Source organism: Carcharhinus amblyrhynchos, chromosome 4, assembly GCF_965287045.1.
Source record: "Carcharhinus amblyrhynchos chromosome 4, sCarAmb.v2.hapA, whole genome shotgun sequence".
Lineage (NCBI taxonomy): Eukaryota > Metazoa > Chordata > Chondrichthyes > Carcharhiniformes > Carcharhinidae > Carcharhinus > Carcharhinus amblyrhynchos.
The window spans coordinates 95,963,752-96,087,110 of NC_137327.1; the positions used below are offsets into that span (position 1 = coordinate 95,963,752).

The 123,359-nt window shown below is 40.5% G+C and overlaps 1 protein-coding gene across 1 annotated transcript; it reads right to left on the minus strand.

Moving 5' to 3' along the window:
* Positions 1–10,463: 10,463 nt before the first annotated feature.
* Positions 10,464–103,105, minus strand: zdhhc9 (zDHHC palmitoyltransferase 9). Its single transcript, XM_080187593.1, has 9 exons — positions 102,724–103,105; positions 46,687–46,847; positions 29,370–29,528; positions 24,527–24,664; positions 17,491–17,539; positions 15,643–15,745; positions 14,425–14,528; positions 13,955–14,042; positions 10,464–11,573 (listed from the first exon to the last, which is right to left on the minus strand). Exons 1-9 carry the CDS (start codon positions 102,879–102,881, stop codon positions 11,349–11,351), a joined length of 1,185 nt encoding a protein of 394 aa, XP_080043719.1. The 5' UTR covers positions 102,882–103,105; the 3' UTR covers positions 10,464–11,348.
* Positions 103,106–123,359: the final 20,254 nt, after the last annotated feature.

Consider the following 123,359-nt stretch of genomic DNA (forward strand, 5'->3'; position numbering starts at 1 on the left):
GCCCTCCCTCCTCAAATAACCTGTACTTGCTTGTTGAGACTTGTAACTATAATGGCCAATCAGCTAAGATACTGGAAGACTGCAACACCTCCAAAACTACTTCAGTGGGAATCAATTTCCTCAAATAGTTACAATAAAACAAAATGGGTAGGGGGAGGGGAAGTTCTTAATCATTTAAACACTGAGCGCACACTTTGTGGACATATTCTAAATTCAGACTACTTGAGGAAAAAGCTGCTTCTGAAAAAATATTTTCCACATCATGGATTCAAATTTTGTTCCACGTTTTGTTCCCCATTGGTTTTAAATTAAATCCTCTACTGAAGTTCATTTAACAAAATTAAATTCATCTCAAAATCAGGTCTAACACTGCTGGACATCAATTAGCAAAACAAAATATTAAGGAATGAATGGTGCTTGGTGATAGTCAGCACTTGATTCTGAACATTATACGACTACTGGATATTTAGTAAATTGCCCATTATGGAGCACTGTCAAGATATCTGAAGAAAGAACTTAGATTTATATAGCACCGTTCACAGCTAGGAGATTCCAAAGTGTTCTACTGTACTTAAGTCACTATAGGAAAAGATTAGCCAATTCCCATACGATAAAATTTCAGAAACAGCAACTTTGTAATGACAGAACAACATGTAATAACCGTTTAGGATAAGGGATAAACATTAACAAGGACATCAAGAATATCACCCCTGCTCTTCTTCAAACAACACCACAGGATTATTTACATCCAACCAAGTGGGACTTTGAAAACATCTCATCAACACCAGCACTTCGGAGAATGCAGCTCTCCTTCAGTACTCCCCATACTAACATCTGAACCTGGTGGCAATAATAAAATGTCTCCTCTGATCCTTCAAATGTGAATCATACCGGATATGAGTTTTTGCATTCTTGTATAATCTGAAGCAAATCCTCACAAATTCCTTCACCCCATGAGCAGTGGCTGATAGAAATCTAGCTCCTCAGATGCAAACCATCTCCTCTGCCTCTGAATCCCAAGGTTATCAGAGACACCTCAAGACTCGGTCTGTTTGTCCTGATCTGTGATCAGCATCAAAAGGGAGCATTCATCTGGTACAAGATGGCCAAGATACATTTCCCTGCAAATTTGCCTCCTGGCTGCCTGTGAAGAGCAGCAGATGCTCTTCCCCAATGACAGCTTCAAAGAACTTTGTACCTGCCCAAGCATCCTGGATAGAAACTAAAGAGGTCAGCAGCCGTATGTCACATCTGGGTGCAATGTAGAAAGAGGGTCATCCACTTCACAAAACCAAGGTGAGTATGGTGTTGTTAGAACAATGCTTGTTGCCTTCATGGCAACCATAGTGTATCTGAATGAGGGGAGAGAATGAGGGGAGAGAGTGACAGGTGACAAAGAAAGAAGTGCAAGACCCTGCAGTAGATGCATCACAAGGTTTAGATACATGCAGGACAGAAGTTATAGATTCCCACTCCATGTACAAGTACTGCGAGAACCAAAGAGCAAATGGGACACCAGGGGGCGATATTTCCAGTCAGAGGAAATATCAGAGTCTGCATTTTGTCCAAAATGCAGACTCGCCCTTCCCTTCAGGCACACAAGATCCCAACACCTGCAGAGGTGCCTGGGCATTCATGGATGGTGAAACAGGAGAGACAATGAAGCAGGAGTGTAGTGAGGACAGAAAGAGTAAAACTCAATTAAGGTTTCAAACTGTCGGTCGACAGAAGAGGGATGGCAGAAGGATAGTGAATAACTTGAACTTAATTGTGTTGCCCAGTGCAGGTCTTCACTTTCTATAGGAACAACCTGCTGTACTGTCCATGTGGTCAACGTCTGAGAAGGGGATTGAAGACTCAATGGGTGCATTGCCACATCCTTCTCCATCACTCTACAAGCACTGACAGTTACTTTGGTGAATATGTGATCATGGTTAGAATTGAGGTCACAACAGTGAGTACAGCACAATATATGTCAGAGCATCTGATACAGGCTGCAACATCTGAGGGGCCAGAGGGGGTTGCCTGTTGGGGGGGGTTGGGTGGCAGTGGTGTTGGTATGCAGCCTCTCTGGCAGTGACTCCAGTTGTGAATTCGCCTGCACAAAAGCCCCTTGGCATTCTGGGTCTTCATGTCTTGGCAAACAAGAGGACAGCCATCAGGGTCATCTCAGGCATCAGGGTATAGCACCCAGCAGTCTGCCGGCACTTCAACTGCAGACATTATTGTTACATCATGTAAAAGATCAGAAACATAAAAAAGCACCTGGCTGCACTAGGGCAGCACAGATATTCAAACTTTGTGACTGTACGTGACTATATAGTCTTGTTTACTTTATTCATGTATTGGGTGGTCTGATTGTCAAATCCCTACAGTGCAGAAAGAGGCCATTTTGCTCATTGAGTTTCCAACAGAGCTTCTTACCCAGGTCCTATTTCCATAACCTCACATTTACCCTGCTAAGTCCCCTAACCTATACATCTTGAGGCACTAAGGGACAATTTAGAATGGCTAATCCACTTAACCTGTACATCTTTGGGCAGTGAGGGAAAACTGGAGTACCTGAGGAAATCCATGCAGACACAGGGAGAACATGCAAACTCCATACAGTCACCCAAGACCGGAATTGAGCCTGGGTCCCTGGCACTGTGAGGCAGCGCTAACCATTGTGCCACCATGCCAGCATTGACCTGGCAAGCATCGAGCACCTGCATAACACCTAACAAATCTGTATTGTGTAGATGAAGTGTTAACCTCTGGTTGAGAGGACAAGCATGGGGTGCTGAGTTGACAAACAATATGAATTCCCCTCAAAAGGGAGATGGAAAGGTTCCATGGATGTAAGTCTAAAGCATAGAGCTCTATAAAGTCATCATATGCCTGCAGAAGCTGATGCAAATGAGGGACTCCTACATCTATCCAACACCCTACTTGGTGCAGCAGATTCAGCCTGCCGACCTGCCTGCTCTGATCCATCCTCATTGTTACAGAGTATGATTTCTCTCAGTCAGAAGTCAGTAACATCTCCCCTGTCTGAGAGCTTGTCACACAACAGATAATTCTTGAGACCCCTGAAGCATAAATCAGTGAGCTCTGCCAGGATAATTAAAGAAGCAGAACCTCATTTTCATCATGTGGAGATGCAGGCGTTGGACTGGGATGGATATGGTGAGAAGTCTCAGTGGATTTATTTGGAATTACAAAAGCTTTCAGAGCATTGCTCCTTCATCAGGTGAGCTAATTTTCAACAAGCTGATTACTCAATTGTCACCCTCTTGATCAGACAATGGAATTTATTATAAATGCTCCCTGGCTGGAGTTCAAGGGTGTCTCATCAGGTGTCATCAACCAAGTCTTGAGCAGATAACCCCCATCACCCAGAATCCTTCTGTGCAGTGGCAAGCAACATGAGCGCTCCTAATGAACCAAACGCACATCTTTGTGTTGTGTTACACCCCACTTGAACATTAATGGAGTGCAAGCCTTTTGTGTTGATGAGTCACAATGTAATCCCAGGGAGTTCTGATCACCACATGCACACAAATTGATAACCCCTTGCACTCATGCAACCTGAAATGGCCCTGGCGCCCGCAGATTTTTCAGCCGGGCTCTCTTGGTCCATTCTCTATTGCACACAGTCACTTTGTTGCTTTAAGCAGGGCTTTTACTATTTCTTTGATGCAGCAATAGACAGCCACTTGGGAGATGCCACACTTGCCCCCAGTAGAACCACTAGTTTAGAAGTTCAATGCCATCATGACTTTCAAAGCCCCGAGTCCTGGGGTCATAGATCATCCTGCAGCAGAGAACATGGGTCAGTGACAGTCACCAAGACATCTGCAATTGTTGCTGTAGCTGTCTCGAGGTAGTGGAGGTGAGACCTATATACTCTGGGACGTGGCAATGATTTGACTAGCTTCCAGTTGGCTCCTTCTTGATCATACGCAGCCTTTGCAACACCTGCATGCTGTGCCCCGAGATGGCCTTCTGCTATTTGCACATTTGGACCAGTTCCAGCTTTCTTCCATCCATGACTCCAGTAACACTGGGTGGATGAGAAAAAGGATGGCTCCAAAAAACGATCTAGGTTCACTGCCCTCCGGGAAACACCTAGAGCCTGTGCATAAAGTCACAAAGATCCTGCAGTCAATTAGATCTGCCCTTGCCCTCTAAGAGCACCCTCCACTTCTCCATTGTGACCTTGTCCTCCTCCAAGAAGAATCAGACTTCTCTTCTGTCTTTTGAAGAATATGGCCAAGTTGAGGAGGTCAGCTCCAAGTCGCTCAACCTTCCTCCCACAGGCCGACTTCCCTGCTTGTTGCCAGCTTTAACTAGTCAGGAAACAGAAGGCCATTCTGTGCATCACACTAATTCCAAAACCACTAAAATTTCCATGTTGGAGAGACTATGCCAAGCCACATCAGAGTTATTACTTCCTCCCTGCTACTGGGATAATTCTAGGACATTGCATTAAACTAGCACATAACATACCCAATGCTATTTACAATAATGCACATCCTCAAATAAACTGGAATTTTGCTAGTGAATGCAACAGGTGACTACAGCTGATTACATTTCCAAGATACTTCATTGACTGACATGAAAAGGTGCTCCATAAATCAAGCCCTTTCTTTTCATCATTACATATCTGGAACTTCAAAACAAATATATTAAATAGACTCAAAGTCTTTGAGTGCATTTCTTCAAACACAATACACATGCCCAAACATTGTCAATTCTAACTATAGTTATAATGCAGTCCCGATTTTTAAAGGAATTTGGAAAAAAAATCAGATACAAGCTATTATAAACTCCTTGAACTGAGAGTTTACCATAATTTTTATGAAGGACACAATCAATTTAAAAAGAGTATTGGAATGTGTTTGAACCTGATTTTTAAAAAAAAGCTAAAAAAATCACTTATCGTTTTAACACTGTTCCTGCCTCCATTTCAGATAAATTCTACTTTTCCCTATAACGTTCACTTTATTTACAGGATACATCTGCAATACTGTACCAATAACATTTTGCAACAATACTATTTAAATGACATTAACATTTCAGGATATTGAGCAACAAGGATAGGACAGACTGGTATTAAAATGCAGTCAAGATCTAACGCACATGCGTGATCTGTCCAGTTTGTAAAATCTTTCTCAAACACCACACATCTCTCAGTACTCAAATAGGAAACATAACTTTGAGGCATTGAAAAGCATTAGCTGGGAAGGGTCAGCAGTGAATTGCAACAAGTAGTCTGCAAAGCTGGCTGAAGGAATTAAAATGCTGTAGAAGATCCCTAATTTCAGACATTCATAGCTGTGAAAACTAATTAAAGTTAACAGGCAGGTTGTCATCCAGGAAGGTGATAAAAATACAATTTGCATATTTAATTTAATTACTCTGACCTCCTTACACTGAAGGTTGACAACAATTTGAAAAATGGCCAATGAATAAATCTGCGTTTGTTTGTATAATCTCATGCAATTTGCAGCAAGTGTCGAGTTTTATGGAGAGCTTTGTGCTGATAAATCCCATCATTGTGCAGGTACTAAACTAAACTATCAGGTTGGTACCAAGTAGAGTCGGATCAGTCTCAGTAAGTGACTCCGATCCTGTTCCTCATCCTCTCTTGCCCCAAATGCAAACACTTACTAAGCGATATTTCAGATTGCGCCGGAGTGAGGCGACTTCTTGCAAGCTGAGTCCAGCATACCTTCTATCTTTTACTCTCGTTCTCTGCTGTCATCAGATTTTTGAATGGACCTATCTTGCATTATTCCTTCTCTATACCTTAGCTATGACTGCAACACTACATTCTGCACTCATGTTTCTTTCTCTACGAACAGTATGCTTTGTCCGTATAGTGCACAAGAAACAATACTTTTACTGTATGCTAACATATGACAATAATAAAACAAATCAAACGCTCCAAAATTCATAGTCTGAAATCTGAAGTTTATTCCTTTACAAGCAAAAGTTCTGGGAGTACTAACTGAGTGAGAGAAAAACGTCAGTTTGTTCTGCAGGGCCCTCCATCGAGAAACTCTCCTGTAGAATCATACAATGCAGAAGAGGCCCTTTGGCCCATCGGATCCGCACCAACACATAAGAAACACCTGAACTTCCACCTAATCCCATCTGCCAGCACTTGGACCATAGCTCTGAATGTTATGTGCTCATCCAGATACTTTATAAAGTATGTGAGGCAACACATTGCTGACTTCTAACAGTTCTGAGGAGAGATCCCATCTTGAACATCAAGCTTACTTTCCCTTTCAAACATTAATAACAAAGCTACTATGCATCTACTGCTTTTATCTCAGGTTTCTAAGCATTCAATTTTTAATTTTATCTTTATTCACAATGGAAACCACGTTTCGTAAAAACTTTCCATTCATAAAAGTGAATTAACCCAATGTTCGTAATAAGGTATACGGCATTTCAAAAATATTCTTTCATAAAGAATATAAAAGCATTGACTGCTTTTGCATATAATATTGTGACTTTAAAACTAACAAACACAAAACATAACGCTCCTGATGAAATGGTTCAATATATCCAACAATCCTTTCAACAGGGTAAAATCTTCATTATTAAAAATAATTGGATGACGGAGTATGCAAGCTTCATCTCAGACAAGTGTTAAAATAGCTGATTGGTGTTGGAAAAAGTATTTAAAATTCACACACTTTCCAACAGGTGCCAGAATATATTGAGCAAAATCTTAGTAAGATGCAAAGAATTCTCAAGACTCAATGTTCCCCTCAAATTATTTTCGCCCAGGGAAAACAGCAAATTAATTAAAAAGGGACCTCAGGGGGAATTTAATACCATAGAAAACATTAAAGATGAGATAAAACCAATTTTTTATTTCTTGATAAAATTCTCTAGATGTAGATTTTCTCTAGAGAAAAAAGTACTGACATTGTCACAAGATAAAGATTTTCATGTGTGCTTACCAAAAAAGGAAGGCAAAATAAGAAAATAAGAAGCCTTGGCATAATGTTTAGCCTCAAACTTGGTTAAAGTACAGGGTTTGTGTCTCCCAATTTGATCCCGCCAAGCTTTTTCTCCTGTTCTCAGATAAGCTTCAAAAAAATTCATAACACCAATTAGTTGCCATCAAACACACTAGGAAACGGAATTAGCCACTTCATAATGAGTGCTCAAACTTTCATGCTTACTACAAACCAACCAAGATGGAATTGGTTCTAAACTTCATTTCCCTCTTGAGCAGTCAGAATTTTCAGTTCTCTTCCAACTATCCTTTCAGGTTTCTTTCATATTAAACCCTTCCTGTCCCTGCTCTAAACAATTTCAATACTCCTGCATGCTGCAGCAGGAATTGACATACCATATGGAATTCCCACCCAGAATGCTCAATGGCATTCAATTGCTTAGAGCCAGATGTAGTGATCAGGTGTGGCAGATCGTGGACAAGTTGGGATGAGAAGAGGGAGAATTGAGTAATGTCATATGGCTGAACAGAACAAATTAGATGGAGGCGGTTGCAAAAAGAACCTGATTGAAAGTGAAAGTGTGCCTGCATGATCTGGAAAAAAAGAGAGGAGCTGGGTAGGAGCAATAAAGAATGAGTGCCATTCACATGCACACACATACAAATACAGCCAGCACAAGGTTGTAGAGGTAAAAGAACACCTCTGAAAGGGTGAGTGTGGTAGGATTGAAAAGGTTTGGAGGAGCTAGCATGCCTCTGAATTGTGAAGGCAGTTAGTGGGTGGGATGGGAGAGAGAAAAGGAGAGGAATTATCTGGAGTGGAATGTGGTGATTGAAGATAGCTCTTAGTGAATGAGAATTTGATTGGGCTACAAACACAAATATTGCATTCTTAAATTTAAAAACTGAAGTTAAGCAGATTTCACTATAGGGGCAGCATTTGGAAAGAGGGTGTATACTTTTAGTCAGTTGTCTCTTTCTCATCTAAAATGATTGAGTTCATGTGTCTTTAGGCTTTTTATTAAAATTCAAAAATCTTTTTGCATTAATACGATATCTGCTGCTTCAAAAAAAATAGGAAACTAATTCCCAAGTTGCAAAATGCAAGAATAGTTTTTAGTAAAATGAAGATGTCCTTTCCTTGTATAATTTGCAATGAGGACTTTGAAGGACTGGGAAAGGCACCAAACATTAACATTTTCTTGTGGTGTATACATCAAATTACCTTGAGTTTAATCAAAGTTTTGAAAGGTCAAAGGAGTCAGAACATTCTTAAACATCAAACACCACAACAGTTGAACTGTTCGGCTTTTAAAGAACTAGAACCCTCAATTAAACAAACTGTTTAAAAAAAAAACATACTACCTTATTAGAAGGACAATGCCAATATGCAGCTCAAGCTGGAAGGAGTGTTGCTTGGAGGAAAACAATGAGATATTCCATGTAACTGGAGACATGATGTCATGACCAAAATACCTGCAAAGTATTTATGATCTCCAAATTTCAACTTAAAAATGCCTGAATTCTGATCAGAAATCAAATTTGGAGTTAAGGGGAAAGCAAGATGAAGCTATAGCAGCTATTTGGGCACTAATCTCTCAGTTAAAGCACTGACCCTTCAATAATGTATTTTCTCTTTAATAGATATCAACAGTTGGGTGCAGTGAGGACATTTTTTTTTGCACAGATTAAACAAACGCCAACATAAGATGATGGAAAGAGGGTTCAATATTGAAGGTTTTTTTAAATTACCCTTCACCATGATGTATTATAAAACCCCAAAAAGCTGCAACCTCTCAAACACATTTTTTGTTGCACTATAACTAACTTGAGGCAAATGTTTATTTGGCAAATTTCAAATGAAACTTCAATGACAACAACATATAAAACTGACTGGGATGGTTTTTCATTTCTGCAGTGCTCCTCCATTATTTGGCCAAAAGAATGTATTGCAGCAAGTAGCAGAATCATAATCAGGTTACAGTCTTGACAGAGAAAGGCGCCCTCAAAGGGCTAAAGATAACTGTAAATTGAACAAGTTACAGTGCAGACTGGAAGCTTATGTTGCTGGAAACTACATTTAAAACATTAGTTCAAATCATTCTAATCTTCGATTGTTTCGGACTTGTTTACCATTGGAATCAACTATTGGAACAACCAGCAATGAAAGATCCTGAACTGGTTAGATTTGCAGGTTGATGGATTCCATTATTCAAGTCAATTGTCAGTTGAAAAAATGGCAAACAAAAAAAAGTAATACTGCTCCCAAGTGGTTGTTAAGCTTTGCATGATTAATGCTTAAGCTTTGCATCAGGGCATCATATTTTCCAATTTATATTTTTAAAAGGTGTGCTGCAAAGTGTAGTTTCAGATTAAAGGAGTACATTAATGTACATCATCTCTTACACAACCAAGCGTATTTAAAGTCGTCCAGATGAAATTCCACTTCATCAATATTTACTATGTCAATAATGCATTTCCTGCGTTTTCAGTTCTAAATATTTGACTTGTACTTGGTGTTCAAACCAGAAGAAACTAGATTTTGGTTCCAAGAATGAGATTTATACTTGGATCAAAGATCACATAGATGAAAATCAAATTCTTGGGTCAGTATGGCTTCAGAACTATAAGTCTTTCTGCATATACTGGGGAAATACAGAATAGAACCACTTGATTAAAACTAGGAAGCACTCAGCTGTACTCAAGGATGCCTGACAATGTTTAGGCTAATGGAATTCCAGCAAAATGGAATTAACAGAACTGAAATAAACTAAATGAATGACCAAATTTCACTGATGCCACAATTCCAGTCTTCTACCATTGACTATTAACACATTACAATCACATATCTCAAAAGATATCAAATTCAAAATGGTTTAATCCAGGGTTGTCAAAGGCACTGTTGTCTGCTCAGAAGAGATTGGGAACATAAAGCAGTCTAATAGTTTTAGTGTTTATGCCTTAGATATGGACTTTCAAATTGAAAGTCAAGAGTTTCAGCATACCTTGGAATTCAGGGAGTTGAGCCTTTTGGGCAAGGCCGCAGTTTCTGCTCAGTTCTTTGTGGTCTTAAAAAACTGCAAAAGTGGTCCTTGGGCAATAGAAAGCCTTTCCTCCTATTAAATTATGAATCACCAACTATATGTAGCTTTCCATGAATCATCTCAACCATCATAGCAGGTATTCCCAAATCAAACTCATTTGTTAATGTAGAACAAGTGATTTTTTTTTCTGCAACACAAATTTGCATCATCGTAAATCTGTCTCCAACTTCCCTTTCCCAGCTCTATGTCTTGCACCTGAGCACTCAGTAACCTTGAAAAGTACAAGGCAGAACAACTTGTGAAACTATGACTCTATCTTAGAATCACACAGGAATGGAAACAGTTTAGTTTTCCTAGTAACTATTTCTTCCAACTATTTTAAGCCAAATCTATTTTGCATATCATCGTTACGAGCGGCCCCAGTTTATAATCCACTATTAAGTCAGTGACACCGAAAGTATTTGGAAAAGATTGTAATTTCATGAAAACAACATCCAATGGCAGCATTAGTTCACAACTTTGTTTTTAAAAAAATTAGTATCACTCTATCCAAGTACATCTTGACGTTCACTATCACTTACCTGACATATCAAGCTCATATACTCGGAGATTGCTCATTTACACACACACACGGATACATAGCTACGTATTCTGACAACTTCCTCACCACTGTTTAAAATGGATAGCTTATCACTCATTAAATGTCACTGATTACAGGCATGTTAAGTTATACTGCTGGGCTCCAAACATTACCATGCTATTCACAGAACCCATCAGAAACTCAGCACAACAAATCATGTAGTTTTCCTTAAAGGGGTCATGTGGACTTGAGGCGTTGACTGTGTTTCTCGCTCTACAGATGCAGTCGTATCTGCTGAGTTTGTCCATTTTTGTTTCAGATTTCCAGCGTCTGCAGTACTTTACATTCACATTACTGCATTGATCCAGTCAGTTATTTTCATGAAGTTACAATATGCAATACGGGCAATAAATAGAAATTTTTATCAATGACTTGTTCTGTAACATTCATCTGTTGCATGTGTGTTTGGAACCAAAATAATAAAAGCTCATTTATAATGGACAAATCCGGTCGTAAATAGGTACATTGGCCTGAAAGATTTCTTGAGCAATTTGACCCCATCTTCAACATTCCTGGTCTGATGTTATTCCTCATCGCCTACACCCACCACCCTCCAAAACTCCTTCATATAAAATCTAAAATACTGATCAGATGAAAATTGCAGTGTCAAACCAATTTGCACCTTCATTTCGTTAGAGGAACTATCTTCCAACTTTGCTTTGTGCTCCAAGTCTTTTTTGCACTTAGTCCAGGAGCAAATTTATTAGAAGGCACGTCCCCGGTATGATGTTTCTTTTGTAACTGCATCCCTTTGCAGCACTGTGGTGCCAGACTGCATATTTAAGTCCACTGGCGGTAAAGTTGGAAGTTGCTTTTTTGTGCCAGGAGATGGTACTGTCTCTTTAGTTTCTGCCTCAGTTTGCCCAGGTACCACAGGAATTTCTTTTACTTGTGGCTGCTCATTGGCTATCAATGGAGCTCTACTTGCCTAACAAAGATGAAACAGTAAGAAAAGTTACTATGGCGGACAAGTTAGAGGAAATCATGCAACAATCTAGATGGATAAGAAACAAAATGACGGTAGCAATCACTACAATCGCCCCAAATTCTTCTTTAACTTAATCTATACGAATGCACATGTTCAACTGTATTATATTCTGCATCCAAATTCTGTGATCCAAGCATTCAAGAGAATAAATAATTTCCATTTTCTTCACATCATGTTGCATTTCTGATCCAAATTAAGTTATATGTAAAATATGAAACAAGGAAAGCTAAAAACATACACAATAGTTGGAACAGCATCCAAAAATATTGCTAGTATCGATGGAGTTGCTGTGCACTTCCAGTAGGAAGTTTTTTCCTCCAATAATTCATGTAACCAGGCTTGGACAAACAACATTTCACATGAATGAGACACTAGAATCAGCTAAGAAGGAACATGAAAGGAAAAAATGTCAGCTCTACCAACGTGTTCCGAGTGACCTGCACCGTTTAATAAAACTGCGAGGCTGACATGGCTGAAAGTTCAACTCGCAACATTCTACATATTGAAAATAATACAAATATTACCCTCATTTGGTAACAGGACATGCAGTGCAACTCACAGGAAAAGCGTGGAGATTAATGAATGGGAGAGATATATATGTTGCAAGAGAAAACCGAGACAACGAACAGGAATTTCAAACAGCCTTAGTATTGAGTTAGTTACCTAAGTGAAGAGATACAAAGTGATGTAAAGAACACAAGATGGTGACTGCATCTATGTAGACTAGAGAAGACGACAAACCAACCAAGAGTGTGAGTAAACTAAAGCAAACCACAAGAGAGAGTGGTCTCAATTTTACCTCAAATGATGAAATCCCACCACCAGGATCAAAAGAGGTATCTTGCAAGGCAGATAGTGGGACTGAAGAGGTATTTTCCCCAGAGTAACCAATTAAGTTTACAGCTTTAGGCACAGATGTGGCTGCTGCAGAGAGAAGATGCTCCAATGGAGGGTGGGGGATAATTTTTTCAATGTGCCAGGGCTAGGTGATCTGAGGGGGTGAACCATCCAATGGTGGGCTTTGGAACAGGGAGTGGCCATTGCCACCACAGAGCTCCTCTCATAACCAAGGACCAGAAAGAAGTCTAGGATACCATTGCAATATATCTGATGGTTTCCCCATGTGACACCATGAAAATACAGACAGGGGAGTAAAGTGATCATGACTGTGCTGGCTACCCACTTCCAGCTGGAAAAATGCCATCATTTTCCCTTTTGGAAATATTCTGTGGTGAGAAAACGTCAGGCTTCCATCCCAATGCCTTCTGCTGGCATTTTACAAGCTATGCTGCCTCATGGCTCATCTCAAAAGGGCTGATAAAATTGCTACAAGTGAGAGAGAAAGACATACAATGAGAGTAAAACCCAGAAGGGAAAAAAATGTTTGAATATTATTATTATTTCCTCAGTTCATTGGTGTTCCATTCTAAAGTATGCAGGACCAGTATTCCAATTTTCCATTTTACGATTTTTTTTAATCCTTCTGGGAAGCCGGAAAGGTGTGTGAAAGATCATAGATGCACGTGTGTTAGATTTTTTTAAACAGCTGGTAGCTCAGAAAGACCAAAGCTGCTAGATTATGATTTTTAAAAACTCAACTGTTTCACATAGTTTATCAGAGAATTGGACTTGTTAGGTCTGGACTACAATGGACTCCCATCTCTGTGTAGTTTAACATCCTCCAGGTGCCTTGCCATTATAATCATCCCCAGATAAAATTTAAAAAACAAATGACTGATGTCCAAAAAGAGGGGGAACTGTAAGTAATAGCATGTCCCGGGCATCTCACCTCATTTAAAATGCACTGACCTTTGCAGACAAATACAACAAGGTCCTGTAAACAACAAATGGGTTGAGTGACAGCTTATCTTTTTTTTTCCAGTGGTGCGGATTGAGAGAATGAGACCTGTGCTTCGTAAGCATCATGAGATATTTAACTCTCAAATCTGAGCTAATGATAGAGCCTCAAGTTATCCAAAGATAGCAATTAATGTCAGAGTAACCTCTTTAGTAAGGGACTGAAATGTTATGTAGCTTGTGCATTCAAGTTACATTCAAGTGAAGCAGCTTAATCATTCTGAACAAATCCTATTGTTTAGGTGAAGAAAATGGGCCACGAGGTTCAACAAGCCCACTCCTGACTAGATCCCACTTTTCCAGCAAATCATCCAAGCGCTTCTTGAACCTGCTCTGCAGTTTTCCGCAGTAGCTTATTCGTAATAAAGAAAACAGTATTTCATAACCTCCATTTTCAGTCCAGGTTTTCCAATTTTTAGGATTTGGCATACAATTAAACTGCAGAAACGTCACATGGGTCTTACCGTAATTTGTGGCACTGTACTTGCAATTCGATTAGCCGAGGCTGAAACACCAGCGTCCTCCTGAATAAGCCCCCTCCTGTCAAGAACACTAAAAAAGAAATGCAGCTGATATTGATTTCTAATTAAATAAAACCTTTTATTCCCTTTCATGGCCTAAACATGGTGAGGTGTGGAATTGTTACAAGACAGAGAAAATTAAAAGAGACACACAAACTAGCATGCACATGGTACGTAATATGGTATTATTGTGATGATATGTTGTCACCTTAATGGTGCCATATTTGCTAATCTTCAACCATCTTTTGTATAATGGAGTACTCATTAAAACAGTAACAAGACAGATAATTGATAATCAAGGTGCTGATCAATGACTGAATGTTGATAAGTACACTTAAAGAATTCCTGCTCTTAGCATTTTGACATCACTTCATTGATCTTCTGAATTTAAAAGCAGCATAAAAAAGTTTTACCTTGGTGGCACTGGCCCACATAGGATCTCGCAACAATTCTTCAGTACACCATCATGGCTGTAAGGGTTATGAATTCCATTCTTTCCTGACCAAGAGCCTTTAATCTGTGAAAGGCAATTTGAAAATTAAAACGAATAAAGTTCCCACAAGTACAAAACACTGAACCTTCTCATCTCTAGCTGCAAGAATTTTAGAAGCAAAGCAACCCATTTGAATGCTGAACCATGTTATGAGCAACACATGGATCATTCTGTGCAATACATTTTACAATTTAAGGTTGTAGGCTCCTACAGGGATCAAATTGAAATGGTAATTACAACGGGACTGCATTCTCCACGTCATACTAAACTCAGCTTCAACAGTGCCACCCATCAAATCAACATTCATTAAGGCCATCCAACTGAAAAGTTAAGACTTGGCTTGTATTTCATAAATCAAGTCTATGTTTGAAAACAGGTTGTAACAGCTTATGTTCTGACAATTATCACATTTCACTTATGCATAAATGTAAAATTACAATTACAATGTTCAACATTCACCAATCTTCTAAAATAATAGGACACAAGCAAACTAACAAGTATTATTGTGAAACAGCATTGCCTCAAAAGGGAAAGAATCAATATGAACAGCACACTTATTAAAATCCATTTAAGAAAGTGTTGACACTTCTACATCAATGAAGCTGTTGCACTCTATTTGAAGCAGTTTTAATATTAATGGTTAAGATGTACTTGTGTAAAAATTCTTCACTTATGTACAATTTTATCTTTTGCAGAGCACCACTGTCTCCCATGGGACCCACAGAAGGAGAATAGGTTAAAAGACTGCTTTGTGTCTTCCAAGAGTTCTTCAGATCCAGAACAATTTAGTTCTGAGCACATTGATGTGGAAGTCACCATTGATACATAAGCAGCTTTCAGAAATGGGAGCATTGCACAGACATTACAAATATGAATAAGCAAAGTGGCAAAAGTATTGTATTTATAATGTAACATAGAGAACATTCTTAATTATATGCTAATTACATCAAGTTGAGATCATAAATGTTACTAGCTGTGTTCAGTAACAACTAATAACCAACCACCTTTGGATGAAAAGAAAGTATACACACATTTTACAAGTTGTCAAATTTTAAGGTAACTTTTTGTGGTTGGTTAATAAAAGTTATCCCCCAAAAAGTCATTCTACCTAGTCCTGTGTCGTGGACATATTACTTACATCTTCATTGGTGGTCTGGTTGAGTGCAATAAGATAGGTGTGGAATCCAGACAGGCCAATCACAGACCATAACGTGAAGAAGCAAATCACTACTTCTAATACCGTAATGGAAGAGTTAAAGAATGTTCAGTGGGAAATACACCTTCAAATAGTTATAACATTCATTTCTTTTTTCACAGCAAGCTCTGAACATTTCAAACTATGAACTGTTACTTAGCTAAACAGTACTAACATAACTAATACACCATTTTGACTGAATAGTCACATCAGCTTTTGATATCAAGTACTTATGAGAGCAATATATAATGTTTACTGTGCACCAACACAAATTATTCCTTTTTAAAGTGCACAGATTATTTTATTTTAAACACTAGAATAGCCAAAACTGCTGAGACGCAGAAGGTCAGACTTCATCAGCACAGGGAAACAAACTATAAACTCAAGTTCAACTATAGGAAATTGGCTGGTATACCAGTACAATACCCAGATGAGCTCCCCACTGCCATTGGGTCTTCAATGTTCATCTGCAGGAAGAGATGATACTTCACTCCTCTCTGATCCTTTGGACACAATTCTACATTTGACAGTGTCTTCGATACTGCACCAAGGCCATAAAGACGTAATATATTTGGATTTCAAAGAAACATTATCAAAAAGTCAATTCATGACTGAAAGTATATGAAATCAGGGGACAAGCAGAATATATAGCAAGCTGGCTACAAACTAGAACTCAGCAGGGGCTACTCAATTGTAAGATGGGGAATAGTGCTGAGCAAGAAACAGTGCTGAAACTGTTGCTCATTTCAATAAATAATTTCAGTTCAGGAATTGAAAGTACCTGGCTTCTAAGTCTAAAACCAGAGAACATAATTTCAGTATAAGGGATAAATCATTTAACATTGAGTTGAGGAGGAATTTCTTCCCTTAAGGGGGTGGTGAATCTTTGAAATTCTCTCCACCAGAGAGCTACCATCCAGACAGCAATCTTTACATGTCTGGAAACTAAGGACATGAAGGAGATAGAGTGGGAAAGTGACCTTGAGGTAGATGATCAGCCATAATCTAATTGAATGATGGAGCAGACTCAGCAAGCTGAATGGCCTCTCTTGTTCCTATGTTCTTGTCCTCCTAAAGAGTCTAAAACAAGATAAATGTAAGTGGAGTTGTCACACACTCCACAATGAAATCCTAGTCTTAAACTTAACAGAGGATGGAAATACTTCAAAAATTAGCAATGGAAGTAAAGGCCAACTATTTATTAGTCAGCCAATTCAAAGAATAAGTTGTGAAAAGTTTGATAGGAGGGATAACTGATATTTCCCTTAAGCAGCAGAATAATAAACCCATTTCAACATGTGTGTTAAGCCATTCATTACTCATTTCATTTGGTCAATTTAAAGTACAATTCAACTAAATACTATGATATAGCTTAAATACTAAACCATCATATCCTTCAATACTGATCTGACTACACTTCATAGGGTTATCGCTTTCAAATCTAATTATATTCTCTCCAACGAACACATCTCACCCTAATGCCACACACTTCCAGGTTGCAAATTTCTCCTTCCTTGAGCAAGGAGGTGTTAGACCCATTGTAATCCCACAAACTATCAGTGGTAACAGACTAAATCAGAGACCACTGATCTAATCCTAGATACTGTTCCACAGTAACCCACTTCTTCACCCATAGTTTGTTTTTAAGATTTAGAAATTGCATTCGAAATTTCAAACAAACGTGCATTCTGGTGGCTTCCGCACAACACAAATCTTCAAAGTCCAATGAGCCACAACATATGCTCGTAATTTCAAAACACTGATGAACGATTTTAATTCTCAAAAGGATATGTTCCTGGTGTGTCCTTAAGGGTGTTTAAAAAGCCATTGTCCACTGATCCTGTTTGAAAAAAAAGGAAAATATTTTGAACAGACAGGCCAGAGGCAGAAAAACGTCTTGTTTAACTTTTTTCTACATTACAAGAGACAGAGTGGGATAGGGGAGGTGGTGAAATTCAGTTAAAATAAAAGTAGGCTACAGGATGGGCACCCTATCGATATTTTTGTTTGACAGATTTATACCACATATGAAAATCTGTGGCATCTGAAAGCACAAGGGCTTAAACAGCAACTTCCTGGATTCTGAAAATAATGTCAATGACAGAAGTCTCGTAGGAGTAGCAGCAAAAAAAACATGGCACCATTTTCAGAATGCAAGCAGCAACACAATTAAGCTCCAAGAAAGTCTGCAGAGGAACAGCACAGCCTTAAAGGCTAGGAAATTTGGTTACAGTTGTCCCAAAGACACAGCTATCAGGTTATCACTAATGGGTAAGGAAAGGTGGTTGTGTTAATCTTCTGGTGTAAATTGCATTGCAGTGAGCATTTGATCTGCATTTTTATGTAATTGCTTTAATAATAGCCACATGTATACTTTTTGACTGAACTTTTTTTGGAAGATATGATAAAATCTCTCATTTTCATGAAAACAGGTGTGAATATAAGTATGTTTTTATGGCTTATTTTGCTAAAAAAACTGCCATGGGTAAAATAATTATTTGGGTAAGAAAAGCCAGCAGTCTGCATAAATGGTCCATTCGTGATCACTTTCATTTTTGTGAAATATTTAATAGTTGTAAACTCTAAAGTAAAAGTTGCCTTCTTGAAATTGCTTTATTTTATGAATAGCAAAGTAATTACAAATTGAAGGAAAATATCTTAAAAGATCAGCAACTTTCACACTGTACAACCAGCAATATTTTTTCCTGTCTAAACAGAGGTCTCAAAATGTCAAAAGAACAAAGAATATTGGCCCATTTGGTAATAATGGTGGCGTAATCAGCGCTCACCATTATTATGGAGTGAATTGGGCAATGTCTGGCATCTATAAATAAGAGCAAAATACGAAGGATGCTGGAGATCTGAAATGAAAAAGCGCTGGAAAAGCTCAGCTGGCCTGGCAGCATCTGTGAAGACAGGGCAACAGAGTTAACGTTTTGATAACGCTTTGAAGATCTCTTGATGCTGCTGGAGGTCAGTGCAACAAATGGCATCACTTCTTTCCAGTGCTGTCCCCCACCATGAATGGTTTCAGCAGCTACTTCAGTATCTTACCATGTTCTGCCAGAGGGGAGGGGGAAAATCAATGGAGCCAAGTCACTCCAAAACCAGGTTGATGAGTAAATAAGCTCTGCACCAATCACTGGCAAGTGCTTCATTATTTATGTTTAGAATTTACGAGTAAATGTAAAAGTTACTTCATTTAGGAATGGTCAATATTTCATTTCCCACCCCCACTGCCATGAGAAAAACAGTTTAGACATTAATTTGCTTAAAGTCACACTTAAGAATGGAGTTAAAGTGAGGAATCCCTGTAGCAGACACACGATTCTGCACCACATCACTGAGTGGTAAGGACAACAGCCTGGCAGAGTTTGGTGTTAGCTTACAGTTTCATGCCATGAAATTTCCAGTCCCAACTATGGAGTCAGCTATGGCCAGAGCTTGGTTTTTGGATGCATGCATGTATGTTTATATTCATCAATAGTGGCATCCCTGGAGAGCTCAATGTCAAGGTATGAGAATTTTTCCACAAACTTGAGACTGGTGCTATCAACAATCATGTCTGGTGCTTCATTATATGTATGGCACAGGCCAAACACAATCTTGGTCTTGGAGATATTGATTTGTAGGCCCAAGTTTTTGACAGCGACTGAGGATGTTTGCCTTGGTCTGAATGTCCTCGCTGTTGTAGACAACTGGGACAGAGTTATCTGCATTCTTGCCAATTAATGTCTTGATTGAATTGGAAGACAATCTGAAGAAATTGTTGATGCCTGCAGACATGTCTGTGAGCCTCCCCCTTGACCTGCAATAACAAGGCAGGCACTCAGTGTTTGTAAGTGCACATGTCTCCACAGTGACCACCAGTGGCAATGTAAAGAAATATTTGAGATGCTCTGGACCATTTCCTGTGGTCAATTCCAAAATTATCCTTATGGGTAATTTCAATGCCAGAGTTGGACATGACCGCATCACATTGGCAGGCATCCTCAGTCAACATGCAGTTGGAAAGGAAAAATCAAATGGAACTCTCCTCCATTGTGTGCCAAGCATGATCTTGCTTTAACCAAAACCAAGTTTCCCCTAGAAGGAAAATAAATCCCCATTTTAAGCACTTGTATATCCTTATGTATTTGTCAGGCAAAAAAAAGGTGACAAAGGCAACTAGTGCCATGCAAGGAGTTGACTGCAGAGCAGATCACCACCTGATCCCACCAAGCTGAGGCTAAAGATGCAACCAAAACATCAAAGCAACTTGCCAGGCACAGTCAAGCCTAGGTATCAAACTCAAGAAGCCTAACGCCTTAAATCTTACAAGTTGACACATAAGTGATAGTTCAATATAGCACCACAAGACTGAAACAATTCAAGCTGTTTGTTATTCAGAGGATGAGAATGACACTATGTTTCTCAGTCTTGGCTGCTCTGGGAATGAAGAACTGCTGCAATTCTTGTTGCGATGGTGTTTTGCATGCCACATTAGATTGGCAATTCCATAGCATTGACCTAATAAAATGACAGAACAACAATATGCTGAAGTGAGGAGGAACATGTAAATAGTAGTATTTCCATATTGTTGTTCTTATCCTTCTTGGTGATGGAGGATGCAGACTGGAACATGCTGAAGGGTAACTGTCAAGAATGGTTGCATTTTCCCAGTCCGGAATGATCATTCTTGCCACTTGCACGCCAGCTTATGTACCTACCAATTCCAGCTCCTGTTGTAGGCTGGCACTGGCCATAATATTAAATGATCATGCTGTTTGGGAGTGAAGAAAAGCAGGAAAATTCCCAGATGTCAATTGTAACATTCCTCCCTAAACGAGCAGCATAAAGAATGGATTGACTGCTGTTTCTCAATAGCATCTAGTCCATTTTAGTCAATGCTAACAGTCATGACATTTCAGAAATTTCTAAAACGGACAAGTACTTTTAAACTTCAAGAAAAGAATCTTAAAGTTACATGCAAGTGAAATACTTTTACAAAACTGATTTCTCAAGTATAAAATGCCACTGTTGCAGCTGCTGAAACAAGGGTGTTGTTTATGAATGAACCACACATTCGACGCATGCAGCAAAAACATGGACTGTTTTGGAAATGTGGCAGCTCAAGTGTTTTTTCAACAGATACAGCCCAAGTTCATTAAGCCAGGATGCCCTCTAGTCAGGGAATAGTAAGAAATGGCATATCAACAGGCTAAAAAGGGGAGGACTGACAAAAGGAGAGGTGCCAGTATTATTGACAACTGACTTGTGAATTGCTCAACAGCAAGTCAGACAGATAGGTTGCTCACATACATAAAAGGTAATATACTGCAGATGCTGGAAATCCAAAATAACAACAAGTAGCAAATCAATATGTCAGGCAACATCCTTGAAGAGACAGAAACAGACTTATGATCTCATGCTAATGAGCTCTGGTGAAAGGTCATCAACCCGAAGCACTAACTGTCCCTCTCTCCACAGATGTTGGCATCCCTGAATATTCCCAGCATTTTCTGTTTACTTCAGGTTTCGCATGTTGAGCACAAGAGAAAAGAGATAGATGCAGAAGAATCAGTAAGAAGTCTCATAACACCCAGCCGTCCCATTGTATCAGGCAATGGAACCCTGTGTGAGAACCTCTCTGGCTATGTCTAGGGCATCCTGAAACTCATCGTACAAAGAATTCCCAGCTTGTCATGACACTACGGACTTCTTACAGAAACTCAGCACCCATGGAGCAGTTGAACCAGTAACACTCCTCACCACAATGGATGTCTCGGCACTGTACACCAGCATCCCCCACAACAGCCTTGCTGCAACTGCCTCGGTACTCAACGCCAACAACTGCCAGTCTCCAGATGCAACACTACAACTCATCTGCTTCATCCTAGACCACATCTTCACCTTCAACAACTAGCTCTTCATCCAGACACATGGAACAGCCATGGGGACCAAATTCGCACCTCAGTACATTAGCATCTTCATGCACAGGTTCAAACAAGATCTCTTCACCACACAGGATTTTCAACCAATGCTATACACTAGATACATTGATGACATTTTCTTCCTTTGGATTCATGGCGAACAATCACTGAAATAACAACATGATGGCAGAGTTCCATCCCACCACCAAACTCACCATGGACTACTCTCCAGAATCAGTTTCATTCTTGGACACACACATCTTCATCAAGCACAGTCACCTCAGCACCTCACTGTACCACAAGCCCACAGATAACCACAAGCCCACAGATAACCACAAGCCCACAGATAACCACAAGCCCACAGATAACCACAAGCCCACAGATAACCACAAGCCCACAGATAACCACAAGCCCACAGATAACCACAAGCCCACAGATAACCACAAGCCCACAGATAACCACAAGCCCACAGATAACCTCATAATGCTCCACTTCTCCAGCTTCCACCCTAAACACATTAAAGAAGCCATCCCCTATGGACAAGCCCTCAGTGTACACAGAATCTGCTCAGATGAAGTGGAACACAACAGACACTGAAAGATGCCCTCGTAAGAACAGGGTATGGCGCTCGACTCATTGACAGACGCGCCACAGCAAAAAACCACACGACGGAAGACAAACACGGGATGTGGTGAACAGAGTACCCTTCGTCATCTAGTAATTCCTCGGAGAAGCTACAACATCTTCAGAGCCTGCAACATGTCATCGATGAAGACAAAAATCTCACCAAAGCCATCCCCATAGCCCCACTACTTGCCTTCAAAACAACCGTGCAACCTCAAACAGATCATTGTTCACAGCAAGCTACCCAGCCTCCAGGAGAACATTAACCATGACACCACACAAACCTGCCACAGCAACCTCTGCAAGATGTGCCGGATCATCGACGCAGATGCCATCATCTCACGTGAGAACACCATCCACCAGATACACGGTGCGTACTCTTGCAATTTGGCCAACACTGCAGGAAAGGATGTCCCAAGGCATGGTACGTTGGTGAGACCATACAGACACTAATGACAATGGACAAACAGACACCACTCGACAATCACCAGGCAGGAGTGTTTCCTTCCTATCGGGGAACACTTCAGCAGTCAACGGCATTCAACCTCTCATCTTCGGTAAGCGTTCTACAAGGCCTACAAGATATATGACAACGCAGAATCGACAAGCAGAAACTGCTGGCCAAGTTCCGCACACAAGGACAACCTCAAATCGGGATCTTGAGTTCATGTTACACTACCTATAAGCCCTATGGATGGCAAAATCTAACTGTCCTGCTTGGGACAACTCACACCTCTTGAACCTGTGCTTAACCCTCTCTCCACTCACATTGTCGGCACGTGTAAAGGCTGATTCCCCATTAAGACTTGCATTCCAACCATTGTCTTATAACGGAGTCTGTATTTATGTGCCCTGTTTGTGAACCCAACCTCCACTCACCTGAAGAGGCAGCGCTCTGAAAGTTTGTGCTACCAAATAAACCTGTTGGACTTTAACCTGGCATTGACAGATCTTTCACTGTGCCTACCCCAGTCCAACGCCAGCATCCTCACATGCGAAAGAATCAGTTTGGCCTTGAACAGTGACAGATGTGAGTCTAGGTCTGGAGTGTAGCACTCATGTTGGCCAGCTTTTGTGTAGAAATGGTCCACAGAAATGCCAAAAACAGGTCAATCACAAAAGGATCAGAGCATGTGTTTTACTATTTTGCATAAAATGTGAGGTTTATTCCTCTGCATGCAAAAGAAAGCACTTCCACTGGCCTCAAAATTTTAAAACTGTTCTTGGTTTTATTTCATCTGTTTGACCACTTTAACGCAGTAAGTCGTCTCATGAGGCGCTGCACTTGCAGCGCTTCAAAAACTAGTGGCTTTTGCTACCAAATAAACATGTTGGACTTTAACCTGTGTTGAGAGACTTCTTATTGTGTTTACCCCAGTCCAACGCTGGCATCTCCACATCACGGTCACCATTTTAATGACAGAGAGCACACTGGAAAAGGACTGGCTGAAAATCAACTCATCACATCTCAACCCATTGAAACAAGGATTATTTCAACATGTTATTCCATTGACAGTCAAGGATAGCCTTCATCTTGCCCCAAAGGCTCAGTTTTGGGATTCCTACATTTTACAAGTTTGAACAGGTTGCACTGTCTCAATGCCACCCTTATGTGAACTGGACGTGCATCCAGGAAAGAAAAATACTACAGGAAATGGACGGCAAAACAAATCTACACATGCATATAAATGAGGTGTTCTGTTATCCTACCAAGGTTAAATAGTGTGCAAAAGATTTATTGACTGAATTGAACTTGTCAATTGAGAGGGAAGAGAGAAAATTGTGAGGGAGAGAAAAAAAAAGACCAGCATTTGTGCGTCATAAAATATCTTCCCACTCCTGGGACAAAAATTTTCCTTCTCCAATGCCTGAAAGTCAACACGAGTGCATGCTGAACAATTTTTAGTGGACATAGGTGCAAAGCAGTCTGGCTTTTCACAATGAATTAGTGATCTTCCTCAGGCTGCAGATTTGAAGTGTGGGAAGTGGAAATATTTCACATCAATGCTGACACATTGCTGGGGTAGAAAATAATCTGGCAGTCCCAATAGGAAAAATTTCCAATCTCCAGCGCAAACACTACAAATGGAAAGCAGAAAATTAAAATCTTTTTAAAAATTTGAATCAATGTACTGCCCGACTCCCTGACAATGAGATCAAAAGTGGAAGAGTAACGTTTAAATAGACCCGATTGCTTAAAATAACCAATTCAGATGTCCTAAAAACACCCTGATTGTAAATGATTTTGTATAATAACATTACAAGGTAATTAATTTCTATGGGTTACTTACTCAGTGCCACATGTACAATATCAAAAGCAAAGATGTAGACAGTGAGGAATGACAATGATATGGTGAAGAGATAAAAGAAACGGTAATTCCTCTTTCCAACACAATTTCCAACCCAAGGACAGTGGTGATCAAAACGTTCTGGGGGAGGAAAAAAAACACTGGCAATTAGAAAAGTTTTTTTTACATTCCCACGACTTTCCAGTCTAATTCAATTTATATGCTTCTCTTTTTCCAACCGCAAAGCAAAAAATGTTTGGTAGATACAAAAACAAAAGTAAGTTCCAGTCACACCACATGTAAAACATTGTTACATCTGCCTTGCAAAATGAGTAAGTGTCAGTTTACCAGAAATTTCAAGACATGATCTGCAGGGACATTTTACTTTTGGAGAGACTTTGCTTTTGCTCACATGTCCCAACAAGTTTCAGCACCTTGAGAAGGGGGTTGGGGCAAGAAATTTCTAAAGGTGTCATTTGCCTTTTATGTTAGCAATGTGCGAAACAGAATGATATAGATCAGGTTATAACAGCATGGCAGAGTCAGAATATATCACAGCAAACATGCATTGTGCTGACCTGAAACCGTCTTTTCAACTGAAATAAAGAACAGAACTACATTTCAATCAGTTATTGAATTTGAAAGACATCACCATTCAAATTAATTAATCCAACACTAAACTACTGTACAAACTAACACCTTAAATTTTGATAGGAAGCTTTGCTTTTAATGTGGCTTGTGCAGGATTCATTAACTATTTAACAACATTCAAAATTGAGAGAAAAAAATAAGCATCCACTGTATGCAATTGCCCACTGATGCAGAAAACATTAGGAATTTCACCGCTTGAAAGTACTGGGCCTAAAAGGCAACTACTGCAGCAACATTGCTCGGGTCATTTCATTCACTGTAAATCAAGGATCACAGAATCAATGTTTGCAGCACAGAAAGGGAACAATAGGCCCATCAGGTCCATGCCAACTCTCTGCAAGAGAAATTCACCTAGCTCCACCCCCACCATTTCCCCAAAGTCCTGATATCCTTCAATTATCCAATTCCCTTTTGAAAGCCTCAATTGATTTGCCTCGACCACTCTCAGGTGAGGTGTTCCAGACCCGAATCACAATTCCTTGTATCACCTTTGCATCTTTCTCCTATCACCTTAAATCAGTGTCCTCTGGTTCTGGATAATTCCTTCAATGGGGATAGTTTTTTCCCCATTTATCCAATCCAAATTGCTAACCATTCTAAAACCACTGTCAAATCTCCACTCAATCTCTCCTCCTCTGAGGGAGCCTCAGCTTCTCCAACCTCCACAAAACTTCAGTCCCTCATACTCAAACTACCTGCAATGCCTCTATAGTCTTAACATCCTTTCTAATGTGTGATGCCCAGAACTAGACAATATTTCAGTTGATGCCAAACTAGTGTCCGGTATACGATCACTTTATTTTTGTACTCTGTGCCCCAATAATAATGCCCAGAAAGGCAAATGCTTTATAATTGCTTTCTGAACAGGCCCCCCCATCTTCAATGATCTGTACCCCTTCAGGTCACTCTACTCCTGCACCCCCTTAGGAATTTACTCTTCAGAAGTTCTGAAAGGTGCCAGTAGCCCTTTGATCAATAAGTAACACCCCTCTTCAGCTTGCGTTTAGCATATTTCCTCAATGTTCTTCCTGATGAGGGAACAGCTTTACTTGTTGCATTAGAAATTGGAATATGAAAGCTTATTTCATCTTTCTGTATCATTAGTAATCAATACATTTTGTTGCTTAAAATATTTTAAATGACTTCTTTTGAATAGGTTACTATTTTATCATTTGCATCAGTCTTTTTCTGGGCTTGGCATAATGTTTTAGCTTCACTAACAAAACCTTCACAACAGGATTCACAATCACTTTGTTCTATGACAAATGAAGAGTGTAGCTTTCAGTTTTCAAGGCCATTGCTTAAACCATAAATGCTTTTATGTTGTTTCACAAATCTTATAGGTAAATGTTAACTTGCATTGGCAATCAGCTGTTTTGTTCACAATTCAGCCATCAAAAATAATTGCTGCAATTTACCAGATAAATTTCGTGATGGAATTCTTGTCTCCGGGAAGTAATGCATTCAATTATCCATTGTAAAATCTTCAACTACCCTCCACTTACTGTTCACAGTTAGTTACTGCTTAAGTCAGGCTACAATACGCAAGGAACAGTGATAGATTTGGGTACTTTTATTCAGTTAAAGGTGCTTTTGTTTGGGTGTGTATAATCCATTATAGTTCTACAAATAAGGAGCAAAGTTTTATTCAAACCAAAAAACACATGCCAAAGTAATGACACCATAGCACCTGTACTGATAGCAAAGAAATGCACAGTGAACTTGATGACTTCCTGCACTATGGTGAAACCTTCAGATGGCAAAACTGCAAAACCATTACACCTGAAGGTTGACAAATCTCCAAGACCAGGATGGCCTGCGCCCTGGGATCTTAAAGAAAAAGGTTGCAAAGATAGTAGATTTAGTTATATTCTTTCAAAATTCCTTTGATTCTGGAAGGATCCCAGTGGATTTATTCAAGAAAGGAGGGAGGCAGGAAACAGAAAAAACAGGGTAGTTAGGTAAACTAACATCATTGGAAAATTGCTAAAATCCATTACTAAGGAGACCATAGCATAATACTTAGAAAATTATTATAATGGGTTTGTGAAAAAGAAATTAGTTTTAATTAAATTTATTTAATTTTTTGAAGTAGTACCAACCAGAGTGGATGAAGGGGAACCTAAGGCAGCACGGTGACACAGTGGTTAGCATTGCTGCCTCACAGTGCCAGGGACCTGGGTTTGATTCCCAGCTTGGTCCCTGTCATGCTCTCCCCATGTCTGCATGGGTTTCCTCCAGGTTCTTCCCCAAGTCTGAAATATATGCTGGTTAGTAGCATTAGCCATGCTAAATTCTTCCTTAGTGTACCCGAATACGCGCTGGAGTGTGGCAACTAGCAGATTTTCATGGTAGCATCATTGCAGTATTAATTTAAGCCTACTTGTGACTAATCAGTAAGTTTTACTTTAGATTTGATGTGCTTGGATTTCCAGATCAAATGCCATGTCAAAAATGACATGGTGTATGGGCAGAAAGCAGAGTAAATTGGGTCTTTTTTTGTGTTGATAGACTGTAAAGTGGAGTGCCACTGGGGTAAATGCTGGATCTTCAATTATTTACAATCAGCATCAATGATTTGGATGAAGAGACCAAATATACGATAGTTAAAGTTGATGATGACACCAAGATGGGTAGGAAAGCAAGTTGTTAAGAGGAAGTAAAGAACCTACAAAGGGATATAGACAGGTTAAGTGAGTGGACAAAATTTAGTAGAGGCATTATATTGTGGGAATATGAAGTTGTCCACTTTGGCAGAATGAATAGAAAATCAGTATACTACTTAAAATGGAGAGAGGTACAGCAGGATCTGGGTATCTTGGTATATGAATCAGGAGAAGTTCGTTTGTAGGTAGATTAAGTGCTAGGAAGGCAAATGGAATGTTGTTGTCTATTGCAAGGGGAATGGAACATAAAAGAAATTTTACTGCAGCTATACAGGGCTTTGAGACCACATCTGGAGTACTGTGCACAGTTTTGAAAAAAATATACAAGTGCTTTAGAAGCAGTTCAAAAAGTTTTGCTTAAATCATTCCAGGGATGAGGTGCTCATCTAATGAAGGTTGGACCAATACCCATTGGAGTTTAGAAGAATGAGAGGTGATCTTATTGAAACACATCAGATCCTGAGGGGATTTGTTTGGGTAAATAGCAGGTTTTTCCTCTTGTTGGACAGACTAGAACCAGGGGACAAGTTTAAGGGTAAGTCTACCAGTTTAAGATGGAAATGAGGAGAAATATTTTCTCTAAGAGTCATTAGCACGTAGAATTTTCTTCCCCAGAGGGCAGTGATGTTAGGTTATTACATTTATTTAAGGTAGAGTTCAATTTTTGATTGACCAAGGGTTATGGAAGGCAGACAGCCAGATGGAGTTTAGGCAAAACCAGATCAGCCATGATCTTACTGAATGGCAGAGCAGGTGCAAAGGCTGAATGGCCTACTCCAGCTACCAAGTCCTTTGTTCTTACATCTCCTCCGTTTGATTCTCTGCAGCAGTTTTTGAGTGGCTTAGCGTATTGAAAAAGCTGTTTCTCGGTGGCTGTTTCCTTCCCTCCTGCCTGGATTTTCAATCAGCTGTTTGGGGGGGGGGGGGGGGGGAGAGTAATGAATGCAGGTGACACAAGACACACTAGTGGAGGTGGGAGTGGGGAAGCCAGCTCTCTGAGCAGCTCGTTAGCAGGCTGCAGTTGCAGTGTGCCAGAAGGCGATTTCAAGATCACTAATCAACAAACTCAAACACAGTTTGGTTGCACAGCAGCCACTACAGGGATTAATGCGAGGAATAGAGTAATTTTGAGGAAACATTTTTGTCAGTAGAAGTTTTGTTTTGAGAGAGATCAGTCTGGCATCTTTGCGCCGTAAGACTTCTGGCCCTTCAACACTGCCTCTTTTCAGCAGCAGGCCCCATCGTGGCTGCCATTTGTCTTTGACATTTGTGCTGAACATGCATCTCCCATCTTCTCAGAACAATGCCACTAATTTTGCACCAAGCTCACCACTGCCCTAATTAGTGCATCGATTTGAGTCTTGTGAATGATGCTTATCCAATGCAAGGTCAGTGTAAAGAAACTACCTTGGAGCGAGGTTCCTGATTAAGACTTTACACACTAAACTAATGGAGGCAATTTGCCATCCCTCACCAAACTCCCCAATTTGATTCAAAACAAACTTTAAAAGAATGAATATCTGACATACCAACGCAGTTATCACAAACACTACAGTGGGATGCCCGAGGTGGACGGAATATCTTGCACGTGTAGCAATATTTCAACTTGATAATCTGGTTGTTGATCTGAATGTCTTTGATTCTTGGTGGTGGCCGCTGGCCTGCTGGGACATTCCCATTGGCTGCCTCTGGAGACGAAGATGAACAAATGCATACATTTGTTAGGTAACAGTATCAAATTAAGAACAGATTTTTCAATAGCAATTTAATGTTGTCTTTAAAAAGGTCAATGAGAGAACAGGGTATTCATTTGGTGTAGTGGAATAGATGCCACTAATCAATCACAGATCCACCTTCTGATTAGAAATCAGCAATCAAATTTAACGAGATCCAAAATAGCTCACATTCAACAGATAGAGATCACCAGTGTCAATGATGATGGAATGCTCATTGGTGCACTGTAGTGAATTTTATTTTCACTAAACAAATTCCAATTTATTCCAAAATCCCATTCAAAACTAAAAAGAATCAGAGCTCCACAAAAATCAGGCTAACAAGGCAATGCCTTCAGGAGAAGAAATAGTGGATGGAATTAAGAAAAGGACAAATAATACCATTCCATCACGTGGCCATAAGGAAAGTAAACAGCACTCTCAAATCTGGACCAATTACAACAAAGACATCTTAAAGATAAATTGTTGCTTGTAAAGGAAATCAACAAACATATCCACAGAATGGAATGTCCATTATAGCAAGGTAGAAAAGAACTCGGGTGCAATTATTGAGCATTTATTGAAAGGTTTCAATTCTTTGATTAGCTTTGCCAATTGCTGGACAATTAACTAATTTGAAGTTCACATACGTGGCAAACTAAAAAGGCAAAAGCAGACTATTTTTTAAAAAGCTGACCTTCACAAATTACCTTAAAGACAAATGACAACATTGAAAGTGTATAATGGGATGAAAGGCATATAACATACAGTACTCCGAGCCTAAATATGTTATAAAGCTTCAAAGGTTAAAAAATTCTATTTGAGAGAGAGAGAGAGAGAGAGAGAGAGAGAGAGAGAGAGAGAGAGAGAGAGGGGGAGAGGGAGAGGGAGCACGAGTGTAGTGCAGATAGGTATGCCTCCTGCCACTATCCCCCTTGAAACTATTGGTTTTCACAACATTGGTACTTTCCAAGCTCCTAGAAGATGAAATAATTATAATGTTGAAGGTAAAAAGCACAAGACATTAATTTTCAATGAAAACCATTTCCTATTTAAAATTTGGATGTTGCTCATGTTTCATCTTATAGTACTTCCAAGTCTTCCTCTCTACAGTGGTTGGTTTATTAAGGAAAAAATATTCAATATATATTCATTTTTTAAACTGCCCAGTAACAATTAAATATTCAAATCTGAGTAAATTTATTAGTCACAAATAGGCTTACATTAACATGGCAATGAAATTACTGTGAAAATCCCTGAGTCGCCACCGTCTGGCACCAGTTCAGGTACACCGAGGGAAAATTTAGCACAGCTGATCCACCTAACCAGCACGTCTTTCAGAATGTGAAACAAAACCGAAGCAACTGGGAGGGAACCCATACAGACATGGGGAGCACATGCAGACTCCACACAGACAGTGATCCAAGCCAGGAATCGAACCCGGGTCCCTGGCACTGCGAGGCAGCAGTGCTAATCACTGTGCCACCCGATCCTGGCCAATTCAGCCAGAGGTTTGGGGAAGTTTATAATTTTGCAGATTTCTTTTCTAATCCTATCCTGACCAATTTTATGCCTATTGATAGACCTGAAGGAGATGAAGGAACATGACTGTCAAAAATATTTTCATTTTTTTACATCAGAAATATCAGATTCTAGTTAGGTGGACCTTGTTAGAGTTCACAATTGATATGTATCCAGTTGTTTGTGGAAGTAACTGATCAGTCCATCACTTTCTCCAGAAGCTGAAACATTCTATTCACTCCAACAGCTGCTTAGTAAATGGGGACATATTATCCTGTCCTGCAAACTGAGTTCAGAAGCATGTCATTTCCCCCAATGCTCCTCATACATGGTGGCACTTTCCTTCCTCACCCCAAATCAATTTAACAAGACACTCTTCTGCCTCTTAGATCAAGCTGAAAAACCCAACCCCCACACTCCCAACTCTCACTACCACTCATCCAGTAGCATACTCAGCCCCCTTCAACTCTGAACTGACATTTCTAGCCACTGTTCACCCCTCTACCACACAATCTGTTCTTCTTAATATTAGAAAACAAGAGGTGATTGGGAAATGAGAAATAGGTCTGTAAAGATTAAACCAGCAAGACTTGAGACTAAAATATTCATTGGCATTTGTATGAAAACATAGGGTACATTAACACAGCATTTGCGGCTTTAAAGCAGAATAAAGCTGCGTGAGGACAGTGCAGCGGGTATGGTGAGCGAGATCTGCAAGAGTATTGCAAGGAGTACTTAGTTAAAAATTTGCTTGGGAAACCACAATTAATTCAACTTTTTGTTACACAGGGCTGTTGTCAAAAGGCATGAGGTCTCAGTTATGCAAAACAACCGTCTAAACCGCAAACATTTCCACATTCTCCTTTAAAGGCAAAATTAACAATTTATTGCAGTGACCATGCTGTCCTTTTAACTATATTAAAAGTTGACATGGTCAGATACTTACAGAAATTATTCCACTGGTCAGACAAAACATTAAATGGCAACTTGAACGTAAGGGACAATTTTAGCACCGTCAACAACCTACGTGATTAAAATAAATTGTACAAGAATAACCTATCTGTAATTGGCTATTATTTCTGCTTTGTGCTGATATTCTCTCAAAGTATGAGTAACTGTGGCCCACAAGCAGCAGCAATTTAATGAAACAGGTCATTAAATACAAGTCACACAAAATGGAGTTTATTCCACTGATGACCTATACTGCTTGCTTCAAAAGTAATTCCACTTTAACGTTTTCCATAAAAGAGCCACTCATTCGACAATTATTACATATATGTACAGGCAAAGAGAATGATCAATAATGTGAAACTTGCCATTAACTTCAAGAAAATTAACTTGCTGCTAAAATGGCTGACACCAGGGTAATTTTCCACTTCGCCAGATGCACAGTAAGCTGGCATTGAATTTATTGGTATGAAAATCAGGCAGGTTCAATGACAGATGGCCAATGTGCTCCATCAGATTATCACCCAGGTGGTGGACGTGCAAATCTACTGTAGTGAAAAGGAAAACTAAGCAGGAATAGGTAGCAAAAACATCACACCACCACAAGCGCAGAAAGTAACAGAAGGGGAAAAAAATGATTTTGCGCATCTCAATCAGAATTGCCAACTGTGAAGAGTCATGAGTGCACACAGCCTATTTTACCACCCTTTAGGATGGCATTGGGACAGCTCTCGTCAACACTTGTGCCAAAAAGCTACCAGTCCTTCTTACTTGGCTTGCCTCAAGTGACAGGTGTTCAACTCTGATGACAGACAGAGAAGGTCACCTCTAATCAGCAAACATTTTTATCACTAAGTTTCTCCATAATCAACCAAGTTAATAACTGTAACCATTCTGACTAAATTCAAAAGATAGCAATTTAGTTAAGTTTTTTCTTACAAATATATAAAAAGTCACAGTTTTCCAACTTTGCATTGTGATGATCCCCAACTTTTGAAGCATACTTAATTTTCAGAGGTTTAAATGAATTTGGAAAATAGGTTAGAACAACCTTTATCATTGTCAGTACAATAGTTAAACTTCAGTACAGATCAAATGAGACTTTGACCTGTTTAGTGTAGAACGTGTTATGCTGCAACGCACTCCTCGGCCTTCCTGATAAAGGAAGGCTGTGGGGTAATCTAATCAACCATAAAACTGGTAGGTTTTATTAGAATGGATAGAGAGAGAACGTTTCCTCTTATGAGGAAAAGAATAACAATAAGTCACCATTAAAAGACCAAGAAATCCAGTAGGGGATTGAGAAAAAACTGCAGCACCAGCAGGAGGTAACAGTGTGGAACTCTCTACCACAGGCACCAGTTCAAGTGAACAGTGCATTTAAAGGTAAACAAATGTATGAGGGAGAAAGGAATAGACGGTTATAATAGCAGATTTGGATGAGAAAAGCTAGGAGACTCAAATGGAGCATAAACATCAGCATAAACTGGTTGGGTGGAACGATGTAAAGAATGCACTTCCTATTTCGAAAGGGGCAAGTTCCATCAATATTAACGAGCACAGAAGACATTTTGGACTGAATCTCTCGTTACAAGCCTATAAGTAACAACAGCAAAACGTTAAAAACATGCATATTTAAAATACTGTCCCCAAGTTGAAATACAAGATCAAGTTACTGTATACACAAATGAGGTGGCCACTCGGGCCCTTGAACCTGCTTCATCCTTCAATAAGATCACAGCTAACCTGACTGTAATCTCAACTCCACATTCCAACCTACCCTAACATCCATTCACTCTATCAAGAACATATCTACCTGCCTTAAAAATATTTAAAGGCGCTACTTCCACTGCCTTTTGGGAAATAGGAAAAAAGGAACAAAGATTCTCCTCATCCCTATTCTAAGCATTTGTCGTGATTCCAAGATTTGAAAACAGGTGGGGCATGTGTCTGTTCAGACTCAAAATAATGTTTATTTGAAGGAGAATGGTAGAGGGAGGGGCCAAAAAAGATAGAGTAAAATCATTTGTATAAGAATGGGGGAAAAAGGTCAGTGGTTAAGAGATTTCAGCCATCAATTTAGAGTAGCTGTGACACAAAAGACCGAGGGCTAAAGGAAATGTGAAAAGACCAAGTGAGAGTTTGATAAATGAGGAAATAGCAATTGGTTAAATCTTTATAACCTTGGGTTTTAAAAATCTAGGAGGAAAGAAAAGCTGAGAGGCAAAAGCATTCAATATTTACAAGCCCTGAAATGAACAGAGCAGGAAGTTGTACACAAATCTTAATTTTGAGAGAGGAGACGCAGTGTAGAGGAAGATGATGTAAAATAAATTTCTTCACTTCAATTATTAGAGGCAAGGGTATTACCACTGGAAATGTAAATGTGGACCTCAAGTAGAATATTGGCAACACTGGAGAATGAGAATTGGCAACAAAGGGCAAACGTGCAGTCTGCCCCCATTGGGATTGATTCCTTTAGTTACAACAAAACCCAACATTTGGAATCAATTAATCCAATTGGCAAAATGCATTCTTTAATTTACCTGCTTTCTATAATTATACCAATTCAATCCAATTCAAGGTGGTCCCCCTTTGGTGGTTTGGGTGAAGCAGTTCCTAATAGGGCCTGTTCTGCGCTGTAATGTTCTATGTTCTAATATCGGCATCCTAATTTACTGTGCAATACAGGAGGAAATCCAAAACTATGTGGAAATGCAGGTTTGCCACAAATAGGAGAAAGATTTTAGTGATAGCTGCTCTATGAAATCTTGTAATTTTTGGATTTGTAATAGATGTGGTTACCAGGGGTTTATTGGTAGCCTTGACAGCCTCCAGCTGCTTGTGAAACATGCAAATAGTCTCTGGGAATTTTTTTGTTCAGGGAAAGAAGCATGTCTATTCCCCTTAGTACTACTTTTGTAAAACGTGTACCTCCGCTTTATCAGATTGCGTTTCTACCACTACTGGGTGATCAGAATGCTCCCAATTTGAACAATGAAATTACTGCTATTTCTAAGGTAGTTGAAGATTTGTAGACAAAATAACAGACTATACAAACTGCTTGGCCTAACCAGGAAGTTGAAACACTTCAATCTTTTGAATCTGGTGTTCACAGTTTGATTCATTTGGCTTTCCAGGAGGAAGAGTCAAAATGTAATATCACAATTGCTGAAGTTTTTGATTTGATTTATTGTCACATGTATGAATATACAGTGAACAGTATTGTTTCTTGCATGCTATACAGATAAAGTATACCATTTATAGAGAAGGAAAGTGCACAAAATGTAGCGTTACAGTCATAGCCAGGGGATAGAGAAAGATCAGCCTAAGGTAGGTCCGTTCAAAAGTCGGATGGCAGCAGGAAAGAAGCCGTTTGTGCGAGTTGGTTGGTACATGATCTCAGACTTTTGTATCTTTTTCCCAACGAAAGGTGGAAATGTGTGTCCAGGGTACGTGGAGGTCTTGATTATGTTGGCTGCTTTTCCGAAGTGTGGACACTGTCAAAGGATGGAAGGTTGGTTTAAAATGGATAAGTGTATGATGGATATGATGAGCTAAATAACTTCTTTCATGCTGTAAAACTATGACACCATAGAAAGTGTAAATTAAGTGGGTGAATAAAATTCCAAATCAGATGCAGAAAGAGAGAGAGAAGGAAAGGTAGGATTGAGGAAAAGGAGGAAATAACCTAAAGAGATTTCACACGTTTAAAAGATCCAACCGTTAAAAACTAAAAAAAAGCCTCCACACTAGTAATATTTAATTTTCAAAGCCAGCGTGGTTAATTGACAGTAGTTAAACGGTGCAGAGGGACCTCGGGGTCCTTGTGCATGAGTCGCAAAAACCCAGCTTGCAGGTGGTCAGGAAGGCGAATGGGATGCTGGCCTTCATCGCGAGGGGGATTGAATATAAAAGTAGGGAGGTCTTGCTGCGGCTGTATAGGGCATTGGTGAGGCCGCAGCTGGAGTACTGTGTGCAGTTTTGGGCGCCGTACTTACGCAAGGATATTTTGGCCTTGGAGGGAGTGCAGAGGAGGTTTACTAGGCTGATGCCGGAGTTGAGGGGGTTAAGCTATGAGGAGAGGCTGAATAAATTAGGCTTGTACTCGTTAGAGTTTAGAAGAATGAGGGGAGATCTCATTGAGACGTATAAGATGATGAATGGGATGGATAGGATAGAGGTGGAGAGACTCTTCCCGCTCAGAAAGGATAGCAGGACTAGGGGGCACAGCCTCAAGATAAAGGTTTAGAACAGCGTTGAGGAGGAACTTCTTCACTCAAAGGGTGGTGAATCTCTGGAATTCTCTGCCCGTTGAAGTGGTGGAGGCTGCCTCGCTAAATATTTTTAAGACGCGGGTTGATGGGTTTTTGATAAGAGAGGGGATTAAAGGTTATGGGGAGAGGGCGGGAATGTGGAACTGAGCCACGACAGATCAGCCATGATCTTATTGAATGGCGGGGCAGGCTCGAAGGGCTAGTTGGCCTACTCCTGCTCCTATTTCTTATGTTCTTATGTTCTTAAGACTCTGACAGCTAATCTAGTCTTAATTAATATACAGTACACAAACTTTAAATGGTTCCTTGTGTCACTGGAGTTCTAACTTTATTTAATCAGTTAGTACATGTCCTCAGACTTTTGCATCTTTTTCCTGATGGAAGAGAGTATGTTCAAGGTGCGTTGGGTCCTTGATTATGCTGGCTGTTTTTCCGAGGCAGCAGAAAGTGTAGACAGAGTCATTAGATGGAAGGTGGGACTGCGTGATCGACTGGGCGACATTCACAACACTTTGTAGTTTCTTGAATTCTTGGACATAGCAGGAGTCATACCAAGCTGTGATGCATCCAGAAAGGATGCTTTCTATGATGCATCTGCAAAAATTGGAGACAGTTGTACCAGACATGCCAAATTTCCTTAGGGTTGAGGCATTGGGATGAGGAAACTGAGCACAGATTTTTTTTTAAGCTGAATGTGACAAATTGTTGGTTTTGTCCAATAATCCAATGATGGAATACCTGGGAAAAAAAATTGGGAAATCTCCCTAGATGACCTAAAGCTAGGGGATTTTCACAATTGTAGTATTACTATAAGTCTACTTGTGACACTAATAAATAAATAAACTTTAAAAAAACCTTTTCAATCCAATTTGACGCTTGCACATTCCATGTTTGTTTTGACCGAGCTAGAAGAAAAGGCCAAATATTCTTTCAAATATTCATGGGTATCCCAGCCAGAGGAGCGAGCTGTTTTTGCAAAGAATGGTAAACTTTTGTGTGAACTTAACAGAAAAGTGAAAGAGGAAGGTCAAAAAGAAAGTTAGTGTACATGACAATTGACAGATTTGGAAATACCATCAAGAAAATTATGGGAAACACCTTTGTGACCACTCTTGGAAACAGCCTACTTCTGGTAAGGGAATGGAGTAAATGTTAGTAGGGCTTTAAAATGCTTGTACTATTTGCAACATTACAAAATAGATCTGCTAACAATCTCAATATTGCAATGCAACAAGCAGTGCTGAATTTGAATGTGCAGTTGCAGAAAATGGGGACAGTAAATGCAGCAGGCGACGGTGCAGAGGGACCTCGGGGTCCTTGTGCACGAGTCGCAAAAACCCAGCTTGCAGGTGCAGCAGGTGGTCAGGAAGGCAAATGGGATGCTGGCCTTCATCGCGACGGGGATTGAATATAAAAGTAGGGAGGTCTTGCTGCGGCTGTATAGGGCATTGGTGAGGCCGCAGCTGGAGTACTGTGCGCAGTTTTGGGCGCTGTACTTACGCAAGGATATTTTGGCCTTGGAGGGAGTGCAGAGGAGGTTTGCTAGGCTGATGCCGGAGTTGAGGGGGTTGAGCTATGAGGAGAAGCTGAATAAACTAGGCTTCTACTCGTTAGAGTTTAGAAGAATGAGGGGAGATCTCATTGAGACGTATAAGATGAATGGGATGAAAGTAAAAGTCAAAAATTGGGGTTACTGTGTAAATGTATGGAGTATGGTAAATTCGCACATGGAAATAACAGAATTGTTACAATATAGGATGCTGCCATTTGACCCATCATGTCTGCACCAGCTCTCCAAACAAGCGTCATGATTTAGGTCACTCCCCTGACTTTTCCCCCCACACCCTTACACATTGTTTCTACTCAAGTAGAGATCTTTTGCCCTTTTGAACACCTCAATTGAACGTGCCTCCGCCACACTTCCAGGCACCCAGCTCCGGACCATTCATTGCGAGAAAATGCTTCTTCTCACATCATATTTGTTTCTTTCGCAAATCACTAAGTCATTCTTGATCCTTTTACGATTGAGCCACATCTCCTCCACCTCACACTCCCCCATAATTTGGAGCATCTCTATCCTCTTTTCTCCAAGGAGGAGAGCTCCAACCTCGCTTATCTATCCTCATAACTGAAGCTTCTCATCCCTGGAACCATTCTTGTAAATCTCTTCAACACTCTCTCCATTGTGTTCACTTTCTTCCTATAGTGTGGTGCTCTGATTTGTACACAGTACTCGCAGGTCTAACTACTGTCTTGTATTAGTTGAGTACTTTGCTTTTTGACTCTATACCTCTATTGATAAGGCCTATATGCCTCATTAACTGCTTTCTCCACCTATCCTGTCACGTTCAGTAATATGCACACATACAAACAGGCCCCTCTACTTTTGCACCCCCTTAAGAATTGTACCCCTTAGTTTATTTTATCTGTCCATGTTCTTCCTACCAAAACACATGACCTCTCACTTTTCCACATTGAACTTTATCTGCCCACTAATTTGTCTATACCCTTGAGAACTGTCCTCTTCATTTTCATTTGACTTCATTTATTATTGCCACATATATTAAGTGAAAAGTATTGTTTCTTGTGCGCTAATTAGACAAAACATACCATTCATAAAGGAGGAAAAGAGAGTGTGTAGAATGTTGTGTTACAGTCATAACTAGGGTGTAGAGAAAGATCAACTTAATGCAAGGTAAGTCCTTCAAAAGTCTGATGACAGTAGGGAAGAAGCCATTCTTGAGTTGGTTGATACTCGACCTCAGATTTTTTTGGTCTTTTACCCAACGGAAGAAGGTGGAAGAGAGAATATACAGGGTGCATGGGGTCTTTAATTATGCTGGCTGCTATGCCGAGGCAGCAGGAAGTGTTCATAATTTATAATACTTCCAGGTTTTTGTGTCAGCCACAAACTTTTGAACACTTGAAGGTCTAGATTATTTATATGCAGCAGGAAAAGCAAGGATCCCTTAGCATCTGCTAGAATATACTGCTACAAATCTCTCTCCAGCCTAAAAGATATCCATTGCTCACTTCCCTATTATTCAGCCAATTTTGTATCCGCATTGTTACTATCCCTTTTATTCCATGAGATATAATTTTTCCTCAAGTCTGTGTGACATACCTTCTGAAACCCCATGTACACCACATCAAGAGCATCACTCTGAAATATCTTGTGGTTGTAATAAAGATCTGGCTCAAAGAAGGGTAGAACTGGTATTAAATGTACCTGGATACAAAGGTGTTCAGGGAAGATAGAAAAAAAAAGAAAGAGGGGAAGAATGGCAATATTGATTGAGGATAACATTTCAATGCTGGAGACAGAGGACACAGAGGGATCATGGACAGAGTCTGTGGCTGGAATTTTCCGCCACACACTCCCTGGAATTGGGGCAGATGCACCTCACAAAACGGAATGCTAGGTTGGCCTCGGGCAGGATTTCACAAGTCTCGCCGAGCAAGGTCGTAAAATACTAGCCTAGACGTCTAGAGACGAGAAGCAATAAAAAGGTGCAATTACATTCCGATGGCTGTAGGCCATCAACTAATGGGAAGATTTTGAAGATCGAAGTCACAAGAAAATTACCGAGGTGCAAAAAATTAGAGTGTGGTTCTAGTGGAGGACTTGACTCGAATTATCCAAATATAGACTAATATAGTAGTGTACGATGGGCAGAAAGAAGCAAAGCTTGAGTGTGTTCAAGAAAGTGTTCTGTAGCAGTACGTCTCAAGTCCAATAAAGAGGTGGTACTTCTGGACTTGGTTCTTGGAAATGGGATGGGCCAAGTCATTCAGGTGTCAGTTGGAACATTTAGGGCACAGTGATCACTGTATCGTAAGGTTCAGGTTGGTTATAAAATATAGGAAATAATCCAGAATTAAAAAAAATCAACTGGGGGAGAGCCAACTTCAATGAAGTGTGAATGGATCTGGCACAGACTGACTGGAATCAAAGGTTGGCATGTGGTTTCTGAACAATAGGCAACTTTTAGAGAAGAGATAGTTCAGGAACAGATAAGATAGACAGGAGAAAAAAAAAAGAGTTCCCTGGGTGACAAAAAGAGATCGAGATTAAGAAGAAAACAAAAAAAAGTCACAGAAATAAGCATTGAAAATTGCAGCTATGAGAGATTGAATAGGCAACGGTTGTTTTCCTTAGAACAGAGGAGGCTAAGGAGTGACTTAATGGAGAGGTACAAGATTAGGAGGGATAAAATTGAATGGTTAGCTTATTTTTGCACCTTTTTGGCCAGCACAGACTCAATAGGCTGAAAGGCCTCTTTCCGTAGTGTAATATTTCTATTGTTCTAAACATGGGTGGAGTCCATCTAATTCTTCAGCACTGAAGGGAGGTTGAAACGTGATGGATTTTATATTATTGAAGAGCAGTGTGCAGGGGTGGGGTGGAGCGAACAGAACATGACGAGGGATTTGACAAAAGTGCCATGGACACAAAACAATGGCAGTGACAATTATAGTGTTAATGACTCAGGCAGGTGCTAATAGTGGCATAAAGTTCAGACAGCAGTAATGTGGCAATAGCAGAACAAGGTTCAGCACTCTCTGAAAGCAAAGCACAGGAACAAGTTACAGGGTGGCCCTGTGGTGGGGGTGGGGGCAGAAATTACACCAAAATGGACCACAGAACTCATGATCTGAAGTTGTCAGACTTGATGTTAAGTCCAAGACCCAAATACCCAATTGAAAGAGGCTGTGCTGTTCCTCCAGTTTGCCTTGGACTTCACTGGAACATTATAGCAGACCAGAGACAGAAACGAGAGTGAGAGCTGAGTGGTGAATTGAAACAATATTGTCATGCTTTCAGACAGAGGCAAGTGTTCTGCAAGGTCACCATCAAGTCTACTTTGCGTTTTGTCTTGCCAATGTTGAGGGGGACGTGATTCAAGTAATGAGTGCAGCAGGCTAAGTTGAAAGAAGTGCTAGTGAATCACTGCTTCACCTAGAATAACTGCCCAAAGCCTTGGACAGGGAGGATGGAGGCAGTAAAGGGGTAGGTGAAAAACCTCCTGTAGCATGGGAAGGAGCCATAGTAAGGAATGAGGTGTTGGGAGTGTTAGAAGATTGGACCAGGGTGTTGAAAGGAATAATCCCTACAGATGCAACCAGACTTAGAGTTTTTCCAACATGTTCTTCTATCAGCATAGTCTGTTCTCTGGCCTTTATGCAACTGAAAGCAGCCACCTTAAATTGGGGTGCCATGGTGGTGCAGTGTTAGCACTGCTGACTCTCAGTGCCAGGGACCCAGGGTCAATTCCCACTTGGGCCACTGTCTGTGCAAAGTCCCCATGTCTGCGTGAATTGTCTCTGGGTGCTCTGACATCCTCCCAGTTTGAAAGATGTGCTGGTTAGGTGATTGGCCATGCTGAATTCTTCCTCAGTGTACCTGAACAGGCTCCAGAGTGTAGCAGCTAGGAGACTTTCACAGTAACGTCATTGCAGTGTTAATGTATGCCTACTTGTGACACTACTAAACTTTAAACCAGTCTTCAGCACTATGACCATACCCTTTGTCGTGTCCATGACGTTTTTATCAAATCTTTCCTGAGCTCCCACATATCCCTTGTGGTTTATTTTGCTCCACCTACTTCACTCGTCCCTTCAACAGTATAAGATCCATCACATCTTTATCTCTCATCAGTTCTGAAGTTCCATTGACTCAATACATTAATTCTGTTTTTCTCCACAGATGCTGCCAGACCTGTAGGTTTTTCCAAGCATTTTCTGGTTTTATTTCAAATTTTCAGCAGTTTATTGGAGATATCAGATGGAAATGCAAAAACAGAATCAAGCTAAATAGAGAACGTTAAGAGGGTAAATAAAAAAGTGCACAAAGTATACAAGATAAGCAAGTAGTATCGCAAGAAAGTGGCAGCTAAAACATTCAAACTAATCAAAAAGATTTTCATAGACACAATAATAGTGAAAAGAGTGATAAGAGGGAGAGGGGGGCCAATTAGAAACCATAAAAGGATTTAGACCATGATGGGCATAGCTGAGGTAATAAATGGACAGGACAGGCATCGGACTATAGTGATGGGGGTGGGGTGTATTTTCATAGTAACGTCATTGTAATGTTAATGTAAGCCTACTTGTGACACCAATAAATAAAATGTTGCATCTGTCTTTATCAAGGAAGCTGTTTCACAGATCAAGGTGCGAGGAGAGGTAATTCAGACATTAGCAGGGTTTAAAGTTGATAATTGAGTAGTTATAAGCCATGCAGCATTCTGAGCTTTATTAATAGAGGCACAACATATAAAAGAAAGGAAGTTACGTTAAACTTGTATAGCTGGTTCAGTCTCAACTGAAATGTTGCACTTGATTCTGGGAAGCACCCTGTACAAACGTTAAAGACATTACAGAGAATTCAGAAAACATTTACGAGCATGTTTCCAGGGATGAGGAATTGCATTCAATTGGACAGATGGGAGAAACTAAAGCTGTTTTCCGGAGGTGGAGGTGGAGGTGGTGGAGGTGGACAAAAGGAGATTAAATGGAAGTATTTAAAAATCAAGGGTCTGGACAGCGGTTAGGGAGATACTTCCCATTGGTGGGAGGTATAACCAGAGGGCAGAGATTTGGGTTTTGGCAACAGCAGCAATGGCAACTTGAGGAAAAACTTCTTTATTTCAGTTGATGGGTAGGATCTGGAATGTGATTCAATCAAGGCATTCATACTGAACTAGATTGTTATCTGGAAAGGAAGAACAGATTTTGCTATGGGAAGAAGGTGGGAGTGTGGTACTGATTAAATTGCTATGGAATGCCAATGCTGACAGGGTGAGCTAAATGGCCTCCTTCAACACTGTAATAATTGTGATTCTGCAAACTTTTCATTGTAAACATTACATTGAATTTGCAACACAAAACAGGCTTCTCAACCCAACCAATCTATCCTTCCCTAGGGTCACCTCCCACCTTACTTTATCTAGCTCCAGTTTGTTCTATTCCTGTTCATCTCACGTTTAGCGAGCTTTCAATGCAGTTTTGTTGTCCACCATAAGCACTTCAGGTGGTAGCATGTTTCAAACCAATGTTAAATAAACAAGTTGCTACAGAATTCCTTCTTGAACAGCAATTACCTTATATTTAGGATATCTAGCTTTGGACTCCCACAAAAGGGCAGCACAGTAGCACAGTGGTTAGCACTGCTGCTTCACAGCTCCAGGGTCCTGGGCTCGATTCCCGGCTCAGGTCACTGTCTGTGTGGAGTTTGCACATTCTCGTGTCTGCATGGGTTTCCTCCGGGTGCTCCAGTTTCCTTCCACAGTCCAAAGATGTGTGGGTTAGGTTGAGTGGCCATGCTAAGAAATTGTCCCTTAGTGTCCAGGGATGTGTAGGTTAGAGGGATTAGTGGGTATAATGTGTAAGGATATGGGGGTAGGGCCTGGGTGGGATTGTGGTTGGCGCAGACTCGATGGGCCTCTTTCTGCACTGTAGGGTTCTATGATTCTATGAAACAGAAACATCGTATCTAAACCATTATTTTGTTGTACTGGATGATGTTACTGGGCAAATGATCTGTAGTTGGAAGTTTACTTGTCACCACAGCAGTTGGAGAATTTAAACTCAATTAATTAAACAAATATGGAACAAAAACTAACATTAGTAACAGTGATCATGAAACTTTCAGATTATAAAATCCCAATTAGTTCATTAATGTCCTTAAAAGGAACCTGCTGTTTTTCACCTGGTCTGTGAGAGGCTTATTGCAATGTGGTTGCGTTTTTAATTGCTCTCTGAAAGGGCAAAGTCAGAAACTGTCGTTGCCATCATCTTCTCAAACCAAATCATTGATCAGAAATAAATGCTGGCCAGTGAATAACTCAATTAAAATGATATCCTCTCAGTCTCTTGTTAACATTTTGGTCTAGATGGCTGTAACCTCTCAATCCTGGCATCGTTCTGGTAAATATTATTCCTACCTTTGCCAGTGGTTGTGTAACATGGAGACCGGATAATTGAACAGTATTCAAAGTGTGGTCTAACAAATGCAAGTTTAACTTCCCTTTGATTTATCTTCAGATTAGCCTAACCACATCAGGATATTCTAACAGAGGCAGGTGTCAACAGTTGAACTGTGTTTACCTAAAATTAGTTTATCTTAGTTCAGATAAGGAACTAAACCTGTAATCCCTATCTAGACAATGCTGCACATCACTCACTTGGTTACTTGTGAACCTGCATGCAACAACTGATCAGCTGAATTTTAATCAATCATTCTGAAATGAAGAATAGTCAAATTTAATCTCAGCCTCACCAGAAGTGAACAACTGAGCTTTGTTTGATAGTGAAAACTCTGGCTAAACTTTCTCTTTTATCTGGACAGTTACCACTTCAGCTGAAAGAAGAAACAGAAAATGCTTAAAAAAAAAATCGCAGGCCTGCAGCATTTGTGGAAACATAGTGAGTTATGGTTTTGAGTCCATATGACTTCTTCAGCTGAGGGCAGCATCAACGTGAAGCTAAACTTTGAACATACCAATATAAATGCAACCTTATTGTGTTTGCATAATTATTACTACACCGCATGATGCACTAGCTATGCCACTGGAGAAGTTTGGTTCATGCTTCTCACTAACATTTTTAATGCTTAACTTAAATTGTCTGAGTCATGTTCAATTTATGCAAGTAGTTTTACAGCTGAAGTAGGGGTCAACACTAAACAATTAAAATTGTCATATACAGTAGATGTGCCTGCACTCAATTTTTAAAGAACATTATGTCATCACTTCATGTCCCACCTTGTCATAGCATCCAGAAATTAAAACAAGGCAACATTGTTATGATTCCAGTTTGGTTAGTTGTAACATTTTTGTTGAAGAGGTGTAGATGACAAGAGTCACAGGAATGCTGATTAACTTTTAACAAACCAATAAAACATTTATTAAACAAGTAAAGATTAACTTTAAACCACTATTCCTTCACAAGTATACATCGATTTATAAAGGATTAAACAAGTTGGAGAAATTTGATATTCTAATGTTCTCAGTAAATACACAGAGAGTCCATGCAAACCAATAGGCAAAATGTGATCAGCCACACCACTCTGCAACCAAGTTAACAAATGCCACTCAAGACAAGTTCTGTGGATTTCTCTTCAAATCCTCCAAACTCTTGTCACAGTGAGCCAACTGGTCTCATCAAAACTTTAGCTTCCGCAAGGGGGTCTCCAAACTCCACTCTTGAAGAGCACTCACTCCCAGATGCCTTCACCTCAGATCCACATCTAGGATTTCAACCTCTCTCTCTTTTTAATATTCTTCTGCCCTGGAACACCACATGCATTCAAGTTTCCATGCAATCTTTCAGATACTCAGTCACACCAACGGAACACCATTGCCTCACATACTGTACTTAATGTGTCACATGTCTGGTTTCTCACGAGATTACTTCACCAGGTTTTTAACTGGGAGCTTCTATCTACAACTTAAACTTCAGTGTTCGAAACCAGTTTATGGTTATTTGTCCCTTTGACTCCAGTCTTCCTGGAACTCCTTTTCATTCCCTAGTTTTTAGAACTTTTGTTTTCTAGCTTCTGGGTCTCGCTTTCTGCCCATTACTCTATTGACCTGCCAGTTTCTGAGAGAGCTCATTTCTTCTTCGCTATCTGGTTCCAATTGAACACACCTGCTTCTACTTTTCAGTGTGGACCTCTGGTTGTCAAGGAACAGTTTTTTTAAAAAAGCTCCTATAATTTCTTAATATCATAAACCTCTTAATTACAATGCAGACAAAGTTTAAAGTCAATCTAAAACCTGTGGACATGCAGGCACCTTTGGTTAACATGAACCTGACATTTTAACCCTTTCTAGCACATGTACAGAAATACAAATTAAGCTTAAACTGATACTTGCGAACACCCACAATATAAATTATTTAAACCAGCTCTAATTCCTTAAAAACACATTTTCATGTCCATTTGAATTAAATTAATAAACTGTACACCTAAGAAATCAAAGGCACTGTTGATTGGATTTTTCTGCTAGATGTCCAGTTTCAAGTCTTCATGAATTTAAATTTGGTAGAACATTTACAAAATTATAACTACAAACAGTTATGAAACAGGTTTTTGCAGTTCTTTATACTAGTGTTATCTACGAGCATTTTAATACAACATAGCTTAAAATGAACTGTGGACTCACTTCTACCAGAAACTGTTCAAAGCTTTTAGAGGATTTTAAAAAAACTTCCAAAAGGTTTTAACTTCTGAAACCAGGTTACAAGGAATATCTGAGCATGTTTACCCAAACTGGCAAGCTGCGAACTGAAGAATAATCCCAATCTCCAAAAATTATTTTTCCCTTCTGCAGTGGAATGAAAGTGAGGCTGTTGTTGAATGCAAGTCAAAAAAAATTCTTTCTTACCTATTTCCATCTCCACAAATGCAGCCTCATCTGGCTCAGCACGTGGGAGCACACCCGGGTCGCTGAAACTGGTGCGCAGTAACATTGCCATCACAAAGATGAAAAGGACAATTGCGAACACTGGAATTACAGGGGAGAGATGAATAGCCAAATATGGACACCTGTGGGGGAGGGTAAATGAGGGAGAAAGGGAGAGAAAGAGTTAGAGATCATGAAATATTTAGAAGATTACACCAGCATTGTAAGGAAAAACTTCTCTGCTGCCACTTCAAACCCTGGCCTTACCAAATTTTACAACAGTACAATCACTAATTGAACTAACCATCTTGCAACATGAACGTACGTTAAAAACAGATGGCATAATGGATAAAATTGCCCTCTCAGTGCTAAACTACATAGTAATGGGCACGTAGTTAGCACTGATGCCTCAACCCCAGGGACCTGGGTTCAATTCCAGCTTAGGATGACTGAGTATGTGGAGTTTGCATGTTCTCCCCGTGTCTGTGTGGGTTTCCTCCAGGTGCTCCAGTTTTCTCCAACAGTCCAAAGATTTGCAGATTAGGTGGTTTGGTCATGCTAAATTGCTCCTTCGTGGCCCAAGATACATAGGTTAGGAGGATTGACAGAGTAAATATGTGGGATTACAGGATAAGTTGATGATGACTCAATGGGCCGAATAACCCACAGGGGTTTCTGTGATTCTATGTGCATATACACAAAAATTCTTGCAATGAAGCAAGGTGAGTTTTTCAAGGATCAGCCTCTGCTTTTAAAATGCATCATTTTCACATAGGGTTCAGTACTATTCAATGTACTGAAAACTCCAATATGACTTCAACATCCTGAAGCATAGATTCATCCTTAAAAACCTCATCTGTTACCAAAATGAAATTAAATGGACATCTGAGGCAAGAGATATACGAAGATGGCATAGGATTGAAGGCAGAAAGTTGGCAACACATACCAGATAAAAGGCAGAGGGCAGCATCATCCCTGGGGCGAGGGAAGGATACACTATGCATTCTCCTTCCTTTACTTTTTTTTAATATCTCAGATGGTGAAAAAGTAGACTCCTTACTCTTGCCCATTCCTATAGCTTGCTCGCACAGTTAATTGCCCATTAATGAGCTTTTTTTTAAAAGAGATGGACAGACTGCCGATTTTAGCACCCATCCCCTTACCATATGAGGAGGACCAGGTCATGGGTGGGCAGGAAGGTGTCCCAATAGCCACCTGTCATATTGGACATGCTTCCTGACAGAGAGCCATAAAAACCAGCCCATAGAGAAAACTGCCTGTTTTAATGGTTCTATTTAAATTTCAATCTATTTAAATTTCATGACAAATCTTTACGCTTCCATAAATCTCACCTTCCTGTGTACGACTTCCGCTCACGCACATCTGTTTAATTGATGCTTTGCGTCCAAATGCAACTGCAGCTTTACTTGTAATTAGCCCTTAAATCATTCAATACTGCACTACATTGAATCTCATATACAAAAATAACTTGTCAATTCATGATCCAAACAAAAAGGTAGAAAAGCCGTACATCTCCCATGGAAGTCTGGTTAAGCTCTATGCTAATCTTTGAATTTCAGAGTGCAACCACAAAACATGACAAGCATTGTCAGAAGCAAAATGCTCAGCAGGCAGATCATGAAGGGACTTGGCCCCTGCGTAAAGCCATGCACATCAGTCATCAATACGAATGGAACTTTGCAAGTCTCTTTGTAGGTAGGACGCTGGATGGTTATCACAAAGCGTCGCTGGATTCCAGGGAAGTGCCGGAAGATTGGAAAGCGGCTAATGTTACGCCGTTGTTTAAGAAGAGTGCCAGGCAAAAGGCAGGGAATTATAGGCCAGTTAGTTTAACGTCTGTTGTAGGTAAAATGTTAGATTCCGTCATCAAGGAGGAAATAGCGAGGCATCTTGAGGGGAATTGCTTGATAGAGCAGACGCAGCACGGTTTTGTTAAGGGGAAGTCGTATCTGACAAATTTATTGGAGTTCTATGAGGATGTGTCTAGGGTGGTGGGGCCGGTGGATGTGGTCTTTCTTGATTTTGAGAAGGCGTTTGACAAGGTACCTCACAAGAGGTTACTGCAGAAGGTAAGGGGGCATGGAGTTGGGGTAGGGTGTTAGCGTGGATAGAGGATTGGTTGTCAAATAGGAGGCAGAGAGTGGGGATTAATGGGTGCTATTCAGATTGGCGGTTGGTGACTAGTGGAGTGCCTCAGGGGTCGGTGCTGGGGCCTCAGCTATTTACCATTTATATAGATGATCTGGAGGAGGGAACCGAGTGTATGGTGCCGAAATTTGCTGATGACACCAAGATTGGTGGAACGGCAAATTGCGCGGAGGGTGTGGAGAGTCTGCAGAAGGATCAAGATAGGCTGGGCGAATGGGCCAGGAAATGGCAAATGGAATTTAATGTTGGCAAGTGCGAGGTGGTCCACTTTGGTAGGAATAATGGTAGGAAGGACTATTACTTACGTGGCGAAAAACTGCAGCAGGCGACGGTGCAGAGGGACTTCGGGGTCCTTGTGCATGAGTCGCAAAAACCCAGCCTGCAGGTGCAGCAGGTGGTCAGGAAGGCTAATGGGATGCTGGCCTTCATAGCAAGGGGGATTGAATATAAAAGTAGGGAAGTCTTGCTGTGGCTGTATAGGGCATTGGTGAGGCCGCAGCTGGAGTACAGTGTGCAGTTTTGGTTGCCGTACTTGCGCAGGGATGTTTTGGCCTTGGAGGGAGTGCAGAGGAGGTTTACTAGGCTGATACCGGAGTTGAGGGGGTTGAGCTATGAGGAGAGGCTGAATAAACTAGGCTTGTACTCGTTAGAGTTTAGAAGAATGAGGAGAGATCTCATTGAGACATATAAGATGATGAATGGGATGGATAGAATAGAGGTGGAGAGACTCTTCCCACTCAGAAAGGACAGTAGAACTAGGGGGGGACAGCCTCAAGATAAGGGGGGGGTGGTTTAGAACGGAGTTGAGGAGGAACTTCTTCACTCAACGGGTGGTGAATCTCTGGAATTCTCTGCCCATTGAGGTGGTGGAGGCTGCCTCGCTAAATATTTTTAAGACGCGGGTTGATGGGTTTTTGATAAACGAGGGGATTAAGGGTTATGGGGAGAAGGCGGGAATGTGGAACTGAGCCACAACAGATCAGCTATGATCTTATTGAATGGCGGGGCAGGCTCGAAGGGCTAGATGGCCTACTCCTGCTCCTATTTCTTATGTTCTTATGTCTATAGGAATAGGGTCCCACTTCTAGAGTGTGGTGCTACTACTGCTTGCTGCCCTTGAGATAGGATGGTGAAACTTAGTCAGAGGCATTCTTGGAGAGTTTCGACCACATAACACCTATAAGTGTTATTGTATTTTCCTCAGGTTATGTCTTGTGGCAGAAGTTCAAATTAATCACACTACTCCACACAGATGTAGGAGTTAGTCCTGAGTGTATTTCTCAGAATACACTGTGTGCTGCACTGTTTCTCAGGACAATGAGTGTAGTCATACACTTCCACAACCACCCTCCAGCGTGAGATTAAAAGTGCAAAATCGGACCATCTGCAAGCAACATTGATGCCTCTTTCCCATTGGTGTCTGGACAATTCAGCCGGGTTGGGAGCTCTACTTTAAACTGTAATGGAATTTGGGGATATCCATCCCCCTCAAAAACCCACTATAAAAGTCAAATCTTTTAACAGGTAACTCCCAGTTGAACTTGAATCTGGTGTAGAACAACCTAGAAAGAAGTCTCACAATACCAGGTTAAAGTCCAACAGGTTTATTTAACCTGGTGTTGAGACTTTAACCTCATGTGAGACTTCTTACTGTGTTTACCCCAGTCCAACACCAGCATCTCCACATCATGGAACAACCTGTCAGTGAGCCGACAGGATTGTGTTCACTTAATTTTCATAGAATCCTACAATGAAAAATGAGGCCTTTCGGCCCATCGAGTCTGCACTGACCACAATCCCCCTATGCCCTATTCCCACAACCCCACGCATTTACCCTAGTTAGTGCCCAGGCATCAAGGGGCAATTTAGCATGGCCAATGAGCCTAACCTACACATCTTTGGACTGGAGGAAGAAACCAGAGCGCTGAAGAAACCCAAGCAGACATGGGGAAAGTGTGCCAACTCCACACAGACAGTGACCCAAGGTGGAAACCGAACCTGGGTACAAGGCTACCCATTGTGCCACCATGCTGCCCACTCAAGTATTTAACTTCCTCGTTTTGCTCATGTTCTTATGTCTTGTTGTTCCCATAAATTTGGAATAATCACAGTTTTAGAGTTAAGCACTCTAAATTTGTGCATTCAATGTATTTCTGCATTAAATCCATTTAAAATATTGCATTTTACTTAGATACCTATTGTCTACACTTTATGGGCGAGATTCTCCGGTCTCCCAGCTGCTTGTTTCCTGCCGGCAGGAAGTGGCAAGTTGTTCGCTTGCAGTGGGATCCTCTGGTCCCGTCACTGTCAATGGGAATTCTCACTGATGTCACCCCAGGCTGGCAGAAAACCCACAGGTGGGGATGTGCTGCCAGCGGGACCGGAGAATCCTGCCAGTATGAACAGCGGGAGAATTCCAGTCTGTCATTTCCAGAAACACAATAACACTTTTAGACACAAATGCTAGAGCTTCGTTGAACATTTTTCTTCAATCACACCATCTGCTACAGACCGATCTGTTGGTTCGATACACAGATTACAGTGCAGTTGAGTGATGTGGCACTGTGTATTTACGTGTATAGACGCACGAACATTTATTGCTACAATATGATTTTGGAACCAAAACAATTGCACTTCCTCCTTGTACACTGCATGGTGCCAATCAAATCTTTATCAGAAGACTAAAAGATACCATTATTTCTCAGTGAAAATTGTCCTAGAGCTTCATTTGTGATTGGAAATAAGCTTCATTATCTTTCTTGTGTCTTTTCAGGTTAAGTGAATGGGCAACAAGATGACAGATGGAGTATACTGTGCAGAAATGTGAGGTTCTTCACTAATGGTCATGAGAACAGAAAAGCAGATCTTCTAAAAGATGTGAAACATTCAAATTTTGATGTTGAGACTTGGGTACGTTCACACAAGGAATGCAGAAAGTTAGTAGGCAGGTGCAAACAGTTAGGCGTGTTAACCTTTATTGCCAGGTAACTGGAGAAGATGATTAAACTAGTCTTTCTGCATTTGTATAAGACCTTAAGACATAGGAGCAGAATTCAGCCACCTGGCTCATCAAGTCTGTTCTGCCATTCAATCATGGTTGATATTTTTCTCATCCCAGTTCTCCTGTCTTTTCCCCATAACCCCTTATTAATCAAGGGCCTATCTATCTCTGTCTTAAAGATGAGACCACATTTTGAATACGTGCTGTTCTGGCCTCCACATTTAAGAAAGGACATACTTACATTGGAATCAGTACAGCAAAGTAAATCGGCCTGTAGAATGAGGGGGCTGTCCTCTGGCGAGACAAAGAAAATTGGGTTTATATTTTCTAGAGTTGAGGAATGAGAATCAATCTTACTAACACCTACAAAATTCTGAAGGGGCTTAGTGAATGCAGAGAAATTGTTTCCGTTGGTTGGTGAGTCGAAAAAATGGGGGAGTGTCTCAGGAAAAGGGAGGGATCAATACTTTAGGACTGAGACAAGGAGAAGTTATTTCACTCAAAGGGCTGTGAATCTTTGGAATTCTTTACCCTAAACGGGTATATTCAAGGCTAGCATAGACTTATTTTGGGCTCAGGTATTGAAAAGATTATGGGGAATGGGCAGGTAAGTGGAGTTGAAGCCAAAGATCAGCCCTTATTATACTGAATGATAGAGCAAGCTTGACAAGTCATATAATCCACTCCTATTTCCTACGTTACGTTTTTGTGGAGAAGTACAAATCAATTCATTTGCTTATTCTATATAAATGTAGACAAATGTTCAGACTAATGTCAGGAACTGGAAAAAGCAGTTAACAAAACAGGTATAACACATTTGTTAATCCCCAACAGGCCCAAAACCCATTTGAGACTCAAATGAAACTTCTGTTCGGTAAAGAACAGAGGTTGTGGTTTAGAAAAAGGCCTTGTAAACAGCCACATGGGAGAAAATCAGCTAATTAAAATGACAAAACAAAAGCTTTGCAGTGAGGGTGCCCCTATGGGATGAGGATGAAAGTGGAGGCCGAGATGGGTGGTTCAAGAAAAAGGAAGACTATTTTTACATTCTATAAAAGTGCATCAGGAATTAAAGATTTAGTTTTATCCCAAAAGCACTCCTACTGCCTTATAATTTAAGTATTGTTCCTTCATGGAAACATCATTCTCCCAAGCTTCTGGTGGCAGTTCAGCTCATTTCATCTACAAAGAATGTTGTTCAACTTGAAAATTAACATTGTGTATAGATAATTGTGACCTGAACTTACAGTAAATAGTTCCCTCTCCAGTGTTTGTTCAGAACTAAAGCAGAAATTGCTTATGGCAATGACTTAATAAGGAAGTGCATGATGAATATAGTTTATAATCTAAGTAAGCAAAATGTTCTCCATGGAAAAGTTAAATACAAATGCTGTAGATAACAAAAATTGATCAGAACTAGCCAAAAGCAAAATTCTGCAGATGCTGGAACTCTGAAAGGAAACAAAAGTTTAGCAGGACTGACAACATCTGCACTGGGGAAAAAAAAACAAAGCTCATGTTCCACTTCAGAACGTAGGTAAAAGCTCTACAATCCTGGACAATTAAAAGAACACATCCCTCCTGAAATGATGGCAGAATTTCAAAGGTAAGGTGGAAAAGATGGGCTGAAAATTTTTCACTCAGCTTCAACCAGTTGTGCCATATAGATAATCCATCTCTCCTCACGAGGCCATCACAGAAAGAAGTCTCACAACATCAGGTTAAAATCCAACAGGTTTATTTGATAGCAAAAGCCACTAGCTTTTGGAGCGCTATTCCTTCATCAGATAAGTGGGAGTTCTAGTCACAAACAGAGCATATAAAAACACAAACTCAATTTTGAGATAATGGTTGGAATGTGAATCTTTACAGATAATCAAGTCTTAAAGGTAACAAGTAAAGGTTAACTTGTGCTTAACCCTCTCTCCACTCACATTGTCTGTACCTTTAAGACTATTACCTGTAAAGACTCACATTCCAACCATTATCTCGAATCTTCCGACCATTATCTCAGATTGTTGTAAAGAGGGGTTGAAGATGTCTGTGTACCCCCGCCAGTTGATCCGCGCAGGATCTGAGTGCTCGTCCGGGTACCCCATCGCTTTCCGTTGGTTGACCTTCGAGAAGGCTGCTCTGACATCTGCAATGTGACCCCAGATACAGGTTCATCCAGGGCTGCCAGGATGGAGGGCATGCTCTCACTGACCTCTTACTCAAAACAGGCAGAGAATGCATTGAGCTCATTAGGGAGGAGTGTGTTGGAGCTGGAGATTTTACATGCTTTTATCTTGTAGCCTGTTCTGTTTTGCAGGCCTTGCCATAGTTGGCAGGCGTCTGTGTGGCTAACCTAGTACTGTCTTTTGGCATCTTTGACGGACCTCCTTAGTTTTTGTGTCTGGCTTTCTTGTATAGGTCAGAATTGCCTGACTTGAACACCTCAGACCTAAACTTCAGCAAGCACGTTCATCCATGGTTTCCAGTTGGGAAACATGCAGTTTTGCTTCTTTGGCACAGTCTTCTACACACTAACTAATGAAGTCAGATACTGCAGTGGTGTACTCGTTCAGGCTGGTCACAGATTTAAAATACTGACTAATCCACTGACTCTAAGCAGTCCTGTTGGAGATCATCTGGTTCCTCAGACCAATATTGCATGACCTTCTTTGATGGATTCTCCCACTTCAGTTTTTGCATGCAAGTCAGGAGCAGGAGCACAGCCTTGTGATCTGATGTCTGGAAAAAGTAGGACAAAACCAAATCCTACCAATTACCATCTTTTCAGTCGACATTCAGTCTTCAGCAAAGTGGTGTGAAAGGAATTATTGACCGTGCCATCAAGCATCAATTACTCATCCATAACCTCATGGATGCCAGGGCTGCTTCTCCAGACTTCATCACAACCTCAGTCCAAACATGAATATAACAGCCAAATTCAAAAGACGAGAGAGAGCAACAGTCTTTGCATTTGGTAGCATTTGTCCCAATGTGTAATAAAATTGAACCTAACGGGAGTCAGGGGAAAATCTCTTCACTGGCTGCTGAGAGAAAACAAGGGAAAATGGCTGTCATCATTGGAGGCCAATAATCTCAGTCTCACTACATCACTGTTGGAGTTTTTCTGGGTAGTGTTCTCAGCCCAATATTTGGCTAATTCCACAACTTTATCAAGATCAATTTGCGAATTGATTGCAGTTTTTAATTCAACTTGTAATTCCTGCAGATTGATTTGATTAGATTTATTATTGCACATATAGTAACAGTGAAAAGTATTGTTTCTTGCGCGCTTTTCAGACAAAACATACCATTCATACAGAAGGAAACGGGAGCATGCAGAATGTAGTGTTAGTCATATCTAGGGTGTAGAGAAATTTCAACTTAATGCAAGGTAGGACCATCCAAAAGTCTGAGAGCAGCAGGGAAGATGCTGTTCTTGAGTTGTTTGGTATGTAACCTCAGACTTTTGTTTCTTTTTCACAAAGGAAGAAGTTAGAAGAGAAAACGTCTGGGGCGTGTGGGGTCCTTAATTATGTAGGCTGCTTTGAACAAAGAATTCAGAAAATTATGGCACAAGAGTAGGCCCTTCGGCCCTCCAATCCTGCACCGACCATGCTGCCCGACTTAACTAAAACCCCCTACTCTTCCAGGGACCACATCCCTCTATTCCCATCCTATTTGTGTACTTGTCAAGGCATCCCTTAAAAGTCACTACCGTATCCACTTCCACTACCTCCTCCGGCAATGAGTTCCAGGCACCCACTACTCCGTAAAAAATATGCCTTGTACATCTCCTTTCAAACTTGCCCCTCGCACCTTAAACCTATGCCCCCCTAGTAATTGACTCGTCCACCCTGGGAAAAAGCTAACTATCCACTCTGTCCACGCACAGCTCTCTGGAGTTTGCATATTCTCCCCTTGTTTATGTGGGTATCCTCGAGGTGCACGGGGTTCCCACACTCCAAACATGTGCCGGTTGTGTGGATTGGCTCCCCTTCACAAAACCACGTTGCCTCTCACTAATATGTCCACTTATTTCCAAGTGGGAATAAATCCTGTCTAAGAATCCTCTCCAATAATTTCCCTACCACAGATATAAGGCTCACAGGCCTGTAATTACCTGGATTATCCTTGCCACCCTTCTTAAAGTAACAACACTTGCAGCAGCAGCAGGAAGTATAGACAGTGTCAATGGATGGGAAGCTGGTTTGAGTGATGGATTGGGCCACATTCACAACCTTTTCTGGTTCCTTGCAGTCTTGGGCAGAGCAGGAGCGATACCAAGCTGCGATACAACCAGAAAGAATGCTTTCTACGGTGCATCTATAAAAGTTGGAGAGAATCGTAGCTGACATAGATAACAAAGCAGTCTGTGACCACGTGCAGCAAGTCTGGACAACATTCAGACCTGGGCTGTTGTGTGGCACTCAAGACAATGGCTATTTCCAACAACTGATTGTCTAACCACCTCCCTTTGACATTCCATAGCATTACCATTACCCCATCCTCAACTAATAACATCTTGGCGGTTACCATTGACCAGAATCTGAATGGGACTAGCCATATGAATACTATGGCTACCAGGAGGTTAGAAGCTTAGAATTTTGCAGCAATAACTCACCGCCCAATTCACCATAAGGCTGCCCACCATCTGCATGGCACAAGTCAGGAGCGTGATGGAACAATCTCCACTTGCTTGCATGAGTACAGCTTCAACAACTCTCAAAAGTTCAATACCATACAGGGCAAAGCATCCTACTTGATGGTCAATCCATCCACCTCCTTAAGTATTCATTTCCTCAACCACTGGTGCACAATGGCAGCAATACATGCCACCTAGCAGGTACATCTCATCAACTTCCCAAGTCTCCTTCAACAGCACTTTGAAAACTTTGACCTCTTCCACCTAGGAGAACAAGGGCAGCAAGGTACTTGGGAACATCACCAGCAAGCCTCACACCATCTTGACTTGGAACTATAATTATTCTGCCATTGTTGTTCGGTCAAAACTTTGGAACTCCAATAACTCTTATGGGTGCATCCACGCCACATTAACTGTAGCAGTTCAACACCAACTTCAAGGGCATTAGGAATGGACCTTGTCAGTGCTAACATTTATGCATCCATAATTAGTTCCGCACATTTTCTTAAAAACTGCATTTACTCCAACACACAGACACACTGGCTTACATGGGAAAAATAAATCATGCTTTGTATAACATAGTAAGAAGTCTCAACACCAGGCTGAAGTTCAACAGGTTTATGTGGAATCATGAGCTTGTGATTCCAAATCAACCTGTTGGACTTTAACTTGATGTTGAGACTTCTTACTGTGGCACTCCAGTCCGACACCTGCATCTCCACATCTTAGAATCATAGAACCCTACAGCGCAGAAACAGGCCCTTCGGCTCATCAAGTCTGCACCAAACAATCCCACCCAGGCCCTACCCCCCAATTTCCTACATATTATACCCACTAATCCTTCTAACCTAGGCATTCCTAGACACTAAGGGGCAATTTCTTAGCATAGCCAATCAACCTAACCCGCACATCTCTGGATTGTGGGAGGAAACCAAAGTACCTGGAGGAAACCCCACACAGACATGGGAGAATGTGCAAACTCCACACAGACAGTGACCTGAGTCGGGAACCGAACCCAGGATCTTGGAGCTGTGAAGCAGCAGTGCTAACCACTGTGCTACCGTGTCACCCATCTTGTAAAACATGTTTTTTGAGGTGGATACTGAAGTGCATAACTGAGCTATTACATTGTGAACACACTGCATTCCACATCTAACCCGAGATAAACAAAAAAATTAAAAGGACACACTTGCAAGCAAAGAAAATATTTGACATGTTTTGTTTATTGGATTGTGCTAACTAAAATGGGTCAACATCAAAAAGAATTTTAAAAAGCTTCCCTTACGAGCACCACCCAATTATAATGGCTGTGAAACGTGCAGTATTGTTCTTAATCAGTAAACTTAGTTCGTTAAATATATAAACTTAAACAAGTAGTTCTAATGCCCAGTTGTTGTGCCTTCCAAGTATGCCATGTGATCAGATGGTGCTCAAATGATAGCTCGCAAAAAAAGGTCATGTTCACTACTCAGTTATGTCAAAGCAATGCAAGCCAATAAAGAATTGATTCTTGCCCTGTGGTGATACCACACCCTTCAGAAAGGCAGGTGCAAAAAAAAATCAGGTCAAGTTTCACTTCCAATTACTACTCAGCGATCCCTGTTGCAAAACACACATGGATATCGATCAAGGACAAGACTGGGCTCAAGCTACACAAGTTCAACAAAGTAACAAAGGGTCACAAAACATGACAAGGCCATAACATACAACAGAAACCTCTAAATGATAAGAAGGTTTATTCCAATCAAAGTTTACTTTTTCTTGCATGATGTCAAAATGTCACGGATGTGGTAATTTGATATCAATGTGGCAAGATTAATATTTCAATACAAATAGAACAACTTTATCCATTCATTTGGTACCTTGCTCTGAATGAGCCTGAAGTAATTTTACTCTTCATTTGAATGACATGGCCAATCAAGTAGGTTTGGAGCAATCAAATCATGGGCGTAGAATAATGAAATATTTGATTTCACGTATCTATTAGTCACTTCAGAATTCAAGGATGGCATTATCTGAAGAGGGTGCATGTGGGGTTCACTGGCACAATTGAGGCCTTCTGTGCCCGTTGGGGTGTCTGAGCAACCCCTTCATATTTGGTTTGACATTTTAAATTTCATCTGCTACTTGTTTTTATTTAAGGCAGTGGCCTTTAAAGGGGCTTCCCCTTTTACTTTATCCCTCAAATTTCTTTAATTTAGTCTAATTATTTTTCAACAAAAGAGTTGGATAACTTTACTTAGCCAGGCAGAGTCAGGCTCCAAGGGCTACCAATACATTTACAAGTTCAATGGGCATCGTCACCTATTTTTACAAGTCTGGGTTTACAATTTGCTGAAAATTTGCATTCAAAGCTAATGGTGACCTAAAGAAAACTAAGTGCAGGTTAAATGGTAATTTATGTGTGTTGTACCAACTGTTGTACAGTTTAAGCATAAACGTACCAGAGGGAGACCAGATTTTCAAAGTCAAAACCAGGACACACCAAAAAGCGATGGAAGGGTAGGCTCCTCGACGATGGACATGTTGAGTGACCAATGGCAGGAGTCTCAGGAAGGGGAAGTTGAAGGTAGGTCATGTGATGTATTCTGGGCGATGTCATCAAGCCAGAGTTAGCAATTTTATTAAGACACCCAAAGGCAGCAATTGCAAACCATTACTTTTGTTTCTGCCTCATTTTCTACAAAACTGATCCAGAGTATCACTTGTTACAACATTCCAGCCATAATCTGCTATCCCATTCTAACTTCACTGTGCAATACACAATGGCAGGGCCAATCTCCATTTAAATACTTTTCCCTTTTCAGTTCACACTGGCTTTTAACAATAAACTTGCAGAAACTGGATTTTAGACGAGCCAACGTACCTGTGTCAGAGGGATTTTGTTTACACCAGACACACACACTGAAGGAAGCATGTGATGAGAAGTTGAGTTGTGCATGTCACAGCTCAATGGAATTCATCAACCATCTTCCTCAGCAGGGATTGGTGATTTACTGATGGCTGAAGTGCAACTCTCATCAAATGCATCTTGCAGTTGGCAGACACTGCTGTCAATCTTCTGTTGTCACCCAGAGGCATACTGCCTTCCAACTCTGGATGCCAGTGAGAAGTGTTTCTGGTTGTGCAGGAACAGTCGTCAAGTTGCTAGTATTCCAATTCCCAAGCTTGCCAAGTTAATGAAGCACACAGGGCAGGCACCCTCCCCATACCCCAAGAAATCCCCACATTTCCATGTCCTGGCAGCCTGATCAAAAGGCAGAACTGTCCCATACTCAATAAAGCCCTGACCGTGTTCCAGTTTCACAACAAAGACAGCTTTGTGACCAGAACTGAACCTGCCTTCTGTGCCCCCATCTCCAAAGGGAAACAGTGGCTTGTGATTTTGATTGAATTCTACAACACGTTATCTATCTCCAAGACACCAAAAATGGAATGTGAATTATCCAGATCACTAGGTCAATGCGCAAGATTATATATTGTGCATTACAAATTGTTCAAACTTGCGTGTGATACTGCAAAACATTTCTTATTATTTTGGCTGAACATTATGCACAATGCTGGAAAAAAAACTATTGATCTAGAGAGGAATTTTCCTTGGGCAGGTGGCAAATTTCAAGCTCTTATGTCTATCTGCTTGCATTGATAGAGTACACAATAACCAATCACTATACAGAACCTTATTGCAAGTGCAACTCTCAGACAAAATGGACTTCTAGCCAAATCCCTACCTTACTGTTAGTATCGGAATTACATTGGCCAACTGCTGAACTCTGGTGCAGAAAGGATAAGATTTTGTTACAAGTAGTCTTACATTACACTTGTGACTTCAGTTAAAGTACCCACCAGATCTCCTCCCACTAAAATGCAGAAGGTGCAACACCTGATCCTCCCTCCCAGCTCCCAAACATTCATTAGGCAATCAAATGATCAACTTGTACTTCAGTTTAATATATTGCAATCACTGCTGGTGATGCAGTCTCCTCTATAGTGGGCAGGTCAAACATTGGACAATTGCTTTCAACAAAACTTATGTTCAATTTGCAAACGACCTGGATGCATCCAGCAAGATGCTTCAATTGTGCATCTCTGCCAACATGGAATCAGATTCAACCCTTGGGCAATGGTCAAGTCCAGGAAAATTCCTCTACATCAAGAGTCTTTTCTCCAGCATTGTGCATAATGTTCAACCAAAACAAGAGGAAATATTTTGCAGTATCACATGCAAGTTTGAACAATTTGTAATGCACGATATATAATCTTGCACACTGATCTTGTGATCTGAATAATTCAGATTCCATTCTTGGTGTCTTGGAGATTGAATTCTGCAACATGTTATCTTTCAAAATCACAAGCCACTGTTTCCCTTTGGAGATAGGATTAAAATGAACCTGCCTTCTGTGCCCCTTTGTCCCACTTCCACATGAACATTGGGCCTTTATACAGCCGTTTGGACTCAACGATTGACATATTAAAACTAATCCATGGATAACTTCCCAAAATTCTACTCAACAATTAACATGAAAAATCTACAGATACATCTTAACCTGCTAAATTGACAACTGGGACACTTAGACATTTAGAATCTATTTTATTCAAACATTCAGTGCGCTAATTAATTTGTATACCAGCATTTGCAAATCTGAGCGTCAGATGTTATATTGTTAGGAAAAGGGTGGGGGATACCTCAACTGCAAAGGGAAGTAAGTTTGAAAGATCTCCTTGGGGATGAAGTAGTAATGTTTTGAGATGGAGCCCTGAAACATTCATTAGTATTTCCCCTCCTGAATGAGAAACAACAAATGAAAAACAGCATGCAAAAGGAAGGGAAATTCTTGCCTTTACGCATCATTTTGTTCGAGTGTGAACTGTTACAGTGGACCCGAGAAATTTATGGAATGGTACATCTTAAAGTCTTCTGCAGGTTTACTAAGACTTTATTAACTAGTATAATTATTTACAAACGTACAGTAGAAGTACAAGCTAGGAATGGTCTCCGTGCTCAAGTCTATTCCTACCTCTGCTCAACACCATACTGACCCTAAGGTTTGGGTCACATGCCTTCTTAAAGCACTGGTACTGTACTCAGTTTCACATCAATCCTGCATGTGCCAGACGGTTATGCTGCAACATTTTTAAAACCCCAAATTGATTTTCTAAACAGTTTTTCAATGATTGGAGGAGGGTTATTTAAAACTGGAGAATAAAATCAGGAAAACAAAACAAAGTCAAAGTCAATTTCCTGACCAGATGGTGAGGTTAAGATCCTCAGCATTAACCAAGCAGTCTTGCTTAAATATAAACAGGTTTAAAATTCAGAACATCCCACCATTTTAAATGGTTCAATCCTTTCAGATTTTCCACTTTCACATTTATTCTTTTCCCATTTCCTTATTAGCTGAACTCAAACAAATACAACTGGCTAACCATTCAGAACACACAGCAAATTACATATGATTAATACCACGTTAGATTTGAAAGCCTATTTGTTTGGATAAAGCAACCAACATATTATTTCAGGAAAACCAAACAAATTGATAGTTAAAAACAGCAAATACGGGAGAGAAATGCTGGTTATATTCACTCCCAATAGATGTCCTCAGTAATTCCCTCTCAATAAACAGCAATCATGGCAAGCTGTGATCATAAAGTACCGCATGCGAGGTGTTGCAATTCCGTCTTGATGAAACTTCAGCCAATTGTGATTAGTCTGACAAAAGTCTTGAACCAATCTTGAAGATTCGGGAGGGCCAATGTCTTCAAATTTTTTTGAAGCATTTCACTACACAAAATATTGTACTAGTTTTAACATTTTAAAGTATATTTGGCAGTTTTAGATTAGATTCAATTTAAAATGTGTTTTTTAGGATGTACTGGCTAGGTCAGTATTTATTGTACATCCCTAAATTTCCCTTCTGAAGATGGTGCAGCTTTGCTGTATGTGCAAACTAGGCTTTTGCCTTTCATGCATTAAGATACCCAAATCCCTCTGCATCTTGAAAGTTTGCAATGTCTCACCATTTGGATAATATTCCTCTTATTCTTTTGTCAAAATGGGCATCTTCATATTTTACCACATTATACTCCATCTGCCAGCTTTGCCCATTCACATAATCTATATATAGTTTTGTAGCTTCCTGATGTTCTCTTCACAACTTACTGTCCTACCCATCTTTTTTCATTGCCAAATTTGGCAGCCATCCAACCTATCCCTTCATCCAAATCATTTAAATACATTGTAAACAGTTGGGGTTCCAGTACTGATCCCTATAGCACACTTGTTATATTTTGCGAACTAGAAAGTGACACATTTATGACTACTCTGTTAGCTAGTCAATCTTCTATCCATGCCAATAGATTACTCTGTCCCTTTCATTTTCCACAATAACTTTTGATGTGGCACTTTACAAATGCTTTCCGATTTCTAAAAGGGAAATGGATAAGTAAGGCAAAAATCTGCAGGGCTACAGGAGAAGGAACTAATTGGAAAGCTCTTTCAAAAGGTAGAGCAGCCAAATGGTTTCCTTCTATCTGTATCACAGGATGATTCCCAAAAGGGTAGCCAATAGGAACAGAAAAAAAATCAATTTTCTAATGAAAAGAAACACTGAATTTTACATATCATCTTACAAACATGTGACAGAAATGGAAAATATGGTGAACATTGTTAAGATCACTGAGAGTGCCTCTGAGGTATGGCATTTAATACCTCTCAGTCAGTACTTAAAATTATATTCTCCACAGAACTACATCAGCTGATGGAAGCAAATGAATAAATGGAATGAGGAGAAATCTGCTAATTCAACAACTAATCTGAATTAACTGATTAGAGGTGAAACAGGAACCAAAACTTAGCACCTGTCACAGTCAATCACCATTGAGTAGATCCTGCAAAAATGCATGTCCATGTAGGATATGCAGTGATGTTTTCTCTATATTGCAATTTTAGCATCATACATAGATGGTGGCTTGACAGGTAGCCAACGGAATTATACTCATTAAGCAGTTTGCACCTTCGCTAGGAGGGATTTGATTGATTTGAGCATAATAAATTAATCTGTCTCCATGAAGATGTTTTATCAATAAAAACTCAACAACTAAAATACTCCTTAGCTTGTGTTCTGAGATTAGGTCCTTCAGGCACTTAACACTTGCTTATTACCACACTTGAACAAGCACAAGCCTGGGCATCATGCCTTCCTGGAGAATCTAACACCTGACTGACTAGTGTCAGTGGTGCAGCTTCTATGTCATATACTAGCATATCCTATCTGCCAACCGTTTATACTAACCTCCCCCAAGGAAGGAACATAAACTTCCAAGAATACAATCCTACATTTTAACAACATGAAACTATGTCTTCAGCTATTTGCATAACATTTCTGTAACTCTTTTTTAACAACAGATTCTAACCAATTCCAAATTTCACCTCCCCAAGTCAGTGTCCTGGGGATAGGGGGCAGTTTCAATCTCCCACAGTACTTTCATCCCTTAAGACATCTTGGGGATGAGAGCTTTCTTCTGCATATAGTAGGACACTATCGACAGAATAAGACAACACTTATCAGCACAGCTTCCCAGCTGCACTGAAAGCAGAGTGCATGTTCAGGATGGCGAAGCTACAATGAGAAGCTGAAGAGAATCGACCATTGGAACTTCTGGGGCTAGAGGAGAATATTGAGGACACCAAGGAACATGTTGCTCCCTCAATGAAGTCTGGGGAAAAAGTTTTGGAAGAATAATGATCTTCCAACTCAAGGAAAGACCATCACAGCTATGTCATCAATTGTTATTTCCAAGACTGAGAAGGCATTTAAGATTTCAATGAACTTAGTCTTAGAGGAAATGTGTCATATTTTCTTTCATTGTTGTCAGGTAGAGATTTCACAATGATTTTTCAGGAAGACAATCTGCTTTCCAAAGGCAGTGTTGGAAACAGCCACACTTCTCTCAGTACAAAGTTATCCCACTATGTGCAATGGGAAGAACTGCTGAGAATAAGGAGATAAGACAGCTCCATCCTCTTTAATTAAAGCAATTTTTTTTGTGAACAATCAACCGTTGGACAGGATTGCTGTACAGAATTCTGCAACTTCAGAAGTGTTAAAGATTCTATTGCAGCCTCTGCAGCTCTGAAGAAAAAAAGAGGAATTTCAGCTGGGACTGAAGTACAAGTGCCAATTGACTTCCACCTTTGAAAGGTACCAGCTCTTTAGCAGTGTGATCCTCAAGGAACTCTGACCCTCAAGGAACTCTGACCCGGACTCAGGCAAAGCATCCTCACTCGAAGACTCTGGACAACAGGAGATAAAGTAGGCAATAAGTTAGTATATTCAATGGAACTAAGGTCTGAATGCTGCACAGGCATTAAAAGTACAGCTGACTTCTCAATAAAAAAGACAATCTTCATAACGTGCGTTCACCAACAGAAAAGTTAAATCGTTCTCTTGGACCTCAACTGCTCAAGTGATGAATCAGTACTGAAAGGGATTCGAGTGAGATCAAGAGCTTGATTGACTTGTGTCAGAGTAGTACATCAATCTCTACGTAATTTATTAGCATGTCCCATCTGTTAACTCTTGATACAACATATTGCATTAGCTTTTGGTGGGGGAGTTGACAGGAATAGTCTCTGATCTGGCAACTTGCAATGAGATGATGGAAGAGAATGGATTTCAATTCCATGAAAATGCTTGTGTAAGAATTAACGCTACCTTAGCAACTCAAATTTTACACTGTATATTGGTAAATCCATGTATTATTCAGTCTTGAGTATTGGGAGTCTTGGTCCCTTTGAAGGAGCAGGGAGCACTTACCCCACACCAAGAGACATTAAGAACTCAAGCACCACTTGACATTCTTCTCACTCCACACTTCTTGAAATAAGACGTAGAGGCCTGTTTCAGCAATTCTCCAATTAAAACTAGAATAAAGTTGACACAAACAGTGGAGTCCTTATTGTTCCACAAATAGCAACCTTCTAGATCCATGACCAATCATTCCAACTATACGTGATCCAGATTATTCAAAGGTAATAACATTGTTGCTATTTCATAACCACAAATTTAACTGAGTGGATTAAACCAACCACCATTTTCTTTTTAGAACATGCACTAATGTAGCTGTTCTTAGTACAAAGAAATGACTGCACTTCCCAAGCAAGGGTTAGAAGGAGCTGAGTGACTCTGACTCTGAGCAGTCAGAAGGAGGATTGCATGATTATCACAATTCCAGTCATTTTGAAAAAAACACAGCCAGTTTCAATATACTTCACTTAAAAATACACATTTAAATGGACTAATGATACCTACTTTTGATAATCAACATAAGTAGGGCAGCACAGTAATAAACACTGCTGCTTCACAGCACCAGAGACCTGGATTTGATCCTTGGCTTGGATCAGTGTGGAGTTTGTATGTTCTCCCTATGTCTTTGTGGGTTTCTTCCAGGCGCTCCAGTTTTCTCCCACCATTCTGAAAGATGTGCTGCTTAGGTGCATTGACCTGGACTGTGGCGACGAGGGGAATTTCACAGCAACTTCACTGCAGTGTTAATGCAAGCCTTACTTGTGACTAATAAATAAACTTTAAAATGTTGGTGTTAATGATTAACTGTGTGCTGACAAATTGATGAACTAAGTTTAGAGGGGGAAACGGCATAGTGTAGTTTAGATTACAAGCCCTTGGTTTCTGGAATGCAAGTTCAATTCTGTTGTAAAAATGTTAATGGCCCTCTAGTAGCAAAACTTTAATACAAGTCTAGGTTTCCCTCACCACCCTGACCTTCCTAAACCATCCAGAAACTGTTCAAGTGCAAATTCTCATTTTTGGGAAATCTTTCTTCGAGGTTACACGTGGAAAACAGTCACTTAACTAATGTTACTGAAGGCAGCAGCTATCCTATGTCCACTATCTGAGCATGAGTCACTAACCTCAGGAAAAAGGACATTAAGCTGCATTGAAAAGTTCTATGTAGTTAGTGTTTTGGTATCTTCATAACATGGATGAATACCTAGTATGTTCAAGACCTATTCTTCCCAAACAGAAGATGTAAAATTGCTGCATGACCGAGAAAGGCTTGTACACCATTTTACTAATTTAGCGTGCAAAAGATTCCTCAAACCCAAAACCACACCTCAAAAATCAGAAACCTGCCCAGTAACGTTCTCTCTGAAACCTCTAATATTGCTCTTTGAGCTGCCAATTCAGAACCATGTGAAAAGCTTGAAAGCTTTTTTCATATACACATACATGGATTAATACATAGTCAGTGAGCTTTACTCAGCCTCTATGCTGCAGATTTTACCAGCCAGAGAATTGGAAGTTTTCTGCCACATTCCTTAATGCAGTCAATGAATCTTGCTCTATCACAATGAAGAACAGATGGAAAAATATAGCTTTTCAAAGTTAAAAATTGAATGGTTCTTAAAATACCAAGTCCTTAAACCCAGTAGATCAATACTATAGCAGCTTACTAAAATAATTGCCAATGGCTCTGCACAGCTGCTGTTGCTCTGCAATCTATTCTGCTTACATTATGGGATGTACTGCACAGCACAGACAGAATCATTGAACCAACTGTGCATGTATTGCTGCTTGAAACTCGTGATTGCAAGGTTTTGTTTAATGACTATGCCCCCCCAGGCCCGATGCAAGTAAAAAGGCCAGTGTTAGCTAACAATGCAAGATTTGTTGGCTGGCAAGAGGTGTGGCATCTACTGCTCCCATTTAGATTTTGGCATCAGCAACATCATAAGAACCACTGAGGAAGTATTCATTTTGCCAGCATTTATGCAGTATTATTCAAATCAAATTATTTTCTTTTGGAATAGAGAAATTTAACGTCAACAAAACAACTTTTTTAAAAAATTTATAAGCATATGTTTTTCATGATTATTCATATTCAGAAATGTTCGACAGGTAAGTTGCTCCAACTGTAAAAACAGAGAAACCAAAAGGGAAGATCATATCCCCACAGGGCAGAAGATGCCATTTGGCCCATCAAATTTGCATTGACTGACAGAGCAACTTACTTACAATTCTCTCTCCACCACCCCCCCCCCACATATTCCCATAACCCCAAACATTTCCCACAGCTAATCCATCTAACTGACACATCTTGGGACATCAAAAGATAATTTGGCATGGCCAATCCACTTAACCTGCACATCTTTGGATATGACATGTAAAAAGCAAATGTGATATCTGTATTACATGTACCATGTTTGAGCTGCTCAGTTACTGTAAAGGAGACAGGAATTCTGCTTCTTCATAAAATACTTTTTTTTGATCCAACTTCACGCACAATTCTCCACCAAAATAGTGCCATCTGTGACCTCTTTATATACCAGTGACTTCTACTGAATAACTGACATCAAACTGACTTAATTTGAAGGTCTGTTAACCCATTCCTAACATATCAAGCCAGTAGACAGTTGTATGTTGCCATCCTAGTGCCAGGGTCAAGGAGGTCATGGCACAGCTGCAGGATCTTTTTCTTGGACAGGGTGATCAGCCAGAGGTTACAGTCCACTTTTGTACCAATGACTTGGGTGGGAAAGGGAGTAAGGCCCTGATGCATATTTCAGGGAGCTAGTCTCAGGATTATTGCCAATCCTGTGTGCTGGCAAGCACAGAAGAACAAAAGCAAAATACTGCAGATTCTAGAACCTCAAATTAAAAAAAAACAAGAGAGATGCTAGAAAGACTCAGGCCTAGAGACATCCACGGAGAGAGAAAATAAGAATTAACGTTGAGTTCACATATGACTTCAGAAATAAGAGAATTGAGCGATTGAACATATTTAAAGTTTAAAAGTTTAACGTTTTAGGTACAAGTAAGGCTTACATTAACACTGCAATGAAGTTACAGTGAAATGGGACTTGCAGACGCAGTATGGTCTCCCCTTTGGGGGAGGGGGCGACGTGTTTGATACTAGGTTGTCAGGGAGATAGGAATCTGAGTGTTAGTTCACAGAAGGTAGAAAAATTAGCGAAAGACAGAAGGAGCACAGGTTTAAAAAGGTGTATAGCATAGAAATTTGGCAATGTCATAAATGTAAGTATAGCAAATAAAGATGTGCTGAGAGCACACAGACACATTACAACATGATATCATTGCCATAAATGGAAGCTTGGCTTAAATACAGGCACAAATGGCAGCTCAACATCCCTAAATATATAGTTTTCAGACAGGATAGAGAGTGGGATTTAAAGCATTGTGAATATCTACATTACCGGTTAGTGAATCAATTACAGCTATAAAGGGGGGGGATGATACTCTCAATGAAGCATCAAATGAGACTGTATGGGTTGAATTTAAAAAAAAAGGGACAGCCACACTGCTTGGAGCATACCACAGATCCTCAGAGTATTAGGAGTGCAAGTATGAGAGCAAATTTCTGAGTGTAAAAACAAAAGGGCAGTGACAGTAGGAGATCGAGGGCATAAACTTCTTGAACTATATTTAAGAGAACTTTTTTTTAAGCTAGTATGTAACAAGCCCAACAAGATGTATTGCAAAAGCTGGTCAAATAGATGAAGTAGCAATGGATTAGATACAATTAGATTCAACATTAAAGAATAAAAAGATAGAACAGCAATAGAAGTTGCAGCACTGAAGAAGGGTCATCCACGAAACATTGGCTCTATTCTCTCTCCAGAAATGCTGTCGGACCCGTCGAGAATTTCCAGCATTTTCTGTTTTTGTTTGAGTAAAAGTTCTAAATTGGGAGAAGGCATATTTTGCAAAGCACACGGTGAATTGGCAAAAGTTGACTGGATACAGTCAGAGATACAAGTGTCAACTCTGAGTGACATTCAAAAACAAGATTCTTTAGGAAACGTAGGCATGCCGACAAAAAACAAGGGTGATCTATAGCCCTCTGTGTATCCAGAAACACAGTAAGAAGTCTCACAACACCAGATTAAAGTCCAACAGATTTATTTGATAGCAAAAGCCACTAGCTCTCAGAGCGTTTGCTGCCCCTTCGTCAGGTGAGCAGGAGTTCTATTCACAAACAGGGCATAAGACGACAAACTCAATTTACAAACTAACGATTGGAATGAGAGTCTTTACAGCTAATCAAGACTTAAAGATACAGACAATGTGAGTGGAGAGTGCATTAAGCACAGGTTAAAGAGATGTGTATTATCTCCAGCCCAGACAGTTAGTGAGATTTTGCAAGTTCAGGCAAGTCGTGGGGGTTACAAATAGCGTAACATGAACTCAAGATCCTGGTTGAGGCCATCCTCATGTGTGGAACTTGGCTATCAGTCTCTGCTCAGCAACTCTGCGCTGTCGTGTGCAGTGAAGGCAGCCATGAGGACATTTACCTGAAGATCAGAGGCCAAATGCCTGTGACCGCTGAAGTATTCCCCAACAGGAAGAGAACACTCTTGCCTGGTGACTGTCGAATGGTGTTCATTCATCTGTTGTCATAGGGACTGCATGGTCTCCCCAATGTACCATGCCTCGGGACATCCTTTCCTGCAGCATATCAGGTAGACAAACGTTGGCCGAGTTGCAAGAGTATGTACCGTGTACCTGGTAGATGGTGTTTTCACGTGAGACGATGGCATCCCTGTCAATGATCTGGCACATCTTGCAGAGGTTGCTGTGGTAGGGCTGTGTAGTGTCGTGGTCACCATTCTCCTAAAAGCTGGGTATTTTCTGTGGACAATGGTCTGTTTCAAGGCAAATAATGGGAGTGTGGGGGTGGCCTTGGTGAGATGTTCGTCTTCATCAATGTTATGTTGAAGACTCCGGAGAAGATGTCGTAGCTTCTCCACTCAGATGAGGAGGATCGCAACAGACGCCTCCAGACACTGAAAGATGCCCTCATTAGAACAGGATGTGGCGCTCGACTCATCGATCGACAGCGAAAAACTGCACTGACCTCCTCAGAAGACAAACATGGGGCACAGCGGACAGAGTATCATTCAGTATTCCCCCAGAGCAGAGAAGCTACGACATTTTTTCCGGAGCCTTCATCATGTCATTGATTAAGATGACCATCACGCCAAGGCCATCCCCACACCCCCACTCTTGCCTTCAAACAACCACACAACCTCAAAACAGACCACTGTCCACAGCAAACTACCCAGCCTTCAGGAGAACAGTGACCATGACACCACACAACCTCTGCAAGACATGCCAGATCACCAACACGGATGGCATCATCTCATGTGAAAACACCATCCACCAGATACACAGTACATACTCTTGCAATTCAGCCAATGTTGTCTCCCTGATACGCTGCAGGAAAGGATGTCCCAAGGCATGGTACATTGGGCAAACAGATGAACGAACACCGCTCAACAATCACCAGGTAAGGCCGTTCTCTTCCTGTTGGGGAACACTTTGGCAGTCATGGGCATTCAGCCTCTGATCTTCAGGTAAGCATTCTCCAAGGCATCCTTCACAACACACGATGGCGCAGAGTTGCTGAGCAGAGACTGATAGCCAAGTTCCGCACACGAAGACGGCCTCAACCGGGATCTTTTGTTCACGTCACACTATCTGTAACCCCCACAACTTGCCTGGACTTGCAAAATCTCACTAACTGTCCTGGCTGCAGACAACACACATCTCTTTAACATGTGCTTTACGCTCTCTCCACTCACATCGAATGTAACTTTAAGATTTGATTAGCTGAAAAGATTTGCATTCCAATCATTATTTTGTAAATTGAGTTTGTGTCTTTATATGCCCTGTTTGTGAACAGAACACCCACTCACCTGATGAAGGGGCAGCAAGTGCTCCAAAAGTTAGTGGCGTTTGCTACCAAATAAACCTGTTGGACTTTAACCTGGTGTTGTGAGACTTCTTACTCTGTTTACCCCAGCATCTCCACATCATAACAATCCAGAAACATGCAGGGTAAGATAAAGCCAAAAAACGCCACAGAAAAAGAAAGCTTATGACAGTCACAAAAAGCTTGGATAGTAATAAGCCTAATGGGTATAGAAGATAAGACATGGAAAGGAGGGGGATGATTCAGACATTCTAGTTAAAAAGGAGGAATGTGAAATATTTGACACAAGATGCATATTGAGAAGGAATTACTGAGAGGGACTGACATCCTTGGAAGCAGATAAATCACTAAGGCCAAATTGGACTGTATCCCAGGGTATTAAAAGAAGCCAGGAAGTAAATCGCATGTTCTAATTTAGGGATAACGTTCTAATCCTCATTAGATACAGCTAAGGTACCCGAGTTTGGAGGCCTGTGAACTTTATTTAAAAGGGTGAAGTGATGGGCAAATAATCAAAACCAATTCAGAAACAAGATAAACTTTCATTTAATATTTTAATGTTTAAAATTTAAAAATTTATTCGTGTCACAAATAGGCTTACATTAACACTGCAATGAAGTTAGTGAAAATTCCCTGGTCACTGCACTTCAGTGCCTGTTCAGGTACACTGAAGGGGAATTTAGCATGGCCAATGCACCGAATCAGCATGTTTTTCAGATTGTGGGAGGAAACCCACACTGACACAGCAAGTGTGTGGTTGCACTGCTGTTTCACAGTTCCAGTGACCTAGGTTTGATTCCCGGCTTGGGTCACTGTCTGTGTAGAGTTTGCACATTCTCACGTGTGGGTTTCCTCTGGCTGCTGCGGTTTCCTCCCACTGTCCAAACATGTGCGGGTTAGGTTGATTGGCCATGCTAAAATTGTCCCTTAGTGTCCTGAGATGTGTGGTTAGAGGGATTAATGGGCAAAAGATGTAGGGATGCGGGGTACGGCCTGGGTGGGATTGTGGTCAGTGCAAACTCGATGGGCCGAATGGCCTCCTTCTACACTGTAGGGTTTCTATGATTCTATGACTCTGCGCAGACAGTGACTCAAGCCGAGAATCAAACTCACGTCTGACACTGAAAGCAGTGCTAACCACTGCCACCGTGCCATCCCAGAAAGGCATGAATTGATAAAGAGATAGTCAGTATGGGATTGATAAGGGATTATCAGCATAGTTTTGTCAAGGGGAGATTGTTTCTTACTAACTTAATTGATATTTTACAAAAAAAAAGAGGATTGATGAAGTAGTACAGTGGATGTTGTCTAACTTGGATATTGGCAAGATATATGATAAGGACCCACATGGCAGATTGATGAGAAATGTGAAATCTTGTGGGATGACAGGGGAAAGTAGTGAGTTAGATTCAAATTTGGTTCAGAGACAAGAAACAAAAAAAAGAGTAAGGGTCATGTGGGAGGCATCATTGGGAAATTGGCTGTGTAGCTGATAGAAGAGGATAGATGTTGTCTCTAGAATAAGAAGATCTATGGTTTGGATGATTGAGCAGGAAAAAAAGCAAATGTAATTCAACTTGGAAAAGTATGATGAAATACTTGGAGTACGCAATAAACAGCAGGATATTGAAACAGATAGAGCAAATGAGATACTTGGAGTGCATGTCCACAAGTTTCTGAAGGTGGCAGAACAGAATGATAAAGGTGATCAAGAAAGCATATGGAATGCCTTCCTTTATTTGACAAGATATTGAACTCAAAAGCAGAGTTGTAATGCTGGAACTGAATAAAATGCTGATTAGGCAACAGCAGGAATTATACGGAAATTTGAGTCATCACATTACAGGAAGGATATAATTACTCTGGAGTGAACACAGGAAATTTACAAGAATGTTGCTTGGTCTTGAAAATTGCAACCGTGAGAAAGATTGGATATGCTAGGGCTGTGTTCCTTTGAAGAGAAGGCTGAGGGGTGACCTAATTGAGGATCACAAAATTATCAGGGCCCTAGATATGGTAGACAGGAGTGACCAGTTTCCCCTAACTGAGGGGTCAGTTATCAGAGGGGGGGGGCACACAGATTTAAAGGTGATTGGTAGAATTAGAAGGCAGATTATCATCTAGGAGAGTGGTGGGCATCTGGAATTCACTGGCTGAATTGGTGGTTACCACAGAAATGCTCAACTCATACGTACCCGGATTGACACCTCGAAAGGCTGGACCAGGTGTTGGAAAGTGGGATTAAAATAATAGGGTCATTTCTATTTTTCCTTCCTCGGCTGGTGCAGGGACAATGAGCCGAGTGGCCTATTTCTGCGCGTATGGTTCTATAATTCTATGGATTACTAAAAACATTTTGCTAAAGAAACTTCACGCATTTAAAATAAGTAAAATTTTAATTTTTGATAATATTTAAAAGGTTTCCTTTTCAGACATCAATGCAGCACACTATCAATTTACAAATTTTTATTTCTCATCAAGTCTTAAACTTTCTGAACATATCTCTGTATGCAAAAGCATTGGGAACTTCTTGTTGAGAAGAAAGGAAACAAGAGCACTTAATTGTCCTCCGAATAAAAAGGATCTCCATGAAGCAATCATCTCAATTCTCAAAGTTCTATGGCTTCTTGGCCTTTTGGCTACGATCAAATGTTGAAGCTTGATTCTGTACTTGAAACAAGTCAGTGAGGTTACACTGTGGCTTCATTTGAAGCAATTTTTGAAATTGATCTTTTGGCTAAGATGAAGTTCAGATCAAGCACTGGAGGGGGGGTGTTATGCCTGCTCCTACCTGCCTGGATTGTGTTGATTGAGCTCAAGACAGGAAAAGGGGAGCCTGTCGTGTTAGCTTGGATCTGCAATGTCTCCCTTGTCGGGACCTTGATTGGACTAATTTGGTTTTTGGCTGGATATACGAAAAAAATTGTCAAAGTTCAGTATTGTCCTGCTCACCTACAGTTGCTTAAAAATCTACACCTTGACAATTTTCATTTCTGGAATCATGTCAGATGCAGAAATATTGCTCATCACTCACTAATAGCAGAACCACTTAGAAATGTGTATTTCTGGAGTGATGCAAAATCAAGTTTGTATTGTCCTTGTCTCAGTCGTAAAGTGTCAACATACAAAACATGATTTAGAAAAAAAAGTGGAGATGGAAGTTATTGCAAATAATTTAAATGAGAAACATTTTGCCAGACCTCAGAACAATGCGTCTGTGAACAGAAACTGCAGTTTGAATAATCAGGTTGTAACTATAAATAGCATAAACTACTATACTCATTTGCCATTAAGTACCAGGGTTCAGGGAATTCAATTAACATGTTTCCCTGGCTAAATTCTCTGCACTTGCTGCAAAATTTTCTACATAAGCACTGCAGAAATAGGTACAATCTCAGGCAAAACCTGCTCTCCTTGGCTGAGTGCTTGGAATCTGCATTGCAACCCTTGTTCCTTTCTCAACAGGATAGGATTTTAACATTTCAAAAAACTAATAATGACTAATAATTAATAATAATGCAATAATGATTAGCCACAACATGCAGCTGGAGAGAAGCTACCATGGTATCAAGCAATTCACCAATTTACACAAATGCACTCATGCTCACCAGAGAAAGGGATTAGTTGGAATGAATTATGCATTAGCAAAATGATTAATCAAAGTCGTAATCCAAAAAGAACAAAGCTCAAGTAGTTCATAATCCAGAGATGGCATTAAATCCTTACAATTAATTATCAATTTAGCTGAGAGAGTAGCATTCTCTGGAGTCACAAGGTTGTGGGTTCAAGTCTCACTTCAAACAAATAATTTAGCTTGAAACTAACAATACTGATATGAAATTTGTCTCCCTGCTCAGATGGGAGACATATGGGATTCATGCTGCTATTGAAGAGCAAGTAATACTCAGTGCTGTCCAATACTCCTCCAGCAGGTTTTTAAACACCTCTAACATAGAAATATATAAAGATGTCTCAGATTTTAATAAAAACAATAGATGCTGAGCCAAAGAAGAAATTAGGAGGGATAATCAAAGGCTCAGTGAAAAGAGATGCATGGAGGTAATGACCTCATAAAACAGAGACAAGGGGGATAGAGAAGTTCAGAACAGGAACTCCAGAACCTGAAGAACCCAACATCTCAATGTTTGCAGATGATACCAAGTTGGGTGGAAGACTGAACAGTGACAAGGACGCAGAGATCCTTCAGAATGATCTGGACAGGTTAGGCGAGTGGGAATGATAAATGCAGTGGTTGGGTGAATGGGAATGGTAAATTCAGTATAATTTGGATAAGTGTGAGGCTATTCACTTCAGAAGTAAAAACAAGACAGATTACTACCTGAAATGGCTGTAAATTGGGAGGAGGGAATGTGCAGCGGGACCTGGCTGTCCTTGTGCACCAGTCATTGAAGGTAAGCATGCGGGTTCAGCAGGTGCATTCAGGTAAAGGTGGCAAATAACATGTCGGCTTTCATTGCAAGAGATTGAGCACAGGAGCAGGAGTGTGTTGTTGCAATTATACAGGGTCTAGGTGAGGCCAGATGTAGAGTATTATGTGCACTTTTGGTCTCCTTTTGAGGAAGGTTATTCTTGCTTTCGAGGGAATACTGCGAAGGTTTATCAGGCTGATTCTGGGGATGGGGGGACTGATGTATGAGGAGAGATTGATTAGGTTAGGATTGTATTCACTGGAGTTCAGATGAATGAGGGGGATCGCATTGATACTTACAAAATTCTAACAGGACTAGACAAGGTAGATGCTGAGAAGATTTCCCCAGTGATGGGGAAGTCCAGAACCAAGGGTCACAGTCTGAGGATTCAGAGTAGACCATTTAGGATGGAGATGAGGAGACATTTCTTCATCCAAAGAGTGATGAGCCTGTGGAATTCATTACCACAGGAAGTAGTTGATGCCAAAACACAATGTATTCAAGAGGCAGCTGGATATTGCATTTGGGAATAAATGGGATTGAAAGTTATGGGGAAAAAGCAGGATTAGGCCATTGAGTTGGATGATCAGCCATGATGGTAATGAACAGTAGAGCAGGTTCAAAGGGCCAAATGGCCTCCGACTGCTTTTACCTTCTATGTTTCTATGTTCTAGCCTGGGGGTTTAAAAAAGCGTTGGAAAACTCAACAGGTCTGGTAGCTTCTTTGTGGTCTACATAAATGACTTGGAAGAGAGCGTAGGTGGTGTGATCAGCAAGTTTGCTGATGACACCAAGATGGCAGGGTTGGCGGGTACTGAAGTGGATTGTCAGGTGATACAACAGGATATAGATAGGTTGGTGCATTGGTCAGATAGGTGGCAGATGGAATTTAATCCTGACAAATGCGAGGTGATGCATGTTGGAAGGAATAATGTAGAGAGGAGCTATGTGATTAAAGGTAGACAAATTAGGAGTATAGAAACACAGGAGGGACCTGGGAGTGCAGGTTCACAAATCCATGAAGGTTGTGACACAAGTGGAGAATGTTGTCAGGAAGGCTTATGGAATGCTAGCCTTTATAGGAAGAGGTATAGAGTTTAAAAGCTGCCGTCTAATGCTTCAGTTGTATAGAACGTTGGTTAGACCGCATTTGGAGTACTGCGTCCAGTTCTGGTCACCTTACTACCGGAAGGACGTGGAGTCTCTGGAAAGGGTGCAGAGGAGGTTTACCAGGATGTTGCCTGGCATGGAGGGGTTGGGTTACGAGGAAAGGTTGGAGAAACTGGGACTGTTCTCTTTGGAAAGACGGAGATTGAGGGGTGACATGATAGAGGTATATAAGATACTGAAGGGAATAGACAGGGTCAATAGTGAGAGACTGCTCCCTAGATTGGTTACGAATACAAGAGGACATGATTTAAGGGTGAGGGGGGAGAGGTATAATTTGGATACGAGAGGAAGGTTCTTTATGCAGAGAGTAGTGGGGGTATGGAACGCGCTACCGAGTGGGGTGGTGGAGGCGGGAACGTTGGACTCGTTTAAGGTTCAGTTAGATAGACACATGAGTGAAACGAGGATGGAGGGTTATGGTAGGGGTTATTGAATAAGGGTTAGAACCTCGGGAGACACCGGAAAGGCAGGCTTGTGATTAACGTTTTTGTCTTTTCACTCCGCAGGTGGAGGTCCACCTCGTTGTCAAACAAGGGGCATGCACACGGTGGGTCGTGCGTGGGCTGCTCCTGGAGGTTCTGGGAGTGGCCTAGTACTTCGTGTCGGTGTGTGTGCTTGATCCTGGACCGGTAGACGGGCGCCGCAACAGCTCGGTGACTAGCACTGCTAGCTGTGCAGATACATGGATTTGGGCCTGTGTCTGTGGGAGTTTGTGCATTCTCCCTGTGGTTGCGTGGGTTTCCTCCGGGCGCTCCGGTTTCCTCCCACACCCCAAAGATGTGCTCTTAGGCTGATTGGTTTTACCAAATTGACACTATTCTCCCCTGAATCTGGCTAAGTCAGGGGTTCTATTTGTAGATACGCAGGGTAGAATAGGTGTAGGGTGATGCGGCGGCGCGGGCTCGTTGGGCCGAAGGGCCTGTTTCCTGTGCTGGGTTGTTCTTTGTTCTTCTAGGAAGAAAAACAGATTTAACATCAATTCCAACAGTTCCCCAGAGTCATATTGGACTTGAAATGCTAACTCTGTTTCTCCCTTCACGGAGCTGCCAGGTCTGCTGAGGCTTTTCAGCACTTAGTTTTAACTTCAAATCTCCAGCATCTGAAGTATTTGGCTTTTATTGCAGAACATGGAGTCTCATTGGCAGCCATTCCTAAGCCAATGGTGAGTGAAGACAGGAGAAATGCACAAAATGTCAGTTGGAGGAATGAAAGCACAGGTTAAATAACAACATATTTAATATATTTGTTCATGGAATACAAATATCATTGGGAGGGGAGAGGGCTTACATGGTACAGGTCCTCAATAAATCTGAATTATCAACTTTGGCCTCAGTAAAACAAACCGTAGTGGCAAGGCTTACATTTCACACATGATCCCTTCACTCAGCAGAAAATGGAGATTTAATAATCTGTTCCTGGGGGCAGGAGATTTATACCCAAATTCCTTCTGCCTTTGTAAATACGTATCCTTCACCACCATTGTGTTAAATGATTCATTCCATGCTTAAGATTATATTTCATACTCAGTGTGGACCTTGGAGAGAATAAAGGTTTCTCCCATACTACTGAATTACTACTACCAGGTGTTGAAAAGATCAACATGATACTGAAGTTATGTTTAATGTAGGATGTCTCAACTCACTTCAAATTACTTACATTATCACTAAACCTATCAACAATATAAATACTTATCACAGTTCAAAACATCAAGTCATAACCTATGTTTGGAAAGATCAAATCTACAAATTGTACTTGTTGGACATTCCACAATTCAAATGTGCACTACATTGTCGGCAAAGACTGGGCTTACGTGGCTCGGGTCCTCAAAGTACTTAAATGAAGAAACTTATATCTACTTCATTATCTGTACATAGAAGTGGTATACTGGTTTGTCATTTCATAGATTTTTCCCCATCCTTAATATCACATCTACCACTGCCCCGTTACCTGCTGACTTTGTCAATTGTTATTACGACAAACGTTGTATCACTGAACTCCTGCTAACTATCCTACAGAAGTCCCAATATTACTATCGTGTTAGTCTTGCATTTTTACTGATGTTAGTCAGGAAATTAGACCAGATCAGGGCTTCTAGACTTTTTGATTTGCTTTGTCACATGTCTTAGTATACAGTGAAAAGTATTGTTTCTTGCATGCTATACAAAGCATATCATACATAGAGAAGGAAAAGATACAGTGCAGAACGTAGTGCTACAATCATAGCTAGGGTGTAGAGAAAGATCAACTTTAAACAAGGTAGGTCTATTCAAAAGTCTGATGGCAGCAGGGAAGAAGTTATTCTTCCCTGGTTGGTACGTGACCTCAGGCTTTCGTATCTTTTTCCTGAAGGAAGTGGAAGAGAAAATGTCTGGCGTGTGGGATACTTAATTATGCTGGCTGCTTTTCCAAGGCAGTGCAAAGCATTGCCAGAATCAACGGGAGGCTGGTCTGCATGATGGATTGGTCTACATTCATGACCTTTTGTAGTTTCTTGCAGTCTTGGGCATAGCAGGAGCTATACCAAGCTGTGATGCAACTAGAAAGAATGCCTTCTTGGTGAATTTCTGATAAGTCAGTTGATTTGCAACTAATGGGAGGGTTAAAGTTATCAGTAATAATTCTAACCCATCAACAGCCACAGTAAATATTGGCAGAATGTAGAAAGTCCGTGTTCACACAAAGCTATGAAAAGCTCATTCAATAGAGCCTCCAAATTTCAAAATCAGCTGGAGTTTAAAGAGAAAGAGAAAGGAATTGCTGTTCAGCCAGGGCACTTTCTTTACATATTGTTGCATAATTGTGGCCAATGTTCAACTAACAAGAAGAAAATGGACAAAAGCACATTCTAACTAAACAGATTAGAGTTAAGGATAGTGTGCTTCAACTATTATATTGCATAATAAACTGATTTCCCTGAATGCTATAAATATTAAACTGAAATAATGTTGCATCATACCCATTATCTCAAAATTTGTTTTGAAACCTGTTCAATACCAAATATTAACTGAATTAAACATGAAGCCATTAAAACCATAAATAGTCCTGCAAAGGAATAAAAGTTAATGGTACTCCAAATCAATTAGAGGCAGAACTGGTAACCAGCATAGTTTTGGTAACTATATAGAAGTAACAAAGCATGTCAACAACGGCCAAATGCAAGCATTGTAACTTGAAGGTACAGCAATTGATGGTGAGACAGGTGCCAAGGTCAGATTGGCAGCAGTGCAAAACTATTGCTTCATTGAATTCACTTGTAAGAATATTTGACAAGGTTCTATTAGGTGTTGTGTAGCTTTTGGCAGGTTGCATGAGGGGGCTTGGAGTCTTGTATGGTTTAACAAGATGTGCTTATGAACCACTAGTAATTATAGATATGTATTGTCTCCTTGCTTGCTTCTGCACACAAGTCTGTCCAATACAAGATAGCCCTCCAGACTTGGTCCAGATTTTACATCAGTGTGGGCAGTACTGTACCCAGTCCCACATTAACCCTTTCTATATCAAATTATTATACTAACAGCTCCAGATCTTTAACCACTGTTTGTGCAACAGAATGGGAGAAAAAGGTAGACTATTCACACTTTCCAACTGTTTCGCAAGAACATATAAACATGGAATACAGAATGTGGAACTTATCCCATCACAATATTTTTAAACCATATTTGTTTGCTAATTTATTGAATTATTTGCCATCTTCAAACAGTAAACAAGGAAACTCCAGAATATTTGGCCTCACAAAATTTAAGTGCTCTCTTGCACAGTATCTCCCCAATAATTAACTACTTGGTGTCTCCTCCACGATACCAACAGGCTTTGAAAAAAAAAACAGTTCATGTATTTGCTGGGTTGCTGTATATCTGAGATGACAATTATCCTAGAGCAATGCAGAGATGATAATAGATTCAAATCCAACAGTCCATTTACAATACTTCAAAATTTCAATTTACAGAATTCTATAAATGTGGTCTCTGCTAAGAAGCTTCTCTATTCAACTAGGCAATCAAGTATAGATACATAGAGCAGAGAACATAATAACAATTAACACAAATCAAACAAGCCATTGAACAAGCTAAGTGTTATTTGATGCCTATGGGCAGCACAGTAGCAGTGGTTAGCACTGCTGCTTCACAGCTCCAAGGATCTGGGTTCGATTCCCGGCTCAGGTCACTGTCTGTGTGGAGTTTGCACATTCTCCTCGTGTCTGTGTAGGTTTTCTCTGGGTGCTCTGGTTTCATCCCACAGTTCAAGGATGTGCAGGTTAGATTGATTGGCCATGCTAAATTGCCCATTAGTATTCTGAAATGCATAGATTAGAGAGATTAGCAGGCAAAATATGTAGGGACGTGGCGGGGGGGGGGGGATTGTGGTCAGTGCAGACTTGATGGGCCAAAGGGCCTCTTTCTGCACTGGAGGGTTTCTATGATTTCTATCTCATGCCCTTGTTCAAAATGAGGGTGTGCAAGTGGGATGCCTTGCCAATGGAAGGTAATTAGCATATTTCTTTGAAGTTTAATTTATGAATATTGGAATCAAAGTACAATATTTCACATGAAGTTTTCTAATGTTGCAGTGGCTTTTTCCTGATAAGGAAGGTCCTACAGTACCTCACTACAGATTTTATGTTGGTTATAATGAGAGGCTGATTCATTTTAGGTAGCACTTTTCTAGAATGTGATTAAAATATCGTTATCGTTCTTGAAAGCTTTGACACCACAGTCACTACCTTCGCCACTGGTGCATCATGGCTGCAGTATGTACCATCTATAAGTTGCACTGCAGTGACTCACTAAAGCTTCAATAGTATCTTCAAACCTTTACCAGTTGAAAGGGCAACAGGCATGTGGGAACACCACCACTTGCAAATTGCCCTCAAAGTTGAGCCTCATCCTGATGTGGAAATATCTTACCATTCCTTCATTTTTGTTGGTCAAAATGCAGGAATATCCTACCTCACGTCAGTGTCAGAGTACCAGCACCATCCCAACTTCAATGGGGACTTGTTGTATTATTGCAGTGCATTCAACTGGACAAGTGGAGAATATAGAATATAGAATTCTACAATGCAGAAGGAAGCCATTTGGCCCATCAAGTCCGCACCAACCATAATCGCACCCAGCACTATCCCCATAACCCCATGCATTTACCCTAAATATCCTATCACACACCTGACTTCAGTGTTGTTAATGGAGGAAAAACTTTGCTCAGTCAGTGGTGACTGGCTGCATAACACCCAGCTTGATCTTCATTACTTTGAGGGAAAAAAGAGCAAAGAATTCACTCCAGAGTGTATATCCAGCAGTCATAAAAATGTCATTTTCTGGAGGTACACAATGTATGGTTAACCCAAAACATTTCAATACCTCTGCAGGAAACCAGAATGAAGGATGCAAAATACAGAACAATCAAAGAGTAAACAGTTTGTAGTTCACCACACCCCCTATCTTCTAGCCAATCAAAACATTCATTTCATTTCTCAAAATGGAATATCCAGCTTTAAAAATGCAGTGATCTTAGAAACTGAAAATTACCATTGGTGCATTTACTATGAATTTACACCAGATCGTCATCACATACTTATCAGCTGGGATCATTTCACTGATCTACCAGTTTTCCCAATTAGTTGCACATGCAAAGAAAGGGGAACAAAACAACTTCTTGGCTCATGCCTAATGAAATCTCTCACCTGAAACTAACTATTCATTACACATGGATCTACTGTGCATTTTCAGCCTACTCTGTATACCTAGGCTGATTTATGCAATTTCCCATCATCGTCCAAATGCAATTATATAGCCTCTGAATAATAAAGATATCTCAAAGGTGCTTCATCAAAAAAGATTTGAGGGCACCACAATGTAAAGAGATAGGATGCTCTCAAAAACTACAGAAGAGAAAAGCAGAAGAACTTAGGGAGACATTCCAAAATGTAAGGTCCAAGCAGCTCAAGGAACAGCTATCAATAGTGAAGGGATCAATCTAACTGTACCCTCATGACCATTTATTTGAACCAAAGCCAGAATAAACCAGTTCAATTGGGTTCTTGAATACCATACTGCACATGCTCTTTATCCTGTAATGATTTCACAGACTGGCGACAAGGGTGGGATTTTCCCAGTGAACAAATTTAGATTACGGAAGCTTTTAGGGAATCAGAGGAAGAGGAGTTTATTGCTAAGGAATAGTTTGACAAATCCAATTTTAGAAAAAGTCTATTAGTACAGATGGGTGGACTGACCTTCTATGTCAGCTGTATCAGCAGGTATTACTGGGCAACTGGAAGAGTATAATTGTGAAGAAGAATCTTTCAGTGGGCACATGCAGTGGTTAGGAGATGTTTTCCATTGCTAATATCCTCAAAAGATGCCACTCATTCAACTGTTTGTCAGTGGCAGGAATGATAAGGGTGATATTTTTGACCCTTTGGCCCAGAAACGATTGAAACTTAAGAATTTGCTCATTCCTGCTCAGCCGAAAGACACACCACTACTGAATATTTTACCTCAGTTTGAGCAGCACTACAATCCCAAGCCAGTAGAGATTGAAGAAAGCTACCAGTTTGGAACAAGAATTCACAGCAGCTCTGAAAAAGGCCATCCATTCATTGTAATTTGAGAATTAAGATAGCACAGCTAGACAGATTGAGTTTACAAAGTTAACACATTCCCACCTATTGTAGACATTGTTAAAGTTAACTTTTGACAAAGCTTGCCGAACAGCATCTTACACGGGACAGGGCAGAATGTGAACTGAGGGAAGTCAGATCTAACAATCCCCAGCAGTCTGAAGTAAATAATGACTGAATGACTAAGCAGAAGACCCCAACTAAGGTAGTTAGTAGTAGCAACACAACAAAGCCTTGTTACCGATGCTTAGGCCAAAGTAAATGGAGAAACGCTGGCTGGAGAAAGCAGCAGTCACTGCATTCAGTTGTGAAACAGCCGTAAGTCTATGAAAAGATCCATAAGATCTGAAGGACAAGGACATCCCATGTCAATTTTCACAGCATTGTGGTCCAAATGGTATTGGCTTCAGTAAACACAGGTGGACAACAGCACCTCAGTTAAGATCACTATCTTGAAATATTGAGTCAACGTTAACTAGGGAAATCATGCATGGAATTACAAAGAAGAAATCATTTTCACAATGGGAAGTGTCAGTTCCAGTCAAATACAATGGCCTATGTGCAAAGCTGCCCATCATTGTGATGAAGGATGCAAAACCAGCCTGCTTAAGAAGAAACTGGTAAACAGCACAAGCTGCTTAGCATTGAGGCAAAACGGTGTGACCAATAAGTACCCTCAGGTATTCAGTGAAATCAATTCAAAGATACAAGGCTAATGTGTAGGTTTGAGTACAGTACGTTGCAGGACTTGCAGCACACTATGCTCCAAGGGAAAAATAAAGCGAGAGCTAAGACTCGAGTCCGGGAAGATTACTCCTAAGGTAGAACAGGGTAACTGGGTTAGTCCCATAGTGATTGTAACAAAGTCAGATGGCAATAGAATATACATGGGAATAAATGAGATACAAGAATGTAATCCATCTGATAACACTGAGAAATGGAGGATCTGTTTGAAACTTGTCAAGAGGCCAGATTTTTTCTGAAGTTACATATGACAAATGCTTATCTGCAACTTTGTTAAATAAAGGATTCCAAGACATGTGTGACAATTAATACACAGATGCGTTTTATTAAGTTTCACAGGCTGTCATTTGGTGTTTCTTCAAGCTCTAGAATTTTTTCAAGGGTAAAGAGCAAAGTTTTTCAAGGAAATTAGGGGATATAGTTTGCTGCTTAGGTAACATATCAATTCCAAAAGGGCAGCATTATTGTGACAGGCTGAAAAAGATGCTCCAATGTATTAGAAAGTTTGGAGTTCAGGCAACGGCGCACAAATGTGAAATGTTTCAAAATTCTGTCAAGTATTTAGCTTACAGGATAGACAAAGATGGTTACATCCCACCAAAAGTAAGATTCAAGCAATTAGAATGTGCCACACCCTCAGGAACTCCAAAGAATCCCAAATGGAAAATTTGTAGAGGTTAAAAAGAAGTTGACTTGTCCCATTTCAAAACCAAATTTGAACACAAGATGAAACCCATGAAGATGTGTAAGGAAATTCTTACAAGCAGGTGCAGATTCAAATATAACAAACGTTACCATTTATATGAAATATGCAAGGGATAGGAAGTTAGAGGTCATCCCATCAAAGGCACATTTCTTGTTGAAACTGATAAAGGTGTGGTGAGAGCTGGAACTATGGGGTTCCCACAATAGCACAAGCCTTTTGGACAAACTGAACTCAACTGCGCAAATTCCCAAGTTCAATGAATATGGACTCAGACAGTAGCGTTGCATCTAGTGACAAATTCCTATGGTTATACAGGTAAATAGGTAAGCAATGTCAAACAAGCATAAATACATGGCATTGCTGTCAATATGCAAAGGGGGTAAAGCTAAAGGAATCTTTCACTACGTACGTACAAGACCTGCTCAGAACAGGTTGTCAACTTGTTAACCATTTGACCACAGATAAGATAGATGTCAGATTTTAAGACTGCACACCCCAATAACTAATGGATCGTATTATAGAATCCTACAGTGTAGAGGGAGGCCATTTGGCCCATTGAGTCTCCACTGACCACAATCCCACCAGCCTCCATCCCCTTAATCCCACATATTTACACTGCCAATCCACCTGACACTAAGTGACAATTTAACATGGACAATCAACCTGACCCTGCACATCTTTGGACTGTGGGAGAAAACTGGCGTGCTTGGAGGAAACCCATGCAGACACAGGGAGAACATGCAAACTCCACATAGGCAGTGACCCAAACTAGGAATCAAACCAAGGTCCCTAGTACTGAGAGACAGCAGTGCTAATCACTATGCCACCCATGTCAATCTCTTTGGCTGTTCATAAAGGACAAATGTTGTCATGCCCAACCAGACCATGCTTGCAAGACCCAGATTTGTGCTCAAATGGAGCAGCAGGATGCATGGTATTACAACACAAATTGTGCCTGAAACCAGTTCAGATCCAAGTCAGAGTCAGTCAGATGTGTCTAACGAAGTGGAAAATTCAGTTGAAGGTCCAGGGCAAAGTCAGTCTTCATTGCTGAAAACGTCTCCTCACAGGCGAGGATCACATTTTGAAAGACTGGGTCAAGAAAGGCTGTTTCCTCTTAGGAATATGAAACTAATCATTAAGTGTGTAAATAAATGAAAAAGAAATGCATTAGTTGCAGGGAATTTGAACATGATGTAACTTCTCCACTGAGGGAGGGAGGAGTGGAATGGCACACTGCATGCATGTATATACACAAACCAGAATAAACTCAGTTAGGTGCCTTAACTCTAACGCTGCACACACCTCTGACGTACAACTGTATTACAATCATAGCTAAAGAGCAATTTGCAACTCACTTTCATGCTGAATGGTGGTGGACTTATCCATGCTCCTTGGTAACGCATAAAATATTAATTACCATTCAGCAACTTTACTTTTGCCAAGTTCTACATGCAATGTCAGGCTACATGGACAGATAGACCCATGGGAGACAGATGAGGGAACCAAAGTGAGAGGATAAATACAAAAAACAATGAATAAGGGGCAATTCTCCAGTCTTGCCATGTCAATTTTTTAGCATTGCAAACTGGGAGATTCAAGCGGCACCCGATTTGCAGGATCCATGCTAGGCATCGCACCCTAATAATGTCTCAGCTCTGTGCGAGAAATAGACATGGAGCTTTATTATCTATGCAGGATGTCACTTCCTGACAACTTAAATAGAATTAGCAGGCCTGGGACTGAAGTCTCTGGGCTCTCTAGCCTCTCAGCCCCCCACCAGGAGAATTTCATTCCAGTGGGGTTTACAGTAGCTCCCCACTTTTGCAGAACTGATAGCCCGACCCTGCTGGAGTGAAGTGGGAGGGGGCCACACAGGGTCTGGCACTAGGGATGCCCCCTGGGAATTGACAACATGGCAGTGCTGGCCTGGGCCTCATGGTACTGCGCAAGGGGCAAAGCACCAATGCCTAGGGACACCTTGGCAGTGCCCATCAGGCTTGGGGCAGCGTCGAGGGGCTGGGGCCGCCAGGGACAAATAGTGAGGGCGATCTTGCTGCCACTCTGTACTTGTGCTGAGTGACAAAGGAACGGAGGCCAGCGAAGGGGGCTGCTGGACCCAGTGAGGGTGGGGATTCAAGGTTGGGCCTGGGTACGCATGGAGGGCCAATGATTGAAATGGCCAGCAATTAGGAGGCTGGCAATGCAAGGCCACTGCACATGCCCTGATCTCAGTGCTGACTGGTCGGTGCACATGCAGAGGCCCACTCAGCACTGTGTTGCTGGCCTCCTGGCTGGGAATCGGCCCCACTTACTGAATTTCAGCATGATTCACACCGAGGCATTCTGCAGCACAGTGTGGGAGATTCTTTTTGAGATTGACCCTGAAAAAAACCAGCGTGATTTACTCCAGTTTTCACACAAATTCTACACAATTTTTTTGTGAGAATCCCAGCTTAAATATTTCACATAGCAAGATTAGCATGAAAATAAAATCCTCCTCCCAGTCTCAAGGCCTCTCCTAATGTCTTGTTTCCTCTAGTGCAAAGTCTAAAACTAAAGCTCACATAATCCTTTGCTAGCAACCTCACACCTTTGGAGATTTTTTTTTTAAAACTGCAGTACGAGTAGATGAAATCTCTGGGCTTATCCCCTCCCATGTTCAGCAGCTTCAAGAGAAATTAGTGAGGAAACAAAAACAATAGAAGTTAACTTACTTAGCAACACACTAACCACCTAATTCTACATCAAGTCTTCAGTCATTTATGAAGTTAGAAAAGTCTTAGGATTAAACAAGTCTATTCAGAAAGTAGTTGGGAAGACAATTGTTCTTCAATGCAGATGGCAAGAATACAAAGGGAAATAAAAGATCAACTAAGGCTGCATGACCACAGTTAAAATATTTTCTCCCACATTGGATATATTTGCACAAAGACATCTCCTCCCTTTTTCTTACAAATCTAAACGGGCTAGCTGCCCTCAGTCCTTTGCCTAACTAGTATTTTTTCCATGCAAACCCAATCTAAAGCAAGTTATTGCTAGCAGGAAGCATAACTACTAAGCCAGATCCCCTGAACTGACATTGATAAATTTACACCTCCAGTGAGGGGTTGTTGGAAATGAGATCACATGTGGGAACACTGGTCAATGTTTTTCCTCCCTAAAGCAGGGATTCTGAAAAGAAAATGTGTTAAGTACATTCATGCTGCCTTAGCAGAATTCAATTAACACAGCACAGTGGACCGCACTAGGGCCTTCTAATCTGTATGCCTAACCACAGAATGAAATTCTACTTGCACAAAAGATTAAAGCAACCCACAAACATTTACAAATGTTAATTGGTTCTAAAAATCAGTATATTATGCAGCAAGTAATAAAATCAAATCAAAATCAACTGCAAGTATAACCATGGTAAATGTTGTTACAAATCTGAGACAAATTTTTGAATTAGAATATAAAATGAATAATCAACATTTCCTAATTCATAATGTAGTTTAAAGGCAAGCAAATTCAATCGCCAACTGCAAAACAGAACCTGGTAATGCCTCGCATTGTTTACTAAAGGTCATCAAGGACATAAACTCAGTCAGCTGTCACTGGTTGAAAATACAATTTCATTTTTGTCTGGCATTCAAGCACAAGCTCAAGGCTGCGTCTAATCTCGATTCAATTGCTATTTATAAACTGAAAGTTGACTATAGCATTATCTTAACCCAATTAGAATTTGGGTTTCAACCTTGTATATTTGTGGACATGGATCTACTTGTTCATTCCTTCACCAGGGACCACCAAACTACGGTTCATAAACTCCAATGGGGTCATGAGTTGAGACAATTGATTCCATGGAGCTCAATCTAACAGCTTTAAGTCCTCACTTTTAAAATGGAGGGCATGGCCAAACTGATGATATTTGAGGCATGATTCCTGCTCCAAAAAAGCCAGATAAGTGTTAAAATACCCTGCAGTTCAAACAAGTCACTCTCAAAATCGCTCTGCACTTCACTTTCATGCATACCTGCCCACAACCACTTTCACAGCTGTACCTACCCCAGCTCCCTCCTCACCACCCAACCACTCACAGCTGTAACCTCCATTCCCTGCCAAACAAAAAGCTTGCACCCATGCCTCAAAATGGGTTCATACTGGGAATCACTGCCTTGGCCTGTGAATACAGTCCTTCAATTTAGCTGAAAAATAGTACGTCTTAACATGTCTTTTGAATACAAGGTTTCATGCCTCTCTGGTCAGCTCTTCATAACTTGCCTTCAACAGCAGCAGCCATTACTCAGAGTCAGCACATTCAGGAAATAATTAGTCTCAGATGGGCAAACTGAACAGACATACCTCTGTCTACCCATTTTTCCATTCCATTTTCACTGTGCATAGAAACAGCACACCCAGTTAGTATTATCTTTCATAGCCTATAGAGTTCTAAAACATTAAACACCATAATCACAAGCAATTCTTCACCTCCACCCGGGTTCAATTCTGGCCTCGGGTCACTGTGTGGAGTTTGCACACTCGCTTCACATCTGAGTGGGTTTCCTCCCAGTGCTCCAGTTTCTTTCCACAGTTCAAAGGTGTGCAGGTTAGGTTAATTGGCCAGGCTACATTGACCCTAGTGTCAGGGAGATGAGCAGGGTAAATACGTGAGGTTACAGAAAGACAGCCTGGGTGGGATTTTGGTCGATGCAGATTCGATGGACTGAATGGCCTCCTTCTGTACTGTCGGGATTCAACGATTCACTCATTTTCCATTTTAATTGCATGCAATGGAGTATTTTAACTGTAGCTGATCATTTTGCAACAAAGTAAGAGTTCAGCAGCAAGAAAACAACATTCTCCAGAACTCTTCCAGTTGCTGAAAATACAAGCTCACCTACAGCCAATTCTGATCTCCTGATCTTCACCACATTCAGCTTGCTGTGCATTTATTTTTGTTCTGTATTAAAACAAGAGAAACTATTTGGCTCATTCACACAAAAACTTATGATTCCCCACGTGTCACACTGCCTCTTGACGAGTCTTGGTCTTCACTACCTAATCTGGGGCGTCAATCACACTTTGCATTAAAACAAACATAAATGTGCCGACCATCTGTCCTGCACTTGTCAAACCATTTTTACAATCTCAGATCTTTTTATTATAAAGCAATAACCTTGGGTTTTTAATGATGGTGAAATAGAGACTGGTGATTCCTCCAGTTCCTGAATAGGAAACGTTACTCTTGAATTCAACTCTTTTGCTTTGTAAGATACAGTTAGGGGAATCTCCAGGACATGCTCGTTAGTGAAAGGTCCCATCAGAAACATGAAATTGCTTTTCTCCCCCCATTTATATGCAGAATAATTTAATGAACATTTTGGTTTTATAAATTTCCAAATGCATCTAAAAAAACAAAGCAGACTAATGAATTTAGTGACATCGTAACAGCATTGTTCATAGAAAAGGGTACTGACCTCAAGATGTGTGCTTACATTAAAATGTTTTGTACAGTACTGGTAATTGTTACCAACTGTTTACAAGGAACACCATAACCTCAGAGCTTGCACCTTGTGCTTTTGTTATTCAGTGGCAATTATTGATGTAATTGGCACTCTGCCATTATGGGTCAATAGCTTTGTCAACACGCACCTTAGACTATGAAAATACTTGCAACAGCTAGGCAACATTAATTATAAATACAATTTACGAGGTAAGAGAGGGTAACTACATACAAACTAATTTCAAATATTGTTTCATTAATGGAGTCATAACACTACCATTTAACAGATGAGATAATTGCACCTCAAAATAAGGATGTGACAGTCCATATATACTGTCCTTATTCTAGTGTGTGGAACTAATTCCTGTTGCTGGTTTTAATCTGTTTAATCACAGAATAGCAAAACAGGGATCTTACGCTCTTGCCTCTCTCCTATAACTTACAAAATGCCAATCCTGTAAATCAGAAGGGAATAAAGAGTTCAACAAAAGTCAATACCTCAGAATAGTCTGAAATATAAACTTAGGACATGTGGAAAGCATAATTACAACATATACAATTACAGCAGTGAGAAAAATGGAGACGTTTTGCCTATAATGCAGCAAGATGTTGGCTCAAATGTCATGGTACACATCATATCATGGGCAACAACCTTTAACCTGAAATGTCGAGTGGTGATCCATTTCAACCTCCTTCCGAGGTCGCCACCATTAAAGATCCCAATTTTCAGCCAATTCGATTCACTCTATGCAACATCAATTAACTGCTAAGCACAATGGATACAGCAAACACCACAGTCCCCTGACAGCATCTCAACTGCAGTGAAAAATTGGTTTCAGAACTAACCTTGCCCCCAGACAAGCTGCTCCACTGCAACTACATCACCAGTAGCTACCTCATAATGTGACTGGTATATCCTGTGCACAAAAAGGAAATAGGTTAATCTGGATTATTTACTCAGTCTAATTTCAATCAGCAAAAAAATGACAGAAGGTGCTATCAAGCAGTCCTTCTATTTATCAATACTGAGTTTTCATTTTGCCAGCATCACTTGGCTCCATAATTCATAGAAGTTATAAAAACCCTACAGTGCAGGAGGCCATTCAGCCCATCGAGCCTGCACCATCAATCTCACCCATGCCTATCCCAATAACCCCATATATTTACCCTGCTAATCTCTCTAACCTATGCACCTCGGGGCCACTAAGGAGCAATTTAGCATGGCCAGTGCACCTACCCCACATATCTTCATTCAAGATTTGCTCCAGAGTTGAACTCAAGGCTAGGAGAAAGCCTTCTTTCAAGTTTTCTTCTGATCTAACATGGCATTAAGAACTCCTAACAAAATTGGAATCAATGGGGTTAGGAAAAGAAAGGAAATCTCTCCACTGGCCGGAGTAATGCTCAACACAAGATAGATGGCTGTGGTCGAAGGCCAAGCCTCTCAGTGCCAGAATGCCATCCAAGAGATCTTCAGGGCAGTTCTCTAGTTCAAACCAGCATCAACTGCTTTAATAACCTCCACTCAGTTCATACATGTCAGAATTGGGGATGCTTATTGATCATTGTGTGGTGTTCAGTTCAGTTTGTAACTCCTCAGATACTGAGGCAGTCCATACCCAATGCAGCAAGACCTGCACAACATTCAAGCTTGGGCTGATAAGTAGCAAACATTTGAGCCACAAGTACCAGACAATGACAATCCCCAAGAGAGAATCAAACCACCTCCCCTTAACATTCAATTGCATTACCATTGCTGAATCCCCCATCAAAATCCTGGGTTTACCACTGATCAGACCAAAAATATTGTGTCTCCAGGAGCAGGTCATAGGCTAAATATTTGAGTAACTCCTCTCCTCCTGACACTCCACCATCTACAAGTCGCACTTCAGGAATGTAATGGGATGCTTTCCAATTTTCCAGCTGAGTGCAACTATACCACACAAGAAACTCAACACCATCCTGGACAAAGAAACCACTTCCTGGACAAATAAACTACTCAATTGTCACTCCACCTATCTATGGCACACCTAGCAGAAGCAGTGCTTACCATCTCCAGCAATTTGCCAAGATTTCATCAACAGTACTTTTCAGATCTACATCCTCTACCATCGTGAAAAACAGGGGCTGCAGCTGCACAAGAACACCAACACCTGCAAGTTCCCCTCCAAGTCCTTCATTATTCGTGGATCAACTTCTTGGAACTCTTCCTAATAGCACCATACTTGTTGTGTTCCTTTATCATGTAAGGCACAGCAATAGCTCATCACCTACTCAAGGGAAATTAATTATAGGCAATAAACACTATTGTTGCCCATGTCCCATGAATAAACTCAAAATAATGGTCCAGCTTGTTTCAGGAAAAACAATTCTGAATACAATCAGAAAGTCAAGACACTGACATATCTGTGATTTTCTTTATTTATGTTTGATGGACAGTATTGGAATGATATTTGTATCTTGTTCATCTCAGTTTCTGCCAAACTATTCAAGTCCAATTGCCTCCAAACAGGAGGCCAGTAAGCAAACTACAAAACAAAAAAAGTTAACATGATAAAAATGTCACAATAATGCAGCTTACAAACATTATTTTTATATCTTCCAAGCAGGCATTCTTAGGCCTGTAGCTGCTTGTCTTTTTATTGGTTAATAAATCTTTTGGGCTGAGTATACGCCAAACTCCAGTACAGTCAAGTGCTTATGCCATTACCTTCCAAAGTCAAATAAAAAAAGACACATGCAACAGCCAATACCAGACTATACAGTGTATTTTTGTTTCTAAACTAACCCCACTGTTGTGAAAAATTGTGTAGATGCTGGACATGCAAAGGCATATCATAAGTGGTAATTTTCTATAGGATCTTATTAAGACAGTAAACCTGAGAATGTCTGACAATGGGTTTTTAGAGGGATCGAGGCATTGAAGGTGTTCGTATTCAGATGAGTAATATGAGAAGAGAGTTAGTTCTGGCAGGATCTCCCGTATCAAAATGTCATTTTTGATCAATCTTTTCACAATATCGACAATGGATCACTGATTACACTTCCTCTGCATGGAAGCGTCATCCAAATTCTCCTCAGCTGGCACTTTTTTCAGAATAAACTGAAATAAAAATTAAAGTCAACTTATCACATGGTTTCTTTTTAAATTGCTAATCCAAAATAAAAGCATTTGGTATACTTTTTTTTTGACTTTTTCAAAATTAAAACCACAATGTGAACTTTCACGGTTTGCTCTCCCACTGTCTTTGCAAATTTTTGTATTTTGGTTTGCCAATTTTCTTAAACGAGGAAATAAAATCAAAATGACATTATACTTGCCCATGACCCATAAAGTGAAGGAAAAACCAGTTGCACACAACAATCAGATACAGTCCCAACTCTGCAAAAAGTAATGCCAAATCAGGAAACTAAAAATTGATAAAGAAACCGAAATGAAACAAACCAAAAATGGAAAATATGACTTTAGGAAACAAGAAACACCATGACACGAATTATGGTCCATCCAAGTCATTCATAACTTGGACATACTCAACTAACGAGCCTACTTATAGGGAATATACAAGTCAGGTAAAGGAGCCTAGAACCAATAGGCTCAATGGAAAAAATCCTGGAAAATGTTAGAAGCTCCAATTCATGACACATTTTGGCAGGAAACACCAACATGTTGACAATGCATTAGAACATGTTAGAGGTCATCTTACTAATGATTTGAAGATTTTTGTCCTTCCTTTATAAGCACAGGTAATATTGCACAAGCCTTGATCTGTGTTACTGGTACGAGTCAAATTGGCCACAGGGATGAAACTCACTTCATTTGTTAATTCTGGAGTGCATCCAGTTAGGCTACACATTCTGACAGCTCCCACTTACCTTCAAAGGATGTGAACACTATTGCAGTCCAAGCAATTGTAACCCAAGTGAGCATCTGACACCACAAATACAATAGCAACAAAAACCTATTTGACCAACCATCACCTTCTCCCAAGACGAAATAGAAACTGAACAGTGCAGAGTTATAAATATGAAAGCAAAATGTTCAAACACTCAACATTTCAAACAATTTCCTCTCGCATCCTTTGACTGTTCCCTTATGGAAAGCCACATCTGTGTATCTATGGTGAAATGCACATTTGATCTCATGTCAACAGCTGGGTATATAAATTGGGCTCAAAAGATTAGTTGAATTTACCTAACTTTTTTGCAATCACAATATTTACCCCTTCTTTGCCTCCTCTCTGGAGAGCACTAACATCAATTCCATGCATGTTGGGCGTACTTCCAGAAGCTTGCCAATATCTAACAGGTTTGCGTGGTTGATTTTCTTTTTTTGCTAATGCCTCGGCACACTAAGGAAAACAGTCTAGCTTGTGAGATCAACTGACTCAATATAGGTCGTGGATTAAATAGTTTGTGTGCATTAATTCCCCACCTGCTGTGCATTTAGATAGCAGGTCACCCACAGAGTAATTGCCTTTCAAAACACAAATACAGTTCCAGCAATTTGAGCAATAAGTTCTCCAAATAAAGCAAAGAAGGGAGAATCAAATCTGTGAAGATAAATAACAAACAACAATATTCTGGGGGAAGCAAATAGTGTTGAAGTAGCTGCTATTTAATGACCTTGAAACTTAAGTCAATATTTTGCATCTGATGTTTAGGTTTCTCACTATATCCACATTTGATAACAAGTGCACAACTCAATGCAACATTTGACCAAGTCTGGCATCAATGAGCCTAAATAAAATTGAAGCTAATGGGAATCTGGAAAATTTGCCTGGGGTCATACAGGAAAGAAGAATGCCAATAACTCAGCTCCAGGACATCATTCCAGAGTTCCTCAAGATAGTGATGTACTAGGTTCAACCATCTACAATTGCTTTGTCAATTAACTTATTTTTTATCATGTCAGAAAGGGAGTACAATCAAGAAAGCAGGCCAGCATGCCAGGGCAAGCATTAAATATACCTAAAAATAGGGTGCCAACTTGGTGAAATTGATAATTAGGACAACACACATGCTAAACTTCGCAAAGAAACTGTTATAGATGTAACTAAGGGACCCATAACCAACTGATTAGATCACAGCCCTACAGTCCTGCCACATCCAGCCGTGAATACACAACAAACATCTAACAGTCCAAAAGCATTCCCATCCGCAATGATGGGGGATCCCAGCACAGCAGTGCAAAAGACTCAAGTGCCAAGTGGATGATCCATTTCTGTCTTCTCCTGAGATCACCAGCATCGCAGATGGCAGGTTTCAAACAATTAATTTCAGCTTGTGTGACAGAGACAGCCGAAGACAACAGATGCCATTATGGATCCTGACAACACCCCAGCTGTAGCACCAAACACCTGAGCTCCAGAACTAGCCATGCCCCTTGCCAAGCTGTTCCAATAAAACTCTAACACTGGCATCTACCCAATATTGGAAATTGCCTCACAGCATATAATCAAACATAGCACTAAAGAGCCCTAGCAAACCTGAAGTTGGTGAGAATTGGAGAAAAACTTGGCCCTGGGTTGAGCCATATATAGTATAGAGAAATATTGTTGTTGTCGTTAAATCATCTCAAAAGTCCAAGCCAATCTTATAAATATTGTGACTACAAGTCAGCAGCAAGGAATTCTGCAACTTGTAACTCACCTGTAAACTGTAAAGCAGAAGACATGAGGTCATACATTTTGTCTGAAGGCATAGGGAGAGGCAATATTGATGTAATGACACTGTTGTAAAGAGTGCAGGGATAGAACTACCCAAGGGCCCTTGTGTATTGATCTTTGAAGCCGGCAGGATATATTGAAAGGATGGGATTTTTAGCTTCATAAATAGAGGCATTGAGTACAAAGCAGGGAAGTTACGCTCAACCTTTATAAAACTTTGGTTAGGTCATAATCAGGACATTGCATCCTGTGCTGACCACCACACTTTAGGAAGGATATGCAAGGTCCTCAAGAGGATGCAGAAAGGATTAACCAGAAGGTTTCCGGGATGGAAGATTCTAACTAAAAAAAAAAATTGTTTTCTTTCCATTGTTGCTAAGCTAGTTAAGAATGGTATCAAATTGAAATAAAAGATGCACAATACTGCAAAGACAGGTGATTGGGAAAATTAGAAACCATCAAAAGATAACTGAAAACAATTAGGAAGAAATTGGAATGAGGGTAAAACAGCACACAATGTACAACTTCCTACTGTCTGTTCTTAAAACTATAGAAAAACAAAGCAACTAAAGTAAATATTGGTCCTGAGGATGAAACTGTGGAATTAATTAGAAATATCAAAATGTTTGGGGTTTTGAACAAATTTTGTAACCATCTTCGCAGAAGATGACACAAAGTATTCCAAGAATGGTAGAAAATCAAAAGGAAGCAAGGAATTTATCATTCATAATCACAAGACAAAAAAGCATACTGGAAAACTAATGGGACTGAAGACTGAGAAGTCTACAGGCCCCAATATATGGCATCCTGGGATTTTAGAAAAAGTGGCTATAGAGATTGGAGATGTTGGTATCATCTGTCAATATTCTTGTGATTCTGGAAAGGTCCCAGTGCATTGGACATTTGCAAATTTAATGCCACTATTCAAGAATGGAGGGAGACAAGAAACCAGTTAGCCCAAGAGTCATGAGAAAGTGTGGGTTCCATTAAGGGAGTAGTAGAAAAATATATTTTTTTAAATTATAATACAGGTAAGGAAATTCAACACTGATGAAAGGGAATAAGCAAGGTGCATAAAGGGGAACCAGCAGATGTAGCTAAAAGCTCATGTGTTGGGGCAATAATGTAAGCGTGGATATGGAGGATTGCCTAACTAGCAGAACAGGGAACAGAATAAGGTGAATCATTTAAGGTTGGTAAACCACAACTAGTCAATCAGTTCAGGATTCTCAACTACTTACAGCCTATCTTAATGACTCAAATGAACAGACAAACTTTTGTAGCCAATTTCTTCTGGCAAAACAAAGATAGGTTAAGAAAAGCAGGTTGTTAGAAGGATAAAGAGAATCTGCAAAAGAGATTTAGATTGGTAAGGTGAGTGGGCAAAAAATTTTGCAGATGGAGTCTCATGTAAGAAAATGAGAGGTTGTCCATTTTGGCAACCAGGAAGAATAGAAAAGCAGAATATTATTTCAATAGAGAAACACTGCAGAATGTCATGGTTCAGAGGGAGCTGGGAGTCCTTGTACATGAATCAAAAAAAGTCAACATGCTGGTACAAGTAACCTTGACTGCAGGGGGGGTTGGAGTCTAAATAGAGGACAGTCTCACTACAATTATACAGGTCATTGGTGAGGTCACGCAAGAATACCATGTACAGTTTTGTTCTCCTTATTTAAGGATTGATATACTTGCATTGGAAATAATTCACAAACTTAGAAAACAGAAACAGGAGTAGGGGGTCAAGCCTGCTCCATCATCCAACATAAGAACATAAGAAATAGGAGCAGGAGTAGGCCATCTAGCCCTTCGAGCCTGCCCCGCCATTCAATAAGATCATGGCTGATCTGTCGCAGCTCAGTTCCACCTTCCCGCCCTCTCCCCATAACCCTTAATCCCCTCTCTTATCAAAAACCCATCAACCTGCGTCTTAAAAATATTTAGCGAGGCAGCCTCCACCACTTCAACGGGCAGAGAATTCCAGAGATTCACCACCCTTTGAGTGAAGAAGTTCCTCCTCTACCTCAACACGAGACACGTGCTTGCCTCATATCCCTTGACACCCTTTCAGTCTAGAAATCTATTATTTCTTTCTTAAATTAATTCAGTGATTTGACCTTCACAGCCTTCCATGTTACAGAATTCCAAAGGTTCACCACCCACCGAGTGAAGACATTTCTCCTCATCTCAGTCATAAATGGCCTGGCTCTTATCCTGAAACTGTGACTCCTTGCTCTAGACCCTCCAGCCACACAAACAAGATCCCTCAATCCAGCCTGTCTAACCCTGTCAGGATTTTCTACATTCAATTAGAGTTTGATTCATACTTCTAAATGCCAGTGAATACAAACCCAGTTGACCCGATCTCTCCTCGTACAAAAAAAATCAGCCACCCCAGCAATCAGTTGGTGAATCTTTGCTGCATTCCCTTTATTCCAAGTACATCCTTTCACAGATAAGGAGAACAAAACTGCACACGATACTCCAGGTGTGGTCTTACTAAAGCCCTGTACAGCTGCAATGAAAACATCCTTGCTCCTGTACTCAAGTCCTCTTGCAATGAAGGCCAACCATCTTCCTTATGAACCACTTATTATACCCGAATGCTTGTTTGCTTTGAGTGAGTGCTGTACTAGGACACCCAGGGCACCTTTGTATGCCAACATCTTCCAATTTATCACAATTTAATTAACACTCCGCCACTTAGTTTTTCCATCCGAAGTGTATAACTTCACGTTTATCCGCACTATATGCATCTGACATATATTTGCCCAGTTACTCATTTAGGCTCCTGGGATGAAGGGGTGTCTTATGAGCAAAGGTTGAACTTATAGTTTAGAAAAATGAGAGACGATTTTATTGAACCATAGAATATTCTGAAGGGGCTTGACAGAGTAACTGCTCAGAGCATTTTCCCTTCATGAGGAATCAAAGACTTGGGTAAGGTTTAAAAAAGTTCTCATTTAAGATGGAGGAGGAGGAGGAGGAATTGTTTTCTCCAAGGGTCATTAATCTTTGAAATTCTCCATCTGAGACACTTGGGTCATTTAAAGTTGGGGTGGCAGCAATATTGCCCAGTAGTGAGTGATAAAATGAACTAATTAATGACCTCCCCCTTATGTAAATTTTGAATGTAAAAATGTTGATAGGATGGTGTTCCCCCCAACCACTTCTTTTATCTTCATATAAGGTATCCTGCAGCTGTTTCTGACTGGAGGGTTTCCTACTGGCCATCCACCATCATTAATGGAATGGTGAGGCACTTCAACTGGCCTTGTGAGAACAATTACAGATGACTGACTGCCCCCCACATTGTGGGCACCGGATTCCTATTTGAGTCTCCTGAAACTCTTGGGGGTTGGGGGGGGCGGAAAATCACTGCAGTAACAAAGCCAGCAAAAAATGCATTTTGATTTCAAACTACTTGATTACTAGTTATAAAAAAACTGCCATTTATTCTGAACCAATCCAAAGTTTGATCCTAATTCAACAGCTGGATAAAAAACAAATGTACCAAATACCATTTTTGGATCAGGTCCCTATATGTTTCTCTGAATCGGTTTCAAAATCATATCACGTCATTGGATTGTCAGACAAAACAAAGTTGTGCAATAATGTGGGAAAAGGGAGGCATTCCAAATAAACATGCTCAGATCCAAGCATAAAATCCCAGTCATTGCACAGTTATGATGCAAAAACATCCTAACCAAGTATAAAATCTCTCACATCCCTCAACATTTCTTACTTAGTCAGATTACATTCTCCACATTTTTGACTCAGTACAAATGCTCCCCTTGCTGGCAATGGATTCTATACAAGCCTGGATCAATAAGTTGGAATTATAATCTTTAAAATTTACTATTGTGCAGTTTGGAATCCTTATGCAAAGTCTAATTTGTGAATATCATACTGCAAGAACTTGAGATTGGACTCCAATCAGTTTCTTGCTATTTAACATACATTCATGGAAACAAAATATATACTATGTGGCACTGTCTGTTTTTCTTTAAAACTTTTTGAACATACATACCACAAAAGAACAAACAGATAGCAATTACATTTTTCACTTTACCCACTCCTTGAGCTGTGCGAGAAACAGCAACAAATACAAAGGGCTTATACTGCATAATATTTCAAGGAATCTGAAGATGCAGAGTGGTTGGGCAAAACAAGGTATGGACAATGTCAACTTGCATTTACACAGTACCTCTCAAAGAATACAACTTTCCAAACAATTCCGAGAATCAGATTTCACACGGAAGGCAAAAGGTTAGGCAACCAAAGGTATGGTTAAAAATAAATCACTTTGGAAAAGCTTCCATTGGGAAATAGCAATGCGAGGGAACTTGAGGGAATTCCAAGATGCAAGTACATGGTGGATTAGCCCACCACAACAAAAGCTGTAGTTATGGTGCAGAGAAGACAAGATGGGCATTAAAGCATAATTAGAAGAGTATGTAAATACGATTGGGATAGACTGTAAAGACAAATGGGTCATGTATGGATTTGAAAATGAGAATGAGGATTTGGCAAGACACCTAAGGACAGAATACCAACATGACTCAATGAAGAGGTCATATGAGCACGTGAAAAAATAGAGACAGAACAGTTTTGATTATGGGATCTAGCTACTATTTTTAAAAAACATTTAAATTGAATATCTAGCTTCAGAGCACTAAAATACACCAGTTGGTTCATAAGCTGTCCCATTAATATGCCAAAGTAATTTAACTGGGTGGGTGGAACACAATAACCACTCATTGATTTTAAGAGCTTCCTGAAGCAAGGAACGCCACTTTACATGGACTTGCTCGAGTTGGATATAACGCAGTTCAACGCACTGGCCATGCTACATTCTCCAGTGTCCCCACAGCCGACAGGGACACAACGATTCAAGAAGGCAGCTCACCACCATCTTCTCAAGAGCAATTAGGGATGGGCAATAAATGCTGGCCAGCCACAAAAATATTTTAAGAAACCCCAACAGGCACCAGAGTGTGGCAACTGGGGATTTTCACAGCAACTTCATTACAGTGTTAATGTAAGCCTACTTGTGACAACATTAAATAAGCTTTAATTTTAATTTGGAAACATCAGGTTGTTTACAGATCAAAAAAGTTAGTTTTCTGGAAAATATACCAAAGAATCTTATGCAAAACTAGTTTGACCAACATTAATACAACTACAATAACCAAAGCTGTCCCTGAGGGAGAAAACAAAGTGGACTAATGGAAAGCATCAGAATATAAACACGCCCGATCTCTATGTTGCAAAGTTTGGGCCCTACTTGTGTGAAATGGTAACACTTCCAAGCACCAACAATTCTACCGTTACAAAAACACCACCGTAAATTCAATGATCAAAGGGGAAAGAAAATAAATATACAAATTACAATGCACAAAGTTATGTAAATATAAAGTGAGGACAAATTGATCCAGCATGGGGGACTCTGACAATAAATCAAATTTCTTAAATGTATGGCGAATTCAGAATAAGAAGTCCTGCTTTTTCCCCTTTCTGATGAAAGTGGTAGAACAGACCGGCCAAGCAAATGCCCATTCTTCAAATGTCTATAAGCTATTTGACCAGAAAAGCAATTACAGACAAATCCCCACTCAGTCCACAAGTAGATACCAAGATACCTGCAAACCGTCCATCTGAGGCTGGGGGGTGGGGGGAGGAAGAGGAGGCGGCGGCAGCGGGTCACAGACGCTGCTCTGCCGTCACTGATATTGTTCTTTACACATCCAGGGAAATTAAAGTAGCCCTGACTGAGATTAACTGGAGTAAGGCCATGGAACAAATCGAGGATTGGGGCAAGTCAGTTGATTTTTAAAAAAAAAACAATTTCCAAACTTCTAAAACAATTACCTCCCAAAAATAGGAACAGAGGCCAGCAATCATGTTTATAATAATAGGTCCTCTGAAGGCGACTCCTTTAAATTGGACAGCGCAAACTTTAATCGCCAAGCCATTTTCTCTGTATTTGCCAATACGACAGCACCAGGGAGATCAAATGATAACGCATCATTTCAAACGTCACTAGGATGAGAATTGCTTGGGCTGTCTGGCTCTTCCCCACTGCCACTTCACAAGAATTGTGACCTTTTGAGGCTTCATTGACCAAGATAACAACTGGGAAAATTACGATTATTTCAGAATCTAGAAAGGATTGAAATATTAAAAGACAAATATACCTTAGTTGCCAAGGTCACTGTCATTGCAAGTAAGATTTTAGAGAAAAAAAAAATGAGATTACAAACTCCTTGAAACAAATAGCAGGGGGATGCATTTTTCTTCACAAACAGAAGTGACCAGCATCCAAAAGCTGAGTTTGGACAGGTCGCCAACAAAAAGTATTGGACATAGGAAGATGTCTCAATTCCACACAGCACGATTTAAAATGCATGTAAAAATCAGTTGCAAGCTCCACGCTAGACTGGGATTGAAACAGAAAATCAAGCAGCACTCCAAATGCTTTAGAGTAACCCCCCTCCCTCCCCTTCTCAAACACAAGATTCTCACCCCACCTTCACAAGTCCAAGTCCTGATAGTCCTGTCACCTCCCTCCCCCCCCCCCCCCCAAACCTCCTCTCCTCAAAAGAGCCATTGGAGCTGCCGGTCATTGTTACTCACTCAAAGCCGAAGAACAAGGCGCTGGTTCCCACGATGAGGAAGACGGTGAGATAAAAAACTCCTTTCTGCCGAGCCATCATGATCCTGCCATCGCAACAGAACGTGTTTCTGCCAGGCAGCTTCTGCCATTTCCGCGTTGGCTTTTTCTCGCTCTTCATCGCTTTGTATTCCTTTCGATAATTATTTACAAGGAAATGTGTGTCTATATTAAAACCTCATTGAGATCTATTCATGTATTTGCTTGAATGAGTCTCTGAGCTTGCTGACAGAGTGTAATGCAGCTGGTTCCTATCTCCCTCGCTGTGTCTTTGTCCCCCCCCCCCTCCAGTGCTGCCTGTGGCCGGGCTGCAAATCTGGAGGACACTCGGCGCTACCTCTCCTGGCTGCGCTGCTCCATCTCTCAGACTGAGCCACTCCCTTCCCAGCCCCACTTTGTCACACGGCCTGCTGCGCGTTCCCGCTCACCTGCTGGCTCCCGACGCCGCGAACGCGCGGGCGAATGCTCGCACACTCACCTCCAGCTGTCGGGAGCGAACCCATTCATTCACACCATCCGAGAGAGGTGGAATGGTCACCGTGAAGCAAGGAGGGGGGCGGGGGGGATGCTTTCCGCGTATTCTTACCAGCTGGCGATCACTGCCACTGGGATGGCATTTTCACTGATGGTACTAGATTGTCATGTCTCTTTAATCCACTGCCCCTGCCCCCACCCCTTTAGCCCATAATGTACTGTGCAAAATAAAAATATCCTGTTTTATGCGCAAATGCTGCAACAACTTAAGGCAAAGATTGGTCTATGATTAAACATGAAACCCAAAAGTTGCTGTCCGAGAGACATCAGGCAATTTATTATTTTCGTAAAAACAGAATCTTACTGCTTCATTATTCAGCTGCACTGAATGGCGTGAAGTTATATCTGCGAGGTAGATTTTTGCCACAGAAAGTTAGAGCTCCAGTGACACAAGGAGACATTTAAAGTTTGCATATACTGTATTAATTAAGGCCAGATTAACCGTCAGAGATTCTTTGAACGTTATGCTAAATTTTACTGTCAATTAATCACACTGGTTTTGAAAATTAAATATTACTCGTGTGGAAGCTTATGTTTTTCCGTTTTTAATTGTTGGATTTTTAACTGTGTGAAATCGATTTAAGTTACGATTTCCTCTTTTTTTCCTCAATCCTATCTTGCTTTCCCTCTTTTTTTTGCATCTGATTTGTAATTTTGTTCGCCCATTTAATTTAGATTTCCTTCAGTCATGGAGCCCTAGTTTTACAGCATGAAAGAAGCCATTTGGCCCATCTCCATCATGCACCTATTCTAAACCAGCCTCCCATCCATTGACACTGTCTACACTCCCACCGCCTCAGAAAAGCAACTAGCAAAATTAAGGATCCAATGCCCCTCAGACATACTGTCTTTCGCCTTCTTCTATTGGGAAAAAGATGCAGAAGTCTGACATCATGTACCAACCAATTCAAAAACGGCTTCTTCCCTGCTGCCATCAGACTTTTGAATTGACCTACCTCGTATTAGGCTATTTTTCGCCACATCCTAGCTATGACTGTAACACCAGATTCTCCACTCATTTCCTTCTCTATGAACGGTCTGCTTTGTCTGTATAATGCACAAGAAACAATACTTTTCACTATATACCAATACATGTGATAATAAATCAGTTGATCTGTAGCCTTTTATGCTATGGCATTTCAACTGCTCATCTAAATACTTATTAAATGTTGTGAAGGTTCCTGCCTCTGCCACCCTTTCTGGCAGTGAGTTCTAGATTCCCACAACCTCTGGGTGTAAAAGTTTTTCCTCACATCTCCTATAAACCCCTTGCCCCTGAAGTTAACTCGAGACCCCCTGGTTACTGATCCATCTGATAAGTCTTCACTATTTCTTTCCAATTTATTTCTTAATCCTTAAATCTGTCCATTTTATTTGATCACTTAATTGCTTTGTTCACTCCAGTTTTCCTCACTGAGTTATTCAGCTTACATTTACGTTAATTTGCAGTGCAAAAGATTGTTGAATTTAAGTAGACAAGGGAAAGTCTAATTAACAACAACCCCAGTTAGATTCAGTGCTGTGGCAAATTATGGTCCAATATCTCAATGAGACACAATAATGAGAGGAAAATTTATATTTTTAAGGAACAGATTGTGGGACCAATTTTTATTTGCTATGCTTGCCATTACCAACACAGTAAAGCATTCAAAATATGATAAATAACAGCAACCTTTTAATTGATGTGACAGGACCAATTTGAAAATGTTGGGAGCTCAAAACAACTTGCCTGTTTCAGACACTTGGTCACATTTGTAATACTACCCAGGGACCTGATTGACATTTGAGGATGAAAATAGTTGGAGTATGTACCAGACATGCTCAGACCAGTTTCAGGTGCAATGGAGCTGAAGAGACCGAGCCAACATAAGTTTAAAGTTATGTTTGTGGGATCTGGAAAAGCAGGAATGCTCCACATGTACGAGCATTTATCCGGTTGTCTATTAGATCAGCCCAAGATTGGCCACCCTATTCAATATTCACCCTATTCACCCTATTGCAATATTCAATGCCAGGATCAACACACTTTCCCAGACTAATGAGGTTACAATGTTTTGAAACCTTGATGGAAAAAGCTTGGTGGCTGAGGTTGTAAGAATTGCAGAACACCATACACTTGAATATAAGTCTACAATTCTCCAAGGACAAAGATCCAGATCTCTATCATGCAATGCAAGAAAGGCAAATTATGAAATATTTTGTATCTCAGACCAGTTGCTTTCCTTGAAATGACATTTCCATAGCCACTACAGTTTGGGAATCATCAACCCAAGCAGCATTTGATTATCTCAGATTTTTATTCCTCAATGTGTTAATTAATATATTAGCTCTAGGAAAAAAAATCAATCTGGATTTTATTTTAAGCCATATGGATATTCAACATATATCAGCTAGTTGAATACTCAGCCCAATTTAAATAACTTGGTCACATCTAAGCTATCCATTCATTTTCTTATCATTTTAAAGATCATGATTATGTAAACAAAGAACAAAGAAAATTATAGCACAGGCACAGGCCCTTCAGTGCTCCAAGTCTGCACCGATCATGCTGCCCGATTTAACCAAAACCCCCTATCCTTCCAGGGGCCATATCCCTCTATTCCCATCCTATTCATGTACTTGTCAAAATGCCTTTCAAAAATAACTGCCTCCCCCAACAACGAGTTCCAGGCACCCATTACTCTCTGTGTAAAAAATCTGCCTCATACATCTCTTTTAAACCTTGTCCCTCCCACCTTAAACCTATGCCCCCTAGTAACTGACTCTTCCACCCTGGGAAAAAGCTTTTGATTATCCATTCTGTCCATACCTCTCATAATCTTGAAAACTTCGATCACGTTGCCCTGCGACCTTCGTTGCTCCAGTGAAACAAACCAAGTTTCTCCAACCTCTCCTCGTAGCTAATGCCCTCCATACCTGGCAACATCCTGGTAAATCTTTTCTGTACCCTCTCCAAAGCCTCCACATCCTTCTGATAGTGTGGCGATCAGAATTGAAAATTATATTCCAAGTGCAGCCTAACTAAGGTTCTATAAAGCTGCAATATGACTTGACAATTTTTAAACTCAATACCCCAGCCGATGAAGGCAAGCATGCCACATGCCTTCTTGATTACCTTCTCCACCTGCATTGCCACTTTCAGTGACTTGTGTACCTTACACCTAGATCCCTTTGCCTATCAATACTCTTAAGGGTTCTGCCATTTACTGTATATTTCTTATCAGTATTAGACCTTCCAAAATGCATTACCTCATATGTTCTTTCAATGACAAAAACAAATTCATTTGGTAGTCTATTGTTATATGCAAATCATTTGTAGTTAGCACAAATTATAAGCAATGATTCCACACAGTGGTTATAATGTTCCTAACACTTTGCAAGGGTACAAAATACTGTTAACGCAGTTTTAAAATAGAAAATTGAAAGATTGGGAGGAGCAGCTGGTTTTTTTCTCTGCTGGAACAAATATTTTATGATCATTGCTATCCTCACAAATCCGGCAAAATAAGTTTATTTGACAAAAGGAGCAAATTAGCATGTTTGTTGACAAGAACATATATTTCTCCAATTTCCATTTGCAAACAATTAGAAACAGAAACCTTGAAAAGAGCACAGGTCATTCTATTGTCCTCACATACTGTCTGTTTACAAACTCACATGGACATCTGGGGACACTTATTTCTTTTATTAGTATGTGTCCTTATTCTAGATTCTTGCACAAGAATGTTGTACATAACAGAAGCCAGTCTACTGAGGTTTATAAGGATCATCTGGACTGTGTAAAATAAATACTCATCAGTCTAAATTAATATTATTTATTTTCCCAAGTCATTGCTGAAGAAACCACCTAAGGAATCTTCACTGTGCCAGAAACAGACAGTGGTTAGCACTGCTGCCTCACAATGCCAGGGACCTGGGCATGATTCCCGCTTGGGTCACATCTGTATGGAGTTTGCACAATCTCCACTTGTCTGTCTGGGATTTCTTCTGGTGCTCGGTTTCCTCCCACAGTCCAAAAGACATGCTGGTTAGGTACATTTGCTATTTTGAATTCTCCCTTAGTGTACCTGAACAGGCACCGGAGTATGGTGATTCGAAGATTTTCACAGTAACTTTATTGCAGTGTTAATGTAGTCTGCTTGTGACAATAATAAAGAAACTTTAAAACTTAAACTCTGAAGCCACTATTATCACAACCACACCATCCTTTATGCTTTGATAGTGTGAACAACCTATTTTTCCCCTTTCTTTCCTGTCATCTTTTGTTTACCATTCTTTATTTCCAAGCACCTTGTCTATCGCCCATCGAGAACAGTCTGTTACCAAGGTGCTTTTGGAATCTTGCAATCCTTCATGCAATTTCAGCAAAAAAAAACTTTTCAGGTGCTTCCATACTTCATCTCAATACTGTTACATTCAAAGTCCACTGCTAGACACCACCTCCTTCTCTATGGTCCCACACTTCTGGGCCCCATAAACTCACACATTTACCATGACTAATCCATCTAACCGACACATCCTTGGACACTAAGGGACAATTTAGCATGGCCAATCCACCTAACTTTTGGACTGTCAAGGAAAATCCGAACACCTGAAGGAAACCCATGCAGACACAGGGAGAACACACAAACTCCACACAGACAGTGACCCAAGGCTAGAATTGAACCCAGGTCCCTGGCACTGTGAGGTAGCAATGCTAACCATTGTGCCACCATGCTGTCCTGAAGAAAAATAAACTGTGGAATTGATAGATGCATACAGAGCATTATAATTAAAAAATGAAAACAGAATGAGTCTACCCTGAGAGAGACGGTGAGCACATTAATTTTCATGCATTATCCATTTTTTGAACACTGAGCCTGTTGAGCACTGTTCAGTTCTCTGACCACATTATGTGACTATGACGCCTTGATGAAAATGGATGGATAATCACAGGTTACCTGTCTAGTTTTCCACAATGTATTTCAATAGACACCAGATTGAACTATGAAGCACACATGCAGTTGGTACTGAACTTGCCCTCAGACCCAGTTGCCTGATAAAGCAAGCACCATTACCCAGTGGTACTATGTGTGCAAAACATTGCAATATTGACTTCTATATGACTGCATAGAGCATAAATTCCTTGAAGGAACGGTATTCCCAGATGTTTCTTTTTCCCCTGTAGTCGACCATAACATCTTATTTGGATATGGAGGCTGAACAAATAAAACACAATTTATTTTTTCTACCTTGTGGGTATATAGTCCCTGGTTATAACAGATGAACACTGCTTCATCAGTTCTCTGAGTTCAACAAAGTGACACTCAGGTAAACCTTTAAAATTACTCAAATTATGCTGCTAGTATCAAGTTTTTTTACAGTAGCACAATGTTTCTGACTTTAACCTGTGACGTCAATCATAGCTGATCATCGATCAGTGTTGTATTCTTTATCATACATTCTGCTCATAGTTATTAATTAAATATCATTAAATTTGATTTCACACAGCTTGCAGTGCTGTGTATTTTTATTCTGACTCATGGTGGTGAGTATAAAGTAATGCAGTTATTATTTAGAATTGCCAGGCATCCTCTAATTTGTCATTTGCCAAGGGCTCCAGATATGCAAAAGTCAGCATGACATAGACTATTTTTCAAAGCGGGTGTTTCTCTTCAGGTCAAATGGCTTTTTTAAAAAAACATCAATGATAACTCAGCAGCAACTGCATGGGCCAAAGAGAGAAAAAAATAGCCAGGGTCCTACACCTGATCACTAACAATAAAGCCACTGTAACAGTGTTGGGATGCTGGTTGAAACAGAATTTAGTGTGACAGTCAGAGAATCATAGGTAATTCAATGCAAGAAGAGACGATATTGCTCATCACACTTTTTTATACATTAGTCATTTGTGGGATGTGGACTTCTGGTTTCCATCCCTAATTACTTCTGAGAAGTTGTCGTGATCTGTCTTAATGAACTGTTGCGGTCTATATAGTATAGGCAAGCCTAGAGTACTGTTAGCAAGGGAATTCCATTATTTTGACCCAAGGACAGTGAAGCAGCAGTGATATACTCCCAAGTCAGGATGGTGTATCACTTCAATTATATTAGATTTTTAGGGAGCTCAACAGGGTAGACACCGGGAATATGTTTTTCCTTGTGGGGGACTTTAGAGCTAGGAAACACAAATTAAAAGTAAGGCACCTCCCTCATTAAAATGGGAATGAAGAGGAATTCCTTCTCTTTTTGGGTCATTAGTCTTTGGAATTCTCTTTCTCAGAGAGCATTGAATATATTCAAAGCTCAGTTAGTTAGATATTTGACCAATGAGGGAGTCAATAGTTATTGGAGGTGGGTGACAGGCAGGAAAGTGGAGTTAAGACCACAATCAGGTGAGCCATGGTATTACTGCACAGTGGTGCAGCCTTGATGTACTGAATGACCTGCTACTGCTCTAATTTCTTAATTTCTTAAAGTACTTATGAACTTTTAAGTGATGGTACTCTAATGCCTCTGCTATCCTTGTTCTTTTAGATGGTAAAGGTAATGAGTTGGAAGGTGTTGACTAAGGAGGTTTGGTGAGTTTTGGTAGTGCATCTTTTTCAATGATACACATTGCTGCCACAATGTGCCAGTGGTGGAAGGAATGCTTATGGCATTGTATGGGGTGCTGCTCAAGCTTTGTTCTGTATGGTGTTGAACTTCCTTAGTATTATTTGAGCCATACTCATCCAGGCAAATTGAAAGTATTCCAAAAATTCTTCACTTGTGCCTGTTAGGTAGTTGCAATCTTTGGACTATCAGATGTGAACTACCACTGTTGAACTGTCAGCCTCTGGTCTGCACTTGTATTTATAGTGTTTATATTGTTGGTCTAGTTAAATTTCTTGTCAGTGATTGCTCCCATGATGTTGATAGTGAGGAATGCAACAGTGGTAATGCTATTGAAAATCATGCAAAAAAGATGGTCAGATTTTCTCTTGTTGTAGATGATCATTGTCTGGCACAATTGTTACTTCCAACTTATCAGTTCAAACCTACACATTGTCCTGATCCTACTGCATGTGACCACAAACTGATTCAGGGGTTCCGTGGAGTTGTGAATGGAACTGAACAAAATGCAATTTCAGTTTGCAATTATTGGCAAACATTTTCATTTCTGACTTTATGTTGGAGGGAAGGTCATTGATGAAAGGGCTGAAGATGTTTGAATCTAGGACACACCTCAGAGGAATTCCTGTTTTGATGCTCTGGAGGTGAGATGATGGCTTCCATCAAATACAACCATCTTTTGTTGTGCTTGATAGATTGCCATTGTTGAGTTTTCCTCCTGGTTCTCATTGACTTTAATCTTGCAAGGGTTCTTCAATGCTACACTTGATCAAATGCCAACTTGATGTTAAGGGCAATTACTATCAACTCGTCTCTGAAATTTAGCTCTTTTGTCCACAGTTGTACTAAACCTGTATTGACATCTGGAACAAAACCTGACAGATCCAAACTGAGCATTGATGAGCACGTAATTGCTGATGAAGTACTGCATAATAGAATTGTCAGTGACACCTTCCATCCCTTTGCTCACCAAAGTAGGCTTAATGGGGGAATAATTGGCCCTATTGGATTTCTCTTTCTTTTTTGTGGACCAGACATAACTGGCAAATTTCCCACATTGTCAGATATGCACCAGAGTTGCAAATGTATTGGAAGAGCTTTGCTAGGGGGCTAGTTATTGAACACATGTCTTCAGTACTACATCTAGGATATTGTCAGGACCTGTAGCCTTTGTGGTGTCCAGTGCCATCAGCCATTTCTTAATATCATGTAAAATGAATCGAATTGGTGGCATTAGTGATCCTGGGGGCCTCAGGAAGAGGCAAAAATGCAATTCCACTTGGCACTTCTGGTTGAAATTTGTTGGAAATGCTTCAGTCTTGTTTTTTGCACTGACGTGCTGGGCTTCCCCATCATTAATGATTGGGATGTTTGTTCAGCCTCCTCCTCCATTTAGTTTAGTCACCACCATTCACAACTGGATGTAGTATGACTGCAGAGCTTTAATCTATTCGTTATGGAATTGCTTTGTTCTATCACATGCTGCATCACCTCCTTAGCATGCATATAATTCCTTGTTGTAGCTTCATTGAACCAGGGTTGATCACTTGAAGGTAAGAGTAGAATGAGGGATATGCTGGGCAATGAAATTACATATTGTAGTTGAGTACAATTTTCTTGTTGCCAATGGCCCATGGTGCCTCGTGAATGGCTAGTTTTGAGCTTTTAAAGTTTAAAGTTTATTTATTAATGTCACAAGTAGGCTTGCATTAACACTGCAATAAAGTTTCTGTGAGAATCCGCTAGTCGCCACACTCTGGCGTCTGTTCGGGTACACTGAGGGAGAATTTAGCACAGCAAATGCACCTAACCAGCATGTCTTTCGGACTGTGGGAGGAAACCTACGCTGACACGGGGAGAACTCCACACAGACAGTGACCCAAGCTGGGAATCAAACCCGGGTCCCAGGTACTGTGAGACAGTAGTGCTCACCATTGTGTGCCACTTTGAAGGAATACTGATTCATCAGCTGAGGTAGTACTGGGAGGAGGGATGGGGGAGGGGGAGGGGAGGTGGTGGAAGTTGACGATTATCAGCAGGAGGTATCCTTGTCCATGTTTAACCTGCTGCCAGGAGACTTATGGGATCTGCAGTCAATGCTGAGTCTTTCCAGGGTAACTCACTGATTCTGTACATCACTGTGTCACCTTCTCTGGTTGCTCTGTCCATCTGGTGGAAAAGTGTATATTGGGGATGGCAGAGGAATCTGGAACTTTGGCTATCAACTATGATTTCGTCAGCATGACTATGTTAGTCTATTGCTTGGCTAGTCTGTGAAACAACTTTCCCAATTTTAGCACAATCCCAGACGTTAATGAGAAGAATTATTTCATTAATTAATTAAGTTTAATTTCTGGGCATTAGTTTATGCCCCTGGCTTACTAGTCCAGGAACATTACCACTATGTTGCCATTCTATTCCTGCCTAGGTCACCTTCACAGAGGAGTTATTGTTCTAATCCAGTTTTTCTTTTCCCATACTACCTAATATTATCCTCCTCAATTTTTTATCAATTTCCTTTTTAATTATCATTTTCTGTTAACATTTCATATTCCAGTAATGCTTTGAATGAAGCTATTTCTTTCAACTTTATCTTTTATGATCTTACTGCTTGTAATATAGTAATTCCTGCTTATTAATGATAACATCGTGTCAGAGAGGGTGGAGCTGAAGCAGAAAACTCATAACACTGGAAAATCCTGCTTCCCCAGACCAACCTAAGACTGGAGTCCAAAACACTGAGTCAGATGAGATGTACCATTCGCTTTTTTTAAATAGGCACGGTGGTGCAGTGGTTAGCACTGCTGCCTCACAGTGCCAGGGACCTGACTTCAGTTCCAGCCTCAGGTCACTGTCTGTGTGCCTGCGTGAGTTTCCTCTGGGTGCTCCGATTTCTTCCCACAGTCCAAAGATGTGTGGGTTAAGTTGATTGGCCATGCTAAATTGACCCTAGTGTCAGGGGAATAGCAGGGTAAATATGTGGAAATGGGACCTGGGTGGGATTGTGGTCGGTGCGGACTTGATGGGCCAAATGGCCTCCTACTGCACTACAGGGATTCTATGATTCTATGGAGTCCAAAACACTGAGTCAGATGACATATACCAGTAGCTTTTTTACTTACTAAAAAATCACCATTTAATTATATGTATAATTTACAAACTTTGCATTGGTTAGAGTCTACTGTCACCATTTTCTTAAGTGCAGAAAAAAAATTGAGGCCAAAATCTTTTCACTGTTCACACCAGCAGGATCTTTCCATCCCGCTATAGTGAACGGAGGTTTGGCTGCCATCAAATTCTCTGATCTCACTGTAGCAAATGCATGGCATGAACCGCCTGTAATATTGTGCCCACTGGCTGTAATTAACTGTTGTACAGAATTTGTAGTAATTCTCTAATGCTACTGGAGTGCGAGAAGATACTACATAAATGCATATTTTTACCCAGATTTTGCTGCTTCCTAGGTCGAGGTCCATTATTTCATTGGCTCTCTCTCATCACCATTCTTAATGTATGAGCTTAGATTGTGTGCTAACAGACTACAAGGGGCATTGCAGTTGATATTAGTCCTATTGTCACCAAATAATCCTTATGTTCACTTCCTAGGTCATGTCCCCAAACAATAATCATGAGGAACAATGTAGACAATCCTTTCGCTCCATTTTGGGAACTTTGAGGCTGGTAGTTCTTATCTTTGGATGAAACATAAACTTCCGCAGAGTGCCAATTTCCATCAGATTGCCATTCTCGACAGACTTACCCTCATTGAAATTTCATAGCTTCTGTCTCGCCTAACATTCCACATTCAGGTTGGGAGAGACAAGGTGCTGTGCAGCGCACTCCTGGCAGCATCAGTGTGGAATAACTGGCGCATGGTAAAGGGACAAGGGAGCAGGTGAGTTTAAATGGTAAATGGTTTACTAGGGTGGTGAAGGGCTTGGTCAGTCCAGGAGGGGGGGGTGTAGGACTGAAGCCAGAGAGGGGGCTTTGGAAAGGGAGGGAGCGGGCTGGAGCTGGAGGAGTTCAGACCAGAAAGGGGTTGGAGCCCGGGGAATGGGGGAGGTGTTGGTTCAGAGAGGGGAGGCCGAACTGGAGAGGAGTGGGCAATGGTGTGGCAAGTCTGGGTGTTTAGATAGTCACTCTGGAGGTAGAAGTGATTTTTCCCCTTCTAACTCTTTCAGAGTAATTAACAGGGTAAAATTGGCAGAAAAATCTGAAGTTAGCAATTTAGATTGCTTCTGTCAGATGGTTTCTAGCCCAGTGCAATTATCCAAAGGAAGTTAGCACTTCTGGACAATTGCCAGGTAAACCTTATGAGAGAGCTTCCTGGAGGAACTCCCCACTGATTTGAGAGGTACCCATCAGATGCGATGTTGGGGAACCCAGAAGTATATTAAATTGCATTTGGGTGTTGCATCAGTATTAGTTACAACAATCTTTGATTCTACCTTACTTCAATTTCATACCTTAAGCACCAAGTTCAAAGCCCTTTTTTTTGTAATAAGGTTTTGTTAATATTGTGTGCACAGAATTCGATGTTGCCACTTAATCAGAATAATTTAGTGGATTAAAAGTTAGAAGTGTCCCTTTCAAAAAAAACAAAAACATTAAAATAAAGTTTAGGAGTAAATTATGTAAAGGATAACAGCTGGTGGTGAGATACATATAAACACTGACATCTAGTAGTTAGTTACATGTGACAAAAGATATCTGGCAGTAAGTTATACAAGTAATTCAATCAAACAGCTTTGATAACATCATAAATGATGCTTGAGCAGTTTGTGAAGATAAGCAAAATCTTGTCTTTGAATTATTGTCCTAAATTCAGTGCAGCCACTGAACTGTTACTTTTGAATAGTGTCCTTTGGCTTTCTTACCTTTTCTTATTATTATTCTGCAGGCATGGTGAGTGAGGCAAAGGTAATGTGATTTAGGTTAAAGTGTAACAGAGCTGTTACTTATGTGGGACATGAAGTTAACTGGCATCAAATTACTGCCTCACAAGTCACTTTTCATTAGCAGCAGATTACCAAAAAACAAACTGCATAGTTTATATTATAATACTTAAAATATAATGTGTACAACATATCTTTATAATCTATATCAAATGTTTAAACATCACATTGTAATATTTATTTTAGTATTATGAACCACTTTGCTCCTGATTTGATTGCCATTGTGAGATTTAGGATTCAGATGTCAAAGGCATGTGTTAGAATTTGCAACTTTACCCAGTACAAATCAGTAGTTAATAATTATACTTTTAAAATCAAGATTTTACATGTATGATACTATGCAGACAATTTTTAACCTAACCAACCCGCTGGGAACAAAGTGAGTTTCAAACTTCCTTTGTGTGTAGAAGCTCTTTCTAATTTTAGGCTGAAAAAGATTTGGCTCTGTTTTTTACACTATGCTCCCTATGACTTATTCCTGTTCCTATGTTCCTAAGGAGGTTTAAACTTAAAGTTAGGGCCAGGTCATTAAGGAGAAAAACCAGGAAGGTTTTTTTTAAATAAAAGGGTAGTAGAAATTTGGAATTTTCTCCTCTGAAAGTTCATTTGAAATTTTCAAGGCTGAGATGAGCAAATTTTTATTCGGTTAGGAGACAGGTTGAAGGCATGTGAATAGGTCTGAGGTACCAATCAGTCATAATTTATTTCACAGTCTGAACAGGTACAAGGGGCTGAATAGCCCGATTCCCATGTCCCATTATTTTGCTATTGACTCGGAGTGAACCAATGAGGCATATATTTGTTTGGGTTTGGCCTGCTTTTCATGGGTAGCCATGATGTGGAGATGCCGGCTTTGGACTGGGGTAAGCACAGTAAGAAGTCTCACAACATCAGGTTAAAGTCCAACAGGTTTATTTGGTAGCACAAGCCACGAGCGTTTGATTTTCGGTATCTTGTCTGTTTTCTTGCATCTTTGTAGAAACTTGATGTCTGTGTCGATATGCGCGATCTTCTTGGAGATCTTCTCCACTTGGGGATCCTCTCCACTCGGAGCCAGCAGTTTGTGGTGCGCTACCAAATAAACCTGTTGGACTTTAACTTGGTGTTGTGAGACTTCTTTCATGGGTAGGGCATACCTGGGCAATTTTTAACGTAGTCAGATCAAGATGTTACTGTTGGAGTTGCACTGGAACAGCTTAGGGGCACAACTAGTCATAATATGGGTCATTATTCTCAACGGCTACCAGCTTCAAATGATTAGAATAATAGCTCCTTTGAGAACCATGGATTTTTTTTCTTAGTTTTCTCTTACTCACATAGCTGCAATCTGAGTTTCATGATATGCTGATTCCTTGATAAATATGGTTCACTTAATGATTTAGAATTAATATATACATCTAGCTTATGGATCAGCTAATTAACAAAACAATGATTTTGCATGGGGCAAGACACACATGCAAATTGAGAGCTGGTTTTGATGTCATTTCTATATAAATTCAGCAGAAAAGCACATTATCATGGCAACCCAGAAGCTTAAACTGATCTCAGATACTTTTTCTCCTGTAAATTATTACAGTATCACCAGGAAAGAAATGATTAGAACTGGAATTTAGTCATCGTTTAAATCCCAAAAGGAATCATTATAGTGAAAGATATATTTCTTGCACTGGTAGTAACCTTCAGATGGATCTCCATACAGGAGGGATCCAGGACTGTGTAGCCTCAGGCATAGCAATGACAGCTCAGAAGCTCATAAGTTCTGTATTTGTATTATCTGTTAAATAATTCACGACCATGCACTGCATGAGCTGACCTGCTAAATAATCCATCCAAGGCTAAGTCATTAATTGTTATTCTCTGCAAGCTGATTCGTGATCAGTAATGTGTCATGCCAGGTTTTGAGGTGAATTTTGGTGAAGCCTAAAAAAACTCACTATTACAGTCCATCCATTTGAACATATAAATATTGCTATCACTAAGATAGATTTTCAGTTTGTCGTATGAACTTGCAGATCAGCCACCTGATGTAGAAATCACCCAATTTCCATTCCATTCTTTAGTTCAATTCAGTAACAAGACAGATGACATTTGGTAATTATCCTATTGTGAACATTTGGTATATTTTGCAATTGTATTGTAGACATCTAACTGGTATTCTTCTGAGCAGCACGGTGGTACAGTGGTTAGCACTGCTGCCTCACAGCAACAGTGAACCATGTTCAATTCCCACTTTGGGTGACTGTCTGTGCGGAGTCTGCACATTCTCCCTTTGTCTGCATGGATTTCCTCCCAATAGTCCAGTTTCTTCCAACAGTCCAAAAAGATGCACTGGTTAGGTGCATGGGCCATGCATAAATTCTCCCTCAGTGTATCCGAACAGTGTCAAAGTGTAGTGTCTAGGGGAATTTCACAGTAACTTCATTGCAGTGTTGATATAAGCCTACTTGTGACAATAATAAATAAACTTTAAACTGATACAATGCGAGTTTCTGATCAGAGCCAAGTAATTGGGGAGCCAATAACTGTGGGTAAAAGCACTGTCAAGTACAGTGCCAATTATACAGCACCTTAAGATAAATGTCCAATTCCCAGGTGAGGGTATGCTATGTGACAGAGAGGCTGAAGAGGTGGGAAAAGTGAGAGAGCATTCACCTAGGACATGCTACATAAGGTAGCCATCCATCTTGAAGGATGATAGTGTAAGTTCCAAGATAGTTCAGTTATTTTGCCATTTTGCAAATAACTGAGTGGATGAAGAGTTCAATCCTTGACACAATTTATTTTTATTCATTTATATGGTGGAAGCATTGCTAGCTAGGCAACATTTGTTGCCCATCACCAATAGCTCTTGAGAAGGTAGTGATGAGCTGCTTTCTTGGACCACAGCAATCAACGTGATCTGGTATGTCCACAGCACTGTTAAGGTGGCTCCAGATTTTTGATTTAAAGTTTGAAGTTTACTTATTAGTGTCCCAAATAGGCTTACATCAACACTGTATTGAAGTTACTGTGGAATTCCCCTAGTTGCCACACTCCAGCGCCTGTTCAAGTATACTGAGGGAGAATTTAGCATGACCAATGTTCCTAATCTGCACGTTTCTTGGACTGTGGAAGAAAACCGGAACACCTGGAGGAAACCCAGACATACACGGAGAGAACGTGCAGAATCCGCACAGTCACCGAAGCTGACAATAGAACCTGGGTCCCTACCGCTGTGGGGCAGCAGTGCTAACCACTGTGCCACATCAGCAGACATCCCCACCACTGCCCCACAGCAACAGGGACCTAGGTTCCAGAAATTATAGATGAAGTCAATGGATGGAAGGCAGGTCAATGATGAAGCAGCTGAAGATTGCTGGTCTCGGTCACTAACCTGAGGAATCCTGCAACAATTTCCCAAAAATGAGATAATTGACTTTTAATAACTATAACCACCTTCCTTCGCACTCAGCATGACTCCAACCAGTGGAGAGATTTCCTCCAGTAACTTAAATTTTGCCAAGGATCCGTGATGTCACGATCAAACGTTGCCTTGATGTTAAGGACAGTTATAATCACCTCACCCCTTCTGTCCATGTTTGGACCAAAGCTGCAATGAATCCAGAAACCAAGTGACTTTGGTTCAACCCAATTGAGGGTCAGTGTGCAGGTTATTGCTGTGTAAGTACCACTTGGTGGCACCATCAATTACACTTTCCATAGCTTTTATGGTCAAGAGGACAATGATGGGACAGTAATTGGCTCCGTTGGATTTGTTTTGTATTCTGTGGACAGGACATACCGGGCCAATTTTTCACATTGTTGGTTAGATATGAGTGTTGTGGTTATACTGGAACAGCTTGGCAAGGAGATGTACGGTGACTGGTTCTGGAGCACAAGTCTTCTGTACTATTGCTGGAATATTGTCAGGGCCCATTGCCTTTGCAGTATCCAGTGCCTTCAGCGATTTTTTGATATCACGTGAAGTAAATTGAATTGCTGAATCTGTGTTGCTGGGAACTTCAGTGGGAGGGTAAGATGGATCATTAATTCAATGCTTCTGGCTCAAAATGGTTGCAAATGGGTGGGATTCTCTGATCTCATCTATGGCTGTCCCACTGCCAACGAGAATGGAGAATTTGGTACTCAGCCATATTATCTTGTATCCACAAGATATACTGCAGCAACACACCAAGATTTCTTTCACAGCAACCCCCATACCTGCAAACTCTACTTTTTAGAGGACCAGGGTAACAGGTGTATGGGAACATCACTGCCTGTGACTTTTCCTCCAGTTACATAACGTACTGACTTCAAATATATTGCTGTTCCTTCAATACCATTGGGCCAAAATCTGAGAACCCTCTCTTGCACAATACTATAAGGACTGCAGCAGATTCAAGAAGGCAATTGCCTTCTGAAAGGCAATTAGGGATGGGCAATGAACATTGGCTTTGCTGGTGATACAAATATCCCAGTAATGAATGAAAAAAGGGGTAGATAGTGCATGGAAAGAACGTTTCTGAAGCAGCAGTCAGAATACCAACGGCCAAGACACCTCAAAGAATTCAGGACAAAGAAACATGTTCTTTTTCTTTCAATATTTGGCTGAGCAGATCAATGCCAAAAACATCATTTCTGTCACATGGCTACAGTGCAAAAAAGAATTGTCCAAGTTCTTAAATAAAAACAGAAAAAGCATTGGAGAAAGTCAGCCGTCTGGCAGCATCTGTAGAGAGAGAAACAGATTTAGGGTGGAATTTTCTCATCCCACCCGCCACAGGAATTGTAGCGAGTGGGACAGGACCTTGCAAATATGACTCTTTTTCAGAAATTGTCATAAAAGAGTCATATCAGACTCCAAACATTAACTCTCTTTCCACAGATGCTGCCAGACAGGCTGAATTTTTTTCCTGCAGTTTCTTTTTTTACTTCATATCTCTAGTACCCACAGGATTTTGTCTTTATAATACCAATTTCTCTATTTTGAATAGAGCCTGGTAACACTACACTTATTCCTTAGCACCACCAATCCTTTCTGCCCTTCCCCGGATCATTACATCAGCCTCTCATTCAGACAGAACCTCCTTAATCTTATACTCAAATACTGAACACTTGCTACTGTGTACAAAACACTTCTATCTTTACCAATATTTATCTTCCAATCGACATTGCAAAAACCAATTATCAAGTTATTTTTCTGACTATTGTTTGTGAGGCCTCACATTGCACAAATTGGCTGTTATTTTTCACGCAGTTCAAAAACATCTCATTGGCTGGAAAGCACTTTGGGAATTCCAGGGGTGAAGAAAGTCTTTATTGTTTAAACTGAAATGAATTTTACATTTCTGTTCTTTTATTCTTCACACTGTAGACTTTCTTTCATCCAGTGATTTCTCTTCCTGCACACACATGCTGCTACTTAATCTCCACATGAATACTATACTAATGTTTCACTCTTCTTCAAGTGCCTTTCAATGGGTGGACAAAGTCATTCCCCTTGTTGCAGGACAAGCTTCTGCATAATTTAGAAGGGAAACTGCAAGAACTGAAGGAAGTACAGCCACCTTAAATCCACATTCCAAATATGATGCTAATATTGACATTTAATGTTGGAGATTAAGAGGCTGAAGGCAATGCACAGCAGGGTATGTGGCTTTATTTTATATTGGGGAGGGAAGACTTTGAATGTCGATGGAGGTTGCTGCAGGCATTTACTATACAGGCCTTAGAGACGGTTGTTGGATATTATCTTGGATAATCCTTCCAGTCCCAATATCATTGATAGTGGTTACTTCCCTAAAGCAGGGCTTTATAGTTAAGGGAAGTGCATGAATATTCAAAATCTATGTATTGTTAAGTTTGATTTATTGTCACATGTATTTGGATACAGTGAAAAGTATTGTTTCCTGCAGGCTATACAGACAAAACATACTGATCATAGAGTCCATAGGGAGAAAGAAAGGAGAAAGTGCAGAATATAGTGTTACTATCACAGCTAGGATGTAGAGAAAGATCGGCTTGGTAGGTTCAAACGTTAGGTTAGGTGCATTGACCTGAACAGGTGCCAGAATGTAGCGACTTGGGGAATTTCACAGCAACTTCATTGCAATGTGAATGTAAGCCTTACTTGTGACAAATAAACTTTAAAGTTGGATGGCAGCAGGGAAGAAGCTGTTCTTTAGACAGTTGGTATGAGTTCTCAGGCCTTTACATCTTTTTCCCAACGGAAGAAAGTGGAAGAGAATATGTCCATGATGCGTAGGGTCCTTGATTATGCTGGCTGCTTTCCCAAGGCAGCAGAAGTTGTAGATGAAGTCAATGGATGGAAGGCTGGTTTGTGAGATGGATTTGGCTATGTTCACAACCCTTTGTAGTTTCTTGCAGTCAGAACAGGAGCTATATCAAGCTGTGATACATCTGAAAAGGATACTTTCTATGGTACATCTGTAAAAATTAAGGAGAGTAAAAGCCAATATGTCAAATTTCCTAAGCCCACCAGTGCAGAGGCACTGGTGGGCTTTCTTAACTATAGCATCATTGTAGAGGGACCAGGACAGGTTGTTGGTGATCTGGACACCTAGAAACTTGAAACTCTTGCCCACTTCCACTTTACCTCTGTTGATGTAGACATGGGCACAAGTTGGGCCGATCATATCCCTACCTACCAGGCCTACCTATAGCCCTCAATCCCATTAAATCCCATGTACTCATCCAGAAGTCCCTTAAAAGACCCCAGCGAGTTCACCTCCACCACCACTGACAGCAGCCGATTCCAGTCACTCACCACCCTCTGAGTGAAAAACTTACCCCTGACATCTCCTCTGTATCTACTCCCCAGCACCTTAAACCTGTGTCCTCTCGTAGCGACCATTTCAGCCCTGAGAAATAGCCTCTGAGAATCCACCCTATCTATACCTCTCAACATCTTATAAACCTCTATCAGGTCACCTCTCATCCTTATCTGGTCATTGTCACATTGCTGTTTGTGGGAGTTTGCTGTGTTTAAATAAGCCACCATGTTTCCTACATGCCAACTGTGGGTACAGTTGAAAAGTACTTCACTGGCTGAGTTAGAATAGAATCATAGAAGTCTACAGTACAGAAGGAGGGTATTCACAATGTACCAACTACAATCCCACCCAAGCCCTATTCCCACAGTCCTCATTTAATGTGCTAATCCCCCAATGCTAGGTAAATTTAGCATGGCCAATCAAGCTAACCCACACATCTTTGGACTGTGGGAGGAAACCGCAGCATCTGGGGGAAACCCACACAGATGCAAGGAGAAAGTGCAAACTCCACACAGATAGTGACCTGCGGCTGGAATTGAACCGGGGTCCTTGGCGCTGTGAAGCAGGAATGCTAACCAATGTGCCACCGTCCTGCCCTTAAAACTGTAAAACACTGGGATGTTCAGAGGTGTTGCAAGGTGCTGTATAAATACTAGTATTTCTTCTTTAAATAACACAACTCCAAAATTGGCAGCAAACATAATAAATAGAACAATTGTAGAAACGGATGAGACTAATTACAAAATTCAGGTCTGACAAAGTATCATATAGATTTGAAACATTGGCTCTATTCTCTCCCCATGAATACTGTCAGACCTGCTGAGATTTTACAGCATTTTCTGTTTTTATTGTCAAAGAATTTCCTGGCTCCTCTTGCAGCATGGTCTCTATTTCTTTCAAAACTGCCCTTTTCAATCCTTACTTGGAATTCTTTGAAGATGTAACTAGTGGAGTTGACAAGGGGGAACCAGTTGATGTGGTATATTTGGATTTTCAGAAAGCATTTGACGAAGTCCCGCAAGAGGGATTATCATTATTATTAAAGTGCATGCGATTGGGGGAAGTGTATTGAGATGAGTGGTTCGCAGAGAGGAAACTAGGTAAGAATTAATGGGTGCTTTTCAAATTGACAGGCAGTAACTAGTGGGGTATCACAGGGATCGGTGCTGGGACCCCAGCTATTCACAATATATATTAATGATTTGGATGAGGAAACAAAATGTAACCTCTCAAGGTTTGCAGATGATACCAAGTTGGATGGGAGGGGGAACTGTGATGAGGATGCAAAGATCCTTCAGAATGATCTGGACAGTTTGGGTCTCCAATACTTTCTGAAGTCAGTGACTATCTTCTTCCTTTCACTGACAATGAGGGAAAGATTATAGTTGTCGCATCATTTCACCAGATTCTCTCTCTTTCCTGTACCCCGTCCACCTTGCCATTGTTTGATGTCCGACCCACTATGATGGAATCAGCAAACCTGAGGAGCAGAATTTGGCCACTCAGTCATCTATAATAAGGAGTATAGTAATGGGCAATCAGGGTGCAATTCAATGGGAGTTGATGGTTACTAATGCCCTCTTAGGGTAAGTGCCTGAAGGATGGGGAGGTGTTACATAAGAACATAAGAAATAGGAGCAGGAGTAGGCCATCTAGCCCTTCGAGCCTGCCCCGCCATTCAATAAGATCATGGCTGATCTGTCGCTGCTCAGTTCCACTTTCCCGCTTTCTCCCCATAACCCT

What these genes read in the sequence shown, in the direction of transcription:
- zdhhc9 (XM_080187593.1), bottom strand. Translation starts at nt 102,881, where the DNA reads ATGAAGAGCGAGAAAAAGCCAACGCGGAAATGGCAGAAGCTGCCTGGC. An exon ending in TGTTTGTGATAACTGCGTTG is followed by an intron (nt 24,665 to 29,369) that starts GTATGTCAGATA and finishes TTCCTCCCCCAG; the next exon opens with AACGTTTTGATCACCACTGT. An exon ending in GTACAGTGCCACAAATTACG is followed by an intron (nt 11,574 to 13,954) that starts GTAAGACCCATG and finishes CATCTTTGTTAG; the next exon opens with GCAAGTAGAGCTCCATTGAT.